General features: G+C 40.1%; 2 protein-coding genes across 3 annotated transcripts; one reads left to right on the forward strand and one right to left on the reverse strand.

Annotated features, from left to right (window-relative positions):
- Positions 1-14,429: 14,429 nt before the first annotated feature.
- On the reverse strand, positions 14,430-101,758 carry LNX2 (ligand of numb-protein X 2). Of its 2 annotated transcripts, none has more exons than XM_087721243.1 (10): positions 101,620-101,758; positions 35,776-36,247; positions 29,937-30,184; positions 28,123-28,322; positions 23,713-24,081; positions 21,402-21,545; positions 19,516-19,693; positions 18,961-19,192; positions 17,757-17,915; positions 14,430-15,394 (listed from the first exon to the last, which is right to left on the reverse strand). In XM_087721243.1, the coding sequence occupies exons 2-10, from the start codon at positions 36,168-36,170 to the stop codon at positions 15,259-15,261; spliced, it is 2,061 nt and encodes a 686-aa protein (XP_087577369.1). In that variant the 5' UTR covers positions 36,171-36,247; positions 101,620-101,758; the 3' UTR covers positions 14,430-15,258. The 2 variants fall into 2 exon arrangements, with proteins under 2 accessions (XP_087577369.1, XP_087577368.1); XM_087721242.1 differs by lacking the exon at positions 101,620-101,758 and adding an exon at positions 61,119-61,233.
- An 8,279-nt stretch (positions 101,759-110,037) lies between these two features.
- POLR1D (protein) lies at positions 110,038-117,922 on the forward strand. Its single transcript, XM_014052157.2, has 3 exons — positions 110,038-110,195; positions 113,733-113,807; positions 117,020-117,922. Exons 1-3 carry the CDS (start codon positions 110,170-110,172, stop codon positions 117,306-117,308), a joined length of 390 nt encoding a protein of 129 aa, XP_013907632.2. The 5' UTR covers positions 110,038-110,169; the 3' UTR covers positions 117,309-117,922.
- The last annotated feature ends 26,257 nt before the right edge of the window (positions 117,923-144,179 follow it).

Raw genomic sequence — 144,179 nt, forward strand, 5'->3', positions numbered from 1 at the left:
GATTCCCATCCCATCTTATCCTATCCTTTCTTATTTTATTCTTCTGCCAAATAGTGAAACTGGCTTCAAATCTGGGCACAAAGTGATTGACTGGTTCCACACGACTGCCATACGTCTAGTAGCATTTTCAATAAAAATGATATCTGGAGGGAGAGGAGAGGAGATACTTGGAAAATGAAAGGTGGGCTGATCAGTGGGTTTGCTGCTCTGGAGCTGTGGATGGGAGAGAAGGGACAGTATACATTAGTGCAGTACTATTTGCTCCACTCATTCCACTTGTTTTGGCTCATAATTTAGATACCCAAAGCATTCTGGATTTTGGTTCTGCTGAACTGTTGGCCTGAAACTGCCCAGTAAACCAAATGCCATGGTTTCCTCTATTCAAAACAAAACATTTCCTCCATTTCATCCCTATTGCAAGTCCTCTATAAACACCCACTAAATACCCACTAAAAACACCCACTCTGTGACTTTCATCCCTTCCATAATCATGCATTACTTTCCAAAATGGATATTGCAAGTTTGAACTCTTTAGATAAAATGACTTATGGGATCAGTTGTTCTTATATTTGGTCATTGAGTGCCTGTTTGGTGGGATTTTAAGTTTTTGTACCCTGTCAACTGGCAGTTTACAAAAACTTTCAATTTTATTGAAGTTTAATTACAAGATTTAAAAGGGAAAAAAAATCTTATTTGAAAAGTGGGATAGTTCATATTTACTAAGACTGAATTCTGCTCTCTTGACATACAGCTATTTACTCATATGTATAATTTATAATTTACTCATGTCTAATTTCCCAGAGAACTACATTGGATTCTTCCAAGGATCGATGTCGTGTGAAGAACTCTGGAACTGATCATTTTTGACAGATCATCTCACATTGTAAACTACATTATAAAGTCTGATCAATCACCTACACATATTTGGAGCGCGATGTGTATTAGTGCATATGTGAAGGATACACAGCATGCTTTATGACAGCTTCTACATATATTTATAAAGTAGTGGGAGTGTTGCAGCCCTAATTATATACACTTTAGCATTTAAGGTTGTCAATTATTATTACTGTAGGAATCAAAGGAAGTTTTCTTCTGCTGTTGTGAGATGAAATGATTAAGAGAAAAGCTATAAAAGAATAATATACCATAAAGGTGTCTTCTTCATCATTACCATGATCTTCAACAACACATCAATATTATTCCTTTAAACATTTCATCTTGTTTTTTTTTTAAAAGAAGAAAGGAAAATTGGTGGGTCATGGAATACTTACTTATCCAAGAGCTGACAATGGACTTGTTGACCTTCACATCCCCTTTTGGATAGTCATAGAGATGGTGGTTACTCCCTAGGCCATCCATAGATTCACCATTGTAAGTGCAAATCTCTTACTCTATTGAACTAGTTGGCCAGCACACATGAATAGGTACCAATATATCCCCAGACATCCCTCTTAATGGACTTTGGAAAAGTTCCATTGGGCTTTTGGAAGGTGTGTTGGGAGATTACTAGATAATTAATTTGCTTTTGGCTAGTGTGGCCATTTTGTGAAAGGACAAGACTTCAGGTCAGCCATTTTGTGAGTGCAGATACTGTACCATGGCAAACATGGCCTGGCCTTCCCCTGCTTCAGAGTAATAACCTCCTGTTCAAAATGTTCTTGTACTGTTCTGTTACTTCCATATGGCTTTAGAAAACCCCCAAGGTTCTGGAAAAGGGGCTTATTACCATAAATATCATAATGCTTATTTATGATAGCCAGGATTATAATTTACTCTCATTTTCCTCTTTAGAGTAATGGAATTGTAAACTTGCTGAAGTCCTCTTTGAATCTATGGGTCTTTTTAGTTATTTCTCCCTATTCTCCTGTCCCTCCTTGCTTAAGATTTCACCTAATGGTATAATATGCTGATCATATTTGGTTAACTGATTTACTATTGTCATATATGCTTGAAAATTGAAATAGGAGATCATTACTTTAAGATTACCTTTTCCATCTAAAATTATATCAGAAATTGCCAGTTTTCAGCTGTTGTTTAATGCTAAATCTTCCTTTGCTTCTGAATAAGGCAGAAAATTAAATACAAAGATTACCAAACATTCATCACTAGGATCCTGCTATATAGCAGCTGTATAGTAAGGAGCACTGCAATCAATACAATAATGAAAATGTACTCAGTGGTAGATTGTTCTTTGTATGTGTTTTTTTTAAAAAAGAATATGGAAGATAATGCTTTTGTAATGCCGGGTATCAGAGACAGAGTTCATAAATATTTATCCTAATAATGTAAATGCATCCACCTGCTTCATTTATAAAATAATAGCTTTTGAGAAGAAGGCACAAACCTTATTCCATTTAACTGACTTTGCCTAGAGTCCATTAGACTCAGTTATGTATTGTGCTATGGGAACCACTGCATTTTGGCTGCCCATAATGGTTCATGGAAGATAAATGGAATTAGGCAATTGAATAATTACAGGGCCACTCTCTATAGCGCTATAAGTAAAGGTCTGTCAGCATTTCCATTAGAAAAATCAGTCACTCAGCTTCCGCGTACATCTGTAAAAGTTTGCTTGGGGGTGGCATTCAATAAACAGGAATTTCCAGGAAAAACTAGTTTTCCTATATTTATTTCAACATTTGGTACCCATACTTTAAAAAAATATATATTTTCATATCCTTTCCTTAATTGCACATACTAATAAATATAATGATTTAAAAATATATCTAATAAAAATATAGAAGGAGAAAATCATCAGCCACATCAGTACAATTCTAAAGACTCCTACTGAGATGCATAGCCTTACTGAATTCAGTGGGACTTCCATCTAAGTAAAACATTATTAGGATTTTGCAGAAACACACATGTTCCTAACTTTGGCTCAAAATGTCAACCTTCTTTAAAGATACACCTGCGTGATCCAGTTTCTTTCTCCTCCGCAGCTCATAGGTAGGCCCATTGTTGTTTTTTTAAACAATGACTGAAGATATAGAAAGAAATGAAAATGATAACTGAAATCTTAAAACCGGCATATCACAGTTTAAAAAAGCAAAAGATAACTCCCATATTTTTCCCTAAAACCAAAGCTGCACTCCATCTGCATGATGCCATTTTCTCAAAAACCATTTACTGCATTCCTTGATTACTTATAGGTTGTCCAGCCAGCCTTCAAATAAAGATTATCTATATACCATGTTTCCCTGAAAAGAAGACAGGGTCTTATTTTCTTTTGACCCCTGAAATAAGCACTTGGCCTTATTTTCGGGGAGGTCTTATTATTTTTGAGATGCAGGAGGCGGTGAGCATGGTCACCTCATGGCTTTTGCTGTGTTGCAATATTTTCAGGGAGGGCTTATTTTAGCACATGCGGTCGAAAACCTGCTTGGGCTTATTATCCAGGTAGGTCTTATTTTCAGGGAAACAGGGTATCTATCTATCTATCTATCTATCTATTCTATTCTATTCTATTCTATTCTATCTAACAATCATCTATCCTCCCTCCTTCCCTCCCTCTCATCATCTGGCTTTGGAAAATATCAGTAATATATTTATATCATAGCCCATTGTCAATGGCATAAGATTTCATATCATGAAATGGACCCATCTTCAACTATCTGCTTAGAATCATCATTAAAAATTGTACATGGGAAATTTCATAATGGTTCAACTGCCGAGATCTCCAGCCCTCCATCAAGAACAGCTCTTGTTTAAAAGCTCCATCAACTACCCATCACAGAGCTATCAGAGTCTGCTCAGAAATAGGGCAGGGTTGTCAAACTCCCGGCCGACAGGCTGGGTGCGTCATGTGCTGGCCATGCCTATGCCCGATTTAGCGAAGGGGGGAAAAGTCCGATACGTCACGTGACCCTGCCATGACAATGTGAGTTTTACACCCCTGCAATATGGCATGATTTGCTGACACAGTGGCTGACAATGATGTCTTCACAGCCCTTATTGACCTCTTCTGGTCCCTGAGAATTGCCTCCAAAGGCCATCTTGGAAAATGGCTTCTCTTTGGGGAAGAAGAAATACTGTGATAGATAACTTGTGTACTAACTTCAGGAGTAAACAAAATATATGTTAGCATTAAACATAAGATCTGTGGAGATTCTTTGTAAGTTTTATGATGCATGGAAGTATGTATGAAGCACATTTTTTTTTCAAATAATGCCGCTGCATTTTTCTCCATGTTTTCATGGTTGCTTTGTAATGTCTTCTAGCAAGCAGCTATACAAACCAAGAAAAAAATGCACCACTTTAATTTTTTCAAAAGAATGCTTTACATGTACTCCTGATTTGTGATGCTGGCGATAAACAGTTGCTTTGAAATGGGATTGGGAAAGGTTTAAGCTTTTTTTTTTTACCCTGCAGGTAGTAATCCTGATCCAGATAAGATTATTATTTTGTTGTAATTAAACAAAACTGGAAGTGAGCTGAGACGAAGAATTGTATTACAACACATATGGAAAGTATCAGCTAGGAAATATCTGTTTTCTTTGATGTGGAAAAATATGATGAAATAGAAATTATCCACCACCTCATCATTTATACTTTTATTTATTTCTATTGAATCATTTCTATTTAGACATTACTATCTTTATGAAAAACTCTTTTTGAAATATTGAGCAAGGAAGATCAGATTCATACAGTTAATTATTGTTGAGCCATTACATCTTAAAATCAGGACACGTTTTGGATTTTGTAACATCTGCCCCAGAGAAGGGGTTGTACTGTGTGAATTATTATCCCATTTGAAACACAGAACCTACCTCAAATGGCTTTAAAACCATATTGTAGTGAAATATGGAGTTTATTCCATTAACTACTGACTGAGTCAATTGGAGAAGTGCTGTTATTAATTTCAATGGAAAGCTAAAATGCAGTTCATTTTCTATAATTGCAGGCCCATGGCTTAAAGAGTTCGTAAAAGCTTTTAATCTGAGGCATTTTTAGAAGGGCATGATCAGAATTCCATCTAGAATAATCAGAAGGGACATAATTATGAAAGCCTCTGTAAAACTCAAATGAAAAGAACTTCACTTACTATGATCTAAGTCTCCAGGGTTTCAAACCAATGTCTTAACGTTCACCCACACACTGTTAAAAACAGTGATTAGCTCTGCAAACATCTTAACCATGATTCATTTGGAGTAAAGATTAATGACAACTATATTTGCATATTTTGTTGTTTCTTTGGGCATCTTAGTCAGAATTCATCGGCTCAGGAAGCATCTTGAGAAGGGGATAATTTTAAAACATCAATATAGCAGCCATGATGGCGTGTTTGAAATGCTGCTTGTTTTTTTTTTAACGTGCACCACACATTAAAAAAAACAGCAGAGCTTTGATCTCATTACTGTAGATACTATCTTCATTATTTTACCACACTCTGCTGAGACCCCAGCATGCAATTATCCCACTCTGTGCTTTCAAATACTTTACGTAGTGGACCATCTATATCCACCCAACACCTTTATGCTCCCTGCCTTGTTTAATGAACTTCTTACTTACCGTTGTCTCCTTTTGTCAGTAATCTTTTTTGTTGCCTAGTAGGAGGGAGAAAAGCAACAGTTTCTGTTCTTTTTCCTCTTGCATCTATTCATAAATTCAGCAAAAGATAGTTGAACAGATAGCAGTGCCAAGTAAAATCAATGACAGGGGCCTCCTCTTTGGTCTGCAAGCCTTGTTAATTGACCCCCAAATCTGCTAAACCTTAAACTGATATTCCCCCCCTACCTGCAGTAATCATGCTACAAACATATCCTTGAAACTTTTTTCTGCCACGTGCCACGTGTACATAATGTTGGCTTCATCTTCTCCATCAGCCTTTCAGTGAGATAGACTTAAGTCATTGTTAATGGTACTGAGAAGTGATTTTATCCTCTTTATACCGCTATTCTCCAAGGGCACCCACAGTATGTAAACTCTGTTAGGCCCTGTCACCCAGGATCTTGGGTGGAAGTTGGGGGACTGCAGTGAGCTGAAATTGAGACAACAGAGGCAGCTGGAACCAATAGTTGGCGGTAGGAATGTTCACACCTTTTTCATTTTCTGTTGATAGGTAGGCAGTGTTTCAATCTAGCAGTGGGGAAAAGAGGAATAAATCTTAAATTTGATTTGATTCTAACCATCATCTTTCCAATCTATGGGGGAATAGTTTTCATATGCTTTTTCAATTTACTAGGTGTGCAAAATAAATTTAGTTGATAACTAAGGATGAAAAGTATGATATGCTGAATACATGTGATGTAGGCTAAAAAAATTCACTCATTTTCTACTGAAATCAAGTGCCCAAAGCAATGCACAAAGCATCCACAAGCTTCATGTCCCTTAAATTGTGCCCAACAATCTCTGATCCAAACCACACAACGTCTTAACAGGCACAGGCTTTGCGAATGACGGAAATGATCAAATCTGTACAACCTTCAGAACTGAATATCTAAGTCGGTAGATCAAGGAGCTTACTTTTAAATCACTTCTGGTTTTTCCCCCCCAGTAAAGACATGTTGTATTTCATTTAGCTCTTAACATAATGTGTATTAACGTAATGCTATCTGGATCCTTCTATAGCTAAATCGGCACCACTGATGCACAAAAGAGGGATTTAGCAAACTGGAAGTAATCCTGAGATTTGCAACAAAGTGTGTCCGTGTCCATGTGTGTATGTGTGTGTAAAGAGGATGATTAAAACTTAAGAAGCCTAACTATTTCCCCTTCCCCCTGCCCAGATGCATATAACTCAGTACATTTAAAACACGTATGCTACTAGGAAAGTGGAAAGCTGGACTTGAAATTGACTGAGCATTTTGGAAAAAGACGTCATTAATGTGAAACGCTCCATACAGCAACATTCAGTTTCAGTTCACAATTGTACAATGTCTACTTACATTTTTTTTAAAAAAAGATTATTTATTATTATGAGAATGCCAGTTTGGTGTGGCTAAGGCACCAACTGTTCTGACCTAGGCTTCCCAAGGGCATGAAGCGAACTCCTTATCCCGATAAAAAACTCCTTTATTAATTTACTGTGAATTTTGCTCATTCACATCCAACAAAGTCTTTCAAGGGAGGATTTACAGTCACATACCTTATCTGGCTTGGAGTGCTGACAGGTGATATCTGCAAAACTTGGCAAGAAGTCTCCGAGAGTCACGAACCAATTAACAAAACTTCTTGCCTCCTGCAAACTCCACTCCCCTTTCGCCCTCTTTTATTTCCTCTGGGAGGGACCATTTATCATCCACCTGTGGCCTTACTCCAAGTTGACCCCTGTTCTTTAGCTGTTCCCTTCATCTGGCAACTCTGCGCATGTGCACACTGGGAACAGATTCCAGCTGTTCATCTGCCTCACTGATGTCTGACTCTGAAGGAAGCTGGTAACTGGCATATAGCTTTGGCCCCCTCTCTGCCTCTGACACAGAGCCCTCATCAGAGCCTTCCCCAGACTCCAGGACCTGCCCATGTTCTTCCTCAGTGTCTGAATCTGCTGCCAGCTGTGCTGACCACTGGCAGGCCACAACACCAAGCTACAAACAGAGAGACCATGACCTCTAATCTGTCAGGCACAAAGCCAGCTGGGTGATCGTTGCCAGTCACTCTTTCTCAGCCCTAGGTGAGAAGAGGCAAAGGCCTCCTTCCAAAGGCTCTTCCAAAAATGTTGCCAAGAAAACTGCAAGAACTTGTCCAGACAATTGCAGGAGTCAACATTGATGAAGATCTATACCCCAAGGTATAATGTATTACTATGGAACACAGCATCAATCAGTTCAACATGGTTATAAATACATAGGATGTTGCTACAGAACAAGATTGGGTCTCCGTTAATTGCACAGTTGAGAAAAATCAGTGTCTCACCATTCTCCTCCAAATGGGGGAAACAAATGGAAAATGTCGACCAAAAGAAGACAGAACAAGATAAATGGGTAATGTATCCACGCTAGTTTTCTTACTCCTTACCTTGCCATTGTTCCTACCAAAGAAAGTAAAGTTGGCCAACTTCAGGAACCCAACATTTGTCTGCTTCCTTCTTTGCAGTTCTGTGGAGCTCTGCCATGATTATAAAACCTGACTTGTCAGTGTTTAATATCTACTCTAGTGTGCTATATTGCACCATTTTCTTAACAGTTTTTTTTATTTATCCACTATCAAAGCTACACACTTAGGTTCCTGTTTGTCTCAGTGAACTTTTAAAATAATCTGGCTGATAGTTTTGTTAAGAGGCCAAAGGGGAAGAAAAAGCATCTTGTACATTGTCACAGTTTTAAGGATGCTATTTAGGCTGATGGAGACAAATTAGAAGGAGACACATTCTACCTTAGTTAGGCAAAATCATTCTTAACATGTTGAGCAGATTAAATAGCCTTCCTAAGGTGACAAGACCACTAGATGGCAGCAAAAATTAGTTTTATATATCTCTTTGCTACCATCTAGTAGTCATCCAGAGTTTTGCATGCATTTTTATTTATTTTTTGTTACAACTATATAACTGGCTCATTCTTTTGATCCCATGTAATCTGAATGGATGGGGAGACTGGATTGGCCCCAAATAACCAACCTAATGATGATGGATTGTCAGGAAAAATAGGTTAGCAACATAATCTTAACCCAATATCTAAACTGTCAGGGTTTAATCATGGTTTCCCTACTCTTTGAGGTGTGTTGAGTTCATACAACATATTCATTGTACAATTCAATTGAAAAACAAACTGAAATCTTTCAGAGGGGAAAGTAAAAAAAAAAACTTACAATAACATGGTTGCATAATGCATTATGCATGTCAGAGGTGGTATTTTGTAGGTTCTCATCCAGTTCTGGAGAACCAGTAGCAGAAATTTTGAGTAGTTCGGAGATCCGGCAAGTGCCACCTCTGACTGGCCCCCTCCCCATCTATTCTCTGCCTCCTGAGTCTCAACTGATCAGGAGGAAATGGCGATTTTGCAGTAACTTCCCCCTGGAGTGGGAAGGGAATGGAGATTTTATAGTATCCTTCCCCTGCCACTCCCACCAAGCCATGCCACGTCTACCAAGCCACACCCACAAAAGTGATAGTAAAAAAATATTTTTGACACTGATAAGTACACACTCTCTCTCTTGTAAGTAGGGATGTGGCTGGAATATATACAGTATATACCAAAAGGGACTTAGAAATAGTCCAGGTGGTAAGTCACTGAAATATAAGTATGTCCTGAAACTGCTATAAATGATGTAAAGACGTCTTGTTTTGGAAAGGAAGATTTTTTTTGTGGTCATTGTGTGGGAACTCAATTTCTTTGACCAAATGTATGGTGGGATTTGATACAAAAGGTTTACAAAGCCAGTGCTTCTGAGAAGATTGGATGTGATAATTGAGCATACCAGAGGACCAACTAAGGCTGCAATCTTAAACAGAGTTATTTAAAAATAACTATGCCTAAAATATATTGGGCTTCTGAGATCGGGGTAAAATGAGATTTTTGTGAACATAATATGATGAATTTCATAATGCTTTTCCATGAATCTTGAATTCTTGCCTCCATCTTTTCTTCTGCAAGGCTTTATTCAAATCATTGTCTACTCATGTTACTGAGTTTTTAAAGGATTAAATAGTGAATCATTTCAAGTATTTTCAATACACATGAAACATTTTCCCTTGTCTAAATCATTACTTAAGGAATTAACTCACAACCAGGGGTGGGATTCAGCCAGTTGGGGCTGTTTAGGTTATATATTAATCTCAAAATAAAAAAGGTCCTCTCATACAATACATGGGTTATTTTTAAATGGGGATGAGAACTAGAATAATTAATCTGTGAAAAGGTGATGTCCACGCCCTGTATGTCAACTCATAACGTTGGTGAGGAAAGCGGGGGGAATGCATACCTTCGGCTAGGGTCAGATATAAGATTACTACAGCAGGCTTGCAAGGTGTATACCTCATTGGTGAATGTGATTTATGACACAGATTGAGGAGAGGGAGGAAACAGAGGTAAAATTCAGCCATAATTAAAATGAGATCAGATCTGACTGCAATGAGGTCTTGCTGAAATGGTTTTCTTTTGAAACTTGGCTCAAGGCTCATGAATTAATTAGGGCATCTTTCGGAAACCTGACACATTAAGGAGACCATAAAACTGCTGAATTCTGAGGGTGCTTTATCCATCCCAGCATGTACGTAAGACCAAAGTAGACTTATGGAATTTAATATATCAACCTCCATGAACAGAGTGTTTCAACAGGAAGCATACCTTATTCATTGAAGCTGAGCTATGGAGTTCTGTTAAGTGTATTATGCCACATTGGTACTCCATATGGTGGATTTCATCCATGCAAGAAGAGATAGGAGAGCAACACCTTCAATTCACTGGTTTGTGAGAATATAAGGCAATGTATATAATAAAGTGTTATGGCTAAAACATACATATCATAGTAGCAGGAATCTCAATTAAAGTCATGAGTGTGTTCAAAAACTGAGATGCATTTGAAGGTTCAAGTAGACCTAGCTCACCACTGAGAGAAGGACATTATAAAAGACAACAGTCAAGACCATACACCACTGCAAAAGAAAAACTCATTTTTATTTTTCTCTTATCCTTCAGTTAATACCACAGCACTGGAATTCACTGTATGGTATAGTTTAAGACAGAAGGCACTAAAGAATCAACCCAATGATATACATGAGAATAATAAAGAAATTGAAATAACATGTCAGCAAAAAAAAATAGGGCAAGGATAAAAGAACCCACCTGGTACCAGCTTCTATTAATAGAGATGGTAATTGATAGTACAAAATCCTAGCACAAAGTCTATGGTACTCTTTGCCACTGCACGAGATGATGGTTTCGCCTGAGCATTCAGTGCAATGGCCTAATTCCAAATGGCATGTGCTGAATACAGGACAACTATGTTCCTCATTAGCCTTTAGGGTAACTTGCAGTAAAATGCAAAGCTTTGTTTACACAGTTAAAACAGAAAAAAATATATCCCATCATTCACTCAAGGAAGGGAAAATAGTTGCTTATTATTGGACAAACATTAAGGCTTAACCTTCAATCTTTCTATCTTGAATGTGTCCATAATGATGGTATATCATCATTAGCTCTCTATTTTACAGTGATATCTTCTTACCACAGCCATATTTCTCTCTTCATAATCCTGACTGCTGTGGCTGCTGGCTCCTGAAGTGTATCCCATCTTCAAGGGATTTCACAATGGGATTCTTTATGAAAGGGGGGGGGGCATTTTATTACACCAAATATGGAAGGCTACATACATAGCAATAACCTTCTAGAATGTAAAAAGTTTTGCAATGGTGGGATCTCCTCCTATGTATCACATCAATTGCTTTGGAAACAGATAATTCCAAACGCAACATGCAATATAGCATCAGAGACAGAAAAAAATCCATGAAGATACAACATTCCTTATGCAACCCCAGGAAGTTCTTTGGACTTTGGTCTGTGCACCAACAGGAATTTTCACTGCAGTTCTGACTGGGCTGAATAAATTCCCATCCTTGATGGATATTATTAAACACAGCAATACTGTATGGCTCTACAGTGTGAAAGCATAAGATTTAGCATGGCACAGGACAGAAGTAAAATCATATTTGTTGTGTTGGTTTTTTAAAAAATATATCAAAGTCTGACTGCTTTCTTTAGAGCAAAGAACTCAAAAAGACATGCCATATTATTTTATATTAGAATGTCTCAAATATGGGAGTGAAGAGAAGCAGGAAAAATGCATGCCCATATTAAATAGATGTGAGGATAAAATACATTCTCAGATAAGTAATACTAGCATTATAATACACAGATCATTCTAAACATACTTAACCATTATGAATTAGACTACTTTCAAGTAGGCCAAATGACTTTCGCAGAGGAAATCTGAATTCATTTGAAAGCCAACATTCAGTGCTTCACAAAAGGATGTCCATATTGTCCAACTACCTACGGTAGAGGTTTATCTTAGAATGTAAGTGTGAATCTGTGTATAAAACAAACTAGCTGTCCTCAGCTCAGAGAAGGTAAATAATGAAGGAAACAACTACATAAACAACATAGGTTGTTTCGGCATTTTAGGTAAAGGCATCTGGGCTTTTATCAGGAGACAAAAATAATGAGGGAAAATACCATTCTTTCTCCCAGTTATGGGTGTCGGGTTCCTTCACCCCATTAAACTTCTTGAAATTGCAACACAGCACTCCTAGTGATAGTTTTTCCCTTGTCTAAATTATTTCTCAGCTTTTGCATATAAGACACACAAGAAAGCTACAATTAGCTGCAGTATAAAGTGTAAAAATGGTTTTTAGAAAAACATTTTTTTTTACATAGCAAAACATTCACTTTGGACAGCAATTATCAATGCATGTTAATATTGCAGATCAAACTAATGTCGCCCCCAATTAATTTTTGTTACTGTTGCCAGCACTGTTATCATACCCACATTACATTTTATTGAAGGGTACAACCCCCTTTACACACGAAATATTCAAAAAATAATCCAATTATTGCAGTTCCATTTTCTTTTTTTAAAAAAGTAGGCTTTGGTCCTACTCAGTGAACACAGTCGGGATGGAAAGAAGTTCAAATACATTTTGTAGGGATTATAAATATTGAGACGCACATAAATATATGCTCTTTTAAACGGGACTATGGAGTCTACAAATAATACACCTTAATTAGCTAGGTTTCTGCTATTAAATCTCCTTAATGAAAGAGAGAAGTGGCAGGATCTGAACCACCATTTCCCAAAAACTGTAATAGGCAAATAAAATTATATATATGATTTTCTTAAAGCATCATTCTTTTGAAAGACTTTATATTGTACCTACTCTAACAATTGTATACACTTCATGAAGAGCCATTATACATTCTGTACCTTCACTTTCATTCATCACTACCATCTTTTACTTTAAAAAAATCTGGAGCTTATGGTTAAAGAAATATATTTGGTGCAATGCTCCCCTGTCTGATAAAGTTGACCATGGCTTTCTTTTACATAAACTAGAACTGTTCTGGAGTGTGATGGCACTATTATCAGATGGATTCACTGTTGGTTGAACAACAGTACCCAATTCATGGTCCCTAGTAGACCAAGGGGAGCGGGTGCTTCAGAATTCTATTCTGGACCTAGCGTTCTTCAGCATTGTTACAAATGACTTGGGCAAGCCATAGAACGGATGCTAAGCAGATTTGCAGATGACACAAAGTCGAGAGGAGAGATTGGTAATACATTAGAAGACCAGCTCAAGGGTCAAAGGGTATTGATTTGTATATTGAGCCCTTTTAATGAAATTCAATGTTCAGAAATGTAAGGTTCTGCAATTAAGGAGGAGAAGAACCAAATGCACAAATACAATACTGGTGGTATTTGCTTTGAAAGTAGTATTGGTGAGAAGGATCCGGGTATCCTAGTAGACCACAGATTAAGTAAGAGCCAACAATGTACTGCGGCAACTGCCCAAAGAGTCAATGCCACCTTAGGCTGCGTCAACAGAGGTTTAGTCTTGAGATTGTGGGAAAAGACAGTTCTATCATGTGCTGGCCTGATCAGATTAAAACTAGAATAATGCATCTGGGATTGGCTGCCACACTACAAGAATTGAAAAGAAGGCAGCAAAGAACAAGAGATGATGAGGGGTTTGGCAATTAAATCCTATCAAGAACAATTAAAAGGATAAGGGATGTTTCTCCTAAAGAAGATAAAGTTAAGGGGAGACACAAAAATGTACAATGCCAGAAGGGCTAACATTTATACCTTGCAGTGCCAGAGGATGGGACAAGAGCTAAAAGCTGGAAGCTTCACAAAGAGAGATCCAAATTTAAAATTAGGAAGAATATCCTGATTCCTGGAGTTGTGAGTGCTCCAACTCTAGAGGTTCTCAAACAACAGTTGGTTATTCATTCTAGTTAGCCTAGAAGACTAGCTTCCAAAGTCCCTTCCTGCCCTATTGTTTTAGGAATCTTGAAAGCCGGGGAATGGGTGAGCCAAGCTTCCTGTGGCAAGAAGCTCCATTGTACCCTATGCCTTGTCCAATGATAATGCAAAATACACAATGAAGACTTAATGGAGGAATAAATTATGCAAAACAGAAAATGCAGACATAATGGCAAGTTCTCGTAATTTATTCAGATTACAGGGTTTGGAATTATAACAAAAGATACCTGCCTATAAGCAAAGCACTGCTCTGCATTTGATGCCGCTTTCATAGGTTGGTCATGCATCAGTGCATGCCTTAGATAATAATACTGATTGCAGTTTCAGCCTTGGGGGCAACTATTTATGCTACCAGGGGTTCTTACAAGCTACTGTCATACTTCACGTGAAACATGGGCTTGCTGATTACATGTAGCCATGGACAAATTGGTACATTATAATTACAATGCCGTAAATACTTCTGTTGGGCAATGGCCGACAACCATTTTCTTTCTTTCCACCACTCCATGCATTTGATAATAGGAAAACCAACTGTAACCTTGGGGCAATGGGCCTTCTTATGGGTTAAGACTATTATATGGAGCATGTGCTACATAGAATTACTTCCTGCAGCTTCTCTGTGGCAGTCATAGCACAAAGAATTGCTCAGGCTCTCGTATAAACGGAAGAATACCGAAATGTAAGGAAAAATAGGTAGACCGTTAATCTATGAAATCTTAACGCAGCAACACATTTTAACAATTGAAACTAAGGGTTCCAGGTGTGCCTTCCGTGGGCAAAGCTGAAAGCCTAAATAGGAAGCCACTTACAGGATAACCATCTCTTATGCAGAAGGCCTTTCGTGTCGTTTGTCGTTAACCTGCGGTCTCCAGGTTATACATTTGCACCTGGGTTTAACAATGCAGAGATCGGCCTAGCAGGTAGCTAACATGCCAGTACGTTGGCACCAGGGATCAGTTCAGTCCTGCCCCCATAACAATTGTTGGAATAGGCTGACCTCCTTAAGCCAACCAAGAAACCGAAGTATATGCACATGGATACTGCAATGACATAACAATGAGGAATGAACAAAATAATAATAAACAAAACTCGATAGAAATGTCTACTTTAGGATGGGAAGAACATCATAGTATAGTTTTTAAAAAAATCTTCCTTTCCCACGCACCCCCTGTTTACACACATTTGTCAAATATGAAGGTAGCAATTGTTTGGCCCAGCTTAATACCAGCTGCAGTAGTAGAAAAGGGGGAGGGGGGAGACACAGCTTTGCCTGAAAAAGTCGAGCCAGCTATTTAAAAAAAAAAAAAAGCTGCTTCAACCAATGTATATGTTCTTTGCACGTTATACAAGACTTCCTGGCCAGCAGATAACAGTCAATGTTACTTTATTTCTCTGTTCCTTTAACATAGGAACCAGCGCTGAATGGCTCATACCCATGGTTGAAAGTCCATTGACAGCAACAATCATATCACCACATCTAAGGAGAGAAACAATGAGGATTAGTAAGTTGCACAAGCCCACATACAGCAGGAAATGACCTGAGTTTGCACGACCAATTCTTAGGTGCCTCTGTTTAGGTATAATGGAAGACTAAACTTGATGCCATCCTAGTTGCAAAAGATGTGTTAACTGACCTGATATATACTGTATTTTTGGACTATAAGACGCAATGAGTATAAGGCGCACCAAGATTTTGAAGAGGTAAATTTTTTAAAAAACGTTTTTGCACTCTGCAGGCCTCCCAAATCCTCTGGACACCTCGTTTTTTGTGAAAAACATGGCATGCAACGAGTTTGAGAGGCCTGTAAAGTGCTCCTGGGGACTGGGAGGCAAAAATGAGCAAAAAACAGCCTGTTTTTTGTGAAAATGGGCTTTTTTTTTTTTTTGCAAAATAATAGGGTTTTGGGAGGCTTGTAGAGTGCTCCTGGGGACTGGGGAGGCAAAAACAAGCAAAAAATGGTCCATTTTTCGCTTGTTTTCGCCCTTCCCAGCCCCCAAGAGCACTTTGCAGTCCTCCCAAACTCTCTGCACAGCCATTTTTTGTGAAGAGGGTGGGGTTTCAGGAGGCCAAAAATACTATGTTCAGTGTATAAGATGCACTCAGATTTTCCCCTCTCATTTTGGGGGGGAAAATGGTGCATTTTACACTCTGAAAAATACGGTACTTGCAAAAAACAATTGTTCCAAAGAAGCATTTTGTTTACATTAAATACAGCAAGTACAACCTCTCACTAACTGTCTCTACCGCAAAAGGGTATTCCTCTTTGAAGATGACGCTGGTAATGAAGATTTTTTACAAAGTAACAATTGATTTTCAAGTGATTTTGAATGTTAAATGTATTGCCTGATTAATTGAGAACACTTTCAGTTAATGGAACAATTTATAGTTGATTCACTAAATAGCGTAGCTGTGGAAAATATCTGGAAAGGCAGAAAAGTGAAAACATTCAGCTTAGCATTTAAAATTGTGGGGTGGGGAGAAGAGGAATATGGGGTGATTTGGTGGGTAATGGATTCTTGGTTTGTGGCAGACATCCAAAGGACATCAAATTGGAAAAATGACCTAGATTCTCCTGAGGAAGCTGGAGTCAGAATTTCACCAGGCAAGGCTACTATGAGGATCCTGATGCTGTTAATTCTCAAAGTGTATAGGATTCTCATATTATAAGTTTGGATCCCTGTCCCTCCTGGTTACCTAAACCTCCCCAGAAGATGACATGCAATTAGGATCTGGGGATGGGAGGGAAGGCATGGTCCTGCAGTTTTGAAGGAGGAACTGGTTCATTCCCTTCTAAAAACACCTATTGGGGAACTCAACCAGATAGACAACTTCTGTCCTTCCCTTTCTACTGAAAAACAGCAAAAAAAAAGTTCCAAATCATGGTCACTTGACCACGGAACACCGCAATTGGTTGTAAATACAATCGGGTTGCCACCCACGCAACTGTGATCATGTGACTGCAAGAGGGGGCAGCAGTCATAACTCGGAGGATGGGTCATATGTCGCTTTTTAAAAGTCCACCATCACTCTGAATGGCCAATAATGCCAGTTGTAAGTAGAAGACTACCTGTCAATCAAATTCCTTGCTCAGTGCATCAGGATCTGTATTTTACAAAGAGTTACTTCTAACACACAAAGTACCCACATTTCATATTGTCTTGAGCAGTGTTTCTCAACCCTGGCAACTTTAAGATGTGTGGACCTCAACGCCCGGGATTTGGGAAGTTGAAGTCCATATATCTTAACCAGTGGTAAAATTCAACATTTTTACTACCAGTTCTGTGGGCGTGGCAGGGGAAGGATACTGCAAAATCTCCATTCTCTCCCCACTCTAGGGGAAGGATACTGCAAAATCCCTATTGCATCCCCAATCCAGGGGAAGGATACTGCAAAATCTCCATTCCCTCCCCGCTCCAGGGGAAGGATACTACAAAATCTCCATTCCCTCCTCACTCCAGGGGAAGGATACTGCAAAATCCCTATTGCATCCCCACTCCAGGGGAAGGATACTACAAAATCTCCATTCCCTCCTTACTCCAGGGGAAGGATACCGCAAAATCCCTATTCCCTCCCCACTCCAGGGGAAGGATACTGCAAAATCTCCATTCCCACCCCACTCTGGGGCCAGCCAGAGGTGGTATTTGCCTGTTCTCCTAACTACTCAAAATTTCTGCTACCAGTTCTCCAGAACTTGTCAGAACCTGGTGAATTTTAGCCCTGATTCCAACGTTACCAAGATTAAGAAACACCGGACTTGAGAACGAACATGAAGTATCAACTGTGAGCTCTGGTGAGCTCTTGTTAAAATTACAGATTAAAAAACAAAAAGGAGCCTTACTTGAGTCTTCCATCAAAATATGCTGGTGTCCCTATAACAATTGTTTTAATGAAGAAAGGCTGGTTTGTGTGATTTTCCTCATAGCCACCAACAATGCTAAATCCCCAGCTGGCTAGATTACTCCTTCTTAGCACAACGTCATGGTAACTATGCAGGCAGCTGTGGAAAACAAGGGCAAGGAGTTGTAAAATCTATTAAGCAAATCTGTTAGACCTCTCCAGCAAATAATAATAACTCTTTCAGGGTTGCCTGCACACAATGAATTAATGATTTTTAATAATTAAAACAGTAAATATTCGGTAAGATGCATTTCTAAAGAAAACCTCTTCTTTCCCTGAAGTGTGGCCCACCTTTTAAATATCCAGGCAAAATATTAAGTCAACTGACCTCATATTCAAACCTGGATCCATATTCTATGAGATCAAGAATTCTGATGCTTAATTTTGGGGAAACCTTGGGGAAAGTTACCTGAGGTCTTGAAGGGAGCAGATACATTTTAAACATAAAATAGCAGATAATAAATATATGACAAATCACTTTTATAGCTCCCTTTTTAAAAATGGACTCCTTTTTACCAAACAGGGCCTGCTTCTTCGGGGTTTTTTGGGGTTTGGGTTTTCACAAGAAACGGAAGGTTAATCCTGATAATTCTACCAAAAGATACTGCTCTTATGAGCCACAGTGGCGCAGTGGTTAGAGTGTAGTACTGCAGGCTACTTCTGCTGACTGCTGGCTGCCTTCAATTTGGCAGTTCAAATCTCACTTGGCTCAAGGTTGACTCAGCCGTCCATCCTTCCGAAATGGTTAAAATGAGGACCAAAATTGTTGGGGGCAATATGCTGATTCTGTAAACCGCAAAGGGAGGACTGTAAAGCACTGTAAAGCGGTGTATAAGTCTAAGTGCTCTTGCTCTACCAATCACTTATATTTATAGAAAGCTTATTAAAAATTACAATAATGTCTTCTATTTTTAACACATTATACTGTAAGAGAATGGCATGCACAGGACCTCTGAGGTTGAATATAGAAAAGAGCACAATTCTTCAACCCTGCTCATAAATGCAGACTCTACAGGAGGAGGAGGAGGAGGAGGAGGAGGAGGAGGCGGCGGAGGAGAAGAAGAAGAAGAAGAAGAAGAAGAAGAAGAAGAAGAAGAAGAAGAAGAAGAAGAAGAAGAAGAAGAAGAAGAAGAAACTACTCATACCTTGGAAGTCCTAACCACATAACCCAAGAAGGGGACCAGCTAGCATCATATTCATTCTCACTGATGGTGCTCGGCTGCTCATCATTGGCCTGGGGCTGCTCTTCTGCAATCTGGACCTCTAGAGCCTTCAGAGCAACGACCGAGGAAGCAGCACTGGCTTTGAGCATAGCCACAGCTTCGCTGTGACTCAGATTGGTCAGATCAATGCCATTAATATTCATCAACACGTCACCTGGGCAAAAACCAACAACAGGGGATATTCAATTGCAAATGAATATTACTAAGTTGCTATTTTCTGTGCTTTATCTAACAACAGGATGCCATATATGTACAGATGCAGAGGACATGTGGCAGCTTGCATCACGCTTGACAGAAATATGTCTTGTTATTTCTGCTTCAATGTCAGCATTTTCCAATCAGCCTGTAGTCCGTCCGTCCGTCCTTCCTCCCTCCCACCATCCATCCATCCATCCATCCATCCATCCATCCATCCATCCATCCATCCATCCATCCATCCAACCAACCAACTCTTTCAATACTGCCTTCTGCTTTTACCTCTTTTGATCCTGCCATCTCTTGCCAAACAGCCGTGAGGTTGTACACTTGTAACAAATATTGGCAATTCCCCACTTTTGCTGCCTCGACCTCCTGCTACTGTCATGCCAAGGGACTCATGGGGCTCCTTCTTCACTGTGATATGCTTCTCTTGGCAAGTCACACATTGTGAGAGATCCTACAAAAAAAAAAAGAACAAGAGTTTAGGCACACATTTAACTTAGGTTAAGTCTGAAGGGGGAAGGAAGCCAAATTATCTGCACATACAGATCCTGATGGGGAACAAATAGTCATGTAGACTTTGCCAGCATCCATTAAGTGTAGCTCAACAATGTTTAAATATTGAAATATGCTTACAAAAAACATGTGTGACTCCATTTTAAAATATATTTCACAGAAGATTTCATACCTAAAGGAATGCATTAATAGTTTTTAAAACTGCCTAAATTAGAGTTATTAGAGAAAATTAAGTATATCAGTGCAAGTGGATTTCCTTAAAAAACATTTTATAAGAGAGTTACTGTCACAGTGATATTGACAGATGTTTCATTTAAAAAAGGCTCATATAGTCATTTAAAAGACATTGTCATTTCCCCCCCTCCAAAGATTCAGGAAATTAAGTGCTCCTCCACAAATCTTCTTACAAATACAAAATATTAATACTCTCCCTAATCTATGATCTAAAATACTACTACTACTCCTGTTTGGATTTCATAACATATACAATTTGGAGGTGGGGGAGATGTGGGTGTATTTGGAGGTGGTACCTAGGCTCACATCCTTTCAGATCTGAATGTACATTTTCAAGTTGAGAAATTGTGTAATGGGAGGTGGCACATTCCTCTCTATTCTGCTGGGATATTTTAAGTGCCTGCCCATATTTAGAGGACAATATTTGTAATCACAAAGATTAACAGATGCCTGTGGGAATAGCTATGCTATCCAGTAGAGGGTGCCTTTTTCCAACTTCCTAGGCATCTAATCATACAATATGTTTAATCTTAACAAAAATGTATGGACAAAGTCATTCTTTCAGCAATCAACACTATTTTTTTCATATACATTTTTATTTTATACACATAAATACATCAACAGAAACAGACACATAACTTAAAACAACATAGGAACAATAAGTTCCATCATATATCATACAGCAGTTCCGTATCGGTTTCTTTGCAGTTAGTGTTTTCCCTTCTATACATTTCTATCTTGCATTCATAATCTCCTTATTCATTATCCATTTTTATGTACAATTCTATATTTATTTATACTTAGCTATTTATAACCAAACATTATTTACCTATATTGTGCTTTATATTTTTACTGTCATTTATTCTCTTACATATAATTATAGGTATACATTCACATAATTATTCTTTTTCTTTGCCATTCTTATACTATTGTTATTCCATTTAAAAGGTTATAAGGTATAGTTTGGATCAACACTTTAGAGGTCAGGAATAAATCCTGTTTTTTTCCCCATTTGTTTCTTAATTTCCCAATTCTGGCTTCATTCCATTTTAGTTTGCAATTTCTTAAACAGAATACACATATATAGGTTTTCATGTCTGAATATGCATTTTCCTTTAGTACACCTAGTTTATATATTGGTTTGCTTAATAACTGCATTAAAAAAAACACCCAGTTCCTAATATATTACTTTTTATATATTATTTTCATTAATACATTAAATGTTGTTTGGATATTCCTTCCCATATGGATTTCAGTACCTAATTAACTGGAAAACTGTATTAAACATTCTGTAAACATATGAACACTGAAATGCACTGAATGCGTTTCAAGTCTTTTATTTGTATAGGAAACACAGAGTTAAATTGACATTAGGACATAAATTTAAATAATATCTTGTCCATTCACAAACTTACCTTATGTGGGCTTGGCCTGTTGCTGTGATATAGCTGATAGGATTGATGATGACTGGTGAGATGGGTTCCTCCATCTCTGAGAATGCTTACAATTTGGGACTTGGTGGGCCTGGAAATGGTTAAGTTCACCCTCTCACCACTGGCCTGCAGATTCACATGAAACATGAATGGAGGATTGAAGCATAAACACTGGCTACCTCTCAGACAGGGGTGAAATTCAGCAGGTTCTGACAGGTTCTGGAGAACCGGTAGAGGAAACTTTGAGTGGTCCGGAGAACCAGCAAATACCACCTCTGGCTGGGTCCAGAGTGGGGAGGGAATGGAGATTTTGGATTATCCATCCACAAGGAGGGGGGGCAGGAATGGAGATTTTGCAGTATCCTTCCCCTGCCACGCCCACCAAGCCACGCTCACCGAACCGGTAGTAAAAAAAAATTGAATTTCACCACTGCTCTCAGAGCAAAGAATAGTCAAAGTAGATGCCGATAGGTTGCTTAGTGACTGTTTGAAGTTACAGCAAACCCACCAAAAGCAGAAAAGCAGTTCTGGAATTCCATTGGCTGCCCGCCTGCAGATACACACACACACACACATATACACACATGCATACACACACACACACCATGGTCATATGACTGTGCTTCAGCGCTTGGCAACCAGCTCAACTTTATGGCCAGTTCATCATTCCTCAGTCATGTGACCATGATTCACAATTTATTTTTTTTGACTGGTTTCTGGCGTTTTTATTTGATTTCTGGCAAAAAAAACAACAACCATAAAAATACACTGATTCACTAAACGACCGTAGCATTCACTTAACAACTCCAGAAAAAGTTGTACAATTGCATCCAGTGATGTGGGTGCCTCAATTTACAACATCATGATTGACAACAGAAATTCTGGTGTCAACTATGATCATATATAGTTGACTACCTGATTTTCTATTCAAGAACCAGCCATGAAGACTATACTGTACGTATGAAGGAAATCAACACTTTTCCTGAGGATCTAATATAGGTCAGACTCTATTTTCTCTGCATAATAAAACAATCCGTATTCTGGCATGACAGAGGACTAGTTCAGCCAATTTGCCAACACCTGATTTCATGAGCATCAGCTCAGCTGTTGCTCTCAAAAGTTGAATGAGAAAGAAAAGGTAAAAACCAAGTCAAATTTGCTAGTCCACTGAATCTAAATCCCACTTTGACGTCCAATAAGTCAAGTCAATTAGGAAACGAGCCACCACCTGAAGTAGTGCTTAATGACGGCACATGATTCCTTAACAACCACACTGTCATTGTACACCGAAAATCGCATTTAATTCCGTTGTACAAGGTTCAATGACAATAAAGTAAAATAAACTAAACAATGGCTGTGCCGAAGAAGCCCAGCATGTACCAGGATAATGTTTCATGACTAGTCTCCAGGGAACTACAGGAAGCTTCCCAACTTTACCATAGAAACCAGTTTGGGGGGGGGGGAGGGAGAAAGGTTTGAAAAAACAATGCTATATAATTAATAGGGCCGCACATTGCTTTGGTTTCAAAAGAAAAAAAAAGCGGCTCTTTTCTTGGGCACAATCCTGCAGAACAAAACTTTTAAGAAGTTGCTGGCAGGTGCTATATGCCATGTGCCTTTGGACACAGCTTTCCTCCTCTGAATCTGCAATGCTACACAACCCTATTGAAATTATTGAAATTATTGTAGGGACACGGGTGGCTTAGTGGCTAAGACGCTGAGCTTGTCAATCAGGAAGGTCAGCAGTTCGGCGGTTCGTATCCCAGCACTGCATAACGGAGTGAGCTCCCATTACTTGTCCCAGCTTCTGCCAACCTAGCAGTTCAAAAGCATTTAAAAATGCAAGTAGAAAGATAGGGGCCATCTTTGGTGGGAAGGTAACCGGGTTCCATGCACCTTCGGCATTTAGTCATACTGGCCACATGACCACGGAAACATCTTCAGACAACACTGGCTCTTTGGCTTTGAAACAGAGATGAGCACCACCCCCTAGAGTCGGGAACAACTAGTACATACGTGTGAAGGGAACCTTTACTTTTACCTACCTTTAGGTCTCTCTAATAATCATCCAGTATAGAGTGTTTATCAATTTATTTGTTTGTTAGTAAGGTTTCGTTGGAATGCAATTTGGGGCATCACCATCCTTGACTTTTAGAAGGCTGGCCTTCCTTAATCTGACAACTGGCAGGTGGGTATTAAGGCAAGAAACCCCGTCATTCCCAATCACCCCGGTCCAGCTTGGGAAAATCATAGTATGGAAAAGAGAGTGAATCCCGCAGCCAGAGGACTTTACCTGGATAATATGAGCAGCCAGTTCAGGTGTGCCATGCTTCAGGTCATGTCCATTGATAGCCAACACCTTGTCGTTGCTACAGAGTCGGCCATCCTGAGCAGCCAACCCCCCTTCCAGCAGGTCCAGAATAAATACTCCTGGCTCATCTGTTCTGCGCACCAGCTTAATGCCAAGCTGCTCGCTGGAGTCTCGCTTGTGTAAGGTCAGATGGAAGCTATCCTCTCGCTGGGGAGGGCTATCGCTATGATTGTGTGTTCGGCTTACAAATCGTCTCTCTCGGAGGACAGTGAGATGCAGCGATGTACAGGGCTGGGAAAGGATGGCCCTGGCATGGTTGTGAGACACGTTACTGATGTCAAAGTTATTCACCTGAAAAGAAAGAAGCAGAAAAGATATGTCAGACCTGTGACAATTTGTCCCTATTCCATGTTCCAGACTGGGCATCTGTTTCCAGGAGCTGCTATTTATTTCTATACCCTTTTTGGCTCCCATTTCTCTGTCTGTTCCTGCAAAAATCAGCATGACTATATTTAGGTCAAGGATTTTGCATTTCTGGAAGTTTTCCCCACCATCTTTCCTGCATGAAAGATGCTGTTGTGGGTGCATAAGGTTAAGCATTCAGGGAATGAGTGAGCTATTAATATACAGAATTCGCACTTTGTAAGATCAGAGCCAAATGTACTGAACATTTTTTCACAAATATTCTTGGCAATTTCAAGAATAACCTTTGGGGAACATTTCTTTTTTTTTTTTTCCTTTGGCACCTAGGTAGATCTTTTTGAAAACATCTATATATTTACCTATATTAGTCTGCTTTCACCGTTACTGATAGCCAGGAATGCTAATGGTATACTGGTACACTCTGTATAATGAATTTATTCTATCCTTATCAGCCTTCCTCAACTTGGTGCCTTCCAGAGGTAGTGCACTACATTTCCCCAGTTACATCGGATTGGAGGGGACCTTGTGCCACCTGATGAGGAAGGAAAATAAAGAAGAACCCTGAAGGAAAAAGCCTGAAACAGCAGAAAGAAAGAAGCTGTAGTATCACTTAATAGGATGAAAAAGACCAATCCAAAATGTAAAACTGCTAAATGTGTTGACACCTTATGATTAGAATAATCACTGAGACTCAAACAACTGTTTCCTTTTCGCATTCTGTGTGAAAGAGCTATTTGCCACATCCTTGAGTATTAGTAAAGGTGTAAATATATATATTCTACTTCTTTCTCTTTTAATCTCTTTTCCTCTCTTTTAACTCACAATATGCTTCAGTATTCCCAAGGCTTGTTAATTAAACTTTGTGGCAAAGTCTCCATTTCTCACATTTCCTGCCAGTAGACAGCATATATTCTCAGAAAACTGAAATTTCGGGGAAATTCTGCAGAATTCTTCTCAATTGCATATTGATGAGCTTTTATTTAAACTGCAAAGGGAAATGATGGAAGAGAGTTTACCAAAGCAAAATAATGACAGGACATTGATATTGGTAATATTTGCCTAATGTACCATGGAGAAAGGGAATTTAAGAGACACAATAAACATAGAAAGAAGCTCTATTCAGGGAAATCCAAGTGATTTTAAGAAAGCAACTTTGGAATTCTTTCTTGCCTTATTTTGTCACTGCAGCTCTTGTCTTCAGGCTCTGATTAGCTACATTAGACTAAACCTATGCACAAATATTGAATTCAGGGTTGGTATTGGAATAGTTTTATGCAGGCTAGTGTAAGCTCAGCAAGCAGAAAGGTGAATCCAGTATCGTTTTCAATGTTTTATTTGTACTACTTCTCTCACACAAGTGTTCTTATCAATCCAGAATACCATATTTTGTGGAGAATAAGATGCACCGGAGTATAAGACGCACCACCTTTTTGAAGAGGTTTTTTTTAAAAAAAGTGTTTGCACTCTACAGGCCTCTAAACCCTCTGCACGCCTCGTTTTTTGTGAAAAACGGGGCAGGCAGAGAGTTTGAGAGGCCTGCAAAGTGCTCCTGGGAGCTGGGGAAGGCAATAATGAGCAAAAAACAGCCAGTTTTTCGCAAGAATGGGCTCAGGTTTTTTTTTTTTGCAGAAAACAGGGCATGCATAACTTTGGGAGGCTTGTAGAGTGCTCCTGGGGGCTGGGGGAGGGGGGAAATGAGCAAACAACAACCTGTTTTTCACTCATTTTTGCCCTCCCCAGCCCCGAGGAGCACTTTGCAGGCCTCCCAAACCCTCTGCACGTCCATTTTAGTGAAGGGGGTGGGGTATTGGGAGGCCAAAAATGCTGTATTCAGTGTATAAGATGCACCCAGATTTTCGCCCTCTTTTTTGGGGGAAAACAGTGAGTCTTATACTCTGAAAAATATGGTAAATACCTTGGATACCTTCCACCTTAAATGGAATGATACTTTGGTAACACCCTAACTCTTTTCCTATTCTAAGCAGGCATCTTAGATAACATTCAATAGACCTAAATAGGAAAACATAAACATCCTATTATTCATCCCTCAAGCTATTAATCCTTTTTGAGTATTTGAGTTGTTAAAAGGACTGCCATATTTGAACAAATTTGTTGAAACCTTCATTAAGCATAAGAACACAAGGAAATCTGGATGGATCAGGCTGTAATCATACCGAGATAAATATTCTGTGTCATGCAATGGCCAACTGGCCAACTTCTCTTTTATTGGTACCAACTATATATATTTGGGAAGCTCACGAGATTAGACTGGCAGGTGATGGCCCTTTTCACTGCTGCTATCTTCCTGTCTACTCCTCTTTTAAAAAACAACTCAGTCTGAGGATCATTCTCTAAATTCAAAGGAAGCAAGAGGACAAGAGAAGCAGTAGAGATGCAACCACCTCTGACACAACATCTCTAGAAGGAGTGCGGAGAAGAGCAACAAAGAAGATTAGGGGACTGGAGGCTGAAACATATAAAGAATGGTTGCTGGAATTGGGTATGTCTAGTGTTAGGAATATAATTCTAACTGTTGGGTTGGCAATATACAACAATGTTGTAACTGTTTCTTTAACTCTTACTGTAAAATGTGATTGGTTGCTGTGTTCCTCAATCGGCCATAAGAGGGAGCCAGAACATCTGTTAGCTCTCTCTCTGTTTGTTAGAAGCTGGGCTGATCTGGAAGTGCCGTGAGCTATTGTACGTTTTGCAACTGTTAGCAAACCTTGTGTACCGGACTGATTATTTGTTACTGTGAACCTATAATGAAATTCAAGTGTGACCTCCCCGCTTGCCCCCCCCATGCATTTGCATGTGACCCCCACATGTGCTCACCCGCACACGTGACCCCCCCTGCATGCATCTCAACGCCGCGCATGCGTGGCAGAGACCCAAAAATTAACTGGCCAGCAGGAAGCGCTCACGAATGTGCAGTGGAGCTGAGCTGGACGACGGCTTGGATTCCTACAGAGAGGGCTCAGGGTGTCACCTGTGGCACACGTGTCATAGGTACACTATCACGGGTATAGTGTTTCCTGCCTGAGCAGTGGATTGGAGTAGAAGACCTCCAAGGTCCCTTCCAATTCTGTTATTCTGTTCTGTTCTGTTCTCTCTCAGTTTGGTGGGAGAAAATGTTCTGTGCAATGGTAACATTCAGGATGCCAATTTCTGTGGCCTTCTTTGCAGCCTATAAAATTGCCTCTGCCTTACTGTGCTTAAGATAAATTCTCTGGGGAAGGAAAAAGAAGGAACAGTACAGAAATACTGGGCTTGAATTCATCCTTCCAATAGGTTATCGACCTGAGGAACTGATAATTGTTAAACTTCCATAATTGATTTCCTAAAGCTCCAATAAGTTTTTCCATTCTTCATTAGCCCCTCTTCCACATATACAATGCAAGACCTAGTTCTAATTTGAGAATGCACAAACACCCACAAAAACAGATCAAAACTCAAATCTTAACATTTCATCCTAATCGCTTAGCATTTTTATGAAAATGGAAGACATGAAAATGGTTTGTAAACTGGGGTTTGGAAGCAGAGAGCTTTAGAAATCAACAACTGTAATTTCTACTGGTCTACTAAAAATGACATTGCTATATTTTCCAATGGATTATACAGAAGTCTATAGGCAATGGAAGCATTTCATATCACTCACAAAAGAAAGAATAAACAATCATCTGGATTTACCTATTTTTTGGTTGAAAAATATGAAATAGATATAAAAAAACATGAAATACTGTTAAGTCAAGAATATACAGTGTAGTAGCTAATGAAAAAGCTTATTTTACTTTGCTTGAATTATGGCATGTTCTGGCCATTAGCTGCCACATTAGCTTTTATCCCAAACAGAGAATTCAAAAAATGTGCCAGGAAATAATTAATCTTTCTTGCTTACTCATCATCTAATATATAGCAGCAAAATCGAGACACACCAGAGTTGAGAAGAATATATAATCGGATATGTACCTGCAGTATTTGATCTCCAGCAAGGAGCCTTCCATCTCTGGCAATGATCCCGTCACGATAAACCTCTTGAATAACAATGTTGATCAAAGGTGTTTCATTGCCACCCACTATGCTAATTCCCAATTCAATATAAGGATTGGACCGATGAATTTCAATGGTGGTGATCTCACCTTCCGGTAAACTTGATGGCTGATGGATTGCTGCCCAGTTGGGAAAGAAGTCAGTGTGTAGATATAAATACATTTTTCACAACGCAATATGTTGTTAAACAAAAATAAAATAAATAACACAAAATAAAAAGACACCTGATATGTCATAAGTCAAACAAATGAAAACCAAGCCCTGCATGACTGTTTGACCAAACTCAAGCTGATAAAAGGGTAAAGGTTCCCCTCATACGTATGTGCTAGTCGTTCCCAATTCTAGGGGGCAGTGCTCATCTCCGGCACTGTCCAAAGACGTCTCCGTGGTCATGTGGCTGGCATGACTAAACACCGAAGATGCACGGAACGCTGTTACCTTCCTACCAAGATGGTCCCTATTTTTCTACTTGCATCTTTACGTGCTTTCGAACTGCTAGGTTGGCAGAAGTTGGGGCAAGTAAATTGGAGCTCACTCCCTTATATGGCACTAGGGATTTGAACCGCCGAACTGCTGACCTTTCTGATCAACAAGCTCAGCGTTTAAGCCACTGAGCCACCGCTTCCCTCAAGTTGATAGTAGGTGGCTAATGTGGGGATGCCAGAATAGAGATGGGAAGGCCTGGAAAAAACTGGAGGGAAAAATGTGGAAAAAACTGTCCCCTCCCCCAATTTTTCATTTTCCCCCACGTTTTCCCATCTCTACACCTAAAATATGACTTTTAATAAGGCTGCTAAAGCCCAAATCAGACCAGCAAGAGCTACGTGGTCAGCCAGGGATTATCAGAGTGCCCTACAGCGGCTTGTGCTGAAGACCATGCATCTCCAATTATTTGTTTGTATGTATATCAAATTTATAAGGCTGCCCATCTCACAAAAAGGGACTCTGGGAAGCATTTAACAAAGCTATAAAAACAACAAACATATCAAAAAAAGAGAGTCATGATTACAACATTTTAAAAAGACATTAGGACACAGAAAGATTAAATGTTAACAGCAATAGAATAGAATAGAATAGAACCTCCTACCTAGGCAGGAAACCCTATACCATTTCAGACAAATGGCTATCCAACATCTTCTTAAAGACTTCCAGTGTTGGAGCATTCACAACTTCTGGAGGCAAGTGGTTCCACTGATTAATTGTTCTAACTGTCAGGAAATTTCTTCTCAGTTCTAAGTTGCTTCTCTCCTTGATTAGTTTCCACCCATTGCTTCTTGTTCTACCCTCAGGTGCCTTGGAGAATAGTTTGACTCCCTCTTCTTTGTGGCAACCCCTGAGACATTGGAACACTGCTATCATGTCTCCCCTAGCCCTTCTTTCTTTTAAACTAGATATATCCAGTTCCTGCAACTGTTCTTCATATGTTTTAGTCTTCAGTCCCCTAATCATCCTTGTTGCTCTTCTCTGCACTCTTTCTAGAATCTCCACATCTTTTCTACATTGTAGCGACCAAAACTGAATGCAGGATTCGTATAAAATGTAGGAAAAATGGGATATTTGTTTGCAGGCCAGGATAAAATATATGTTTACCGTTTCAAGCAGGGGTCTCCAACCTTGGCTGGCTGAGGAACTCTGGGAGTTGAAGTCCACGAGTCTTAAAGTTGCCAAGGTTTGAGACCCCTGCTTTAAAGTGCACCCATCAAACCGAAGACTAAAAGAAGAATAAAACTCACTCTCCGTTCCTATGTTCTCCTCAAAAGCAGGGTTATCAACCCCAGACTCATCTGTCCACACCGAAACTGTCGCGGACGTCATGTTCTGCTCCACTGATGTCATCCCAGTGCCAGCGTGCTCTGCTTCCGGTGAGTGGGAGTCCAGGCGATCGATCATGGCGTTCTCATTTTCACTTTCAGTGGCTGCCTGCAACTTGCTGTTCATCCTTCTCTCCAAGGCAGCCCTTCGATTGGAAGCCCCAGCACACCTAGAGAAGAAAATGCTATATTATCAAAAACACAAGGAACAGATGCTCGGGTGGGAAAAAAAATAACTATTTTTAGTTGCATAAAGTAATGTAACATAAGCGTCCCCATATGGTGTTGCTTGATCACTCTTCTGACTATTGATTATGCTGGGTGGAAATGATGGGAACTATAATTAAAAGAAAATAATCTGGATATAACAGGAAAGCCCGTTGCTGCAATATTGATATTGTCCAGAGAAATAGCCAATGCCATCGATGTCCTTTGGATTCAGATCTTCCAAATTTCTTCAGACATGTACATTTTCTTCAGACTCTGGAACTTCTGTTGAGTGCTTGGTGCTCCTTGAACTTTTGTTGTTTGTTTACAGAGGTTTCATTGCCCAACTAGGTAGTATCATCAGTGTGGGTGAGTGTGTAAGGTTTGCTCTCTGTTACTGTTAAAAGTAGAAAACAACTATCAAGGAGAAGGCCACACCCAAAACTGGCAGGGCAAGCTACTATAGATTTCACATTCAGTCACACAGATGTTTTTACCTAGTTGGGTAATAAAACCTCTGTAAACAACAAAGCTCAGAGAGCACAAAGGACTCCACAGTTCAACCCTGAGCTACAAATATACCCTTCTTTGGTGATTCCTATATGAAATGATTGCTGGTGGACCACCAATATTTATTATTAAAAACGATTAGCACTTCCAGTACTCTTTCCTATTGCCATGACTTGTTTTAAAAAAAGAAGACAAGAAAAAAGGAAAGGAAAAAAGTCTTACTTCAGAAAAAAAGATCTTGGTCTTAGGTTCAGAAGAGGAAGTAACCCAGAGATTCAGCAGGTTCTGACCAGTTCTGGAAAACCGGTAGCGGAAATTTTGAGTAGTTCAGAGAACCGCTAAATACCACCTTTGACTGGCCCCTCCCCCATCTATTCTCTGCCTCCTGAGTCCCAGCTGATCGGGAGGAAATGGGGATTTTGCAGTAATCTTCCCCTGGTGTGGCGAGGGAATGGAGATTTTATACTATCCTTGCCCTGCCACGCCCAACAAGCCACACCCAAAAGCCATGCCATGCCACACCCAACAAGCCACGGCGACAGAACCGGTAGTAGATTTTTTTGAATCCTACCACTGAAGTAATCCTCATAGGAATTCTGGTGTAGCAGGGGAAGGGTAGAGTAGAAGAGGGTAGGAAGGGGAGGATAGGATCATATCTACATGTTTTTTGACTACTCCAGGCAGCTGTAGATTTTGTTTTGTTTTCATGCTCTGTAAGTCAAGGAACGAACACATTACAAAATCTTCTGCCTCACTCCCAAGAAATGAAGTCTTGACAGCAATAAAAACATATTTAGCTGATTTCATAGCTGTCCGCAACCAGAGCAAAATGACATTTGTGACATCGTTACACAAATCAGATGGCGGAACAAAAGTACATAATGGTGGCATTCGTTCAATGACATCATTATGCACACAACAGTATTTTAGCATACTTTCTCCCCATCTCATTAGGTTGCTTAGGAGGGGACATACTCCAGATAGTATGCATTAAGGCAGCGATGGCTAACTTTTTTGTCGCTACTTGCTGAAAGCGCAGGCGCAACAGCGTGCACACGTGCCCATAATACAATGTGCATGTGGGCCCCCCAGGCGTCCTGCCCCTGCAAATCCCCTATGTATGCCCTGCCACTCCACATGCGCGCATGACCCCCTCACTCCCCCATGCATGCACGTGACCTCCCGCACCCTTCCTGCCCCACGAATCCATATGCAACCCCCACACATGCAATCCCCAGTGCACCCCCGCATGCACTTCACCTATATGCACCCTGCCCCCCGCGCATGTGCAGCAGAGACCCGAAATTAGCTGCAGAGTGGAGATGAGCCGGGGAGACGGCTCTGCGTGCCACCTGTGGCACGTTTGCCATATGTTCGCCATCACGACATTAAGGAATTAAAGGGATCAAGAACCATGCCTTTCCTCTAGCTCAGTGGTTCTCAACCTGTGCTTCGGGACCCCTTTGGGGGGGTCGAATGACCCTTTCACAGGGGTCGCCTAAGACCATCGGAAAACACATACTTTTGAAAAAATACAGAAAACATAAAATAATTTTATGGTTGGGGGTCAGCACCACATGAGGAACTGTATTAAAGGGTCATGGCACTGCTCTAGCTGCACCTGCCTTCTGAAACACCAGACCACCCGAGGTTCAGCTGCTCCTGACTGCTTACCTTTCAGACCTGAGTGTTTTCCCAGGCACCAGGAGAGCAATCAAGTCTACGCTATTAGTGAACGGTGTGCTTGGGAATCTTTGTGTATTTAATATACATTATACTTATATTGTATTTAAATTCCTTTAGCTTCCCAAAGTTGAATTGGTGAGATTGGGGAGGGGGTGAACCACATGGACTTTGCTGTGGATACGATTGGCTGCCTTGACACCCAAAGGTTTCACTACATTAATATATCACAGACCATTAAACTCTATCGGTGTTCAGTGGGGACCTCAAATGGGTAGTTGGAAATTGTTCAGGGGTGGGTTGTTACGGGTTCTCCTGGATCATGGCTGGTTCGGAGAACCTCCAAATCCCACTCCTGGCTAGCCCCTCCCCCTCCCATCCCACAAGTCTCCATTTTTGAAAGCCCACTCCTGAGATTGTTTCTTCAAAGCTGAAATTGTATAATTAATTTATCATTTATTAGAATTCTGCATAGCCAGTCCATTTATTTATGAAATTTATTTGCTGCCATTTCTTGTATCCAACAACCCTGGGCGGCTTACAAGATAAAAACACTGAAAAACCATCCACTGTTAAAAACGGAGCAGATAAAAACATTAACGGATAAAATCACGGAGACAGAATAGCAAAGGAGGGAGTAATTAACTAATTAAAATCTAATCCCACCTCCTTTCTCCAACACCTCCAGTGTGAAGCTCCCTCATTGGCTGCCCAAGCCATCTGGCGGAGCCAGTTCTTTAGGCTCTTATGAAAAATCAGGAGGAAGGGAGCCAATCACACTTCAGGGGGTTCAGGACATTCCAGAAGCCAAGAGCTGTGACAGAAAAGGCTCTTCTCCTGGATCTCGCCAGCCGAAATTACTTGGCTGATAGGATCCACAATATGCCCCCCCCCCCTACTAGCGTGAATGGAGTGGGTCAGTCCCACTGGGACGAGATGGTTCCTCAAGTAGACTGGATCCATGCCATGCAGGACTTTAAAGGTGATGCCAAAACCTTGAATACATTGCACCTGGAAGCAGACCAGGAAGCACTACAGCTTGCAAAGCAGTGGTATAACATTGGCCAGTCTAGGAGCTCTAAGAACTGCTTGTGCTGCTCCATTCTGTGGCACCTACAGCTTCCAAATGTTCTTCAGAAGTAGCCCCATGTCAAGAGCATTTTCAATAGTCCAGATGTGAGATGATTAGGGCTTGAGTGACCTGAGAGGATCAGGAGCTCCTGATCCAGGAAAGGCTAACTTGAAGTTGTGCAAAGGCTCTCCTAGCCGTGACTGCCAGCTGCTTTTTGTGCAGGGTGTCATGAGCCCAAGAGAATCCCAAAGTTGTGAATCAGGTCTGTCTGGGCTACTGCACCTCATCCAGAAGTAAAGGTGTTAAAGTCACAGTCCATACTTGACTAACTTGCCAAATAAAATGCCTATCTGCTTTGTCTGTTATATTTGGACCTGGGTACTTGAGAGACCGCCTGCTGCCAATTACCTCCACTAGACCGATTAGATCCCACAGATTAGGCCTCCTCCGAATTCCATCCGCCAGCCAATGTCAACTGGCGACTACTCGGAGGAGAGCATTCTCTGTGCCTGCTCCGACCCTCTGGAACGAACTATAGCAGTGGACTTATATACCGCTTCATAGGCCTTTCAGGCCTCTCTAAGCGGTTTACAGAGAGTCAGCATATTGCCCCCAACAATCTGGGTCCTCATTTTACCCACCTCGGAAGGATGGAAGGCTGAGTCAACCCTGAGCCGGTGAGATTTGAAGCGCTGACCTGCTGATCTAGCAGTAGCCTGCAGTGCTGCATTTAACCACTGCGCCACCTTGGCTCTTCGAACCCTCACCATCCTCCAGGCCTTCCGCAAAGCCCTTAAAACCTGGCTGTTCCAACAGGCCTGGGGCTAAAGAACCGTTGCCCCCGCCTCGAATTGGTATGACTGTTGTGTTTTAATTATGTATTGTTTTTTATGTCGTTTAAATTCTTGTTTGTATCCCCCTTCCCTGGTTGAGTTGTGAGCCGCCCTGAGTCCCCTTCGGGGGAAAAGGGCAGCATATAAATAAAATCAACATCAACATCAACATTTATAACTCTGCCTTTGTTTGGAGTAATCAAACTTTCCAGCACAGCATCTGGCCTTCTGTTTTTTTTCTGCCACAATTATGTACTAAGTTGAACCAGGAGCCAATGAAGAGCCAAAAGTAAAGAAATAAGACGCTTTTTTTTAAAAGGAAGAAGACAATTAATACTGGATAGCAATTTGATCAGGTAAATGCTACACTCTAGTAGTAGCTCCAAACAGCTAGTAGCAATTATTTAATTTTTCCTGAACCTACCAAAAGCCTATTCTGTATTTCATGTTGTCTTTAATAATCCCTTGGGCCCCATGGGATTTTTTTCCATGACCTACAAACAGCTTGTAGAGCAGAGATCTCTCTTTGTGGGGGAATCCTCAGGTTCATAGCTTTGATACCACCTTCTATTTGTTACTCTCCAGTCCAGAGCATGATTTTTTACTCTAGAAAAATAAGATTTTACTTATTTTTGACAGGAAAGGGTCAAAAGAGAAAGAAAATTTAGAGTAATTTAATTAATTGATGTGCCCCATTGGTTGCTTAACAGGAGAACAAATTCAGATAGTCTAGCTCAATTATTCTCCCTGTTATCCACATTTTGGAGGGACAATTCTACACTAGAGAATATTTTCTAGCTGTGCAATTGCGTGGCACGACATAACCGCGGTAGACTAAAGTGCGGCGACAACACCGCGGCGCTAAAACCGCGATGTCAAAAGCGCGCCCACAACAGCGCGCCCACAACAGCGCGCCGACAGAAGAGCGATTTAACTTAAGGTAAGGTTTAGGGTTAGGTTTTGGGTTAGGTTTAGGGTTAGGGTTAGGTTTAGGGTTATTTTAGGGTTATGTTACAGCGCGCTGTTGTCAGCGCGCTGTTGTCGGCGCGCTGTTGTCGCGCGGTTTTGACGGTGCGGTTTTGTCACACGTGCTTTAGTCTACCACTGTTTTGTGGTGGAACCGTGCAATTGTGTCTACATTTCAGTCAATCAGAAGGGAGAGAGAAAGATTCTTCCTTGTCACATGATTTTTCACCCAAACAGAATGAGTATATAGGGTTAGAAAGTTGTAAAATACCAAAAGTCCCAGAGATAAGTTTCTCCCTCCTTTCACTTTAATTATTAAGAAGCACAAGGCTGATCTATTTCTATCCATTTATCAACACCTTTAAATAACATTCAAAGAGGAGACAAGAATGGGAAGGAAACAAAATATAGGAAGGCAGGCAGGTAGGCAAGTAACATAGAGGATAGTCGTCATAATAAAGTTGATTAGGCCCATCGTCTCACTATTTACCTGTTTTTCAGGTGTGCTTCCAGATCACATCTCTGCATGACCTCTGCGCATACTGAAGAAAAGGGACACAGCACCAAGAGCTTGTCGAGCAGTTTGTGAACAAGGATGCTAGATTTTTTGCACAATTTAAAATGGAGCCTTTTGCGGTCTAAGGGACAGAAATCCTTCTCTTGCAAAAAGTTTCGTAGGCACTTATAGCAGAATGTGTGACCACAAGGCGTGTCTAATGGCTGTAGCAAGGGTTGAAGGCAAATATGGCAAACCAAATCATCGTCCACCTCGTTCTGATAATTGTACAAGTGGTTCTCTCTTGTCCAGTGCTGCTGGCCGCATTCAAAGCAGAGTGGATTCAGGTTCTGCTCCGCTGAGACCATCTCTTCGTTCGAGGTGCCCATTATATGGTCAACTGGATCAGTTCTTTTTTTCAGTAGAGATCTTGCTTGTAAAAGTCCTTTAGTAAAGAGTCATTACTCTGAAATAGACACAAAAGTACAATTACTGACGCAAAGATCAGCAGCTAAAGCGAAGAGGAACAAGAATACTGAAAACATAACACGGGAAGCAACTTCATACTTTTGGGATGCACATATCATATGACTAAAAGTTGGCCATATGCAGGAAAAGGGGAGGGGAGGTGGCAGGAAGAGGAAACATATTGATTTCCCTTTGACGTTCTGTGGCATTTAATTCACTTGCTAACTTGCTCATCCCCAACAAGTTCCTTCCTTAAAAGGGGCAGCCAAGATTTTATTATATACAAACATGTATAAGTTCTAAATCATAGTTCATATGTCTTACAGCATTTAGCACTCAAACATTGATGGTCAACCATAACCAGTAGGATATCCTAAGTACTACTCCTGACATTCTTGGGAAAATTAATTCGTTATCCAGGATCTTATTGTGCATTCTTTTTCTTCGTTTTCTGACTCATTGTGTATGCGTGGAATTCTTCCTGCCAATGCTGTATATGGAAATAAATGCATAGCGCTATCTGCTCTTTTCCCACAACCGAACATTTTCTAAGGCGGCATACTTTTTATAATGGATTTTTTGACTAGAAGTGGGGGAAAAACAGTTGGAGCTCTTAGTACATCACAATAATAATTTTCTGGGGGAAAAGCACAATTGTTTAGTAAAGTTGAAGACACCCCATTAATCAATCCTTCCCTTTAAAGCTGTAGGAAAATGACACACGGCTTTCCTTTCCACTTTTAGGGTTGATGTCCAAATAAACAGGCTGCATATCAAAAGTCAAATGCAGGCAAGAAAAGTTTACATTGTCTGCTGCTGATCTCAGGAGTGGAACATTAATAGTCCGAAGGTGTTTGTACCTTTGTAAACACCACAAAAAATGATCTTGTTATATATGAATCGTTCTGCACATATTTTAATCTTTAACTAACTGATCTACAATGTATTCTTGTTCATTGTTTCTCTTAGATTACATGAAAACCAAAAGCAGTTATATTGCCAAAAAAAGATATCAGGTTGCACCTTCATTATTGTTAATACATTACAAAATAGTCTGCATTTCTAAGAATTCTTAATGAAAAAAAAAGGGCTGAAAAATCCCAGAAAAAGGGCACTGCATGTGCCAAATTGTGCTTATTGTCACTTCTCACAGCCTTTTGGTCAAGTTTTGGCATTTACTTTAACCATATTTTTCTTTTGGTAGGGGAACAATACCAGTATTCTTCCAATTCTCAGATACGGATGTAACCTTAAACCTTAACATTAAACAAGTTTCACAGCTCCTTCATAAACAACTGTTACATTTCTCTACTTACATATTTTATATCTGCAGCCTTACAATTTTCCAACATTCTTACAACCTTTATAATTCCTTTCCATCATCTTTCTACGTGGATATTTATACTTCCATTCAGTTTGCTAAATGTTATCTTCTTGTTTAGTGTTATTTACCCAATTCCAAAACAAGTTTTATTTCCACCAAAATCATTCTATATTCTCTCTCTCTCTCTCCCTCCCTCCCTCCCTCCCTCTCTATTTCTCCCTCCTCCCCATCCCCTGTTCAAGTACATTGTTTGCAGCTATTTTTCCTTTGGGGCACATAGTGTGTATCCAGAATATTATAGAACAGTCTATTGTACCTTTATTATGCTCTCAGAATTACAATCAATTCTATTCTCAACAATTTACATGCTGGAAATTTTGTATCATTCTCTTACATTCATGTTTCTCATTCACACGCTCCTTTACTTCTTCATTTGATCAGGCTGGTTTTTTTAATGCAGCCTACCCATTTCAGAAGCAGATTGTAACATAATTATTTTTACTCTTTTCAAAGTAACCCTCACATCCTTTGTAGTATATCCAGTTTCCATTTATTATGTTCATTTTCATATTTTTTCCATACATGATTCATATTTTCTTTTCTTGCAATCATTCTATTCCCAATTTCTTTTTTTCATTTTTTGTTTATTTCCTCCCAAGATAAATTTCTGACATCACAAAGAAATTGTCTGTTCCAAATTCAGAATCTCTCACTATTCTTCATTCATATTGTCAAACATTTGCTTTCATAAAGCAAGTTAATCCACCACACTTTGTTTACATTTGTAGCAGAGGTGGGTTCCTACCAGTTCGGTAGAACCGGTTCGTCAAATCTACCGAACTGGTTAGAAGAGATTCCACCAGTGGACCCTGAAAGCAGGCCACACCTACAGAAGAGGTTCCAAAAATGTTTGAAACCCACCACTGACACACACACACACACACACACACAAAGACTCACACAGAGAAAGAAAGAGAAAAAAGGAAGAAATAAATAAATAAAAAAGAAAAAGTGAGAGATGAAAGAAAAAAGGAAAAAGGGACAGAGAGACAAAAGGAGGGAAGGAGCGAGCGAGCGAGAGAGAGACAGACAGACAGACAGACAGACAGACAGACAGAGAGAAAACACATGGCCGGCAAGCCACTCCCACCAGGTCACATGGCCAGCAAGCTACTCCCACAATGGAGGCCACACCCACAGAGTAGGTTCGAATTTTTTTTGAAACCCACCACTGATTGGTAGTCATTCTTTTTCGTGCATATGTATTTTAAAATGGTGCTTAAAAAGTGTTTTTAAAACAAACAAACCATTCCATTCTTTCTTGGGCCACCAAATGGCTCAATCACTTTTTCTGAAGTCTTTTGTTTCACTCCTACTCATGTTTTCACCTAGCCACAGAACAATCAATGGGAGTCCTAGACCCTTCTCTTTAATTCTGTTCTAAATTTGTTTATCTGCCTCTTATCCACTTGATTCACAAAAACTAACAGCACAGGTGACCCTCACCTAGATGGTAAACTTGGGATGTTTCATTGCCTAGTTATTTGGCAGGGTTTATCCTAAGCCTTTATTTCCTCCTTGTACAAACAGTTGACACCCAGCTATCTCCCAAACCTTTCATAACTGAAATAAAGGGAAGAGGAAATGGAAAAGAAAATGGGAATGAACAGGGAAAGCGACAAATATGTAGGCTTCCTAACTAATACATAGGATGAAGTTTGAGATGGGTGGACTGGGAAACATAGAAATAATTATTGATATGCTTTGAAAGAGAAGGAAAAATATGGTGATATTTCCCCTTCCCCAAGTTTTTTGTGCATTAGATTATCAACTTTCCCAAGCGCTTAGTTTTGTATTCACAGAATTGCATAGCTGGAAGTTGTCATTTAAGGTGGTCATCACGTTCAAACTCCTATACAATGCAGAAATCCAAATTAAAGCATCCCACACATATGGCTGTCTTCACCCATCAACAAAAACGTAAGGTTTTACTCTCCACCTCCAATTATAATTGTGACAGCTTGGATTTACCCACAGTGTTAAACTGTTATTAATATTTAAAATTGTTATTCCCAATGAAAATATGGCAATGGTTTTGTTTACTTTCACTTTTAGATGATTCCAGAGGTTAATTATAACTTCACAAAAAGTCTGTATTGTAATGGAGTCTGCAAATTGTGCAGTACTGGGATCTGTGCTTTTTATTTATTCATAAATGACATAGAGGTAGGGATGGAGCAGTAAAGTGGCTCCTCATGCATACTTAAAATAAAAGGGATGGCAACAAAATTCTACATAAGAAATTCTGTAATTCAAGGAACGGGCACAACAGGAGAAAAGCCAATAGAATGTTTAAAAGTGCATATCACTTTACAGTTTTTTTATAAAAAGCAAACCTAATTTCACATATATGTGATGGATCATGGCTTGAAATGACTAAACAGAAAAGGGACATTTGAACCAACTGAATCTTCCATAATTTGCTTAGATTATTTTTATTTTTATTTTATTTTCACTTCTATCAAATATGTTTTCATCTAGATGGATTTAGGGTGTGACTGAATGGAGTTGAGCATTTGCTGGCCGGATGCCCTTCATGATGCCTATGCAGAGTTCGCAGCAGGTATTTTCTCTTTGCCCTTGATAAACATCTGTCACTACCTAGGATTGAACTCTCAACCTGCTAAGTGGAAGGTGAATGTTTTTTCATCTAGGCCATTGCACCGTCCTATGTATATTTTCATAATAAGATGCAGAAATTAATTTAACAAGACATCTACTTAGGCAAGCATTTCAATTGTCTTCAAGCAATATTACTATGGAATAAAAGGAAGTGCAAAAAAGGTAGTGGCCCAATTATTGCACAATAATTAGTTTACAATTCAGACTACAAGGATATTATCCATAGAATATAAGAAACACTATGCCTTTGGCACATATTTTGGATGTTGATATATATTGCACCTTTCTGTCTCATTCATCTTAGACAGACAACATGGCTGTTAGAAACTTTTTCCTACATGGAGACAGAATAACAGAGTTGGAGGGGACTTTGGAGGTCATCTAGTCCAACCCCTTGCCCAGGCAGGAAACCCTACACCACTGGTCTCCAACCTTGGCAACTTTAAGACCTGTGGACTTCAACTCCCAGAGTTCCTGGCTGAGGAACTCTGGGAGTTGAAGTCCACAAGTCTTAAAGTTGCCAAGGTTGAAGACCACTGCCCTACACCACTTCAGACAAATGGTTATCCAACATCTTTTTCCAGTGTTGGAGCATTCACAACTTCTGGAGGCAGTTCTCCTTAGTTCTAAGTTGCTTCTCTCCTTGATTGGTTTGCACCCATTGCTTCTTCTCCTACCCTCAAGTGCCTTGGAGGATAGTTTGACTTCCTCTTCTTTGTGGCAACCCCTGAGATATTGGAACACGGCTATCATGTCTCCCCTAGCCCTTCTTTTCATTAAACTAAACATACCCAGTTCCTGCAACCATATGTTTCAGCCTCCAGTCCCCTAATCATCTTTGTTGCTCTTCTCTGCACTCTTTCTAGAGTCTCCACATTGTTTTTACATTGTGGCGACCAAAACTGGATGCAGTATTCCAAGTGAGGCCATACCAAGGCATTATAAAGTGGTATTAACACTTCATGTTATCTTGATTCTATCCTGTTTATGTAGCCTAGAACTGTGTTGGCTTTTTTGGCAGCTGCAGCACACTGCTGGCTAATATTTAAGTGGTTGCCCACTAGGACTCCAAGATCCCTCTCACAGTTACTACTATTGAGCAATCAAGGTACCACATATACTGTACCTGTGCATTTTGCACAGATGTCTCAATAAGATTGAAAAGGCTCTCTTGGATGAAAAGCAGTATACTCTATGGTGTTTATTACTTTCCTCTGAACCAACAGAAGCCGGAATGGCCATTTCCTCTTCGCCTACAGCAGCTTGTCTAAATGGGAAATCATATGATTCCATATTCTGAAAGAGCTGCAGGAAACTGAAGGAATGTGGCTAAAGGCATGTTTCCACAACTGAGGTTATTTTGAGGATATCTACAAACACCCCAAACAATTGGTGGAAAAGACAGTGTTGCGGGAGGGTCTAATGTGTTTTTTTCCCTTTTCAGTTATATTTTAATCTTGTGAATGGATTGTTTATTTCCTCTCTGCCGGGAATGCTCCACTTTAGACTCTCATCACCACGCTATGAGGAAAAATACAGGCATTTCATCTAGAACAAAATCTATGTATCACTAAACATGCTGCCATTTTATTGCCCAAAAACTATGCTTCTTTTGCTGTAAAAGTCTGTTTGCATCATATACTCATAAAAATAAAGAATAGAGTATCATCTGCACTTCACTTTATCTTTGACAACTGAAAAGTACATCCCAAATCCCCAAATCCAAAAGGCTTTATGAAGTTCTTATCTGCCCATTAATCCAAGACCTGTGAATTTAATAAATTTACATAAAACAAACCATTTAAAAATCCTTTGAAAGTCATGTTGTCTTATTGTGACCTATAGCAGAAATAATCACCAGATGTTTGTCCACAATAAAAGGACTACTTCAGCCATAAGTGGAATTGATTCCTTCAGTGTTGAGTGAAATTTGTGTGATCAGCGGTCTTTTCATCTCTAGTTTGGGCCAATTTCATGAGTACGATAACTTTCCCCCCCTCCATTCAATTGTGTTCGATTGTTGGAGATTGCTTGGACAAGTTCCTGCAGTCTTATTGGCAACGTTTTTCAGAAGTGGTTTGCCATTGCTTCCTTCCTAGGGCTGAAAGAAAATGACTAACCCAAACTCACCCATCGAGCTTTGTGCCTAAGGTGAGCCTAGAAGTCCCAGCCTCTTGGTTTCTAACCTGATGCCTTGAACAAGGTAAATAAGTAATTTTAAACTGTGTAAGATTTATACCACCTTATAAGTGGTGGCGCGGTGGGTAGAATGCAGTATTGCAGGCTAACTCTGCCCACAGCCAGGAGTTTGATTCTGACTGGCTCAAGCTTGACTCAGCCTTAAATCCTTCCAAAGTTGGTAAAATAAGGACCAAGATTGTTGGGGCAAATATGCTGACAGCACTTCGGCAGTTCGAAATTCTCTGGCTCAGCCTTTCATCCTTCTGACATGGGTAAAATGGTTCCACCACAAATCCGCGAAGCCCTTATCCGCACCGACATAAGTGCGGAGGGCAAATCCGCGCCGTTCGAAGCGCTAAGGAAAAACGCGACCCTACCGCGATGACATAATCGCGGAGGGCAAATCCGCGCCTTCCAAAGCACTCAACACCCTAAACCTAAACCTAACCCTAAACCTAACCCTAAAGCAAACCCCTAAACCTAATCCTAACCCTTACCTTAATTTAAATTGGCTTTCTGCCGCCGCGCTGTTTTAAAGCGCCCTTCCGTCGCCGCGCTGTTGTCGCGGCGGTGATGACGCGTGGTGATGACGTCGCGGCTTTAGCGACAAGGTTTTATCACCGCTATTTTGACGAGCGCAATTTTCTCGTGCCACGGGGTAAAATGAGGCCCCAGATTGTTGGGGGCAATATGTTGACTCTATAAACAGCTTAGAGAGGGCTGTAAAGCACTGTAAAGCTGTACATAAGTGCTATTGCTATTTGTACACCAGAGAGGGCTTTAAAGCCCTATAGAATGATACATAAGTCTAAGTGTTATTGCTATTAAATTTTTAGGTTTTTTAAAATGTGACAAATGCTGAGAGCTAGAGCTCCCCAGACCAGAATTTCCATTTATGTTGAGAATCAGCTGCCACCTAACATCAGTTCCAAGTAATGCAGAACAAGATGTCTATTGGTTGTGGGAAAGGGAAGATATTGAAATTGCAGTGGACATAAGGGATGTGGAGAGCTAGTTTGGTGTTGTAGTTAAGGCATAAGACTAGAAATCAAAGCAGAAGGTCTAGTCCTGCCTTAGGTAAGAAGTCAGCTGAGTGACCTTGGGCCAGTCAGCCCTAGGAAGAAGGAATTGGCAAGTCACTTCCAAAAATGCTGCCAAAAAAACTACAGGAGATGTCACAAGGAACCAAAATGATTTGCAAGTACAACTTTACTTATAAGAGGGAACTGCACTCTGACATCAACGTGGCTTCATTTTAGTCTGCAGTAACTATCACCTTGACAACAATCATTCACAAACTCATCATCTCAAGATTGGACTGCTGCAATATGCAGCACATGGAGCAGAGGTGGGTTCCTGCCAGTTCTAACCTCTTCTATAGAAGAGGTTCCACAAATCTACAGTGCTGTTTAGAACAAGTTCCAGCTCCCTCCCAACACTTGTCTGCACATCATCAAGTTGAAGAGCGAGAGGAGGAATTCTGGGAGTTGAAGTCCACAAGTCTTAAAGCTGTCAAGTTTGAACACCCCTAGGTTTTTTTCCCCTAAAGGGTTAGGAGTGCAAGGGTCTTGTAACTTGACAGCTTTAAGACTTGCGTGCTTCAAATGCCAGAGTTTCTGAGCCAACATTTTGGTTGCTAAGCAAGAGTGTTGTTAAGTGAGTTTCACCACATTTTACAAGTTGGCCACTCCCACCCAGTCACCTGACTGCCAGGCCACTCCCACCCAGTCACATGGCTGGCAAGCCACTCCCACAAAGCAGGCCACACCTACAGAAGAGGTTCTAAAAAATTTTGAAATCCACCACTCACATGGAGCTACCTTTGAAGGCTACTTAGAAAGTCGGGTCAGTGCATAACACAGCAGCCTGTTTGCGGGGCGTAAGGGAGACATTACAGCGACATCTAAGTTGCAAATACAGTACTGGCTACCAATGGGGGAGACTGTGGTGAGTATTTAACCACTGCATTTAACCACTGCGCCACCTTGGCTCGTATGGAAAAGAGCGAAAGGGAGAGTAAACATGAACACTTAAGTGAGAAGGCAAATCCATCTGCATGAAGTCTACCGACATAAATTACAATTCTGACTTAGTGCCAAAAGACCTGGAGGGGAAAACATTTCAAATCATTCAAGGAGACTTACTGTAAATGAGGTTGAGAATTTACTCTTGCAGTCACCAAGGTTCCGCTATTTATCCTCAAAATAGTGTTAAACATGTCTTACTGAATTCTTGCTTTTTTTAACTTGCCCAAGTACATGGGGCTTGACCGCTAATTTGGTTCTGAGTACAATCCAAAGTGTGCGTGCGTGCATACACACACACACACACTCACACACACACACACACAAACACACAGAGGAAACATGGAGGTTGATTGGAAAGATGGTTTAATGATGAAGCAGAACCATCAAGTTCATGGTTCCAGTTCAGCTGACCACATGGAGTTGAGAGTGAGGGGATTTTATACTTTCTCTTGGGCTTTGCACTTGAACTTCCTGGAGAGGGGTGGGTGCTAACTTTCTACAACATGTCCGTAATAAAACCATATAATCAGTGGTGGGATTCAAATAATTTAACAATCGGTTCTCTGCACTAATGACTGGCTGGCTGGGTGTGGCCATGTTGAGAATGGCCAGGGTGTGTGACAGGCAACACTCAGCCTCCTGGGAGCAAAAATGAGCTGGGGAGGGGCGGTGCTACATCCCGTTTTGGGCCTAGGAGGCTTCCCTGCACTTACCTGGGAGCAAGATGGGGCGCGTGGGGACTCCTGGAAGGGGCGGGGCGAGCCAGAATTCTAACAACCAGTTCGCCCGAGCCGGCCTGAACCCAGCTGAATCACACCACGGCATGTAATGGCTATAGAAATCAAATAAATATACCAATAAATCTATGGGGTTATCTTTTCTGAACAGAATCTGTCTATTCTGTGCATTCAATCTCAGAGAGAATGCTTTGGAGCCCTCCACTTACCTACAGAAGGCTATGAGACTTTGTGTCTTTGGGCCACTCAATCTCTGTTAGCCCAACTCACCTCACAGGATTGTTATTGTGTGGATAATAGGAGGAGGAAGGAGAATTATGTATGTTCATTGCCTTGAGTTATTTATAAAGTAATAAAGTCGGGATAAAAATCAAATAAATAAACTGGTAGTAGCCCCTTTTTTTGCATCCTGAGTTTAAGTTGATATACTCTGTGCTTTAAGGAAGGCAGAAAAGATGGTCTTTATTTTTGCTGTGTATTCAAGTCCTGAAATGTTTTCACTGAGCTGTTGGTTAACATAACTGAAGTTATTTTGGCTTTATTTTTCAAATTCCAGTTTAATTTTTAGTAATATATTTTAAACTGATCTGAGCTTGTTGTCATTTTAGCGGAAATTATTTTTACAATGAAAGCTGGCCAGAATCTTTAGATGGGGAAGGTGTGTAATTTTTTTTTTGGGGGGGGGGAATTGAGCCAATAAATATTCTCATCTAGCCATTTTGTATTAAATCTTTTGCTCAGTTAAGCCAGGAAGCTTTACAGAAAAAAACCAAACAATAAAAGGGAAAATTGAATCTGGAATAGAACATTTCCGACTGTGAGAAGGAGCATGATGATATGTAAGGCAGACACATCCCCTGCACATGGAAAGCTACTGAGGTAGGCATAGGAATTTGTATGGTACTCAAAGGGATCTACCAAACTGCCAGTTCCAAAACAAAAATGTATAATAACAAACATAGGTTTAAGTTTTATCCCGTTTGTGGAAAGTATGTCTTTAAGATCAACCATTCTTAGTTATGTGACATCAGGCTTCCAATGTGAGTAGACACAATGGCCATGTTTCCTTTGTCACTGCCAGGTTGCTAAGGACGCTTGAAGGAATGTAAGCAATTGAAAACAAGCGTCAGTAAGAAGAGGAAAAAAGTGTACAAGTATAAACCATATAATTCACTTGGAAATAACCCCTTTGGAATGATAACCAAATAGCAGAGGTGATACTCTTGTCTCCCATTAAAATTATAGACCAAAATTGACTAGCCAGATATGTAATCATGAATCAGTAGGCTATTTTCCTCCTAAGCCTGTTGTTTCTTTTTTCATGACGTAATCAGGATTCTGATTTTACTACTAACTATAATTCTGCAGGGATGAGACACGTTATTACCTAGCCTTAGAAGGGAGATTCTACATATTAAATCTTGTTTCTTTCCCCCTTTCTGAAAAGAAACAGCAACACGTTGTCTTCAAAGTGAATTGGAAATGGAGATACACAGGAATACAAGAAAAATATCATAGCAGCAACAGTACTAATAGAAATCTTGAAGAAGCAGCCACAAAAAGCCCCCTTAAAATGGGAAGCCTTCACTAAATTTCATAACCCTAAATTCAACTACTAAAGATCTTTCCCCTAGTCTCAACCAGACGAATCTCAGAAGACATTACAAATACAGTATGTAAATCCTTGACTTACAAACATTCATTTAACAACTCTTCAAAGTTACAGTGGTGCTGAAAAAAATGACTAACAACTGGTCCTCGCACTTATCCCTACAGTAATGTGACCAAATTTGGACACTTAGCAACCAGCATGCATCCATGACAATTACGGCATCCCGGAGTCACTTATTACCATCTGTGATCTTTCCAGTTGGCTTCTGAAAAGTAAAGTCAATGGGGAAAGCCAAATTTGTTTAACAACTGTGCCATTTATATAACAACTGCAGTGATTTCCTTAATAATCATGGCGGGGAAAAAGTTATAAAATCAGGCGCAACTTAATTAACCACCCAGAGTTCTCACTCAAGGCATAAATGACAGGCTCAAATTATCCTACTTTGGACACATTATGTAAAGACTCAGCTCTCTGGAGAAGACTCAAAAGGTTGAGAAAGGTTGGACATGTTCACTGCTTTGAGTTATTTGTAAAAATAATAAACATGGGGTATTAAACAAACAAACAAACACACACACCTTCCCATTTATTTTGCATTTCCGTTCTCCTCTTGTCATATCATGAAACATCCAGCTATATGAATGAGGTCTAACTCAGGAAAAAATGTGAGAATCCTAAATGTTTAAGCTTCTTAAAAGAAATCAGATTGGCCACAGTAGATGTTGGATTAGGTATATCTTTAGTCTGTACCTGCAAGGCTCTTTCTATGCTCATGTGTGAAATGCCTTTGAAACATCAATGATACACAAAAGTTTACTCAAATAACTGTTTTTAACTGCTTTTCAAATCTTTTGGTGGATTTTCTAAGCCATTGACAAATCTTATCAGTTTAATTTAATTCATCTGCAAATGAATATATTTTGATTACAATAACTGAATTCAGTTGCATTATTGAGTCAACAATGAAAATGCATTTTAAAGATCAGAGTTATTATAGAAAAGCTCACAAAAATACATATATGGATGCCTGAACTCTATACTAACTGAAAAGTGTAATATATGACTACATATAAAAATCATTTAAAGGCAAACATATAAGGAATGCTCAGTGATTTCCACATGGCAATCCTTAATCTAAGAAAATATTAATTACTGTGTAATGTCACATTTTTCCATTTCAGCCTTTCACAGTTTCTAAAAGTTGGCCGGCATTCATCATCTATCGTTACAGAACAATCTGTAATAGGAAAGCAAATTGGATTTTGGCATCCTGAAATGTTAATGCAGTAGAAATGATTAATCATGTGCTTGCTCCCCAGTGATCCTTATTTAGTCTGCATATTTGTAAATAACTGTAATTTTTTGTTTTTATACAGGATGTGATTTGTCTCAACCTGCATCTCTCCAGACGTGTTGGATTACAACTTCTATAGTTCCCAATAACAATTAAAATAATGACTAGAAAATGTGAGGCCTATTCAATCTACAAGGCATCAAACTGGAAAATACTATACACAACTTCCTTACATTTTTTCCCCCAGAAGGAACAATAGATAATACAGCTACCCAGCGAAACTTATTTTAATCACAAACTGCTCCAGAACCATTTGTTAATCTTATGGGAGTTATGATATGCTCAGAATTTGCTAATCCCCCCCCCCTCACCGTCCAGTTAAGTTTAGTTATAATGATAGGTCAGTTTATATCTTACCTTTTTTATAATTGGATGTGCATACCGTATTTTTTGGACTATAAGATGCATCGGAGTATAAGACGCACCATGATTTTGAAGAGGTAAATTTTTAAAAAAGGTTTTTGTACTCTGCAGGCTTCCCAAACCCTCTGCAGGCCTCCCAAGCCCTCTGCATGCCTTGTTTTTTGCACACACAAAAAAATATGCAGAGCTTTGGGATGCTTGTATAATGCTGCTGGGGGCCGGGGCCCTCTTTTTGCTCAATTTTGCCCTCAGGAGCACTTTGCAAGCTTCCCAAACCCTCTGCACGTCCATTTTTGCAAAGGGGACAGGGTTTCGTTAGGTCAAAAATGCTGTATTCAGTGAATAAGACGCACTCAGATTTTCACCCTCTTTTTTTGGAGGGGGGGAGGTGAATCTTATACTCCGAAAAATACGGTGCTTCTTTTTTTATCCTCACAATGTCCAAGAGTAATAAATTAACAAATTGAAAACATATTATAGGTAGTGATGGACTTGGGCCTAGAATCAATTCAGGTTTTTTTTCCCCCCAGCTTAATTTCCCGTTTGGTAAGCGAAGTTTACTAAAGCCAAATGTGATCAGCATGGTAGGTCTTGAATCTACAATCTGAGGGATATTGGAAGGTTTTATCCAATTTATCTGAAATCTGGCAGACTACTTGCCCTAAGTCTGGCTGCATCTCCCACTGAACTCAGAAACATGAATGAACTGATTCCAAAACTATTCTGACAGTGAATGAAAAGCAAATAGAAGAGCAACAGATGGTTGAATAAGATATTGAGGGGAAATGGGGAACAGTTCCATGTGAGTCGATGAAGCTGGTGAGGGTGGTTGAAAGATTTACAAGGATCTGCACTGACTGCCAACTGCTTCATCTTCAACTCCATTGGAGCCAGCTCTGACAACAATAAATAATCATCTGACCACAACCAAAATCAAACCATCAGCAAAATTCAGATTTAACTTTAAATTATATCTTGGCTCCCAAGAAAACGCTCAGCCCACTTCAGCAGAATTATAGCTGCTAATGTGCGACTTAGCTGGCTGTCTTAATGAGGCAGGGATACAGCAGCGAATTAAGGATGACGTAAACGGCTTCATATTTTGGCCTTGTCTTTTTCATGACAAACACCTGGTGTTGTGAGCAAAAGCCATAATATCCCTGTCAATTTCCGATGACTTCATTCTTCGTCAAATGTGACCTGCCTCTGTGGGTATCTGAGTTATGATTTAAAAATGTACAAACTGGCAATGGACGAGAGAGAACAGCAAATAAATGATGCAAAACTGTAAACTGTGTTGTTCTAATTTCTCTACGGGCATGTCTTCTGTCCTTTAAAATTTTATAGCAATATATAAGCCACAAATTTATCTCAGCTTAAGAATCCAAACCTTTTTTTTCTCCCAATTCCAAGTTTTCTTGCCAGCAAAGTCAAAGGAGAGATTTGATCTTTCATCTCATGATAGAGGGCCTTCTCTGTGGCGGCTCCGGCCCTTTGGAACGAGCTCCCCGCAGATTCGGACCCTCACCTCTCTCCAGGCCTTCCGAAAAGCCGTTAAAACCTGGCTGTGTCGGCAGGCCTGGGGTCGATGAGTTCCCTTCCCCTCTCGAATCGTGTGGCTGTTGGTTGTTTTAAATTCCCTGTACTTTTTGTTGTAGTTCTTGTGTTTCCCTTCCCCTCCTTGGGTTTGTTCGCCGCCCTGAATCCCCCCAGGAATAGGGCGGCATATAAATAAAATGAACCTTGACCCTTGAACCTAATGAATCAATCTATCTTTCTTTCTCTTTCTTTCTTTCTTTCTTTCTTTTCTCTTTCTTTCTTTTCCTTCCTTCCATCCCTCTTTCTTTCTTTTTCTTTCTTCATCTTCCTTCCCTCCCTCCCTCCTCTGTTTCTTTCTTTTTCTTTCTTCCTTTCTCTTTCTCCTCCTTCCCTCCCTCCCTCCCTCCTCTCATTCTCTTTCTTTCTTTTGTTCCTTCCTTCCTTTTTTCTTTCATTCCTTCTTCTCAAAGGCAAGTTCAAAATGCCAGACATATCCCATCCTTACCGAACATTCACTTCTCCAAGGTACCTTAATCACTGATGCAGTTTAGATTGCTTGATTGCTCCCCACTCCACATCCATTTCCAGAACTTTTATAAAACTAAAGAGACAGAAACCTTTGGTAAGAAAATGTATGGTCTGGCAATATGTCTGCTGGACCAATTTGAGAAAAAAAACAACCCCTTCCTGATCAGGTTGCTAAACAAGTTTATTGAGAATTAGCCTTTATTTTCAACGAAGAAATTAGGAGTAGAACCTTTGAGGAACACTGCAAAAAGGAATTGGTTTTATTACTCCTTTCAGCATGGGGCAGACAAATTCAGGTTGGAGGACAATTGGAAGTCTGAGAGACTAATAACAGCATCAAGATGATTGGCGTTTTAAAACCTACAGATCTGATGTGATGGGCTCTTTTAGCTTGAAGAGGGTTTTAGCTGATCTGAGCAGAAAAAATGATGAGTCAAGGTAATGCCTCTGATGATCTCTCTGGCTTTTATGAAAGCTAGAAAAAGTAGAGGAGGAAGAGAATCATTATGATATTGCATCAAAAGGTTGGTTGCCCACAGGGGTGGGATTGAAAAATGTTAGCAACCAGTTCTCTACCCAGTTGCTGGGTGGGCCTGGCCATGGTGGGCGTGGCCTACTTGGCCTCCTGTACCACCAGAGGGAGGGCATTTTCGGCTTCTCCGGACTCCAGAGGCTTTCCTCGAGCCCCTAGGAGGGTGAAAACAGCTACCCCTGGGCTCCGGAGGCTCTCCAGAGGCCGGAAACAGACTTGCTTTCGGACTTCTGATAGATATGTTTTTTGCCCTCCCCAGACTCTAGGATGCTTTCCATGAGCCTCCAGGAGGCCGGAAATGGGTGCATTTCTGGACTTCCAGGAGGCCCGTTTTTCGTCCTCCCAGAGGCCCCTCTCTGTGCGGTCCCTGCACTTACCTGGCATGATGTATGAGCCGCGTGGAGACTCCTGGGAGAGCAAGGTGGAGTGGGCAGGGTCTTGCAACAACCGGTTTAGCAAACTGGATGCAAAATTAACATCTGGATCATGCAAACCGATGCGAACTGGCTGAATCCCACCCCTGGTTGCTAGATTGTGGTAAACAGTTGACCCACATCCGTTAGAGAAATGATTCTAGGAGAGCAAAGACTGGTGGGCCAGCATTAGGGTTAGTGACACCATGGTATGTAAAGCTGTTCTTCTGAGAAGGATGAGGGGAGAGACAGAGAGACAAAAAAGAGTGTGCATTCTCCTATAAAAATATTAATATGTAAATTTATTCAGCTTGCTCATTCCTTGCATTCAGGCACTGAATTGTGGTTTGACATGGAACTTTAAGTAGCAGCCACAAAGGAATTAGGAGCAATGCACTGAAAAATAAACTGATATTTTTTTCATTACTTTATTATATGTTCCAACTTTTAAAAATCTGCTTTTATTGATATCATCTGTTGTGAACTATCCTTGGTTGAACTCAAGAATGCTGGTAATGTTGGGATGGCAAATATTAAGTAGGCAAATAGATAAAATCAAAAAAATGAGATTCCTCACAAATGATATTGTTCTCCATATCTCTAGACCTAATGCCTCTGCCATTCAAATCAGGTGTTCAGAACAGAACAAAATAACAGAGTTGGAAGGGACCTTACCATTTTCTTGCCCATTTTAATTTATATTCCTAATCTGTTTTTTACAGTACTGTTTTTGCACGGCTGAACTGTTTTTTCCTTTTGTGTAAAGACAGAAGCAAAAAATGAGTTAAACAGTTCTACTTTCTCCCTATTGTTCATCACCTTCTTGCTGTTTTCTCCCATTAATGGACCTATCATTTCCTTGACTTTATTCTGGTTTTCAGCATTTTCCACAACCTTAGTCCTGATGCTGGCTGGCTCTTGATACTGCATCCATTCTTTCTCTTTTTTTCCCTCATGGGGGGTGGGGGGAAGCCTTTGCAGATTATTAATCTTGCCACACAAAAATATTTGAAGAGGTTTTGCACTCAAAAAGCTGAAGAACAATTTTTTAAGACTCATCTTACAAAATGATACTGAGCATCCTTGTTCTCACTGGGCCTAAATGACAAAGGTATTATATTGCTTCACAAAGGATGCTGACAACATGAAGCTGGAGAGGCTGCTAAGCAGGCAGAAGGGAATGCTAAGATTAGATCAGTGTTGAATTTACAATCAGAAAAATAATCACGGACACTTTTTCTCCAGTACTTCCAAATGCATTTTGTTCCCCCACCTTGCAAAAATTCAGTGAACATTAAGCCCTTGGTATAAAAATAAAAATTATTGCCTCACAATAGAAATTTTACTTAAAACCACTATTAGGGGTTCTTTGGAGAAATGGTATCAACCCCCAACATGGAGAATAGCATTTTCTCCCCTGTATTTCCAAGGAGGCTTTTATAACACAAAATAACTTAACATACTTAATGGTTAAGCCTTACCACTAAACGTATATTATATTATGCCTAGACTGACTTATGTGTCAATTCCCATATCTATTAGAGATCTGTTGGTGGCATCCACATGGATGCCACCAACACCTCAACTGTTGTGAGTCTCCCAAAGTTACCTAGGTTAATGGACAACCAAACCAAACAGAATCACACCATACCAAACTGAACTGAAACAAACCAAACCAAACCAAAGCAAACTGAGTGCTGAAATGGGAGCGCATGCGTGGGGGGGAGCACCAGAAACCGGAAGAGCAGCTTCCAGGTATACATGCGCGGGAGTGCCGGAAACTGAAAGAGTAGTTCCCTGGCATACATGTGAGCGCCGAGAAGGTAAGATTCTAATTTCTGGCATGAGCATGTATGCTGGTCACCTGGTCTTCTGGTTTCTGGCACGCATGCGCGCACCAAGATCAGCTGGCCAGCACGCATATGTGTGCTGGAAACTGGAAGCTCAGCTTCCTGATATGTACATACACACCAGGGAGTTGCTCTTCTGGTTTCTGGCACTCCTGCACATGTGAAGACCAGCTGGCCAATGCATGCATGTGTGCCAGAAACTGGAAGAGCAACGGGTGACGGCTGGTGTGCCTGGAGAGATGGCTCTGTGTGTCACTTCTGGCACCTGTGCCATAGGTTTGCCATCACGGTCCTATACAGTGGTGGGTTGCAGGCGGTACGCCCCAGTACAGGCGTACCGGAGCCAGCCCAGAGCACCGGATACCGTTCCAGTACGGTGCTCTGGAGGGCCCACCCACCTGAGCTCCTTACCGGTCTTTTAAGTCTTCTGTGCTTCCGCACATGGCACATACAGCGCCTGCGTGATGCTCTGCTGAGCATCTGGAGTGTTGCGGAAGCTTGCGGAGGTGCTAAGACGCATGCACGTGCTGCGTGCGTCCATGTGGACGCCGCTGGGCCTGTTCCAACCATACCGGTTGGAACGGGATCCGGAACCCACCACTGGTCCTATACATATTCTCCTTTCTCATGCAAGTATGCTAGCTTGAGCTATAACTAATCTTTTAGCTATTATTTAGCCGTCTTAGTTGGCTTCTCTTGCTGGCTAATTTTTGGTATTATCTGCTCAGGACTCTTGGCCTGTGATTTTGAGTCGCTGAGAAAAGCCTATCAGTTTGTGTTTTGAGGGGCTGCACAGAAAGCATGTTACCAGCTGTCATAGGCTGTAGACATTTCTCCTGGAGTGGAGCAGGTGCTTAGATTCCTAATGTCACCAATGTATGTATGCAATATATTATTGAGAGGTAATCCCAGTAAAAATGCCAATATTAAGAAAATAATTCAAGAGCTAGTTAAAGTCTTCAATGGAGCAGGGATACCCAAAGAGTTTCCTCACAGATAGAGGGCCAAACTTTCAATCTACCATATTAAAACATCAGTGTACTGCTTTAGGAATAAAAGCAGTATTAACCTCTCTTTATTATCCAGATGAATGGCTTAATGGACGGAATGAATCAAATTGACTGGTCTTCTTTGCTATTCCTGGCCAGTAAAATTGGTCTACAATTCAATAAAGAGCACTGTTATTACCTAAAATGTCCAGCTAATAGGCTTTCATGAGCCAACCATAAGATTTGTTCTTTGTATCTGTCAGGAACAATTATTTGTTCCAGGCACTCCTTAGTTAAAGGGATACATGCCCTAACTCTATATATTATATGACTGCAAGAGGTTGCCCCTACTTCAAGTCAAAGCTTCTTTCCCAAATTCTCATTTCTTCCTTTTGCTGATTGTTTCTTAACTGTCTTTTACTGTGGGATTCTTTCACTCTCCCCCCCCCCCCGTCCTGCTATATTTATGTCCCAAGGAAGGTATTGGGTGCCCTCTGCCTTGAATCAGCATTATGTCAATTATTTTCCATAGAAGAAAGCTTTAGTCTTCCCTGTATCAGATGATAGACAGAAGAGTTTTACTTTGTAATGCTATAAAAAGAATTATTCAGAAAATTGTTTGTTCAATGCTGCCCTTGTTTTTAACCTTATTCAGTGATGTTACAGAGGTCTCATTCTTTTCGATGGCTGACATAATACATGGAAGGAAATATTTTTCCTGCCTTAGCCCCCAATCCTGTAAACAAAGATTCAAGCTGAATAGTTTTTTCTCTTCCCTTATTGCAAACATAAATTGAAGGAATGATAATATATGACTCAAACTCCTAGTAGAAAAGGTGGCATAAAAAAGATAATGTTCCATTCAAATACATATTTCTGAACAGTTAGCACAGGATCTGTTTCCGTGCAGCTTTTGTGCTGTTCTGGAAACTGCACTAAAATGTTCCCAGTATCTATGCATTTCTGCAGCTAAGCAGCTAAGCTTTCAACTCAGATGTGACACTGAAGAAAAAACGATGCAAGATCAGCCCTGCAACACTTAATCTTATCTGCACCACTCAGAATCACAATTGTGAGATCGGCAGCTATTTAAACAAATGTAATGAATTAGCACTGGAAGCAAGACCATGAGTGGGAACATTAATGAGAACATCCTAACTCAGTGTTTCTCAACCTTGGCAACTTGAAGATGTCCGGACTTCAACTCCCAGAATTCCCCAGCCAGCGAATGCATTCGCTGGCTGGGGAATTCTGGGAGTTGAAGTCCGGACATCTTCAAGTTGCCAAGGTTGAGAAACACTGTCCTAACTGTACAGGTAGTCCTCTACTTACAACAGTTTGTTTAGTGACTGTCTGAAGTTACAATGGCACTGGAAAAAAATGATTAATGACCCTTTTCCACACTTATAACCATTGCAGCATCCCCTATGGGCATGTGATTCACATATTTATGATGGTTGTAGTGTCCCAGGGTCATGTGATCATCTTTTGCGACCTTTTGCCAAGCAAAGCAAAGATTTGTGGAAGCCAGATTCACTTAACAACGCTGTTACTAATTTAACAACTGCAGCGATTCACTTAACCAATGTGGCAAGAAAAGTCGTAAAATGGGGCAAAACTCAGTTAACAAATTCCTCACTTTGCAACAGGTAAGACAAGATTCTCATCCAGTAGAAAACAAGATGTGCTGTTGCTTCTTCCTCAGGAGGAGGAAATATTAGAGCAGGCTTAAATACAGTACAGCTCGAAAACTTGCATTTCATTATTTGTGTTTCACTTGTGTTTCCATAGTTACCAGAGGCTTCAGGCTTTAATTAAAGCAGTGACTTTTAAAAACAGGACTAGTTCCTCTCCCTTTCAAGGACACTTCTGTGTGTTGTCTTATGAAAAGCTAATATTATGTTCAAGTATAAATTATACACAGTGCCTCTGTGACTTAGCTGGGGAGGAGATACATCAAATGTTGTCTCTTCTTTCATGCTTTGTTGTTGTTGTTAGTTGCGAAGTCGTGTCCGACCCATTCCTGGAACAACAATGTTCCTCCAGGCCTCCCTGTCCTCTACCATCCCCTGGAGTCCATTTAAGATCATGCCTATTGCTTCGGTGACTCCATCCAGCCACTTCATTCTCTGTCTTCTTCTTTTGCCCTCAGTCTTTCCCAGCAGGTTTTTCTCCTTCATGCTAAATGCTACAAATGATCGAAGTTTGTTCCAAACAATCTCTATTATGTTTATTTTTGTTCAGGGCCCTTACATGGAAGAATATTTCCATCCCTTGTAAGATACAAAAGATTTGTACTCAAAACTATCTTCATTTTTGAAAGATTCTCACAAACTTCACATTTAAAAAAATGATAAACCCTGCACCCCGTTTCTGCTGCCATCATCCTGGAACTAATTCATCTTTATTTTCTGGGATGTTCCTATCATCAGTTTCCAGGCCCCTTTAAACATATTTGGATGCAAAGAAAAATTTGAAATTTTGCTTTGTTTTAGAAGAAAACGAATTCTAAGTTTTTGAGCAAGCTGAATAATATGAGATCTTTTCTTGCTAGCACTAAATAAAAACAGCCTTGAACAGTCTTCAAACAACAATTTACATGATTGGGAACTGACAACCTGGGGAACAAAGGATACAACTCTTTAAGAGTGGCATCACTGACCTATCACTGGTAGCAATGATAGACCAACTTTAATTCAAGACAATATAAACTCTTGAATTAAAAGAATTAGAAAAATTTGGATTTCCATTCCTTGTAAGAGCTTTAAAAATACAAAAGATTTGTACTCAAAACTACCTTCATTTTTGAAAGATTCTCACAAACTTCCTATTGAAAAAATGATAAAACTTTAGCTCTTTAAATTGTATGTATAAATATGTGTCTATGAACAATGTTTAAAGGAAACAATGTATTTTCTTATAGAAACACAATAGCAGAACATTTTCCTAAAATCACTTAAATCATTCTTATGGTCTGTTTGATGTATTAAAAAAAAGGCAATGTATAACCAAAGATGAAGCAAATGAGACAAGCCAAAAACATAGATATTTCCCTCAAAAATATAGCAGGTAGAATTGGTTTTGGAAAGAAGGAAAACATTCAACTTTGCTGACTAACAGCTTTTTCTAACTGATGCTGATTTTCACATATTTACTTGCTAAAAGTAACGGCTGAAGGTGTTACATTTTCTGAAATATAGAGCCAAGTCATGGGTACATTGTGCCATAATTTGAAAAATTCAGTTTGGTAGTAATATGAGCATAAAACCCTGACACAACAACAGCAACTAAAAAAGTGAACATCAGGATTAATACTAGGTTGCAACATATTGTATATGAGAAATACTGTTAAGATTTTGCTTCCTTTTAAAGGGAGAAGGTATGCAGTTCATCTACTCAGTACAGGTAGTCCTTGATTTACAACAGTTCGCTTAGTGAGCATTCAAAGTTACAGCAACATTGAAAAAAGTGACTTATGACTGGTTTTCAGAGTTATGATATTTCCAACATCCCCATGATCATGTGATCAAAATTGGGATTCTTGGCAACTGGTTCATATTTATGACCATTGCTGTATCCTAAGATCGTGTGATGCCCTTTTGCAACCTTCTGGCAAGTCAAGGGGAGGCCATATTCACTTAAAGACCAGGTTACAAACTTATCAATTGCAGTGACAATTGAGGCAAAAAAGGTCGTAAAATGGGGCAAAATTCACTTAACAAATGTTTCACTTAACAACAGAAATGTTGGGCCCAATTGTGGTTGTAAGTCAAGGACTACCTGTCCTAAAATCAATAATATGAAAGAAATAACAGAACCGCTGAAGTCTAAAACGTTTAAATTAGGAGAATATATTCAACTTAAACCAATATTTCATGTTACTGTAAGGGCTACATCTCTATATTACTTTATAATTCGAATAGAAAAATGGCATTTTTACATAATAGCAACATAGATTTCCAAAGGATCAGATTAAAGGGAGCACTGCTTATACATTAAAGCTTGCAAATGGAAAAGCAGGGAGCAGTCAACCTGGCTTTCTTTCTTTGTAATGGTAACTTTCCACCCTCTGCCAATTATTATTTTACTCTGCCAATTATTATTTTACTATTTGTTCTCTACGAAAGGCTGTTCTTTGTTGTTCCACTGCTTTCCTGACCCATCCCAAAACACCAGGCAACATTCATAAAATTGGCAAAAATAAGTGATTCTTCCTCAGGAAATATCCAAACCTCTGCCAGGGATCATTCAGGAACAGCCATTAGGATAACCCCTCTGGTGGCAAGATTGTCACTCCAGGGCAATGGTGGGATTCAATTTTTTTTACTACCGGTTCTGTGGGCATGGCTTGGTGGGTGTGGCAGGGGAAGGATACTGCAAAATCCCCAATCCCTCCCCACTCCTGGGGAAAGGATACTGCAAAATCTCATTCCCTCCCCATTCCTGGGAAAGGATACTGCAAAATCCCCATTCCCTCCCCACCCCATTAATCTGCTTTCCAGCTCCATTCTCCTAAGCAAGAGCAACAAAAGAAGTCCCATCTGATCAGATGGGACTTGGGAGGCAGTAAATAGATGAGGGCGGGGCCAGCCAGAGGTGATATTTGCCGGTTCTGCTACAGGTTCGCCAGAACCCGTCAGAACCGGCTGAATACCACCTCTGCTCCAGGGCAGCATTTCTTATAGACCAAGGAACAGGATAGTGTAATGTCAGTAATCTTAATTTTCCATCTGCTATGTACTTCAGTTATTGTGGAATTCAAAACCCCATTTCTCCTTGCCTACTGGGTAGACTGGTGGGAGTTTTTCACTAGTACCATTTATTTCCATTAAAACAGAAAGGGGCAATGTACTTTGTTTTCATCATGTCATTGCCCACTCAAAATTCAGCTGCAAAAATCATAGCTCTCCCTCTGTTTTGGCAAATAAGTATTAAAATAGATGTATAAGTTTCTGATAAACCGAAGGGACCTAGTTTTCTTTCTCTTTTTTTGTAACATTTTTTTTATTGAGTTACGAAATATTATAAGACACAAAATACTAAAGTAAATAGAAAAGCAGTGGGGAGGAAGAGGAGGGAGAGAAGTGAGGAAGGATAAGAAAAAGAAGCATTGACTTCTGACTCTCAACTTTTTGCTTTTTCATAATAATATGAACAAGCCACTTCTATAAAGATCTATCAATCTTTTTAGTAAAACCCAAAATCAAAGTTTCATTCTTTTCCACTTCAAGCATGAAGTTCAGAAGTGGTCTCTATGTGGAAACAAAAGTACATATTCTTTTCTTTAATCAAAATACCGTATTTTTTCGGACTATAAGATGCACCGGTGTATAAGACGCACCAAGATTTCAAAGAGATAAGTAAGGGAAAAAAGTCTTTGCCTTCCTTCAGCTCCCAACAGCCGTCTGAAGGCTTCAGCAGGGCTGGGGAAAGGCAAAAGCGCCCCCATTTTTGCTTTGCACAGCCCTGCATAGGGCTGCTGGGGGCTGAAGGAAGGCAAAAAAGTCTCAATTTTTGCAAAAAATGGCTCATTTTTCACAAAAACGGGATGCGGGGGCAGGGCTTTGGGAGGCCAAAAATGGCTGTATTCAGTGTATAAGATGCACCAACATTTCCACGCTCTTTTAGGTGGCAAAGGTGCATCTTATACTCCAAAAAATACGGTAAGTCAATTTTGCCATTTCAGGGACTAGGGGCCTAGTTTTGTTAAATCCTTTCTCAAAGGTACCAGAGGAAAAGTCTGAAAATCTTGCCTTTATTCCTTCAGGTACTGTTATCAGGCCCTCTGTTTCTTGGCCAATGGAAAAAGAGACCATGAAAGATGGTTTAGACCTGCCTAGGATTAATACCTGTTCATAAAACCTACTATCAGAACACTCAGGACAGACTTTTTAAAAACAGAACTTTTTCATACAATATTATATACAATTACCCTATTTCCTCCAAAATAAGACCTCCCTGGATAATAAGTCCAATCAGGTTTTTGAGTGCATGCGCTAAAATAAGCCCTCCCCCGAAAATAAGTCCTCCCTGAAAATATTGCAACACAGCCGCAGCCATGAGGTGACCACGCTCGCTGCCTCCTGCACCTCAAAAATAATAAGACCTCTCCAAAAATAAGGCCAAGCGCTTATTTTTTGGGGGGGAGGGGTTAAAAGAAAATAAGACGCTGTCTTATTTTCAGGGGAACACGGCAATTAAAAATATACTACGACAACGTATGTTGCTAGCCACAAGGACAGATTGATGTAGGACAGACACATGAAGAGCTGCCTCTGTGGGATTTGCTTCTTGCTGGATAGTTCCTGAAGTTTAAACTAGAACTTCCAGTATGACATAAGATATCCCTATCTGACCTCGCCTTAAATATGTAGCATTTAAGTTAATACTCCTGAAGATTTTGAGAGAGGTATTAATCTATAAAAGGCTGAATTATTTTCTAGTGGCTGGGCTGTATATTTGTACATCTTTAATCAATATAAGACAGTAAATAAAAAACAATTTTACACAGTACATGAGATATCAAATAAAAATATAGACATGCACATAGACAAAAATCATTAAGCAATGGTGCAAAATTCAACTTCTGGAGTGTACTCCATAACTTTATCAATTAGAATAAAATATATGAAACTATGTATTATTAAGTCAAGTATAGAAGTCAAGTACAATTAATTCATCATATCTCATGCTGAACCATCTCTCCACAATAGAGAAAAACATTTTAAAATATACCTTATTGCATCCACGCTGATTACTCCATTGTACGCTTTATAAATCTGAATAGAATATCTAGCTATAAAATGCTTTCTTCTCTACATTTAAAAATGCTAATCCAGATAGGCAAGATCTCTTCTAGAACACGACAATGCTAGGAAAAAATAACTATAAAAGCTTGAAGAGGCAGGATTTTATGCCTGCAGTCATGTAATTAAGAGAAAGGGAATAATTAACCAAGCCAATTCTTTCTCACTGATTCAATGAGTTTTGGAAAGAGGAGGAATAAAAATATGCTTGTACAGGAATTTCATTCCTACAAGACAATCTGTCTAACTATAGTAAAAAAAAAAAAAAAAAACAGAAAAAAAAAACTCAATGCTTTTTTCAGGTTTCAAAGTCTAATGTCATTAGTCTGGCCGACTCTTTTCCAGCAAGTATATGTTCTTTCAGATCAAACAGAACATGGAAAAGTTAAGGTTCTTTAATAATTATTGGAATGAAAAAAATCAATCATTCTAGATTCTTAGCAATACTGTTAAGAAGCCAAAAAAAATGATAAAAGGTTACAGAGCTGAATTTCCCCATTCATGTAAGGACGTTTTTAATGTGCCTTTTGGCAAAAATGCACAATTCTTACTCCATCTTTTACTTCATCTAGCTTGAAAAATTAAATGCCGGCTGTGTGAAGTGCCTCCTTTAATTTTGTGCTTTTATCTTGCAAAAATACTGAGAGATCATTTAATCCTGTTCTAGAAAAAAAAGCTTCATGTTCTAAGAGAGTAAATCTCAAATTAGAATACATTATAATTAAAGCGCTGATGAAACTAAAGTTACCCAGTGCTTCAGAATACTGTTGTTAAGACTGTTAGCAATAGAGGGGAATTTTTACTATTTATCCTCAAAAAGGTTTGAGATTTATTGGACTTATATGCCACCCTTCTCCCAAAGGACTCAGGGCGGCGTACAACATAAAAACACATATTACAAAAGTTAAAAGAAAGATTAAATAGAATATCCAAAAAAACCAATAGACATTTACAATAAGATTTAGAAATTAGATTAAAATTAACAATTAAAATTAATAATTAATTTTATTCAGGCCAGGCCGGCTTGCTGGAAAAGCCAACTTTTTAGGGCGTGCCGGAAGGACCGGAGGTCGGGAATTATGCAAAGCTCCGGGGGCAGCTCATTCCAAAGGGAAGGCACTCCCACAGAGAAGGCTCTCCCCCTGGGGGTTGCCAGCCGAAACTGCCTGGACGGTGGGAGGCTACTGGTGGCAGTAGGTGGTCTCACAAGTATCCTGGGCCTAAGCCATGGAGCGCTTTAAAGATCATAATTAACACCTTGAATCGCACCCGGAAAACAACCAGCAAGCAGTGCAGGCCGCCTAAAAGGGGTGTAACATGGAAGCACTTAGGGTACCCCCATGACAACCCGCACAGCCGCATTCTGGATCAGCTGAAGCCTCCGGGTGCTCTTCAAGGGCAGCCCCATGTAGAGAGCATTACAGTAGTCCAGGTGAGAAAGGACGTGGGCATGAGTGACTGTGCACAGGGCATCCTGATCCAGGTAGGGGCGCAACTAGCGTACCAGGCGAACCTGGTAAAAGCCCCCCCCTGGTTACGGCCATTAGGTGCTCTTCTAAACTAAGCCGCGTATCCAGGAGGACTCCCAGATTGCCGGCCCTCCCTGAGGGGGATAAGATTTCTCCCCCTATCATCAAAGATGGTACAAGATGCACAAATCAGGATGACGGAAACCACAGCCATTCTGTCTTGGAGGGATTGAGCTTGAGCAATCTTCCCCCTCCCCCCCCAAATCATTAGTGTTTAAAAGAAAAATAGTAAAATTTTTACTCTTAGATGTAACAAAGTATGACAGCTTGATTTTTAAAAGAATCTAGCTAGTGGATCCCCCATCTATACATCACCTGGGGTGTGTGTGTGTGTGTGCGTGCATGTGTGTGTGTTTGTATATATACATGTGTGTGTGCACGAACACCCGCAAGTCCATATGTAATCTTGTACAATGTTTCAATATTTCAGTTTAAGTTCCAGATTTTCCAGTGCTTTTGTGCCCTGCCTAGTCTATGAGCAGCAAAAATATAATTGTTTAGTTTCAGAGAATCCTATCTGGCAGATTTTCTGTCATCTCATTTTCTAACTGAAGCACAGTAAAAATGTCATGGTAAAAGATACTGGACTTTTTCCAACATCATTAACTTTAGCAAAAATGTTTTTCCCCCCCCCCCAAAAAAAAATAATTATTATTATTACGGATTCTAATTTTTATGAAAAAGTTGGATGCTTTCCAATATCATTAGCTTTAGCAAAAAGGTTTTTTTTTTCTTGTTTTCCACTGATTCTAATCCTTGTGAAAAAGTTACACAAAACTGGCCATTAATACATATTCTGATATTCTAAATCAGAGGTCAGGAAATTATGGCCTGCAGGCCAAATCTTGGCTCTGATAAAATGAAATTTTCTGGCATTATGAATACTGGTTTGCCATGTATTGTATGTATTTGGTACGTTCTGCCATGTTTTTTCAATTTCCCAATCTAACCTGCAATCCTATTCCCTTTTGATGTCCATCAGTCTTTTGTGCCACCTGTCTTCTTTTTCTTTATGGAGCTGCCTAGGGGGGGCATGCCTGTGCCGGAAAATGAACTTCCGGTTTCTGGCACTGTCTTCCGGTTACTGCTGTACATGCGCATGCGCCGATCAGCTGGCCGCTGCACATGCACAAAGGCCAGCTGATTATCGCGTACGCACCAGAAACCCAGAAGAGGAACCTGGCTCCACGTGCCACTTCGGGCACACGTACCATAGATTCACGATCACTGATATATACTGTCTCCCATCCATCAACCTAATCTTTGTACACTGATTGGGGATCTCAATTCTACCATGTCCATAGGAATATAAATGAATTCTGTAGGCAACTTCAGAGCCTCCAGAAAGTTGTTCTGCTCCTATTCAGTAGTCCTACGCTGCTTAAAAAGATGTCTTTATCTTTTTAATCTGTTGGGTTCTATTGATAATCCCGCCCAATTAAATAAACAATGATACAATGCTATATCTGATGTAGCTACCTGGATACTTCTGAACAAAAACATATTTGTTGCAGCAAATTAGGTGAAAAAGCAATAAGGATACGCAAATAGGAGAGCAGCAAAGGTGGAAGAACAGACGGAAAATTGTGACAAGTAGGGGAAAAAATGTGGGGACAAAAGGACACCTAAAAAGCATTGGGATTTTCCAATGCTAAAAAGCATTGGGATTTTCCACCCTTATGGGCTGTGACTCAACTTTTTCCATTTTCGTCATTTCTACTCCGGGATTGCAGAGCACACTGTTCCCTGAACTGGATCTACCTCACTAGTTACCCAATGAACTATGCTAACAGGGACTCGGAGGTGTATTAGTACATTTCAAACATTATTTGTAGCATTCCTTTAGACAGAGGGTTTGTATAAGCAGTCATCTACAAGCTGAAATCAGCATCTGGAATATATAAGTGCCCCAATATACTTTTCTATATTGGAGCACTTGTTTTTGAAAATTACAATAGAAAAAATACTTTCTTTCTTGATTTGAAATTATATATTTTCCTTACTGGCTTTCTATTTCTGCCAATTTTATGTAAATTTTGGATGCTTTTTATACCAAAGTATGGAACTTCTTTAAATGTAAACATCCTACAGCAGTTATGCCTAACCTTTTCGGCACCAAGTGCCAAAACTAGAGTGTGTGTGCCGAAGCGCCAGAACCCAGAAACGAACAGCTGACTGGTGCACATGTGTGTGGCAGCCAGCTGCTCTTCTGGGTTTCGGCAGGAACATGTGCGCCGGACAGCTGGTCCTTCACATGAATGCATGCACCAAAACCCGGAAGAGCAGGTGGCCACCGTATGCATGCACACTGGACAGCTGGTCCTTCATGTGAAGAATAGCTGTCTGGCGCGCATGCACGCACCGGAACCTGGAAGACCAGCTGGCCATCATGCACTGCGCCAGACAGCTGGTCCTTCACGCATGCATGCAACAGAACCCAGAAGAGCAGATGGCGACGGCGCCCGTGACTACGGAGAGGGTTCTGTGTGCCACCTCTGGCACATGTGCCATAGGTTCGCCATGATGGTCCTACAACATTTTATGGGCATAACTATTATAAAGGCACCGTTATGGGAATATTATTTCAATACAGGTTCACTTACCAAACACTTTTGCGACCAGCAACTCTGACACCAAACAATGTGGTCCTAAAGTGAAAATATCCATTTTTAAAAAATCATAAGCACCAACCAAAGCAAGCTTATCACTTCTGTTGAATATTCAGGATTCTTAAAAGGCCGGCAGCAGCCTATGCTGCGCCCTGATTGGCTGGGACGCAGCATAGCCTGTTGCTAGCCAGCTACCAGCCCCTGATTGGTTCTGACAGTTCTAACACCTGATTGGTTTTGACAGTTCTGACAGTTACAGTTGCTAGTATAAATACCCTGGCGCATTACCGGGCGTTTTGAATCGCTGTCATCTCTGTACTCAATAAACATCTTGACTTTGCATCCATGGCTCCTGCGTCTTCTATCCACCAATACACTACGACCCGCAGGGGCCAGCCATAGACGCCTTATAGCCAGCCCCGGTTCCGCAACATCGTTCCAATATTACAAACCATCCAGCCTTTCCTGATGCAGGCCAGCCTAACCCAGCCACCGGGTATACACCCTCTGCTGTCAGTTCAGCACACTCTCAAGCCGAGCCCGCAATACACCAGCCATCCTTATTAGGCCACCTTGGGCCTAGCCCTCCCATCTCCCAGGCCGCCTACTGGCCTAATTTCCATCCACCGCCATCCTCGACCGCGCTCCCATCGCCCAGCCTACCTTATCCATTCCGTCCTCCAGTACCAGCAGGAGGGTCTTCTGATGTCACCTGGAGCTCCACTCCCCGAAGGGAGGAGCTCTTACAGGGACATCTCTTGTCAGCTCCGCCTGCAGTCCAACTGCGGCGGTCGGGGCGTGTCCGCCGCTTGTCTGCGTATCTTAACGACTACGCGTGCGCAGTTCCTCACGCATGCGCATTGCTGGGGGGGAAGGAGTGTTGCAGCCTCGTAAGTCCTCAGACTTACGAATGACAGCTCGGCAGCAGCCAGGCGCATCTTAGCCAATCAGACGCGCCTGCCAGTTGCCGGGCTGTCATACGCGAGGCGATTGGTTAAACCGTTTGACAGCTGGGTATAAAAGGCTGTCAAACATCGGAGACTCCCCGGTCTACTTACTGTTGTTGTTACACGTTCTTGCTTGAATAAAAGGTTACAGTTACCTCAGACGCCTCCGTTAATTCCTACCGCCGATCTAACAACTTCTCCTCTCAAATTTAGCCTATTAAAAATCTCTCTTATTTTTATCTGAAATCATTTTCCCATTGCAGCGCATTACCCAGTTATTTAGATATTAAAACAGTAATATTGTAAGGATAGTATTCAGTGATGCTATAAGTCCCTCATGGGGAGATGGATTGACAGAGGAAGACTTTCAATTTAAAAAAAAAAAAAGATCCCACAAGCCTGAATTTTGGTTCAGTCCTACTCTAATAAAGGCCTCTTATAACACAGTGGGATTCCTTGACAGACATGGAAGTTGGCATGCTGTTTGCCCTGAATGAATAAAGTTTAAAAGAAAACCACCCAAAGAGACTTTTCTTCAATTCTGATTTAGGGTTTTTTTTTTTTTTTAATGATAAGGCACTCAGCTAATACCTACTTTAATGTTATTTCAATTTCAGGCAAAAATCTTTTCAGTCCCATATGCTTTTCAAATTTGGCTCTGTCAACTTTGTATTATGGTTGCATTTTTCCTCTTAAGAAATGTTTTAGCTCTATATTATTTACAATTTATTTTATTTTCATTCAAAACTCTTAATAACTGTTTTAATACTATTTTATAAACAATGTTGGAGTTGTGTTTATAATTTTAATATTGTCTTACATTTTGTTAAATCATCCAGAAAATTACATTTGTCTGATCATAAATAAATAAAAAGTAACAATGTTTCATCTGCAAAAATCACTAATCTTTCTCCAACTTGTACCCTCCAAATGTGTCAAATTACAATTTCCTTTTTCTCTAGCTTGATAGCTAATGGCTGAGAAAGAAAAGAAGAAAGCAATTTACCTAACGATCAGATAAAAAGAAATCAGATGGAGGTGAGAGACTTAACAGTTTAAAAAAAACAAAGAAATTTCTTGTTACATTGCTACTGTTCCCCTCACATAAAAAAGATTGTGCTAATGTTGCATGTAGCCAAGGATTATAATTACCTATAATTACCTTGATAGTTCAGATCTGAAATGGGCCTACTGGCTCAAAAGGAATAGATAAAAAGGACTATTTGATATGTATTTCGTTTTTCAAACTGGTATCAATGCTTGATAATATTAAAAACTTTTAGACAGCTACACTGTCAATTCAAGATGTTAATATACATACTTTCAGAAACACAGTGACATTAATAGTTATACAAATTATTGCCTATCACTGTAGGACAGTGATGGCAAACCTTATCAGCACCGAGTGCCAAAAAGGGAACGCATTCGCTCGTCGGGGATACAACCCGGAACAGGAGCGGCCCAGGGAGCATGCACGCACTGGGAAATGAAATTCCGGTTTCCGGTGCATGTATGCGCATTGGCCAGCTGGTGTTCTGGTTTCTGCCGCGCATGCGCACGCAACGATCAACTGGCCGATGCACGTGCACACTCCGGAAAATGGAAGACCAGCTCTTCCGGTTTCTGTCACTGCTGTATATGAATAGGCCAGCTGATCATTCACATGTGCATGCATGCCAGAAACCCAGAAGAGGAATGGGCAATGCCACGTGTGCCAGGCGACATGGCTATGTGTGCCATTTTGGGCACGCGTGCCATAGGTTCCCTATCATGGCTGTAGGACAATCAGAATATACATTAAAATAACATTTCATTTACACAAGTCAGAAATGCATCTTATTTCAATCTCGTGAATCCATCCATCCATTAGACTTTTCTAAAAAGCATCTGTCTGATCAAACTGATGACCTCAGGATCTTCTCATTATGCTCCCCCCCCCCATTCTTAATACATAGGTCAAAATTCCAGGTCATTTTTGGCTATTTAATGACTTCTTTAAAATTAAAATAAAACAAAAATAATTAACACAGAGTATAAGCAAAAACATCCCCAAAGTACTGAACTCAAACTCAAACATGGTTGAACCTGGCTTATCATGGAAGGTTAATCTCATTGTGTAAAAGACAAATAGGCTCCCAGACAGAAATGGGCATGGCAGTTTCCCAACCGCAACAACTTTAATATGTAACTCCAGCCAGCCATGGGAAGCTTCGGGTTAAGAGAAAGTGATCAGGAGATTATAAAATCTTTCAATTTCGTCCAAATTAAATGACTTTTGTTTTCACATCTTATTCTTTGCAACCTATTTAGAATTTATGTAAGTGCTTTTTTTTTTTAAAGAAATGGCAGAAGGTGTAATTCCTACTGCTTTCTGTTTTATCGTTTTGCCTCTCTGCAGCCTCTCTGGCTCCCTAAACTGAAAAGGGAACTGCTCAGAGGAGGAATTCCAGGGGTGGTATTCACTTACTTTCCTTACGGGTTCACAAATGTGAGCACGCATGCGTTCACGCATGCACTCAGCCTTCCGCACATGCACTTTGGCTTGAAAACATGCCTAAGTAGGACGGCATAGAGCCAGGGCAGTTGGTCAGGGCCACCCACAATTTCCATACCGGTTTGGGTGAACCGGTCCAAACCAGCTGAATACAACTCTGAGGAATTCCTTCACTGAGCTTTCCTTTTGAACTAAACTGAAGTGTTGGAAGCCAGAGAGGCTGTGGAACACTAGAAGCCCAATTAGATATTCAATTAGATATTGGAACTAGACGTGCAAGAGTACAACATTTATTCAGGTACCTTATAACAAGAGTAAGTTCCAAGACTTTCATTCAGATGTCACTTTCATTGGCAGATCTTTTCTATTAAATCAAACATCACAAAACATCACAAACATCACAATGAAAAACATCACAAAAAACATTTTGGCCCAAGAGATTTAGCTACCATCCACATACAGCCAAACTACTGAACAGCCTTTAAATCATTTTTATTCCTCTTCATCCTTCTTGTTCAATCATTCCACACTGGAAGTCAGACATATCTTCCTGATGACAATGTATGTTGCTGCTGATTTCACAGATGGCATCAAACTGCCAATGGCTAAATAGCAATAGCAATGATTTATATACCACTCCACAGAATTTTACAGCACCCTTTGAGTAGTTTAGAAATGTCAGCCTATTGCCCCCAACAATCGGGGTCCTCATTTTACCAACCTCAGAAGGATGGAAGGCTGAGTCAGTCTTGAGTCAGTCAAATGGAAATCTCCCATCCTTAATTAGCTTGTGTGTGAAATAAGAGAAATGGCCAACCACTACCACTATGCCAGTAATCAATTTACATAACCTTCTCTTTCCAGTGTTATCTTTGCTAATATGTATTAGAATTTGTTAAAAAATGGAATGAGATATTTGAACCCTAAAGCATCAAACACTTCAACTGTTTTTAGTTCTTACTACTGTAAAAACAGGTCTGAAAGCATATGGAAAACATCACAGTAAATACATATTGATTATGTACCATCAAGTTGCTTTTGACCCCCTATTTTTGACCACATAAATACATTTTTCTGCATTACGACTAGATGTTCCATGTTGTTTATGCAATAGTATGTTTGTTACATGCCAAGATTCTTTGCTTTTAATGACTTCTTCTTTAGACACTTAGCAAATCTCAGAAACCAGATATGTGACTGAATCAGATTCTCTAGAGTCCAACTAGTACGTTTTGTTATATTTTGCCTCCTCTTTGAGAGAACTTAAAGGACAGAAACAAGCAAAATAGAATCCTCTGAAAGTAACTTAGAACAAACTATTTTCAAATGATGACTGTATATTACAAAAGCCTCAAAGGTAGATCCCAACCCTGAGGAGTCAAGAAAGTCATCCATCAGCCAAATCCTATTTTAAAAATTCAGTTTTTCTCTTTAAAATCTGACTCAACTATATTATTTGGATTAAACATTTTCTAAATGAAACACATATCAGTATCATATATGCGAAACACAGAACTTTCTGCTGTTAGTAGCCTAATGATAAAATATTTATAGCCATTACTTTGCACCGGTTACAGTAAAGTCCTAAATCAAATAATTGGCATGCTTGACGATTAAGTTCTCATGGCCAAAGAATATAATACTTCTATTTCATTTCTACTATAAAACTACTCTATGCACTCAACAATAAAACCATATACCAGTTCCCAGCCTTAGGTTTTCATTGACCCCATGACATCAGATGAAATTGCCTCTTTACAAGTTATCTGGAGGAGTAGGAAAATGATTGTATGCATACTTGCCTCAACATGTCTCTACTTCTCCCCATCTCCCATGTTTTAAAATACTTTTTGGTAAACATGCCAACTTTAACTACATGGTAACCTTTGGAATGAAGTACAAATCATGGAGAGAAACAGTTCAGGAAAAAGGCTTTGGAAACCAAGTTTGAGGAAAAGTAAAATGATAGCATAGAAGCATTACCAAGAATGCAATAAACCCAAAACCCCATTCAGAGCCATTCTTTTTCATTTCCTTGATCTCTCATGTTGTCATGGGACTAATAACATACCTTTGCAAACAATTCAGGCATTGAATGATAGGCATTGTTCTTCTTATTGGAAGGGATCATATGATAATACTGAACTTGGAAAGGAAAAACTGCCAGCATGCTGGTGTAGTATAACCAAAATACACCAGTAGAATAATTAAAACTGCATGAAACTCTCACTAAGCACAGCCACCTATTGTACCCTTAGCTTTAAAGACAATATATTGGCTTTTGTGCATTATTGCACCTAAAGGCAAACTTAGCTTTGATAACCATATTACAGTTTGCGCCATGTAAAAGGATCCAGAAACTCAATTCAAATCAATTTTTTAAAAATGGTTCTGGGACTAAGAGTAGATGGACAATTGTCAACTTGCAATAAAACAATTGCATTCTATAGTTCAGAATATAAAGATGTGTCCAGAGATTATGCTTACTGCACATGGAAGGAGAAATTACACATATATGTGAAACATGCTGCCTAGATAACACATGGAAATATTGGTTTGAACTTCATTCAAGATGAAAAGAAATATTACTTTCATAATATCTCGTATGCACAAGGCAATCATGGATGATGCAAAGGTGATAATCAAGAGTAGGCTCAAATATTTCTTCCTTAACCCACTCTCGTCTCAAAGTTTACTAAAACCAACCTTATTAGCCTAGTCTGGTATATGTAGAAAATAGCCCAGGAGCCTTTCAAAATTGTGGGTTGAAGGGGGAAAAAGTCAAAAGCTTCCATTTACAAACAAGTCACTACTGGCAATTTTCACCCAGGAAAATGACTAGATGAATAGTACTTTACAGAGCTCCCCCCCCACCCCTACAATAATTGGAGATTAGCATTCTTTGAAACAAGGATGAGAAGATAGCATTACTTTGAAAATAATCTCTGCAGTTTATCATCAGCTTTCCAAATTTAATTTATTTCATTCACTAAAATATACAGTATATCCTACTTAGGACCAGATATTCTGACCCTTCCTCTGATCTTTGCTGTTGAAAGTCTGACAACAAATATTTCCCAAATAATTATATATATTTTTTCAAGAGAAAGAAGAGATCCTCTTCCTTCTGCTGTTGCTATGGTGGAAATAAGTACACTTTATTCCAGAATAGTCCTTAAACTTCAACTGGAACTTAATTCTTTTGACTAAGACTTTAAAAAAAGTCTTTTTCTTAGACATTAAATTTGAACCAATTATATTATTATATTTGATGGTCAGGAATGCCACATTAAATTTAATTGAAATCAATATCAAAATCAAAAATAAATTCTGCTTCCATTTATTTTTTCTACTTTCTTTTATACGGCTTGTCTGCAGGACAATTTGGTCACCTCATTTTTTAAATGATAGCTGTGGCGCAGAACTTAAAAAAACAGACTATATGTAAAATGCTTTTTCCCTCTCCAGCTGCACTGATAAAACTATAAATTAACCTTCCTTCTAGTCTGTAACGAACATAAACAAAGCTCTGTTTTTAAGCTGCCTGTGTCTTCCAATAATGTCTAGGGCAATGTTTCCCAACCTGGGTAACTTTTAAAACTGATAAACGTCAATTCCCAGAATTCCCCAGAGCAGACCAGAGCTGTCTGGGGAATTCTGAGAGTTAAAGTCCACCTGTCTTAAAATTACCCAGGTTGAGAAATACTGGTTTAGGATGTAGGAACAGGCATATCATTTGAACTGAAGAAAATATTGGGAGTTTTGCTATTCCTACTGGCAGAGATAAGACTAAATGCTTAGAGCAGATTTCCGTGGCACTAACATCACGTGGTTTGTCATTGCAATCATATTCTAGGCCAGGACATCTGTTGCTGCCATGCAAAACAGTTTGCAGATCTCTTACCGACACCTGTCTTCCTCCGTCACAAATCTTGGCTGATACAGAGCACTTTAGAAACAATCTGCTGTCAGCTGCAGCAATGTTGGAAAAGATTTTCAACAAAGAAAGAACTCTATATAAAGGTACCAATGCTCTTCTCGGAAGAAATCTGATACAATTCAGTATGGTCTTTTTCCTCCAGGTAATTCTGTATACACCCTCGTAGTTTTGGTTCACTGCAGTTTTCAATCTCAGCACTCTTTTTATGGTTTTGAATCTCTGACTACATTTTAAAACAATATCCCTTACTCTTTCAAGGGACAACACTTGTTCAAGTTCAATTCTCGGGGCATCTTTCACCTTTAGACTTGCAATCTGAGTCGTGGTGGTACAATGGTTAGAGTGCAGTACTGCAGGCTAATTTTGCTGACTGCTGTTTGCTAGTGGTTCAGGTCCCACCAGCTCAAGGTTTACTCAGCCTTCCATCCTTCTGAAATGGTTAAAATGAGAAGCCAGTTGTTGGGGGCAATATGCTGACTCTGTAAATAGCTTGTTAAGCACTGTAAAGCAGTATATAAGTCTAAGTGCTATTGCTATTGCTAATCTTCCCAGTCTGGTCTTGTTTTTATTCGCTTGTTCAGCCCCGTCTAACATTCTTACCATTTTGCATAATTCTGACCATCTGAATTAAGGCCTTATTTTCATAGCTTCCTGTCTATATCTTAATCCTATAAAAGGCATCTTTGGTTTTTCCTCTTCCTTAACTCTTCACTTTTCTGTTGATTAAGAAACCTCCAGTTCCACCAAAAGGATCTCTCTCTGTCTTTTTTTCCACACAGTAATACAAGCTTCTTTTTGGAAACTACATGCTTAACCAAGAAGAAATCTGACTAACAGCTTCTAAGAGGAAAAATAAATTAGATTGCTATAAAACATTGCAAGATACATTGACATACAAAACCAAATGCTTACCTAATGTAAATGTAGCTCAGCAAAGCTTTTACATTTATTTACACATCAGTGATGGGTTTCCAAATTTGTTACTACTGGTTCGCTTATGCTCTCTCATACGCTCTTGTGTGCGCATGATGCGTTCAGGCGGGTGGGCAGAGCCTCCCGCCGCAGCCACTACCGGGGATCCCAATCCAGGCCGAACTGGGAGCAACCCACCTCTGTTACTCATCCCCAATTTCATATTTTCTCAGCTTCAAACAAGCTTTGGATCTTCAAAGCAAGAATAGTTAACATTTTGTCACATAACAGCCTCCCTATCACTCCAGCACTAATACATGAATGAATGGGTAGAGGAAAATCTGTATTTCCTCCATTAGTCTCCAATGATTCAAAACATTTAATAGGGACTTAACCTTACATATAAGATTATAGGTAGGCTACACCCAACAGTTCATGTGCCAGACAAGCAAACTTCCATGATGCTTCAGTTCACATTATATACATACTCTTCTAATCCTTTCTGGGAAATGTCTCTTAGTAACATCTGGAATGTCACAAGTTGCTTTTCCTGCTTTCCCAAGAATGTAGAAGTGATGCTCCTTCTTATGCTTCGTTGTACATGTGACACCCATATCTATCTAGGTACTACATCATGTATAAATGAAGATCTCAACTTTGTTGGACTTACAGGCACATCTCAAACTTTTAGAATAAATTGTGGCTGTCATATAGGACTTCTCCAGCTATAAATTGGACGCCATGAGGAATGTAACCACTGGCAAAAAAGTGATAACAATATTATCTCCTTAAGTCTTCACCCAAATGGCATTATCCCCATAAGATCAGAGGGGACAATGATAAATACACCTATAGAATGCCCATACTTATAAACAGTTTTACTGTATTCACACAGTATAGTTTCAAGAGGATCGCACTTTAGACTTCTTATGTGAAATGATCCTTAGAAGGAAACACAAGATTGAATAGTAGTTGCTTTTAAGCACTGCCTGAGTTATTGCAAGCGATGGATTGCTTTGCTTTCATATGTGATACTAGGTTGCTGACTCAAAGGAAAAACTATGCCCAAGAAGGAAGGCCCATTAATTTTAATGAGAGAGAGCCATCTCCCCAAACATTTTTAGGATCAAAGTGCCAGGAATCAATTGCTTCCATTTCCTCAAATTCAATTAAAGAAGAAATCCTAAGCAGGCATACTGGGTAGGAATTTCTATCCAAGTCAGGAGAATTTAATTCCAACTAGATTTATTTACTATAGGGCATAAGACAAGGAGACAGATGGCAAGTTTTTAGTGTCATAGGTCCTTCCTGTCTAAAGACAATCAAGGAAATGTTGGATGCTGCCAGGCAGCAAAGGGGGGCGGGTGGGGAGAGAACTGAGAAAGAAGCTTAGGAAACATAGAGATAAAGGTAACATCTATCACTGACCAGAGCTGACACTGATTGCAGTGAGTAGGCCTTTTCCCCCTGGGATTACCTTTTAATCTCTAGAACAGGGGTTCTTAACAAGATTCTAGGGACCCTCAAAAGAGATTACAGAGAGTGAAGTTGGGTGAGGGGGAAAATGCAACTTTATTTTAACTAAATTTAACTGAAATAGAGAAGCACGCACATTATCATGTAACATATTTATATATTATTTAATATTATTTATAACATTATTTCTCAATATGTTAATAACTGTATTGAACCGAATTGGTTTCCTTTGTAATACAACAATGTATTTACATTTTACTTCATTTTATGCATTCATTTTTACTGTCAGCCCTCAGGCTGTCATCCAGGGGGAACCTGTCCATCACCATGCCCGCTCGGCCATGCTTACACGCCACTAACGCTGCCACGTTGATGTTGCCTCTCTGATGTCGATTGTGGCTCTTCTACTCGGGTGCAACTGCCCACTCTGATGTAACTCTTTTGCGGCTAACAAGAAAAGAGGCTATGATGACACTGAGTGGGGGTGTGGCTGAGGGTGTGGGTCATGGTGATTAGTGATGGTGGGTGGGTGTCATCTGGGTGGAGTTGTCGGTGGAGCTGGGTGGGGTAATTATATATGTATGTATGTATGTATGTATGTCTGTCTTTGGTTATTCGGGTTTTCTCCCGCGTAAAATTGGAGGTGTTTTGGCGACATTTCGACGAAGTCTCATTCGTCATCTTCAGGCTTCGTGCTTCCAGGAGCGTGCTTCTCTATTGCTCCTGGAAGCACGAAGCCTGAAGATGACGAATGAGACTTCGTCGAAACGTCGCCAAGACACCTCCAATTTTATGCGGGAGAAAACTCGAATAACCAAAGACCTACATACTAACACCCGCGAAAACCTCAGATATATATATATATATATATATATATATATATATATATATATATATATATATATATGTATATGTATATGTATATGTATATGTATATGTATATGTATATGTATATGTATATGTATATGTATATGTATATGTATATGTATATGTATATGATGTATATGTATATGTATATGTATATGTATACGTATGTATATATATGTATATATATGTATATATATGTATATATATATATGTATATATATATTATATGTGTATATATATATATGTATATATATATGTATATATATGTGTATGTATGTATGTATGTATGTATGTATGCATGCATGTATGTATGTATGTATGTATGTATGTATGTATGGCTGATGGTGTTAACTTGGTTAGAACTGACTTGGATTTGATTACCTTTGTATCATTGTCATTTAGTGCTGGTTATCACGTAGTTTCTTAGATAGAGATAAAAGCTTTTCACCAAACAAACTGAATCTCTGTTTGTATGCAACGTGAACGCCGGGACGTGACATTTACATTTTTCTGAGAGGCGCCCTTTGGAAGATTTCGGCGGATTAAGGGGATCCAAAACACGAAAGGGTTAAGAACCCTAGCTGTAGATAAAGAGGCTATAGTTTTAACTCACAGAAAAGTTTCAAACACCTTGGATTTTCCACCGAAATGTATGTATTATGTTAGCACTTATTTGAGAGAACTATAGCAATAAACAATGAAAGCCAAGACTGCCAACATACTTTTAAGGTTAGATTCCCAACTTTTCATAGAACTTCCATTGCAAATAAAAACATTTTTTTTAAAAACCTACAGCCTATTAGCATTAACAGTATAGTCAGTATAAAAGGGTAGGGCAGAGATGGGAAACAATGGTTCCTTTATGACTTGTGGACTGTTAGGAATATAATCTAACGGTTGGATTGGCAATATATAAATCATGTAACAATGCTGTACCTGTTTCTTTAAATCATGCTGTAAATGTAATTGGTTGCTGTTTCCTCAATCGGCCATAAGAGGGAGCCAGAATCGATGTTAGTTGCTGATCTGAGTGTTGGAAGCTGGCTGTTAGAAGTGCCGTATTATGATCAGAGTGAGCTATTGTAAGTTTTGCAACTGCTAGCAAACTTTGTGTACCGGACTCTTTGTATGATTATGGACTATGTTATTTGGATTATCCCTTAACTGAAAGACGTTGATGACTGACTGTCTTAAGAGTGTATGACTTGGACTGTTTGATGGACTCTGATGCTTCTATTTCCGCGAAAGTAAAAGGCTATTTAAACTGCAGTGTCTCTGTATGCTGGTTTGTGTGTTCTCCAACACTACTCCCACAACGCTTCTCTGAATGCACTTGCTCTCCCAACAGGGAGCTTACCTAACGGACTTCAATTCCCAGAACTGAATTTTGGGAGTTGAATTCCCCAATCATTAAAGGGCTATCGTTCCCCACCCCTGGGATACAGAGAGTAAAAGCTTTTTTTCTTTTTGCCAAAAGGCATGATAGTATCACAGCTAGACCACAATTATTATCTTCCTGATTCATTTACAGACACATAGAATAGAATAGAATAGAATAGAATAGAATAGAATAGAATTCTTTATTGGCCAAGTGTGATTGGACACACAAGGAATTTGTCTTTGGTGCATATGTTCTCAGTGTACATAAAGAAAAATAAAATAGAATACATTCATCAAGAATCATAAGATACAACACTTAGCGATAGTCAAGGTTACTAATAAGCTATCAAATCATAGTAGCAAACAAAACAATATAAATTATAAAGATACAAGCAACATGGTTATAGTCATAAGTGGGAAGAGATAGATAATAGGAAGAATGAAAAGAAAAATAGTAATACAGTCTTAGTAAATAATTTGACAGTGTTGTGGGAATTAGTTGTATAGCAGAATGATGACATTGGGGAAAAAACTGGCCTTGTGTCTAGTTGTTCTGGTGTGCAGATGACATCCTGACTCAGGCCTAGTGTTGTTTTGAGGGATAGAAGTTGAAACAATTTATGTCCAGGATGTGAGGGGTCTATAGACATTTTCACAGCCTTCTTTTTGACTCGTGCAGTATACAAGTCCTCAATGGAAGGCAGGTTGGTAGCAACTGTTTTTTCTGCAGTTCTAATTATCCGTTGAAGTCTGTGTCTGTCTTGTTTGGTTGGAGAGTCAAACCAGACAGTTATAGATGTACAGATGACAGACTCAATAATTCCTCAGTAGAACTGATATAATTGGAAAGAACTGATATAATTGGGTTCTAGGTATGACATGATCATGCCATCCATCTTTTATCTCTGATGAATAGATCTACTAGGATTTCAAGTACTACTCTAACTAAAAAAGCACTATGAAAAAAATCTACTCTTATGAAATCTGAGGGGAAGGTACTTTCTCCTGTTATCCTACTGCAAAAGGATGTTGCTATCCTTAATTGTTCCCATTATTTCACCACATTATTTCTTCACTCTTTCACTGGCTTCCTATCAACAGCAAAAGATCCCATGGCCTCAATCACTTTCAGTAGATGTTGTTGCACCACAGTCAAGCCATAACTATGCTGTAACATTTGCTACTGGTGTTTAAAATTCAGTTTATCACTCAATTACTCTGCTAGCTTGACCTTAATTTACTACATTTTCTGGTACATTTGATTTTGGATATGATGACATCCTGACTCAGGCCATTAGACAGGAAGCAAAGTGACAGCAATGCCCAAGGATAAGGGGAGGAGAGAATACCAATCGCCTGGAAAATAAAGGCTATCATTGCTTGTTTTGCGTCCTGTGGAGCCTTTCCTTATTAGTGCACAAATGTAAATAGCATTTTATACAAGCAGAAAACTGCCTATAATTAACTCTATGGGGTTCATCAAGGAGCCGTTACTCATACATTGCTTTAATATAATGTTTTACAATTGTACAAAGACTTGATTTGAAGACTTGTTTACTACCAATGTATTAAGCCAACTCCTTAGATGCTTAAATACTGCTGAAGTCAATCACGTTACACTGGACATTTCATTCTTGAGTTCTAACCATCAAACTTACATTAAGTAGAAAATAGTTTATGTTCCGATGAACTAAGTGGAACTTAAAGATGGGAATCAACTATAAGTTCCCTCAAACTATTTCAATGTTTCCTGAAGGATAATAGGCAGTTCTAGTGTCACAGGATTGGTTACGAGTATTATGAACTACCGTGTTTTCCTCAAAATAAGACAGGGTCTTATTCTCTTTTGCCCCCTGAAATAAGCACTTGGCTTTATTTTCGGGGAGGTCTCATTATTTTTGAGATGCAGGAGGTGGCGAGCGTGGTCACCTCATGGTTGCTGCTGTGTTGCAATATTTTCAAGGAGGGCTTATTTTAGCGCATGCGCTCAAAAACCGAATTGGGCTTATTATCTGGGGAGGTCTTATTTTCAGGGAAGCAGGGTATAGCTACCTAACAATATTGTATATCATATAAAGGGCTGTTAATAAACAAGGCAAAATTCACGACTAAATCTAATAGCTTGTTTGATTAAGTCTTCATATGCCACACCTAAAATAAAGCCTCAAACACAACTTGCCAGCCTTCACAAGAAACATGGCCAGAGGAGCTAATTCTATTTTGTGATAAGATTACATTAATAGAATCCTACAAGACTGAAAGTATACCTCTCCCCCACCCATGTCATCTTTACAGCCCAAGAAACTAGGGAGAGTGTTTTCTGAGCCTCTTGCATCATCCACTTTCCTTCTGTGGGTGAAGTTGCCTTTTATTTGAACATCCCCTTGTCCTGTCACCCAAGGTCATCCACACATACTATAACAATGTCCCGGTATCTGGGCCCTTTGTAGATCAGGTTTTGCTTAATCGCCCAAGAACTAACTTTTCAAGTTAAAGAAACTGGCCCAAAGTCAAACAGTTTGGTCTTATGGTTAGATGGGGCCTTATATATGGGTCTTTTTTTAAAAAAAAAAAGTTTTATTTTTATTATTTTATATATAGTTACAGGTATACATTCACATAGTTATTATTCTTATTTATCTTTATCACTTTTACATATTTGTTTTTCCATATAAAAGGTTAAAATATACATTCTGGGTTCCTTTGCTTACCATCCCGTACACCTATTTTGTAGTATCACCAACCTATGTTTTTCTTTTCTTTTCACCTTTCCTCCCTTCTCTATTTTCTTTCTTCCTCCTCTCCTTTCCCTTTCCTTCTTCCCTTGCCTCTCCCCTACTCCTCTCTTCCTCTTTCTCCTCCTCCCCTCCTACCTATTATATATGGGTCTTTACCAGTGGTGGGATTCAAATAATTTAACAACTGGTTCTCTGTTCTAATGACCAAGTGGTAGGCGGGGCTTAGTGGTCATGTTACCGTGTGGGCATGGACAACTCAACATTACTCAGGTCGATGGGCACTTTGCCTTAGCTGTTACAATGTAATAAGGGTTAACCGGAGAGACAGTTTCTGTAAGCAGGGCAATAAAGATTAAGCTAATCCGAATGGTATGAATGTTGTGTTTTAATTATGTATTGTCTTATATGTAAAAGTCTGTTTTCCCCCCTTTCCTTTTTGGATTGTGAGCCGCCCTGAGTCACCCCAGGGAAAAGGGCGGCATATAAATAAACCTTCTAATAAACCTTCTAAGCTAGAAACAACACCAGAATGTTTCCTTCCTGCCTTCCTTACAGGATTAGCCCTGTAAAGCGGAAAAAAATCCAAAAGAAGATTTCTTCCAACAATCGGTTCTCTGAACCTTTTAGAAAGTTAAGAACCGGTTCTCCCGAATAGGTGCGAACTGGCTGAATCCCACCACTAGTCTTCACTTACCATATGGATTGTGTTATCTAGGTATTTTGCGGAATAATGAAATATAATTTCTTGCTGAGTACACACTGTAGTACTGAATTTGAAGAGAGAAAATCTGTACAATTCTAAAGAAAGAAGCACTGACAATCTGATACACCTATAAATGTGCTAAGGTTAGGCTGTATATATAAAGTGCTACCTTTTGAGCAAAATATCCTTTCGCTGGTATTCACGTAATCATATAAAGGTTCCCTTTTGTGAGTTCTGAGTTCACATAAAATTAGAAGGCCATAAGCTTATGCATGCTATCATCGAGAAAATGATATGATGCAGTTTATTTAATGACATTCATTAATTTAAAACACTCATGAAGGCAGCCAATAGCTATTATAAAAATAAGCATACTAATAGCAATAAAACATAAAAAGAATGGAATTTAAAAATGCAAACTATATGCAGCCATGGAAAATGATTTAATCAGACAGCTTCTAACAAATTAAAACAACTCATGGTCCAAGAATCTTTCTAAGAGGGAAACTTTTAATAGCCCATTGGAAAGTGATAGAAAAGGTCTTAGAATATCCTTGCCAATTTCCAAATGTAGAATCCCCCCAAATTCCTCAGTCAGCAAAGTCAAAAGCTATGGAAATTGCTAGCTATGAAATTCTAAGTTCTTAGCTCTCTGGAAGGCAATAGATTAAAAAAGTTGGCAAGGACTATTATTTGTCAGACATATGTAAGTTACAGATGAAATTGACTGAAATGTGTCCATCATACCCTGGTTTCTTAATATTGTTAGCTCCAATAATGTTGTAACAAGGATCTAGGTTTCACTGGGGAACTCCACCTCTGTAGTTGCTAGGAGTCAGAACAACTTGATGGCATAATCAGTTGGATCAAAAGAACTGAGTTGAAATCCTATCCCAGATTTTCAACAGCACTTTTCATTTCGATCTAACATTAATACTTAACACAGACTATCTTCTATTGACATCTTTCTTTCGAAGATGATCTGTTGGAGATGCAGGCAGACCTGAAACAAATGATGAGACACATATTTTCTCTCTAACATTCTTCTTTTTCTCTCTGTCATTCTCTTCATTTAATCTTCTCCTCCATCAAAGAGGATGAAGAGTTTGTAAACCTGATGTGCCTGTTAAAATCTGGACCACTTTTCAACTTACATCTAAAAGCTGCAAATGTTTTATTCATCTTATTCCACAAAGTATAGCTGTGAATTGAGCTAATAATTAACTCTTCATATGGAACCCCACAATTTGGTCAAGATACCTCATCGGTTTTAAAGGGGGAAAAAGTGCTTTAGCTATTTTACACTGCATATTTTTACAGTATGAATATGGCACATTATTTTTTAGAGTAATAATCATCATAAGAATGTGTTAGTGTGAACATTTTAGAATATATGCATTGCGCAACTGAACCTAACACCATTGCAAAAAGAGGAAAAATGGCTTTTAAACAACCATCAAATATTTCTGAAGCTTCCAGTTAATGAAAATGTAATTAGTAAATTCTATTCTTTACACATCTTTCTAGCAAAGGCAAAATCTGATCCACACCTACAGTTAAAACTTTTTTTTTGGTCTTTATTGAGTACAAGACAAAACAACAACAATAACAAAATAAACTTTACACAAATTATAACAAAAGAAGAAAAACTATATAAAAGGAGCAAGAATACCAAGGGTATATATATTCATAAATAAAGTTCTACATAAGCATTTCAGTGAATAGTAGCATATTTCATTATCATCTTTCATAGCTAAGCTGCATCAAAAATGATTCATTGAATTGAATAGCTGAATATTTATCTTTCCAACTCTGAATAATATATTTTAAACTATAAATAGGGCAGGGAGAAGCCACAATCTTTGTTGAAATATCAACTTCCCTAAGATAGGATTCAAAACAATACCCACATCTGAAAATATTAAATCTTGTCTCAGAGTTAATTTAATGCAACTTTCCCCACAAATAAAGCAATTATAGTACTCTGTAGAAAAATAAGTTTAGACAAGGGACTGATATCACTGTACTTCCAGTATTTATTGTACTTGAATATTTACTCAAATATTTTCTACATACATGCAACAGAGACCAATAAATGAGTAATATGTAACCTTTTAAAGATTTGGGTATTGATACTAATATTTCATCTCATTGTCTAGAATGTTCAATTCTTTATTCCATCCAGGTACTAAAGTTGGCCTAATGAATTGATCCACCACTAAAATATTTTTTTTATTAGAGGACTTAATACTGTAATCTCTTGTAGAAGATTAAGTATTTCTGAGGCTGAAAGTATGATCATTTTAAACTGAGATGCCAAATGAAGACATATAGTCCGTGAGTCCCATTTTGTAGGTCTTTGATACCTAACTAAATCACACATTCTACAAAGGGTTGGAAGAATTTCTTGCCATTTTGGGATGGATAACGTGTGTGTGTGTATGTGTGTGTGAGTGAAATATGCATGACATAGTCAGAATATAAATATTTCCCCAGTTCCCATTCTATTACCCACATGTTACATATCACAGTTCTTCTACAAAGTAATTGATCCTTGCAACAAAAGGCTTGCTAAATATAAAATCCAACCCATTCTAGCATCAGCCATTATATACATACACATACACATACACATACACACACATACACACACACACACACACACACACACACACACATGTAGGTCTTTGGTTGTTCGGGTTTTCTCCCGCGTAAAATTAGAAGTGTCTTGGCGACGTTTCGACGAAGTCTCATTCGTCAAATTCAGGCTTCGTGCTTCCAGGAGCAATGTGAGATCTCAGCTGTTTCTTCCTTTTAACTGCCAGTGGAGGTTTGAGCTGATTGGGTGGGAGCTTGGCTGTGTTCTGATTGGGTGGAGGTGTGTTCTGATTGGTTGAGGGTTTGTGTTTCATGTAAGGATAGGAGGGGTTTAAAGTGGCTAATGGATCAGCGTGGGTTTTTGTCTGCTTTCTTTGTGGATGTTTGGTGGTGACATCGCTTTCTTTGTGGATGTTTGGTGGTGACTTTGTGGATGTTTGGTGGTGAAAGCAGACAAAAACCCACGCTGATCCATTAGCCACTTTAAACCCCTCCTATCCTTACATGAAACACAAACCCCCAACCAATCAGAACACACATCCACCCAATCAGAACACAGCCAAGCTCCCACCCAATCAGCTCAAACCCCCACTGGCAGTTAAAAGGAAGAAACAGCTGAGATCTCACATTGCTCCTGGAAGCATGAAGCCTGAAGTTGACGAATGAGACTTCGTCGAAACGTCGCCAAGACACTTCCAATTTTACGCGGGAGAAAACCCGAACAACCAAATCATCTATCTATCTGAATAGAACTGGAAGGGACCTTGGAGGTCTTCTAGTCCAGCTTCCTGCTGAAGCAGGAGATTCTATACCATTTCAGACAAATGACTTGTGGAGTATCTTCTTAAAAACCGCCAGTGATGAAGGAACCACAACTTCTGAAGGCAAGATGGTTAATTGTCTTCACTGTTAGGAAGTTTCTCCTTAATTCCAGGTTGCTTTTCTCCTGAATAGTTTCCATCCATTGTCCTGCCCTCTGGTCCTTTGAAAAATAAATTGACCCTTCCATCTCTTTTATAGAGGAGGATTTTTTTCCTCTGAGAATCTCCAATTCTGATTCAAATATGGTGTGAGAGACCCTGGGAAGTCCGCTACCGACTGGCACATGGAAACCTATTGTGGGCCAGGAGGCCTGGGCCCTCTTCCTGGTCCACTACACATATTTACCTTTTTTTCCATAGATGCTGACAGGCACGGATAGTCAATGCGAAGTTCAGCTAGAAAGCTAGGGATAGGATCTTGTTGAAGAAAGATCAAATTCACCAACTTCTGGCCAAAAAGCAATTGCATTTACCAGTCTCAATGGAGCGACTACTGGACTGAAGATTGTCATTTTCAATGCTGCCTTTCAGCATCTTAGAAAGAAAGTCAATGGGGAAACCAGAAGGAAGTTGGAAATTGCTTCCATTGCCACTAATTGTTTTGCGCATGGGAATTCTGTTTCTCTGTTTAGGTAAGGAAATATCTCTAAAATGATGACCGGTTGGCTAGTACACATTAAAATGTCAATGTCAATAACTCAAAAGTTGGAAGAATGGAATCTTTAAGCAATATTATTGAGTGTAATATTACTTAGGTCAGGATTATTTCCCCTTCCAAGGTACACTGAAATGCCTCAACCATCCTGGCATTGATCTGCACAACTCTTGAGAGGTAATGTTACATTTTAATCCATTAGCAATTACGGTCATGGGAGAAAAAAAGGGTATGTATTAGGTAGCAGTGCTAAGGACCATTATCCGGAAATGGTCTCATTGCAATTGATGGGAACTTACTTCTGAGTAAGCACACTTAAGATCAGGATATACTTGTAAAATGTGGAAAATGGCAATCCCAAATATACTTTCTCCCAACAATATAGAATATTCATCCCTTTTTATCAACATTTCTCATACTCTCTACATGTTCCATGACAGCCAACTTCCCAGAGGGTGAGGGCCACACTTATGGAACACTTGGAATAGCTGAATAGTTGGATATAAAACATACTAGATTTATTCCAGAGCAAGCATATACAAATAGCAGTAAATATGGCTACTTTTTCTCCTCTGAACTGTGCTACACAAGGAGGAGGAAAAATAAAGAATAAAACTGTTCAAATAGGCAGTTTGTATTTGTATTAGTTCTTTTTCTATTAACATATTTTTCGGACTATAAGACGCCTTCCCCTCGCCAAAACAAGTGGGTAGAAATTTCTGTGGAGTCTTATAGACCGTATACGGCCCTGTTTTTGGCCTTCTGAAACCCCACTGCCTGTCTCGTTTTTGCCACAAAACGGGCCCATTTTTGGCAAAAATGGGACGCATGGAGGGTTTTGCGAGGCCTGCAGAATGCTCCTGGGGGCTGGGGAGGGCAAAAATGGAATAAGAGGAAGGTTCGGGAGACCAAAAATGGGCCCATTTTTCGTGAAAATGGGACGTGCAGAAGGTTCGGGAGGCTAGGCGATAATAAGGAAATTTGCCATTTTGTAAAAGTTGTGCCTATTTTGATGTGTTTCGAAACTGTGACCCGTCAAAACCGCGGTCCACTGAAGCGCGCCCGATCAAAGCGCGTACGTGACATCAGCAGCAGCGTGACAAATAAAATTAAAAATAAATTAAATTAAAATTAAAATTAAAATAAAATTAAAGCAAGCCGATTCACATAAAGGTAAGGGTTAGGTTTAGGGTTAGGGTTAGGGTTAGGTTTAGGGTTACGTTAAGCGTTAGGGTTAGGTTAAGGGTTAGCGTTAGGTTTAGCGTTAGGTTAAGGGTTAGGTTTAGGGTTAGGTTAAGGGTTAGGCTTAGGGTTAGGTTTAGGGTTTGGTTTGGGGGGGTTAGGGTAAGGTTTTCGCGTTAATTTTAAATTTACCGCTCACAGCGTGCCGTTTTCGTCACGCTGTGATGACGTCACGTACGCGCTTTCATCGAGCGCGCTTTAGTCTACCGTGGATTTGTGGTGGAACCTTTTGAAACGTGACTGTTTTTGGTTTGGATGTGGCTTGACTTGTGACTTGCTCCCATTTTGCACCCAACCTGTCTCATCCAAAACAAAAACAGCCACTTTTTTCTTTACAAAGGGAGAAGAATTAACCAGAAACAAAGAAAACCATATGATGAAAAGTGAGAGAGCAGAACTAGCTAAGGTAGATCCTTCCAGCTTCTCTTTCTTAGCTGAGTAGGAATTTGTACCAACCAGACAGTGGGATCTAGCGATGCTGGTCTAGAAATCAGGAGACTGTAAATTCTAATCCCACCTTAGGTATGAAAGCTGGCTGGATAACTTTGGACCAGTCATTCACTCTCAGCCCAACCCACCTCACAGGATTGTTCATGGGGATAAAATAGGAGGAGGAAGGAATATTAGGTTTGTTTTCTGCTTTGAGTTATTTATAAAAATAATACTGGTGGGATAAAATGAATAATTAAAAAAACTTCCATGTCCTATCAAATGTTATAACATTTACAGCACACTCTCTGTATTATGCAACACATAATAGAGTCCACCTGAAATGATTAATGGTTTGCTAAATGCAAATATACCATGATTTTTAACATGCTTAATATTACAACTTCCATCCATCTGTGCTAAAACAGATGCATCTGAAGCAGTCGCCTTTTCCAGGAATAGCTTTGAGGCACCTGAATCAAAACAAACTTAATATCGACATATGTTCAATTGTCAGAATGTAATGGTATGTGTGAATAGTCTTTGGTGGAGAGTGGGGGGGGGAGAGATGCCGCCTAGGGCAGGGGTCGCCAACCTTTCAAACCTCAGGGACCACTAAATTCATAATTTTAAATCCCACGGACCACCTAATAACTAGATGGCCGTGGCTAGTGGTCATGTGACTGGGTGGGCGTGACCAACTCGATGTCACTCATGTCGAGGGGTGCCTTGCCGGCCTCTACTTGCCCCTCCCCTGCCAGCCACTCCTCGCCTCCCCACCCAGGCTCCTTAGGGCCCCAACAGTAAGCAGTTGTTGGCGCTAAGCAACCATCAAGAGAATTGGCAAAACAACTGGCTCAGTTCAAATTGGGTCTGACCGAGAGGGAGGCTCAGAAGAAGCGCCTCACTGAGGACTACAAGCATAGGCTTTCCAAGCAAGGGAAGACCTGTGGGAGTGCAAGGCCAAGTACAGGTGCCTGGAGGCTCAGTGGGCTGAAATGGTCAACCACTTCCAGGCCATGATGCAATCCCACTGGAACAAGGCCCTCCGGCTCTTCACCCAAAGCCTCGCACCAGGAGCAGATCCCAAGTCCAAATTTCTGCCCCCCCTGCAGCCCGCACAAAAAGACACCAAAGGGGGAGACTCTCTGCAGCAACACAAATGTTCATTGCACATATCTGGCCCAGGGGCCGTAGTTTGAGGACCCCTGATTTAGTGCAATATAAAAAAAAATGCAATCATTTTTCTGCGGACCACCAACATTTTCTCATGGACTACCAATGGTCCACGGACCACCAGTTGGTGACCGCTGGCCTAGAAAATGAACAGATAAGAGAGGGCATAGTCTCTAGCTGCATAATAGGCAGAGAAAGAGGCTTAGAACCCTCTTAATTAATTAGTGGAACAATTAATCAGTGGAACAACTTGCCTCCAGAAGTTGTGAATGCTCCAACACTGGAAGTTTTTAAGAAGATGTTGGCTAACCATTTGTCTTAAGTGGTATAGGGTTTCCTGCCTAAGCAGGGGGTTGGACTAGAAGACCTTCCTTTCAACTCTGTTATTCTATTCTATTCTATTCTCAGGCTGTAAAAGAGTCAGTGAGAGGTTTGTACTATATCAAATTGAGAAATTTGTTACGTGAGTTTTGCCCCATTTTACAACTTTTCTTGCCACTTTTGTTAAGTGAATCACTGCAATTGTTAAATTAATAACACTGCTGTTAAATGAGTCTGGCTTCCCCATTGGCTTTGCTTGTCAGAAGGTCGCAAAAGATGAACATGTGACGCTGGGACCCTACAACCGTCATAACTATGAACTAGTTGTCAAGCATCCGAATGTAAATCACATGACCATGGAGATGCTGAAATGATCATAAGTGTGGAAAGCAGTCATAAGTCACTTTCTCCAGCACTAATATAACCTGGAATGGTCACTAAATGAACTGTTGTAAGTCAAGGACTACTTGTACTTCAGTGCTACTGTAATATCTGGTAGCTATGGCTCTCTGATCCTTATTTCTAATTCCATTTCCAAAACTCCACTGACAGACAGAAACAGCTGGGGTTGGGAAATCTGCAGCTGATTTGCAGTGCCAGAAAAGACTTGTTCTCTTTCCTGCCATTTTATTCAACAGCAACAGGAAGTCAAATCCATGAAGGATTTTTTAAATATATGCTGAACGCATATAACTCTTTAAAAGTGGTATGTTTCTGCTGCCCCACTTCCATAATAAATAAATTATACTTATGTGTTGTGGTCTAGCAGGAGCCATTGGAGCTGCCAACAGACTCCGATAGCGAGGGACCCTATGAGTCGGCTCTGGACAATGTGGAGGACCCTGGGCAGGGTTCAGACTCCGAGCAGGGACCAGAGAAGCTGGTTGACCACCAGGAGGCGTCTGAGGCATGGAGCAGCGGTGAAAGCCAAAGGGAGTTTGTGCCTGACGTCAGGCCCTGGAGCAGTGGTGAAGACATCAGGCCCTGGAGCAGTGGGGAGGAGCAAAGAAAGTTGGTCCTGGACGCCAGGCAAAGACGGGCAGATAAGTGCCGGCAGCAATTATGGAGACATAGAAGATAATCGGGCCCAGGTGGTTGTGATTAGGCTCCTCCCAAGAGAGTATATAAGAAGAGACTTTGGGAGGAGACCTTTTGCAGGACACAACCGTTTTACTATAGCTGGAGAAGCTCGTGTGTATGTCTTATCTGTGGGAGTCTGGGTTGCTGCCAGGGTCTTGTCTGTGAGTAATTACTGTCAATAAATTGGCTAACAGTAATCTTGTGTTGGCGTGACTCACCGTATGGAGGGGGGGGGGTCAGAACACTTATGGCTGGATACAGGAGTAAAAATAATAACGCCGATTTAATTTGTAAAACCTTTTCACAAAGGGGTTAAATCAGAATTCCACAAAGTTGTCAATATTAACCCCCAAGGACTGATGGGATACCCAAACAGTCAATGTTGTTGTTACTATATTATTATAGATACCAGTACTATTAGTTAAAGTAGTGTGTCAGGGTTTCAACGGATGCCCTAATTAAATCATGAGCCTTGAGCCAAGCTTCAAAAGAAATCCAACTATTTATTAGGAGCAACATGTCGGCACCTACCCAAGTGAAGCCAGCTTTGACCCCAAGTAATTTATGGTCCAATTATGACCCTGTTTCCCCCCTCCCCGGCAGGGTGTGTCATAAATCACATTCTCCAAAGAAGCACTTTTGCCAGCTGTAGAGATCACTCACCCCTCCAGCTGCTGTGGGTAACTTGGGATACAGCTTTGAGAGAGATAATGGAATGTGCATCTATCTTTTGCTGCCATGCCGTTTCATCGCTCCCCCCCCTTTCCTATGGCAACTCAAGAGCAGGCCAGGGATGCTTTGCGAGTTGATATAGTGTTTATTAAATTATTTTCCTATAATGAAAGTTTGGGGGTTGATGAACAATCTGAAACTTTATTTTTTAATGAATTTAAAAAAACAGAAGGGAAAAATATAAAAATAATGATGATACTGATATATGCATTGTTAAAGAAATACATAAAACATGCTATCCCTCCAGAATATCATTCCAAAGCTTATGGCCTAAACTGGAGGAACAGAATACTGCTGCTATACAGGTTCTTAGTCCTCCACTTATCACAGTTCATTTAGCGACTGTTCAAAGTTACAACAGCTCTGAAAAAAGTGACCGTTTTTCACAACCATTGAGCATCCTTATGGTCATATGATCAAAATTCAAATGCTTGGCAAGTCACTCGTATTTTTGACGGTTGCAGTATCCTGGGGTGATGTGTTCCCCTTTTGCGGCCAAGTCAATGGGGGAGCTAGATTGATTTAACAGCTGCAGTGATTCATTTAACAACTGTGGCAAGGAAGGTTGTAAAATGGGAGCAAAATTCATTTAACAAATGTCTCACTTAGCAACAGAAATTTTGGGCTCAATTCTGGTTGTAGGTCAAAAACTACCTGTACTATTCTCAATTCTCCTCTACTAATTTAGGGGAGAGGACATGTTGAGTCACATATGAGGAAAATACTGAGACCATCCAGGGCTTCAGAAGCAAGTATGGAAATGCCTAATTCCACATCAGGAAGAGAATGATTTTCTTTTATTGGCCAGACAGCCATCGGTCAAGAATCCTGAGATCAGCAGTTGGCTGGACTCCAAATTTCCTTCTGATTCTAGTATAATACAGTGTCTGAGTTTACATATTACATTAAGCCATGGTTTTAACTGTTTTTGTTAAATAAATGGCAACAGTTGGGTGCACATAATATACAAAATCACTAAGAAATCATATTATTGCTTAGCATCACTCACCTCAACATCCGCATGTATCACATATTGTTCAACAGGTGCTTAAGAGAAGCGCAAATGTCATATATATATATGTTATATTTATGCTGATAAATGTAACAAAAAAGGCAACAGTAAAAAATATTGGGTTTCTGTCTGGATGGTCTCTTGTGACGAGCCTAATGACAGAGAGTGGAAGTGTGACCTTCCTCCCATACTTGGGCATACCAGGGGTTGTGACTTTAAATATATATATATATATATATATATATATATATATATATATATATATATATATATATATATATATATATATATATATATATATATATTCATCAAATGGATTGCGATAGAGGTTTACGGAATTGTTTTTCAGTCTATCGATCCCACATTTGCTTTCCCACTTTTGCTGAACTCAAAACAAGCCAAATTGGTTTTAAAAAAACAACACTTGTGCATCTTATTATTATCTGGCAAAGTTATTTCTGGACTTACTGGGACTAAAAACCAATTGTGCCACAAGTAAATTAGAAAAGAACAAAAAGAATTTGAATTCCAGAGAATGACTGGTCAATAATGATTTTGATTTTAAACTACTGTATAAAATCATTGCTTCATTAATAATTCAAACTTGTTAATAATCAAGCAGTATTGACCACAGTAGAAGCAGACACAAATATTTTGCTACCTTCAGCTGATAAGTGTTCGTATACCACATAGAGGAATTTCATCTATGAATACAAATTTAATAGTACTTTAAAAAAGGATTATTTTGCCTCTTATCAAAACAATTATACTCGAAGTCTAACTTGCCTGAAATATTAGGTGAAATGCAAAACAACTGCTTGCTCATGTAGAACAGAGTTCTGACTCTCCTTGAAAATTGTTATCTTGTAATAATTGAGGTTTGGGGGTTTTTCCCATTGGCTGCTCCCTTCAACTCCACAATTTCCTTATTAGATAGCCTTCTCCAATGTGGAATAAAGATATGTCTGACAATAGTTTCTGTAATGCACAGCTATTTGGCTGCTGGTCAACTGGCCAAGAATAAGTTTTAAAAGAAATAGTCCTTATTTTTATCTCTTTGAGAAAACGCCAGGAAGATTTCAGCAGAAGCATTACTCAAAGATCCTTAAAACTAGTTCCTTGAGCCTGTGGGGGTTCTAAATCACTTGTGTCCTTTCCAAACCTTTGTTTTGAAAGCATTTCCTGTTTCAGAGGATCTGAACAAATTGGGGAAAAAAACCAATTCACAATGGAAAGAAAAGCAGGGAGGAAGCAGGTGAGCACAAAATTTATTCCCATTGTATACAATCAAGTATTTAGTATGAATACACTTAAATGTTTTTGATGAAGAGTTGCAGATCTTAAGAGAATCAAAAAACTTCATTTTACATAAATTAGCTCAAGAAGTAAATCGTATCAAATTCAGTTACAACTGTGAGATTCCAAACTGAATTAAAAATCTAATTTGTAAAGTCCGTAAAAATGAAAACTGATGTTGAGAAAAGTAAGATTCTACATTTAGGCAAGGAAAAACCAAATGAACAGGTACATAATAGGTGATATCTGGCCCAATGGCAACAACTGAGAAAGGGATCTTTAGCAACTGAGAGGGATCTGGGAATCGTAGTGGACAGTCACTTAAATATGAGCCAGCAATGTGCTACAGCTGCCAAAAAAGCCAACACAGTCCTGGACTGCATTAACAGAGGGATAGAATCAAGATCACAAGAAGTATTAATATCACTTTATAATGCCTTGGTAAGGCATTAGAATATTGCATCCAGTTTTGGTTGCCACAATATAAAAAAGATGTTGAGACTTTAGACAGGGTGCAGAAAAGAGCAACAAAGATGAATAAGGGATGAGAGGCTACAGCATATGAAGGATGGTTACAGGAATTAGATATGTCTAGTTTAATGAAAAGAAGGATGAGGGGTGACATGCTAGCAGTGTTCTCATATCTAATGGGTTGCCACAAAGAAGGGGGTCAACCTATTCTCCAAAGCACCTGCGGGTAGAACAAGAAGCAATGGATGCAAACTAATCAAGGAGAGAATCAACCTAGAACTAAGGAGAAATTTCCTGACAGAACAATTAATCAATGGAACAACTTGCCTCCAGAAGTTGTGGGTGCTCCAACACTGGAGGTTTTTAAGAAGAAATTGGACATCCCAAAGTGCTTTTTTCAAGAGACCACCAGAATTTCAGGTCACAATATTGCCGTTTCACAATATTACGTCTTTACCCTGGGGAAGCCACCCTATGCATATATGGACTCCCCAAAATCCACAAAGAAGGAACTCCACTAAGATCAATTGCCAGCAGCATCAATTATATCACCTGCACCATTGCAACCTGAAAGTCCAGTTGCCTCTTGAAAAAAGCACCTTTGGGACAACCATGACCTGGATGACTGAGAATTTCCATAGACATTAAGAGATTTGACACTCTCTTCTTGAAGATAAACATTTGCAATGTTATAGGGCAGTGATGGCTAACCTTTTTGTTGTTGAGTGCCAAAAATGCATGCCGGCACCCATAATGCAAAGAGTACCCCTACATGCGCATGCACACACAATCCCCCACTTCCCTCCACTCCTGCCGCACTGCTTGCCTCCAAGCTGAGCTTGATATTTCCTCTGGGGGCAGGGGAAGGCCGTTTTCGCCCTCCCCAGGCTCCAGGAAAGCCTCCAGAGCCTAGGAAGAGCAAAAAACGGGCCCAATAGAAGTTCGGAAATGATCCGTTTCGGGAGGGCCTCTGCGGGGGCCGGGGGAAGCCATTTTTGTCATCCCCAGGCTCTGGAGACTTTCCTGAAGACTGGGGAAGGCAAAAATGGCCTCCTCCAGACTTCGGGAAGGCCGAGTATCAGTTGGCCATCATGTGCATGCACGCTGGAAAAGACGGCTCGCGTGCCACACATGCCATAGGTTTGCTATCATGGTTATAGGATCTCCTGCTTGAGCAGGGGATTAGACTAGATGGAAGATCTCCATTGCTTCTTCCATTCTTCTGTTAAAGTCATGAATCTTCATTACCAGTTCTAGCTCTAGTTTCTTAACCCTGAAGAGCACAATGACCAAGAACCATATTGCCAAAGTCTTTGGGAGAAAGATCCTCAACCCTTTTTAGTTTAAAGTAGTAATTTCAAACTTGGCAACTTTAATACGTGCAAACTTCAACTCCCACATTTATTCAGCTGGCTGGGGAATTCTGGGAATTGAAGTTCACACATTTTAAAGTTGCCAACTTTGAAAAACACTGCTTTAAAGGAACCATCCTGAATTAGAAAAACGTCCAATTCAGTTAGTTCCATAATGTAAATTAGTACTTCTAACATTATAAATGTAACATGCTAATATTGTAAGACCTATGAATAGATTATTCACTTTATTTTTATATTTTATTAATATCAAAAATCACACAATCTTACTGCCTTAAAGATTATTCAGAACTTCAATCATTCCTACTCTCAAATACTCCCAATTAAAAATAGACAATATATTGTATTTTATTCACGTCAATTCAACAAAAAACCCTCCTACACAAAATGTCATTAACTCAATTAATTCCAGATTCTTTTTTCAGTCCAGCTGACTGAAACTTCAGAGGATTTCATTTCTGTTTTCCATGTTCACATTTTTATACCCAGTCTTATATTTCCTTCAGAAAAAGTATCATGGTTAGTGAAATTTACTCTAGGTAGGCAAGAGATACTGCAGGTAGGCCTAAAGAACCATTGGCTTTGAAACGGAGATGAGCACCACTCCCTAGAGTCGGGAACGACTAGCACATATGTGCGAGGGGAACCTTTACCTTTACCTTAGAAGGATTATATATGAACAAATCAGGTCAGCAGAGTTTATTTAATTTGAGTGTAAATGACCATGAATTTTATCCCAGCCTGGTCCATTTTTGGAGCTTGAGATTAGCATGCTTCTTGAAGATGAAGTATTTTTCCCATCCAAAGAAATTTTTCATCTGGCCTTACAGAAGAATTTCCACTCTCTTATGAAATGCTTATTATTGAAAACACACACACATACAGACAGTTCTTATTTGTAACCAGAATGCCTATATAACTGAATAATTCCCCAGAATATAAAGCATATTACAACAGGTGTAAGCAAACTGTTACCATCCAGATGTTCTAAAGTGCAACTCTCCACATCTCTCACAGTTAGCCAAACTACTGGTTTTCGCTCGGCAATGGTTCTTTAGGCCTGCCTGCAGTATGTCTCCTCATACTGTAAATGTTTTATAACAACTTTCCATTTTGTTAATATCGACTAGGTTTATTTCTTCACACAGAAATTTATTTCCAAAGAACCATTCATGACTCAATCTTCTTTTTACTGGAACAGCAGCTCAATGCAAATGATTCTTTAACCTTGTTAATCTTCTGCCTGATTACATATATACTTAAGAACTATAAAATATTGGCAAGTCAGAAAGAATTGGACAGAAGAATTCACAATGGCTACATACTGTATTTTTCAGAGTATAAAACGCACCGGAGTATAAGACGCACCAAGATTTTGAATAGGCAAATTTAAAAAAAAGTTTTTGCACTCTGCAGACCTCCCAAAAACAGCCTGTTTTTCACAAAAGGGCCCCATTTTTTTCAAAAAAAGGAGACGAATAGCTTTTAGGAGGCTTGTAGAGTGCTCCTGGGCAGTCCCTCCCCAAAACGGGCCCTTTTTGTCAAAAAAAGCAGCATGCAGAACCTTTAGGAGGCTTATAGAGTGCTCCTGGGGACTGTGGCAGCAAAACTGAGCAAAAAAACGGCCCACTTTTTGCTCATTTCTGCCCTCCCCAGCCCCCAGGAGCACTCTGGAAACCATAACAAAGGCTGAGCATCAAAGAATTGAGGCCTTTGAACTATGGTGCTGGAGAAGACTCCTGCGAGTCCCTTGGACTGCAAGGCGATCAAACCGATCAGTCCTGGAGGAGATCAGCCCTGACTGCTCTTTAGAAGGCCAAATCCTGAAGATGAAACTCAAATACTTTGGCCACCTAATGAGAAGGAAGGACTCACTGGAGAAGAGCCTCATGCTGGGAAAGATTGCGGGCAAAAGAAGAAGGGGATGGCAGAGAATGCGGTGGCTGGATGGAGTCACTGAAGCAGTAGACATGAACTTAAATGGACTCTAGAGGATGGTAGAGGACAGGAAGGCCTGGAGGAATATTGTTCATGGGGTCGCGATGGGTCGGACACGACTTCGCAACTAACAGTAGCAACAATTATGTCAATTTTATATAACTAATATTCAATCAATTAACTAAATAAAAACATTATTTTTCTAACAACATAGAAAAATGCATTTAAAAAGAAAAAAACCAGGACACTTTAAGACTATAATTTTAAAGGAGGAAAAAAGTGCCAGAGAAAAAGAGCTTGTAAAATCATAATGCGGATACATTCATACTAAAATTCTCAAGGAACTATGAGTTCAATATGTTCGAGAGAAAGTTACCCAATGCTAAAATCATAACCTGAATTCTTTTCTTGTAACAGTGGCTGGCTTGCAGCTGTTCACTCATCCACCCACACACAGAGTAATTCCTTTTTTTTTCACATCTAAGAACTGTTTTACCCAACATCATCCAGGCAAAAGGTGATATGTTACTCCCCCAAAAAGGAAAGCACATCTGCAACTGTCTGTACACAAACAACTGACACTCACAAGCACACTGCTGCCCAACAACAGACAATTTAAAGCTTAACAGCTCTCTCTAGAATCTAAGACAACAGGTGCATTTAAACAAGGAACAATATCCTCTTTCTAAGTCCAGTTCCCCTTCATTAAAGTCAATGGTGCAATCACTCTCATAACGTGGGTTCCTGTACCTTACTGAGCATTTTTTTAAAAACATGATTTACTGAAGAAAGCACATCTGGCTGACCCCATACAACTCACAAAACTGTAAGCACTGGCTTAAAAACCACAAGCAAATTGCATAGCCCAAACCGAACACCTTATGGCTTTAGGTAAAACTTCTCAGCATTACATCAAACTTGCGCTAATGCCAAACAAGAGGTAAGCGAGTGATATGAGTAAGGGAGAATGATCTAATTGGAGGAGGGGTTAATCATGATCCAGCCATCAACTCTCCTTGGAAGAGAAGCTTCAGCTGGATAGCAATGCCAGGAACAAACTCTTCTGAGTAGGAAGAGAAAGGCAAAGGAGTGTGGGAGGAAAGCTCCAGCTTCTCCCATCTGTTGATTTTCCTCTGCAGATAAACCTCTTCTCTGCCTTCTCAAATACTGTAATCAGAAAACAGGCGGGTTAGGAAATGGGTTAAAAGGATAGAAAAGGAAAACGTGACCGAGGAAACATTACCTGCTTCAGACAGTACAAAAAATTATTAACCCCTCCCCTAATCAGCCAGATAAAATGGTTATATATAATTTAGATCGGTTCCACCACAAAACCGTGGTAGACAAAAGCGCGCTCGACGAAAGCGCGTACGTGACGTCATCACAGCGCGACGAAAACATCGCGCTGTGATCGATAAATGTAAAATTAAAGCGAAAACCTTACCCTAACCCCCCCCAAACCTAACCCTAACCCTAAACCTAACCCTTAACCTAACCCTAAACCTAACCCTAAACCTAACCCTTAACCTAACGCTAAACCCAACGCTAAAACCTAACCCTAACCCTTAACCTAACCCTAACCCTTACCTTTATGTGAATCGGCTTGCTTTAATTTTAATTTTATTTCAATTTTTAATTTTTTTCGTCACGCTGTGATGACGTCACGTACGCGCTTTCGTCGAGCGCACTTTTGTGGACCGCGGTTTTGACGGGTCACGATTTAGATCAAGGAGGGCAATCTTTTGATAATTGAGGAGACAGTTAACTTCGAGGGGATGATGTAGATCCCAGCAACCATATACTATTTGCCTATTGTCTTATAGCAGTGTTGGCAAATCTTTTCAGCACTGTGCCGAAACGGAAGCATGTGTGCATGCGCAGGGGAGCACCAGAAACTGAAAGAGCAGCTCCCTGGCATGCATGCGAATGCCAGGAAGCTAACCTTCTGGTTTCCGGTTGCGCATGCACGAAGAGACCAGCTGCCTGGCATGTGCAATCATGCCAGGGAGCTGCTCTTGCTCTTCCGGTTTCCGCTGCTCCCGCAAAGACTGGCTGGCATGCATGTGCACACCAGAACCCGGAAGAGCAACAGGCGATGGCTGGTATGCCTGGAGAAATGGCTCTGCATGCCACTTCCAGCACACGTGCCATAGGCTTGCCATCACTGTCTTATAGAGTTTGATTTTGCTTATATTTGTGTTTGGTATGAACTGAGTTAAATTTAATTTATAGAAATTGTATCACAAAATCTTAGTGTTTCTCCATCATATAATGGTAGAATATTGTGTCATCAATTTTCATGAACTGTGTCTATGGAATTCATTACTCATAACATGTCAATGAATTACTTAAAAAGAACTGTAGCATATTCAGAAATGCTGCAGTAAATGGCGGGGAATACTAAAATTGAAATGTTATTATATATCCCAGTTGTGCCTTTCCCAAGGCTTTACAAAGTCTGGTATTGATAGACAGAATGCAGATGAATTCTGTAAATGAATCATTTGTTTGATAGGTATGCTAATCCTTATCAAAAATAAACTTTAAAGCTAGTGGATAAGTGGAGAGAGAAAACTTATCTAGTGAAGTTTGACATGAATTCTGTTTTATCTAATATTTTCCTTGCAGGAACTAAAGAATAAAATGCTAGTGGAAAAAAATTGGATGATACCATGCTGAAAAGTACAGGTGAAAAGTAAAGGGTGCAATTATGCAGGAGGAAATAAAATACTTTAGATTATATGCAGCAAAAATCCAAAACTCCATAAAATATTTGTAAACATGGAAAAATCAAACAGTTCTTTATTCATTATATTTATCTATGTAGAAAGGGAATGAAAAGTGGCAACCACAAAAAGTCAGTAAGTACAAAACAGGCAAACTAAAATGCCAGGATATATCAGACATCACATCTCTAGCAGAAACTAGGAAAGTAGTATTACTATAAAAGTTACTGCTAAAATGAAATAGGTTGTTACTTTACATCTATCCAATCTAATTCAGAAATATCAGTCCTACTACCCAACTAATCATTCCAGATCAGGAGACTACAAATGGCGATTACAAGATAGCCAAAAAGTCCTTCAGCATTGTAAAGATGATAAAGCCATGTGGAATGTGAGATTGTTTGCCCACAAGCTCAATAATCGTGGGCAAACAATAATACTCAGGTCATCTTATAAAAGGACCCAAACTTTGTTGACCTCTGTCCAGAAAGGATTATCCAATTCTACCTGGAGATGATGATAAGTTCTTCAATAAAAACTGATATGCTACTCTTCCTCTTCATCTGGACTGTCATGGCCAATTCTGATAATCTAAATTCTACAATTATTTATCCCAAACAAAAATTAAGAATGCAAATACAGAACAATATCTTTATGAAAGGAGTCACTATTCAATTGTGGGCATTTTCTGACTCATAAAAGTAAGAAAGAAAAAGCCATCTACATATTATTAAGTTTCAGTATAGTTACAAAAACATTCTTCAATGTAGCATCTTCAGATATATTACACTACAATTTCAGTAATTCCCTTTGACTATGTTAGCTATATTTTTTGGAATTATAACCCAAAATGTCTGGAGGGCAAGTTGGAGAATACATACTGATCTGTATTGGGCAATTTGATCTCTTAGAACAAATATGGAAGTACTTTTAGATACTCAGATCCATTATATTATTAATGTAGTTCCTTATCTAAGGATCGTCAAGTATTTTAGACAATACTGGTAACTGTAATGTACTGTCAGTTATTAGATCCATATGCCTTAATACAATCTAGAGATAAGAACATTAAACATTGAAAAAATATGCTATCAAATTCTACCCCTTTCCCCTACAATTATTAGATTCACAAATATTAGTTTGGTTTGCTTAGCTATGGTTTACTGAATAAATCCCAATGGTTACTTCATACATTGTTCTAAGCTACAAGCCACCCAGCCAGTCCTGTTCAGATCAAGACCCATAGTTTCAGCAAAGTTCCTAGGTTATCTTCAAATCATTCTTGAGAAGTGAGCATTAATTCATAGAAAAAAATAGATTGATTTCAGATATGTTTGTTAAGGTTCATGTTCACTGCCAGTTAGTTCTATGTGAGGGACTTGCCTTAAAGCATTAATGTCTAAGTCTTCTAATTTGGAGATTCTGACCTACTATGCTATCCCTATAACAGTTAATTTGAGACATTTTTGCCAGTCATATTCTTCTCACCAGCTCTGTGCTGCGGGCCTCCATGGGGCAGCCTATCCTTGGAATCACCTATTAGTTTAAATCAATCCCACAATCTATAGGTTTGAAGGCAAAACTAACCTTTGCCTTCAGTATGCACATCAAGATGTTTCTTGATTAAATCTTTTAAGTAAACTACCTTCAGATTATAAAGTTTCTTAACATTTTCCAGCAAAAAGGCAGGGGTAGGGGATGGGGGAGGGCCCAGCAAGAAAGTTAGGGTCTCACTTGCACATATAGCCCCTCCACAATCTGCCAATTGTTTCGCTTTGAGTTTGCAGACTCAAAGTTCCTCCAGCTTTGTTCTCTGAGCTTCTTTAGGTCAAGCGAGAACATTTACAAACACTCAATTAACTGAGACAAAATCAAGGGAGGCAGTTCAACAAGAGGCTCTCACTTCTAATTCACATCTAAGGAAATGATAGACTAGAATAGAAAGGTGAGACCACAACTGCACAAGCCCCAGCCAAGTAACAAGATTCATCTTAACTTCTTCAAAAGCAAGAGGCAGTGGATTAATTGGAAGATATATCCTGTAGCCTAGAAGGCCAATATTACAAGCAGAAGGATCCATAGCAGCTTCTATCAATCAATATATGCATTATAGCTCACCAGAGATAGGAAGAAGAGCTAGCAATTCTGGCAGTTCCTTGGAGAACCCATCTAACAAACTTTGGAGAGCCCCTACTTCAAATGTGTGAGGTAGATGAGCTTGTCCCATGAGGTGATGGTTTTGAAATAACAGCAGTTTGGAAACCTACAATGAAAAGGGGTGGGAGGCAGAGCATATGATGTATATGGTGCAAAATACTTTGTTATGGGGGGGAAAATGCTTATACATTGCTTACTTCCAACCATCTGAAAATAGAACTTTGGATAGGGGAGGAGGGAAGAAACCCTGCATCCCATCACCTCAGCAGCAATTTTTGGCAATCAGAGAAATTGATTTCCCATTCATTCATCCATCCTTAAGTACACTGAAAAGGGTGGGCCTCTCCCCCAATCCTCCACCACCCCTGCATGTAGGCAGTCATCCTCAACCCGGCTGCCCTGGGAAAGGAGAACTAGGAGGCTTCACTCCTTAACCCATTGTTAAATAACAAACCCAAGTGGGAGGCAAATGCCTGGAAGAAATCACAGGTAGAGGTTGCCAAAACTCTGCCGGTTCGGCAAAGGCAAATTTTCGAAGACGAAGACCGTGGGAAGGCTCAGAGACCCAGAGGCTTCTTGGGCAGCGGAGCCAGGCACAGGCAGTAACCCACTGCAGAAGGCAAAGGGGCTGCCAGAGGAAAAGCGGCTGAGCGAACGCTCTGGAAAGCGCAGAGCGTTAGGGATCCCCAGAAAGGGGGGGGGGGGCAGATCTGTTCTTGAAACTAGCTTGCAAGGCGAAACAATCGAGGGAAGGAAGCCGGGAGAGGGAGAGGGGGAAAGAACTCGGAGGTCGGATCCCCGAACTTACCCTTGCCGGGTTAGGAGCGCAAAGCTCCAGGTTTCACTGCACGATCCCAGGCATCGTGCTCCGAGCGAGGGGCAGTACCGTAGGAGACTGACGCCGAGCAGCTCTTCCCAGCGCCGCAGATAGAGTGGCGTGGGCTGGAGCTCTGGCTCCTCCTCCTCCTCCACCACGCTCAGGTTCCTACCTCCTCCGCCGGCGCCGATCTCGGGGAAGGAGGCGAAGCTCCAAGCAAGCGCTGAACGAGCGCCAATCTCTCTCTCTCTCTCTCTCTCTCGGTTGCGCGCACCCGCGAGCGCGGCCAGGAGACTCCTTTTCTCCGTCGGCCCGATCGACGGCAGGTTCCACCCAATCAGAACGACTCAAGCCTTAAGGCCAATAAAATAAAATAAAATAGATCTTGCAGCCTATCCGAGGCTATTCCGGGCGGGATGCGGCGCGCAGGCCGTGGGAGTCTTGCCGGGGGTTGTCTCTGTTACGCGCCTGATTCTTGGGGGGCTGTAGCTGTTTACTTTGGCGGAGCAAGATCGTGGAGGCCAAGGGATAGGGAAGCTTAAAAATATAACCAATTTCGTTGTATACATGATGTACAATGACAATAAAGGCTATGCTATATCATGGTAAAATATCCCTTGATGAAGTAGTCTTAATAGATATTCTTGTAGTAATTACGAAGCGTTTATAGGTGGTTGCTTCTGTTGAGAGAGGCAGAAGCAAATACCTGAGTAAAGGGGGCAGGAAAGTGATGCAGTTTTCCCCTAAATGGCCTTGTTAAACAACAAATCCTGCCAGGCATCCACCCATTATTAAGAATGGGGATGATGAGTGTTAGATATCCCCACACACAAACAGAGGTGTCCACCAAGGTCCTCTGTTCCAGTGGGAACAGAGGTTTAATCCCATTGGTCAAAGGGTCTGACAGATACCTTTAAAAGGGGGTGCTGCCAGACCCTTCCTCAGCCAGATGTTTACCTGACTTGCAATAAAGAGCTGTTGTTTACCTTTGTGTGCCTTCCTTTACCCGATCTAACACGCGACGAAGGTGGGATCGGAAGGCAACTAGGCGAACAAAAAGAGCAAATGTGATCCTGCAAGTATATCCAGCCTGGAGTATCCTGTGCGGCATCAAGCAAGCCATCGCTGAACGACGAAAGTGAATCAGGATGGCTATGCACGCCCCACCAACTCCATATGATCCAGCCACTGAGCACTGGGAATCGTACATGCTACGATTCGAGTGTTTCCTCGAAGTGAACGATCTCACGGGCGTTCCAGAAGCCCGTAAGAAGAACATGTTCCTCGGTTACTGTGGCTGGGAAGTGTTCAAAACGGTGAAAAACCTCTCGGAACCAACCCCACTCCAAGCAGTGTCCTGGTCTGCACTACAACAAATGCTGAAGACCCACTACGCGCTCAAGCTGTCCAAATATGTTCGCCGGCACGAATTTAACATCCGAAATCAGATGGAGGGCGAATCTATCAATGAGTATGTGGCGGCACTCCGGAAAGCCGCAGTCTACTGTGAGTTCCAAGACCTGGATGAGCTCATTCTGGACCACATAATTTGCGGCATGCGAGAAATTACTCTGCAGAGGAGGCTACTCTCTAAATCCAACCTCTCTGCAGATCGCACTAGTCGAAGCTAGGGCATCCGAATCAGCCGCCAAATCGACGGAAACCCTACAGCGCCAGAGCGCACCTCAAGATGGACCTCATCGAGGACTCTCCATGCGAGATGGAGATTGATACCGGGTTGTCACTGACCATAATCCCATGGTCAGTCCTCAAGCAAGCGATCCCAAAGCTACAGAAGCAACACCTCTGAAACCCTGACGTCCGCCTGCGTGATTACCAGGGAAACCGGGTCCCCATCGTGGGCCAAGGCACCTTCTGGGTGAACTACAAACAATTCTGCAAAACCCTCCCTGTGACAGTGGTCAGCGGAAACCTTCAGAGCCTCCTGGGGCTTGATTGGTTTCAAGCTTTGGGGATGGAAGTAACCAGAATCAACTCCATGAGGGACGATGGCGCTGAAGCCATCTTTAAGGAGTTCGAGGATGTTTTCGGCACCAGTCTGGGTAAGTACAAAAGAACCCCAATTTCCTTTAGCTTGGACCCCAAAATAGCCCTGATTAGGCTAAAAACTTGGAGAGTATCTTTCACTCTCCGTCCTAAAATTGACAAAGAAATTGATAAACTTATGAGCCAGGGCATCTTAGAGCCAGTCGATCATGCACGCTGGGAGACGCCAATTGTGACACCTGTCAAGCCTGACGGGTCTGTCCGCATCTGCACGGACTATAAGTGCACAATTAATAAAGCGTTACAACAAAGCGCCTACCCTGGATCCATTGTACAGCACCTACTACATTTGCTTGGCCCAGGAAAAATCTTTGCAAAATTAGATATTGCGCAGGCATACCAACAATTGCCAGTAGATGGCGCTACCGCAGGGGTGAATTCAAATGCAAATTCAAACCTGCAATTTGGTGTTAGTATCGCCCCATGACTGTTCCAAAGCGTCATGGAACGACTTTTGCAGGGGATTCCAGGAGTCGTCTCCTATTTCGACGACATCTTGATATCGGCTGTAAAATGAAACACATACGAACAATTTTGGCCAGAATTAGAGACAAGGGTCTCTGCCTCAAAAAAGAAAAATGTCAGATTAATGTAGCAAAGGTCGAATTCCTAGGGTACCTGATCGATGGGTCTGGAATCCACCCGACCTCACAAAAAATTAAAGCTATTAAGGACGCCCCCACACCTTGCAATCAGACCAAACTGCAGGCGTTCCTCGGGCTCCTTAATTTCTACAGCGTCTTTCTCAAACAGAAAGCCACCATTACATCGCCTCCTAGCCAAGAACGCGAAATGGTCCTGGAGCAAAGCCGAGACCGCCGCATTTGCCACAGTAAAATGATTTTTATCAGCGGATTCTTTCCTAGTACAATACAGCCAGACCCTGCCATTGGTGTTGACCTGTGACACCTCCCCTTTTGGTGTCGTAGCTGTCCTCAGCCACTGCATGCCCAACGGAACTGAAGCCCCCATTGCATTTTACTCCAGGACATTGTCCTCCGTGGAGCAGAACTACAGCCAATTGGACCGCAAAGCTTTGGCTGCAGTGGTCGAAGTAAAAAGGTTCCACGAATATCTCTACAGCTGGGACTTTGAACTGGTTATGGACCACAAGCCATTGTTGGGCTTACTGGCTGGGGATCACCCCACCCCGGTATCATTATCCCCCTGCATGACCAGGTGGACTATTTTCCTGGCTGCCTACTCCTCCCGCCTGATTCACCGACCCGGCTCCACTTTAGGGCATGTGGATGCCTTGAGCCACTTCCCATTGCCCGAAGTCGTCGCCGATCCCACCCCCGAGACATTGGTCCTCCTCATTGACTGCCCGTAAACCGGACCCGTCTCATCTAGTGATGTTGCACGCCATTCTGCAAAGGACCCCAAAATAAAGCAAATTTTGAACTGGGTGTGGAGGGGGTGGCCCAAGGGGCCTCTTGGGGCTGATTTCAAAATGTATTTTGCCAAACGTGATGAACTGTCAGTCATTAATGGGTGTTTGCTGTGGGGGGGGGGGGAACCGGGTAATTATTTCCAACCAACTGCGCATTGCAGTATTAGAAGCATTACATGTAGGGCATCCTGGGATCGTCAGGATGAAGTCGCTGGCAAGGAGTTATGTTTGGCCTAACATGGACAGGGAGATCGAAGAATGGGTGGCCACATGCACACCTTGTCAGGAATCCAGACCGGCTCCTCCAGAAGCGCCCAATAAGGAGTGGGAGCAACCACAAGCACCATAGTCCAGGTTGCACATTGACTTTGCTGGACCATTTCATGGTCAAACGTTCTTCATAGTTGTGGACACTTACTCAAAATGGTTAGACGTAGTCCTGATGACTTCCACTACAGCGAAATCGGTCATCAAGGTACTACGGAGACTCTTCACCATGCACGGCCTGCCTGATGTCTTGGTCTCTGATAATGGGCCCCAATTTACTGCCATGCCATTCGAGACCTTCCTAGCATCTCAGGGAATCAGGCATGTCCTTGTCGCGCCATTCCATCTGGCCTCCAATGGTCAGGGGGAGAGAATGGTAAGATCCGCAAAAGAGGCCCTCACTAGGATGGGCCCAGGTGATTGGCAAACATGAATCGACCACTATTTACTGACTCAACACATCACACCCAATGCTACCACTGGGAGAAGCCCCTCTGAGCTTCTCATGGGCTGCCGTCCCACTTAGACCGGCTACATCCAAATTATTCCACCTCAACACCCCCTGACTCCACAAGCAAGGTTCGAGCTTTTGCCATAGGAGATTCGGTATATGCCCACAACTACACTGGGGGAACGCTGTGGATTCCTGCCACAGTAATTGGAATTACCGGTCCTCAATCATATACAGTAGAGCTCGAGGACGGTAGAAATTGGAGAAAGCATATTGACCAACTCCACGCTTAGGCAAAAAACAGTAACTCCTGTGCGAACTAGTCAAAACCGTGCAAAACAAAATAGCAGTCCTTCCAGGTCCAATTCAAGCCCGAGAATATCAGAAGACTTATCTGACTTTGATGCAGGCCCGCAGCAAGCTCCGAGTGAGTTAACTCCAGAAGCTCCAGCTACAGCCTGTGAAAAGTTCCAGGAGTTTCCATCAGGCAGAGCTGCGGAGCAAACAAGTCCGTTCGATTTGTCCGAAGGAACCACCAACACTGAACTGCACAGGTCAGGCAGAGCCACGCAAAAGCCCACCTACCTGCGTAACTACGTCACCAGTTGGATTGCTCTATCCTAGAGGGGAGGGGTGTTAGATATTCCCCCCCCCCCACTGACAGAGATGTCCACCAAGGTCTTCTGTTCTGGTGGGAACAGAGGTTTAATCCCATTGGTCAAAAGGTCTGACAGATCCAGTGGTGGGTTTCAAAAATTGTTCGAACCTACTCTGTGGGTGTGGTCTCCTTTGTGGGAGTGGCTTGCTGCCCATGTGACCAGATGGGAGTGGCTTGCCGCCCATGTGACCGGATATGAAGATGCTGACGACACTTGTCAGAACCACCTTAAATTACCTCACACACAGCACTGGCATGCATAAGAATATAATGTAAACTTGTTTTTTAAAAGGCATCTTTGGTTTGCGTTAAAACAACTTCAACACACTCAATGTTCTGATTGCACCACAAACGCAGTAGTCATACTTACCTTTCACAGAAGCACTGAGTTTTATAAATATGAGCTTGATAGTGTAGAAGAATCATATCCAAGGACCAGTGGTGGGTTTCAAAAACTTTTGGAACCTCTTCTGTAGGTGTGGCCTGCTTTCCGGGTCCACTGGTGGAACCTCTTCTAACCAGTTTGGTAGATTTGATGAACCGTTTCTACCGAATAGGTGCGAACTGGTAGGAACCCATCTCTGGACAGATCCCTTTAAAAGGGGATGCTGCCGGACCCTTCCTCAGCCGGATGTTTACCTGACTTGCAATAAAGAGCTGTTGTTATTGGAGCCTTTGTGTGCCTTCCTTTACCCGATATAACAATGAGAGCTGCATTAAAGTTGCAATAACAGATGTGTGCAAGGAAGATGGGTTGTGTGTACCCAACTCTAGGCCAGTGTTTTTCAACCTTTTTTGTGCAAAGGCACACTTTTTTAATGAAAAAAATCACAAGGCACACCACCATTAGAAAATGTTAAAATTTTTTAACTCTGTGCCTATATTGACTATATATAAAGTAATTCTCCCACGGCACACCTTACACTATGTCACGGCACACTAGTGTGCCACGGCACAGTGGTTGAAAAACACTGCTCTAGGCTAAACTCTCTTAACAGCCTTAGTGGCCTGGCCAAAGTGAAGGATGCTTTCCGACAACCACGTTATTAACTATTAAGCAGACTAAGCACGTCGTTAGGGCACCAGGCCCAAGAGTGCACCACAAAGTTGAGAAAGAAAAAAACAATGAAGATTTGTACAGTATGTACAAAGGAGGGGGGGCACCAAAATTTGTCAGTGCTTAGAGCACCAGTGAACCTTAATTCGCCATTGCAGGGCTACACATCTGCCACCCTGATCCAGTATTTGATTTTGCATGTAGTCAATAATTTGCCTACAGTAATGTTTCTCTACCTTGGGAACTTAAAATGCGTGGACTTCAACTCCCAGAATCTCCCAAAATGCATCGTGGTTGAGGAATTCTGGGAGTTGAGATCCATGCATCTTGAAATTCCCAAGGTTGTTACACTGCAGGAAGAACATGAATGATCCAACAGCCAGAATAAAATGCCAAGCTTGTCATTCATGTGCAACCTGCAACCACATGCAACAGTTAGTTTATGCTTTAAAACTGTACACAGTAGGAATCCATACAATTGAGCTAATACAATAAACTACAATAGTTCAATTAACCATGGGTAACCACAGTTATTAAGACATTTATCTTTCTGATATGCTCAGTTAACCCTGCATATAACTGCTGATTGAACTCACAAAACATAGCAAACCTTAATGTGTTTTACTTTGATTTTTATATTTTGTGTTCTGTAAATAGACAGGATTTTGAGAGAACACCCAAGTTCTGATGCATTGGTTGTGATCTCCCATCGTGTGAGCTTCAGTAGGGTCCCTGGAATCATTGGATCTAAGTGAATTTTGAGGTGGCTGCAGCTACAGCAACTTTAGGCATTCTATTCGACATCTACTATTCAACATCTCTGCTAACAATCAATTCAGACTTGGCAGCCTTCTAGGCAGGAAAAAGGGAATAATATTGGGCTGTCTTACTCCACATCAGCATGCAGTTTCTGAGGGAATGCACAGTCACAGATAGCCCCCTCCACCCAAACAGCATTCAGCCCTGCATTGTGCTCCATAGAAGTTGAAAATGACTTGGTGACATATAATTAAGCACTTTTGATAATGACTGGCCAAAGCTTAAACAACTTTAATAGATATAGATTATTTATTTGTTTGTTTATTTATTTTAGTTTATCACTCTCGTACAAGATAACAGGAATAAGAATAAACCTGAAAAACACAGGAAATGGGTACAAATAAATGGGGACAGTTGGACAGGGATGTTAGGTACACTGGTGCACGCCCCTATCCCTACCTAATTAGGAGTGTTCTGCCCTTGTGGAAAGTTAAAACTAGATGCAGTAAATACATTTGCTGTCACAACCAACGGATCAATAAGGAAGGAAGTGTAGGAAGTTATCACCCAGCCCTCTCCCAGAAAAATGAAATATCCTAGGAAATATTGAAAAGGCAGAATATTTCTCTGGATGTGAAAAGAAAGAAACATGTTTTAAAAGACAGAATAGCTTCCTGCCCATCCCCACTTTGTCAATGGGCCACTAAGAAGGCCAAGCTAGTCCCTTTACATAATAAAGACTTCTCCACTTCAGCTCCAGGGGATGGGATTAAGGCATGATAATATTGGCCCCTTTACTCAACTGACCACATGGCATCTGAAAAGTCAACCAAACCTGGATTCAAAACGCAGCCTAGAGAGTTGTCCCTGCATGGCCCCATGGGAGTCTGACAACCAATCAGAATACAAGCTCAAGATCAGAGGCCAGAGAGGGCATAAAGCCAGGGACTCAGCATCTCAGTTTCCCTTCTCTTCTCCACCAACATTGACGCATGTGATCACATTTTCTGTTCAGGACTCAAGCCCTGTGGTCCTGTCCACCATTAAAACCATCTTTCCAAGCAGCCTCCATGTCTCCAGTGTCTTTTTCCCCACTTGGAGCCAAACCCAGAAGGACAATTCTTCCAACAGAAGGAAATATATTGATATGTATATGTATTATCGATCTGATTTGTATGTGTATGTCCATGTCCATGCCCATGTCCATGTATATGTTATGTCTATCCCAAAGGTGTTTTTTCCCCCCAAGAGACAACTGGTCTTTCTGATTTTTCTTTTCAAGTTACCTTTTTAAAAAAAGCACCCTTGGGACAACCATGAGCTGGATGACTGAGAATCTCCCTAGACATACTTATGTCTATTTATCTCTCTCTCTGTGTATAAATATCTAGGATATGTTTGTATACGATTTAGCTATTTGCTGTGTGTGTTTAAATCTCCATCCATCCCATATACGGTACGTGTATACGCGCACCCACAATTCTACTACAATTCTATGCAAGTACGGCAGAGAAACAAGTTGCGTTAAGATAAGGAGAGCCTATTTCAGATCAAAACTTCCATCCGCAGATAGGACTACCGCACGTTCCAGCAGCATCTGCAATCCCCTTCCGCAGGATTCCAGTCAGCGTTAAGCCCCGCCCCTGCAGCAGCTGCCCCGCCCCCTCCCCACTTCCTCAGAGGAGCCGCTTCGGATCAGCCGGAGGGTCAGCTATGCCGGGGAGGGCGGGACTGAGGGCTGCCTGAGCCCCGCCCCCTTCGGTGTCTCGCGAGCGGCTGTTGGTGCTCGTCGCCCGCGCGCTCGCGAAGCTGCCGCTGCGCTTCCGGCAAGAGGAGCAAGATGGAGGCGGTGAAAGCTTGAGCGCGGCTCTCCTCGACTGCTGCCCGCCATGGCGGACGATGCTGAGTTGGAGAGGTAAGATTGGAAAGCGGCGGGAAGACGGAAAGCGCTAATGCCCCCTTGCCATGCCCGCCGGCTAAGTGCCAAGCAGAGCGCGAGCCGGCACCCTTCTCTAACCTGGTGCCGGCCTGATGACTGGGAGGACAAATTCCACCATCCCCCAACCAGGCCAAGGGATTATAGGAATTGTACCCCGGCTTCACGGGCACCCGATTATCCTGGAGCGGTGGCAGGGTCTGTTTTATTAGAATACAATAGAACAACAGAGTTGGAAGGGACCTTGGAGGTCTTCTAGCCCAACCCCCTGCTTAGGCAGGAAACCCTACACCTACACTTCAGACAAATGGTTATTTAGCATCTTAAAAACGTCCCGTGTTGGAGCATTCACAACTTCTGGAGGCAAGTTCTTCCACTGATTAGTTGTTCTATTACTCAATAAGTGATCCTGCCTCACTTGACTAACCGTCTAGTTGTGGGCTGGTCAAAGGCTTCCCAGAATTAAGGCTGCAGGTCATCAGGGAATTGCAGCCTAGAACAGTTTTTGACCCAGGATTTTTGCTTGAGGCCTCGAGCAATTGCCTAGCCTTAACTCTGGGATCAAATTCCTGGTGTTCTCTCCTGTCCATATAGAAATATTGAGTCCTAAGAGGAAGTGAAAGATTAAAGTGGTGCTTTTTAAAAAAAAAATACTGTTCCTAAAATAAGAGAGGGGGTATGATGCCACTTTTTATAGAAGAATAGAATAGAATTCAATTCTTTATTGGCCAAGTGTGATTGGACACACAAGGAATTTGTCTTTAGTGCATATGCTTTCAGTGTACATAAGGAGAATAAAATACATGCATCAAGAATAAAAAGATACAACATTTGGGGATAGTCAGGGTTACTAATAAGCTATCAAATCGTTCTAGGAAACAAATAAAACAATATAAATTGAAAGATTCCTGTTAGTTTGCAGTGACTAATTGATAAAACAGTTACAAAGTCTAAACTGAATTATTCCAATTCTATCCCTCTAACTATGCTGCAAATGTAGAGCTATTTATAGGAAATAATACGGAGAATCAGGAATTGGGACAGCTATTTAATGTGTTTGCAGTTGATTATAAATGTGATTGATAGATTGAGAAGATAAAGTCCTGGGGATTATTTTTCATATTATTGATGCTACAAATCCAACACTGTACAACTTGCAGAATTATAAACAATTAATACATCTAGTGCCAAAAAGGTTTTGGACTCACAAGATATAAGACAATCAGATTTTGCCAAAAGGAGAAAGCAAATCTATTGTGTAAAATGTTTACAGCTTTAAATAGGAACATGCAAACAATGTTGTAGGAAATAGCTGACAGAGAACTTCAGATCGGGATCAAACAAGAAAAATTAAACAAAAAAAATTCCAAAATAACATACAAGACTATAATAGAGCATTTGCCATATACAGACAAGAGTTCCAAATGAGTGTTGCCAATATCCAGCAATTGTAAAGAAAATTTGTATTTGTCATTCATATAAAATATTTTGTGGTGTACTTCAAACATAACAATCCCAATTCTTTAATTGACATAGAAAAGAGGGGGGGGGAGAGAAGACATAATGTCTTAGAAAACAAATCCAGCACAGATTTTATGTAGAGTAGTATTTACCTATTGCTACAGAAATAACATTTTAAACAAGGATCTTCCACTTCCTTTAACCTGATGGTCCTTTTTTCTTGAGATTCTATATGCCATGGTTGTCAATAGATGGATTCATAAAGACTGCCAAGTATGACCTTGATCAATTGTAACTTGCAGGTGTTTTAGTAAGAGAAAAGGTGGAGAATAGTGCAATTCTTTTGGTTGTGCTTATGTCACATGTTTGCTAATGTAAGGTGCAATATGAGTCAAAGTTGCCACATATTTACTGGTATGCCCCAAGTGTAGCTAAAGCCCAGTTTTATTTAAACCATACTCTATGCGTCCTGGTATCTGGTATCTAAAGAGCCACCTTGTAAGCCAACATGCTGTTTCCTGTATCCCATCAACAATTAGTTGCATGTGTTGGACTGATATACTCAAGATACAGTATTGGCAAGTAGTATAACTCCAGTGTGATCCATTTAGAGCTAGAGAACAGTTGACTAGGAAGGAAAGAATAAAGGAGCTGAATGTTAACATAGTCTGAAATGCTTTTTTGTTCTCAAAACCCTCATTCTATTTTGCAGACTACTTTAACTCTTAAAAGAGATAAATGGGTTTATAAATGGTGGCATACACATTAACGATCATAGTTCTCTTATAAAATATCTCTGTATATTAAAGCATGCAAGGAGGTATTTTTCCTCTTGAGATCAGAAGATACAAGTCTTTTTTTGAAGGCCTTTTTATTCCTGTGACATTTTTGGAAGGCTGAAAAACTAGGTATAGTAGATAAAGGGCAGGGGTCAAGACACACCTTTTTGTTTAGCCTCTTGTTTATACCAAAATCAATTTAAAACTTTTTGTTGTAATTGACAGAAATGCCTCAGCCCTAATGTTAAGATAACAATTAAACGATTAAAGCTTCCACCAACATCTAGAACAATCTAGATTAAAATCAATTTTCCACAATTAATTAGCATTAAGATCGGGATTAGAAAAAGAGAGCAAAGGATTCAGATGGCTGATAAATTAGGTAGCAAGTAAAGTAAGGTGTGTATGGTGACTCCACCTTCCATATTACAGGTGAATGTTGTATCAGTGCCTAGAGAGCTGTGAGAAAGATAGATATATTCTTGCAAATAAAACTTAGTGATCAGCATTGCAACTTCCCACTTAAAAATAGACTATAAAAAGTTAGATACTTTAAGGAGATGTACTTGGGTTATCTTATCTTGTGGGTACCTTATCCCCAGCCTATAAAGTTACATTAAGGATAAGTAGTGTAAGTGGAATAAAAGTTTATGCTATAATTCTAATTAATCCACGCAAAAACCCAATATTGGGCAAATTATTCATGATCACAATATATTACCATTTCCAATCTGTCTGTTGGTTGAGATTTTAACCAATTTCATTAAAATTAAAACGTTTTCCCCCAATTTATAATTGTATCCCCTTCTCCTGAATAGCTCTATGTATCAAGTGGAGGAAAAATCTGAGTAGGGGCATCTCAAATGAGATAAAAGAAATCTGAACGTATCTTTACATCCTTATATTTCCACCACAAAAGCTCTGCGAGGGGAGTTTGACCTGAGAAAGAATGAGAAAGTTACCCATTTGGTTTCTGTGCCTAAGGGAGGATTAAAGTTTTAGGCTGCTTATAGATTGGCACCTGATCATATACCTAACTGGCTCTCTAGACTCTCTAGATAAATACCATACGTGTCTGTCCAGTGATTCAAGGGATTTAGAACATGAAAGATAATTATTTGCAATCTGAATTTAATTATTATAGTTTGATTTTGATTTAGGGACTGCAGTTTGAGTGAATTGTAATGATCTGCATTACTGTTGGATGAAAGAAACATATTCACATACCAAAGGTTTTGGAAGATATATTAAATTAATATTTATTCTTAATATTTAGGAAGGCAGTGGAAGAGCTATTGACAGAAGCTAAGCGTGGGAAAACCAGAGCAGAAACAATGGGGCCCATGGGCTGGTAAGTTCTTCAAACTAAATATAGTAATGTATATATCCATCCTAAACACTGCAATTTCAAATGTGCCTTAATAAATAAGTCTCACTAGGGACTAAAGTAAGAATGCATAGTGAGCATTGTCATGTAAATTCTTCACCAGTGGATTAAAATATAGTATTTTTTGTTGGTAAGTAGACACATAATTAAGAATAAGAATTAGTTTCTTTTATGTGAAGTCTTTCTTGTTTGAAAATGATGTTGCTCATTGTCTATTGTATTCAGCTGCATATAATCTAGCTGTATTTGTCTTAAACATTTGAACGCATTTTCTGGTAAAATATTTCTCTAGAATGTTTCTATATTTCTAAAATGAAAGCAGAGATATATGAATGTCCACTTGAATGCTATATAGCCATGATGGCGAACCTATGGCACACGGAACCATTTGTCCGGACATGCGAGGCGTTGCACTGTCAGCTCGCCAGCACACATGCGCACGCTGGCCAGCTGACTTCGGCCTTCTTTTGAGGCCATTTTTCGCCCTCCGGAGGCTTCAGGAGCTTCCAGCCCTACGGGCAAACCAGAAATTCGGGAACATACTTCTGGGTTGCTCATAGGGCCGGTTTTAGCCCTCCGGAGCCTTCAGGGGCCTTCCAGAGGCTTCCCTGAATGCTCCAGAGGGCAAAAAACAAACCTATGAGCAAACCAGAAGTCACTTCCAGGTTGCTCGTAGAGTCGTTTTTTTGCCCTCCGGAGCCTTCAGGGAAGCCTCTGGAAGGCTCCGGAAAGCTAAAACCAGCCCTATGAACAAACCGGAAGTCTGTTCCCGAACTTCCAGTTTGCCCATAGGGCCGGTTTTTCGTGCTCCAGAGGCTTCAGGGAAGCTCCTGAACCCTCCGGAGGGCCTCGGTGGGGGAGCCTGTTTTCGCCCTCCCCAGGCTCCTATAAAGCCTCTGAAGCCTGTGGTGGGCAAAAAAGGCACACCCAAAATGGGAGGGAGCTCTGGTAGTGCGCGCATTCACGCACGGGTCTTGCGCATAGCATTATGGGTGTGGCACGCCTGTACACTGCCCCCCCCTTTTGGCCCGCAAGTCACAAAAGGTTCGCCATTACTGCTATATAGAAAGAAAAAGAAGGGAATGTATCTAAATAATTCCATTCTTCCTGTTTCAAGTGGTCTCACTTGGCCACCTATCAGAAGCTCTTATGTTTATAATGGAAGTAGATGATACTGGTATCCTGGAGATTCCAGTAACACTGTTATTCTTGGATGAGTTTATGGCATGTGATTGCAAGGGTAGAAACAATTTTATTAAGACTTTCTCAGGATGCTGCTAGCTCTTTGTTTCTTCAGTTAAGTAATAGACTCGTATCCAGTGAAAACTCCTTGTAGCTACTGTGGGATTGATGAGCTGTAAAAACGGGTTTTACTGGATGCCCTAATTTTATCACATCAAAATACTCAGGTAATTAATCCTACATTCTTGGAATCCTTAGTTGCACCATAATAATCAGCAGGACATGATATGATTGCCATTTTAGTACTTGAAAATAAATCACATGAAATTGTCACATTCTGTCAACTCGCTATGGTTGCATAGTCAACAAATAAGCGAATAGCTCACAACAAGAAGGGGTCCTCTTTCTGAACTCAGATAATTGGAATACTTGTGATGTCTTTTATCAAGAAAGAAGAATTTAAGTAAAAGGAGCCAATAAGTCTATTTTTTCCATCTAGCGCTAGTTAATATTTTTGGCACCATGGGGAAATAGAAGATATTCCCTCTCTGAAAATAGTAATTTTGTCTGATAATAGCCTGTTTGAGATTTTTAATACCGTGTTTCCCAGAAAATACGACCTGTCCTGAAACTAAAGCCTTGCCACATTTTTTGTGTGGGCAAAAATATAAGCCCACCCCTGAAAATAAACCCCCTGCACAACCCCCCTCCTCCGGCCAGGCAGAGTACCGCTTACCGACATAGCGGTATCCTGAAGGCGTCAAGCCGCAGGAGCCGGGGAGGAGAAAGGCGCTCACATTGCTTGGCGCCTTCGGGATACCGCTAGGTTTGGGAGTGGCATTCTTCCTGGCCGGAGGGGGGAATTGCTGGGCGGCTGCTTCCTTGCGAACTGGCATTCGCGCCATTCACTGACCTAGGGGGTATCACTAAGGCGCCAAGCCACATGGCGCTCTGCCCGCTCCCCAGCTCCGGCGGCTTGGCACATTAGGGATACTCGCTAGGTTAGTGCATGGAGCTCTGCCCGGCTGGAGAAGGGGGTTGTGCGAGCACCTGTTCTGCCTCCAGCAGGTATGCCTCCTATCCTCAACATGTCTGGGCCCAGCTCTCCTTGCAACAGCTGCCGCCGCCATGCTCCAAGCATAACATCTTCTCCAGTTCCAAACTCCAAAACCTGGCTGCCGAGTCTTCCAGCAGCGGCTGCTCTAGGAGTACACTCTATGGTTGTTGGGTTGCTCTAGAGTTGCCAGGCTTGGTCACCTCATGGCTGCTTCGCCCCTGAGGCTGTGCCTGGTTCTTCAGGAGCCAGTTCGCAAGGGAGCAGCCGCCCAGCAACCCCAAAACAATAAGCCCTCCCCTATAATAAGCCCAAGGCCATATTTTGTAAGTAAAAAGAAAATAAGACCCTGTCGTATTTTCGGGGAAACATGGTAGTTGTGACATATTTGTCACTTATTTCTGAAATAATATTGTTTTGCAATTATTTTAATTTCAATTTTGGTAATTAATTTCATAATGTCTAAGAATGAATTACGTACCAAATATTAGAAAAATAAATGGTTTATAAGAATGTTTTGGGTATAGCTGAATAGCTAAAGCATGTCAGATTTAAATTCCTTGTTTGAGTATAGCCGAAGAAAAACTGTTACATCTTTTACAGTAAAGCACAAAGGTTTATGTCATAACAAATTTATTGTTGCAAATGCTTCTATTAGAATTTATTTTGTCACATGAATAACTATAATTACATTTGTAACAGATGCGCAGATGTCACTAGATATTCTATAACTTTTAATGAAGAAATTGAGTCTTTGATTTTGGGAAGGGGGGGCAACCCTGTAATGTCTTGACTGTTTCTTTCTGTACTTCAAGTCTACACTAGGTGGCATACAAGGAAAGCCAAAAAAAATTAGCTGTAGTACCCATTTTGTATGTTTATAATGTTTAATTTTTGTGCATTTTGGATATTATATTACTGCTTTTTGATACTTTCGCAGGATGAAGTGCCCCCTTGCCAGTACAAATAAAAGATTTCTCATGAATACTCTTAAGAACACATTGCACTCACCTAAAGAGCAAGACCAAGAACAGGAACTTCAAGAAGAAAATAAGGAATCTGAGCCAAGTCAGAGCAGGGAAGAAACCAAACCAAAGAGACACAGACTGCATCCTTACAAACCTAGTTTTCGGTCTAGGAGACGAGTCAGCTACTCTCCTCCTAGGCACAGGCACAAGCACAGGAACCAGAACACAAAGGACAAGGATGAAAAGCGATCCAGCAAATAATGAAAAAAAACATTATGTCGAAGAATATAATTAAGGTATTAACTCTGGGGAAATGTTCATTTAATTTTGATTTGAAAGTATTGCTCAGTACAAATATCTGTTGTAACAGTTTAAAGTTGAGTCCTTATGTACCTAAAAAATGATTCTGTGCTTCCTTTCTGTTACTATACCACCCCAAATTAAATTTTGATGATTGTGAAGACTTTTGTGCTCAGATATTTTGGAAATTATCTCTTAGACCACGTGTGGGGCAGCTGTCTATATTTCTTCACTGCCTAGAGAATGGATTTCTGTTTGATGTTGATCAGAATCATAGAGAAGGAACCTCTCCCACTGACTCCAGTGCAGTAAGAAATGATCTTTTCCTGCTATATAGTACAATATGTAAATACACTTTGTAACGCTGTTCAGAAAAGTTCCTAATACAATTTTAATTTATGTTTTGTTCTTAGATATGGATCTTGATAATTCTCTAGGCCATCACTTTATTCAACTTGAATATATTTAACGTAGTTTTCATTTAAAAAAAGATTTACATGGTATCTAAACATTATAAATTGTTTAGCTTGAGTTAATTAAATAAAAGAGCTTCCCTGTGGGGACATGGAACTCTGGGTGAAAAATATCTGTCTATTCATTTCATAAAAAAATTATGTATGGATTTACTTTTCCCAACACCAACGTGAATAAGTTCTCTTTTGACTCAAATGTCTGAATTCATAATTTTTTTCCTGATCGTAAAGTTTTTTGAATTCATCTACTTAAAAATGATGTGCATTTCAATGCTAATAAATGCAATGAAGCATTTTTTTCTGTATTGAGAATTAAAATTGTATCTCAGGAGTACTATTTTTAAAATTCTGAATATGTAAATTGCAGAAGGCTGTTCAACATTGGCAATTGCAATTTCTACAGTTGAGTCAAACTCTGTGATTTTCTTATTATATAATGGATACTTTATTATATTTCAAGTATTTTTCCTGCAAATAATGAAATTAGATAGTAATTGGTCAGTGACAATCATTCTTGAAATAAAAGTGAAAATATCCTCAGCTATCTGCAGGTACCATACTGGTTTCAGCATATATTTGTGTCTGTTCCATTTAAAATTCACATCCATTCAGCATAATAGTATAAATCCACCTTCAGTTTTACTGATAACACAGCATGAATAGTAAATAACTGATAAACTCAAAAATCAAACATTCTTTATTAGAGAAGAATGGACAGTTGGAAAAAAACCCTGATTGAGATATAAAATACAAGGTTGATGAAGTGAAATGATAATTACAAACTGCTAACATTTGCCAGGCCTTTTAAACTGCAGTTCAGAACAGCTAAAAACAAGAGGACAGATTCTGGTTCTGGTGGAAATTGATAAAATAAGAATAAGAAAAGTATGTAGGAGAAACTAATCATTATGTAATGCAGTAATTGATAGTTCAGATGCTGGCAGATTACAGAGAGAAGGGTAAGCATCAGTCAAGATGCTAAAACCACTACAAATGTTAAATCACAAAGCTTGCTAGTATCAAATGTGCTGTACGCTTAGTACTGCCTATTGGTAGATGTGCCAAGTAACCATTCTACGAATCAGCTACCGTAAGTGCCCAAGAATTGAAAGATCCCTTCCTCAATTGTCTTCTCAACTGACACAATATTCCACAATAAGCTTCATTAAAATATTCTGGTCAGAGCCCAACACTTGAGGTTATAAAATAAGAGATAACAAGTATTTTGTATGTGTGGTGTGTAAAAGTAGCCTATTCCTTATCTTGCTACCCTATTTTATTTGCTGCTTTAGCACGTGCTAGCATAAACCCTTTTCAAAAAATAGCTAAAAATCATATTCTGAAACCATTTCTTAATATCGGGATAGGTTTCTTTCAGTTTACATACAATTACCTTCCTTGCCATGTCCATGACTTGGAGGAGGAGAAGCCCGAGGTTTTCATGAAATGGCAGATTCTATGTTTTAGGAATATATTTCACCATCATGTTTATAAGTTTATGATATTATTAACAAGTCATTTGAAATAAAAGCTAAAATTAGACAAAACCAAATATCAGTTAAAACATCTTAAAGTTACTTATGCCAGCACAAAAAATATCTGATATCCAGCCTTTAAAAAAAATCAATTGAAGCATTCAATAGATAAAAATAAGAATTTCTGTTAAAGAATTTTATTGTTAAATTAAGGAAAATATGTTTTAACTTCTTAAAGACTGGGCCCAATTATTTTCCAATTTTGTATATTCCATTTCACATAATATTAATTTTTATTCAGCTTTTTAATTCCTTATACAATTGGATTATTGATTTCAAATCAAAAGCTGCATTTCTTACATATCCTAATATTACAGATATTTTGAAGGTTGCCAAAATATACATGCCATACTGTTTAATCACTACATGTTTCAATTGTATATATTGTCAGGTGAAATATTGTAAATACATCATATTCATAGTGCGGCCTCTGAAAGTTTTCAAAACAGCCATTTTAGATCAACTGATATAAGGAACTGCTTTAATACTTCCCTGCCTCTCACAGTAAATCAATGATGGAATCAAAACAACATTACAATTTAGGTAGAATTGCACTGAGAATGGAACAAGCTATTAAAGATAAACTAGCTTCATCAACTTGCCATTTTATCTGTTCTCTCCATGTAAACCGATTGAACGTATTTCACAAGATTTGTACTGCAGCAAAGAGCAGAAGAACAGAGAGTCATCAAATATTAGTTCCTTTTTAATTTTCTATCCAGGAAGTCAAACTGCATCGTTGGACAGGTGGTTAAATTCACTGACTCTACAGAAAGGAATACAGCAGGCCTAGTGATATAGTGTTTAAGGAAACGGGGGGTGGGGGGAGAGAGAAATGTGAGGAAACCCTGACAACCTCAGCTGCTTGCTAGCAGAAAAGCAAGTTAATCATGGCAACATTTTTTTTTTGTGGGAGACATGCAGCTGTCAAAGCAATAAGGTAAATGAGTCTTTGCGGCAGAACTCTATAAATAGGGAACTATAGAAGTTTCGTCCTGTTCCTTGGCAAAGCACCGTTTGGGGGGCTGACTGGGTGGTCTTAAGTCCATTGCCACAGTGGCTATGAGGGTTGATACCAATCAAGGCCTCCGCAGCTGAGACCCCTAGTGACCCCCACTAGCGGCTTTTTTTTTTCCTCCTAGGCCCCCCGATTCGCTCATTTGTGATGTGGGGGCTGCTTTTGCTGCTCCTCTATTTATGGGATTACATAAATGAGCCATTAAAAATGTAAATCTTCAGAACAGTTGAAAAAAAAAAGTTGAATAAGGAAGATTTAAACAATCAAGCACGGGGCAGTACAGTACAAGAAACTGCACCCTAACCAGCCGGGCGAGGCCACTATATTGTGGCTGTGGGGACAATGGGAGGTTAAGGGACAGGGTAAGAGAAGAACTGGGGAAAAACAAACTATCTCACCATTGTCGACTGTCACCAGCACCAAGGGGGAAGATTAGGGTTTCGTGGGTTTTCGCCCTTTCTTCTCTTTTTAAAAGCACGTTAGAACAATAATGATGAGCTATTATAAGTGACAAAAGAAGAGCATCTCATCACCCTCCTCCCAGTGCAGGTGTCAATACAATCAAGCTTAAACACAGAGCTGAGTTTGGAAGGGGGAAAAAATGAGGATTATTCCATTTGCCCACAAAGCAGTTTAACTCTTTAGTATCTCTTGAAAGCTATGAATCCCTATTCCCCAGAGATGCAAAAGAAGCAAAGCTATTTCAAGTCTATTCCTCTGTTCATCAACTCAGGAACTGTTGCTCAGGACTTCATAAGTTGAGTTTTCCAGCTTTATAGCTAGCCACCACACACGTGTTGCCTCAATGGATTTCAGCAGCATAGGCTTTCAGAAAAGGGAACGTAGACTTAGGCCAAATCCATTGAGCTTAGTGTGAGTGGCTTGATGTACTGCAGATAAATAAACCCAAATGATACATAGAATACTCTTATGTCCGTGATGGCGAGCCTATGGCACATGTGTCACAGGTGGCACGCGGAGGCCTCTCTACTGGCACCCAAGCCCCAGATGAGCTCCACCAAGCATGCATTGCCAGCCAGCTGATTTTCGGGTCTCTGCAAAACACTACACAAGCCATCGATATATCTAACAGGAACAGGAAGTATCTTACAGGAGCAGGTAGTGGTAAATCCTAGAGAGGTAGAAATACATCACTGAACAATGGAGATGAATGCTAGAGAGGAATAAAGTTGCATACAAGACCGACATAACTCCTATAATAGCACAGGGGGGAAGTGCGGGGTGTGTGATGCCCCCCTACACCCATTTTTGGTCCCAGGAGGATTCAGGAAGGCCTGCTAGGCGCTAAATGGGATGTGGGGGGGTCACGGGTGGCCGTGCACCAGTGGTGGGTTCCGGATGCCATTCCAACTGGTACGGTTAGAAAGGGCCTGGCGGCATCCACAGGGACGAGTGCAGCATGCGTATTACTCCTCCGCGAGCCTTTGTGATGCTCCAGCTGCTCAGCAGAGCGTCGCGCAGGTGCTGTACGCACCATGCGCATGCACAGAAGCGCAGAAGCCTTAAAAGATAGAGGTCGGGCGGGCGGGTGGGCCCTCCGGAGCACCGTATCGGAATGGTATCCAGTGCTTTGGGCAGGCTCCAATACGCCCATACTGGGGCATACTGCCTGCAATCCACCACTGTGTTGCACATTGTATTATGGGTGTGGGCACACACGCTATCATGCCCAGCGCGCACTTTTGACACGCAAAGACAAAAAGGTTAGCCATCACTGCTTTATGTCATAAATGGTGGTCTGCAAATGATAGTGACTGGGTACATTCAGGTAACATGCCAAGCCAAGCTGAAACACATCACATTACAAAGGGGTGTCAAAACTGGCAGCCCGCAGACCAGATGTGTCAAGAGCAGGCCACACTCACCCCAGCTTTGCCAATGGAAAAAATGTCACAAAACCTCATGATGATGCCGTGAGTTTGGCATCCGCACATTAGAGCTTTATACTAAACTCAATAAATGAGATTTGGACTATGCTGATTGGGATAGTATGGAGGTATATTCCTTTATATTTTATCAGTTCCTATCCTCAAATTCCATGTTATGCATGTTCTAGAAATAATTTCTCTAGTTTAATAGTATTTGAATGGGTTTACTCCATAATATGATTGTGCTAATTGTAGTCTTAACCCTAACCCTGTTGAAACATCATTCACCACTTTGTTTTTTAAATGTCTTAGTTTCTTCTGCTATATTTCAAATACAGTGAACTTTCTGTTAGTCCTCCAGAGAAATAGTAGCAGTGGGACTTTTGGGAAATGTCATTATTATCCTGAACAAAATAGACTCATGCCAGTTATTACTTTAAATTTAGATGTTTTTATTTTATACAAAGAAGCCATATTGTCCTCTTAGTAACTTGGCGATATCCGTGCCATATTCTTCAGCAGAATGCTTGATTACATAGGAAATCAAATCTAATTGTTTTGATCTGGTAAACCAAAAGAAGAAAATCCAAAGAAAACATTTCCAAAAAGCACACAAAAACCAAAACAAAAAAATCCTTCTACACACACACACACACACACACACGCACAGGCAATGCTTGAGTTACTATGGCAATCAGAAAATAGCAAAGTCTTTTCTTTTCCCCCCATCTCTGCATGCAGTCACAAACCGCTCTGAATGGCTCACATCTGCAAAAACTTTTAACACGGTCCTCACATAAAGAAAAGGCCCCCCAAAATGGGCATTGACCCGTCTCAAAAAAATGTTGCAAATTTTACATGCAGAGATTGGGGAGAACTGTTGCCATTTTGCACAGGTTATGTCATTAATGTGAACAAAAAAAAAAAAAAAAGCCATAAAAGCAGACAAGAGCTTTTGGCTGTCAAATATTGAGAAGGGAGGGAGGGAATAAAAGTAAATGACAGCTTTAATGCCGACATAAGGAGAAAAGTCAGAGATGGGTGACAGAAAGTTGCCATTCTATGAATGAAGGGGGAATTTTTTTTTCCAAGCACAAAAAACTAGACAAAAGAGTAAAATACAATAAAAACCTAGCTATTGAAAATTACTGAAGAGAAAACCTTCCAAAACCATGGTGCTCAAGACTACAGAACACATGTGAAATCAACATATGGTTCTTTGGAGCAGTCCATCCAAAATATACATAAAAGATCTATTAGTCTTTGACCTTGCAAAATTGTTTTAAATAACAAGAACATGCGGTTTTTTGCTGAGATTGTGTAAGACCTAGTAGTTTGCTGGGCATGGGAAAGGCAACTTTTTCATCTTGTAGAAAGTTTAACACAATTGTGGTAATCTTTAATTCTTTCCTCTCCCACCCACCCCTGATTCGTACAGATTTATTTTATTTAAACCTGTTATGTACAAAAGTCCCACAAGATAACTGGAGCAACGAGAGGGGGGGGAGGGAGGGAGAGAGAGGGAGAGGGGGAGAGAGAGATATGGTTTTGTTGTTATTGTTGTAAAATTTGTTTTTCAAAGAAAACACTGGATATGAATCTAAACCCAGCTTTCCTGGGTTAAATTTTATTTTTTTTCAACATTTAACTCTATGGTATCTAAGCAACCTGGTATCAGTGGAATTTTTTTAAAAAATTCATTTTGTGAGAAAGGCAGAGGAGTCCTAATTTAAATCTTCATTTCTATTAATCTGTGTCCCAACCCACCATAGTTTTCTTGGCATCATTAAAGGATTTTCTGTCTGACATGGATGACTCAACAGTCACAGTCATTTGGGAAAGATTTTAATGTGTAGCAAGGCATTTAAATGGAGTGAACAGCCCACAAAAAGTCCAAAGAAATCCAGTAAAAGTGGGACTGCATTATACATTCATTGACTCTTGTTCTTTTCTTGGGGGAGATGTTCTGTTATGAAGAGAAAGGAACAATGAATGGAAGACAATGGGCTTACCTTATCGAAGTTCATTCATGCAGCCGTTTCAAATACTTTTAACTGCTTGTCAATGGGAATAGCAAGACTCTGAGATTCTAAACATTCTGTCACATTTGTGTACTAACCACTTAAAGTTTTGCTAAAGCTTTTTGACCTAGACTGACTCTTCTTTATCTGGGTCAAAATGCAAGGCAAAGCTATTGTGTTCAGTGGCCTTCATTAAATTCATTGATTTGACCTGTTTTTAAAAGACCTAAAGTCAAATGGGATGGGAAGTTAAGGTTCCCATACAAAACCCTTTTTGGGATAGTTTTTTGCCTTTTTGAACTATGTGTTGTATAGAAAAAGATGTTTGATAGCCATTGGAACTGTGAGTTATATAGAAGGTTATGTAATTTTTCTATGGTTTCCTATGATCTTAACACAGAATGAAAGTTTTTTCTTCAGTGTTCTTCAACAAAAGAGTTGTGCTGTTTTTACATCCACCTACAAAGCACAACTAGCTAAGCACCATTTTCAAGTCAGACGATGGGATTTTCCTGCTTATACCATACAAACATATAGTATGTCATTATAAATATTAACAGGTAGTCCTTGACTTACAACAGTTCATTTAGAATAGAATAGAATAGAATAGAATAGAATTCTTTATTGGCCAAGTGTGATTGGACACAAGGAATTTGTCTTTGGTGCATATGCTTTCAGTGTACATAAAAAGACAAGATACATTCATCAAGAATCATAAGGTACAACACTTAATGATAGTCATAGGGTACAAATAAGCAATAAAATCATATTAGGAAACAATCAATATAAATCCTAAGGATACAAGCAACAAAGTTACAGTCATACAGTCATAAGTGGGAGGAGTTGGGTGATAGGAACGATGATTAATAATAATGTAGATGTAGTAAATAGTTTGACAGTGTTGAGGGAATTATTTGTTTAGCAGAGTGATGGTGTTCGGGGGAAAAATTGTTCTTGTGTCTAGTTGTCTTGGTGTGCAGTGCTCTATAGCGTCGTTTTGAGGGTAGGAATTGAAGCAATTTATGTCCAGGAGGTGAGGGGTCTCCTGGACATAAATTTTTTCAACTCCTACCCTCAAAACGACACTATAGAGCTCTGCACACCAAGACAACTAGACACTAGTGACTGTCCGAAGTTAAAACATGTTGTAAAAGTGACTTATAACCATTTTTCACACTGTTGCAGCATCCCCATGGCCATGTGATCAAAATTCAAGCACTTAGCAACTGACTCATATTTATAACAGTTGCAGTATCCTGGAGTCATAGGATCACATTTTGTCACCGTCTGGCAGGCAAATTCAATGGGGAAGCCAGATTCATTTAACAACTGTGTTACTAACTTAATAACTACAGTGATTCACTTAATAACCGTGGCAAGAAAGGTTGTAAAATGGGGCAAAATTAACTTAACAGTCTTTATTAGCAACATAACTTTTGGGCTCAATTGTGGACATAAGTCGAGGACTAACTGTACCAATAATTGACACCCTTTCTAGATTGTATTCCCTTTGTCCTTGGGCTCCCTTCAGCAGTGTAATAAAAGAGACAACTTAAAGACCAATGCAAAAATAGCATCTTACCATATTTTTTAGAATATAAGACGCACCTTTTTCTCGCCAAAAGAGGGTGAAAATCTGGGTGCATCTTATACACTGAATACAGCATTTTTGGCATACTGAAACCCTGTCCCCTTTGCAAAAATGGCTGTGCAGTAGGTTTGGTAGGCTTCCAGAGTGCTCCTGGAAGCTGTTTTTGCTCGTTTTTGCCCCTCCCATCCCCCAGGAACACTCTACAAGTCTCCCAAAGCTCTGCATGCCCCCCCCCCACACTTTTGAGGCATGCAGAGGGTTTGGGAGGTCTGCAGATTGCAAAACCTTTTTTTAAAATTTACCTCTTCAAAATCATAGTGCGCCTTGTAGTCCGGTGCGTTTTATAATCCCAAAAATACGGTATATGTTAAATAGCTGCATTCACATATCACTTTTAAGCCATGTACTGACTTAGCTGGTTTAAAGGAGACACCCATAGCAGTGGTGGTATTCAATTTTTTTTTACTAACGGTTCTGTAGGTGTGGCATGGCTTGGTGGGCATGTACTGTAAAATCTCCATTTCCACCCCACTCCAGGGGAAGGATACTGCAAAATCCCCATTTCCTTCTTATCAGCTGGGACTCGGGAGGCAGAGAATAGATGGGGGTGGGGCCAATCAGAGGTGGTATTTACCAGTTCTCTGAACTACTCAAAATTTCCACTAGCAGTTCTCCAGAACCGGAGCTTTAAATTGTACCCCAAATCCAAATACAGTTCAGTACAGTTCTTCAAGTAGAGATGTTACCTGGGCATATTGGTCCTGACACAAAAGGCAGAGGCTATTCAGAGCACTGAATGTATCGCTAAAGTACACTCTGCTTGAAACAATGAAGAACATGTTTGTGGGCCTCTTTACTGTCGTCAATAAGTGCTTTTTATTTCTTGTCACAGCTCAAAGCCCTTTGTGAGAGCCTTTCTCTTTAACAGTGACCATACTTCTGTGTGGATAAGCATAGCCTTTATTCACTGCCCATTTCTTCCCACAGCTCAATGAAAAGTCATGCGCACATGACAACAGTTGTTGAAACGACTTGAAGAGCACTTGCCCTTGAAGAGCACCCAGAGGCTTCAACTGGTCCAGAATGCAGCCGCGTGGGTTATCATGGGGGTACCTAGGTGCTCCCATGTTACACCCCTTTTAGGTGGCCTGCACTGGTTGCCGGATGTCTTCTGGGTGCGATTCAAGATACTAATTATGACCTTTAAAGCACTCCATGGCTTAGGCTCAGGGTACCTGCGAGACCACCTACTGCCACCAGTAGTCTCCCACCGTCCAGTGCGATCCCACAGAGTTAGCCTCCTCAGGGTGCAGTCGGCCAGACAATGTCAGATAGCGACCTCCAGGAAGAGAGCCTTCTCTGTGGGAGTGCCTTCCCTCTGGAATGAGCTGCCCACGGAGCTTCGCATAATCCCCGACCTCCGGTCCTTCTGACGCACCCTAAAAAGTTGGCTTTTCCAGCAAGCCGGCCTGGCCTGAATAGAATAAAATATAGGATTAATTTGGTTGTTAATTTTAATTTAATTTTTAAATTTTTATTGTAAATATCAATTGGGGGGTTTTTTTTTTGATACTTTATTTAATGTCCCTTTTAATTTTTGTAATATGTGTTTTTTTTATGTTGTATGAGTCCTTGGGAGAAGGGTGGCATACAAATCCAATAAACGTAAACCTAAACCTAAACCTAACGACTTGTTTCACATCTGGATTGAAAGAAAGAGGCTGAGTTTTCTTTGAATAAAGCAGGATACATTCAACCATTCAGGAGTAACTTCTTTCACATGTACAACACATCCTTACTCTGTACGTAATTGATGCTCCATCAGTGCTTATCAGTGGTGAAATTCAATTTTTTTTACTACCAGTTCTGTGGGCGTGGCATGGTGAGCTTGGCAGGGGAAGGATACTGACAAAATCCCTTTCCCTCCCCACTCCAGGGGGAAGGATACTGCAAAATCCCCATTCTCTCCTCACTCTGGAGCCAGCCAGAGGTGGTATTTGCCAGTTGTCCGAACTACTCAAAATTTCCGCTACCGGTTCTCCAGAGCCTGTCAGAACCTGTTGAATTTCACCCCTGGTGCTTATCCAAGCAGACTTACCATTGTCCACAAAATAATAGCCAACCAAGCTAAAAATCTCTCCCACTGGAATATGGGCTTTCAGTGATAAATAGAACAGCACTTTCCTCTCACTTATGTGTCATCATAAGCCAATTCATGCTCTGCACATCATCCATTGTTCAATTGTAAATCCGAAGTATTTGCTAGTACACACGCATATGATGGCAATGACTCCTCCATATTGTTTGCCATGGATTTTATATAAATGTGAACAATATCATTTGACAAGAGAATTTTGTCACTAGGCCAAGATTCCTTCCTCTCTGAGCATTGCTATTTACCATCAACCTGGCAGCTACTTTATAAGCCTTTTCAGCAGTGGAGTGGCTTTTACGCACTTTTGTTAATGAGGACCACATTTTTGAATGATGCCTCTAATATTCTGGTTTCTTCTTCATCATTAGCCACAAAACTTCTAGCTTTTCAAATAGAAAAGCATTGCTGAGCACTTGGTCTGAAAACATCTATCAATTACTAGCAAGTTCACTGTACCTGCTGGTACAAAACTTACTGAAAATACTTTTGGTAAAAGTTTTTTATTTTTTCCTTTTAAAACAAACATTTCATCATTCATTAATCAGTGTGTTGTCTGAGTCCAATTTTTTGTGTGTCATAATAGCAGTGGTGGGTTGCGGTGTGCGGATGTGATCTAGCGTCAAATAACACTTCTGCAAGCTTCTGCAATGCTCCAGCTGCTCCGCGGAGCGTCACGCAGGCACCGTACGTGCCATGTGCATGCAAGGAACCGCCAACAGCATAAAGCACTGGTAAGGAGCATGGGCGGGCGGGCAGGCTCTCCGGAGCACCATACCAGAACAGTATCTGATGCTCCGGGCAGGATCCGGAACGCCCATACCGGGGCATACCGCCTGCAACCCACCACTGCATAATAGTTATAACTTATCACCAAATTCTTTATATATATTGCATTTGTGCTGGGAGACTAGTATAGATCTATTTCAAGCTATTTAGCTCTCATCAGCTAGCCATACCCTTACTGGGATTCTAACACACACACACACACACACACACACACACACACACAAATATATACATACATACATACACATACATATATGTATTTAGTGTCACAACCCCTGGTATGCCCAAATATGGGAGAAAGCTAACTGCTTCCATTCTCTGTCTATCGGCTCGTCACAAGAAACCATCACGACAGAAACCCAATATTTTTACTGTTGCCTTTGTTACATTTGTGTTATATTTGTGCTGATAAATAAATAAATATCCCTTTATTTATTTATCAGCACAAATACAACACACACACACACACACACACATTACAACTTAATATGTCTCCTGTTATAATATTACTCTTCCTAAATTATTTAATTTTATACTTTTTATCCATATTCATTTTCTAAGCAATGATAAAATAACCCCCATATATTATAATAATCATATTCTTCCTTTCCTTTAATTGCAGAAATGAGTAGATTGTTAATCTACTCATTTCTGCACAATCTAATATTTTCTTAATCACATTTTCATCTTTAGGGATTTCTTCCACTTTCCAATTTGTGCAAATACAATTCTAGCTGCAGTTATTACATGAATAATCAAATATATATTTTAATTATTATATTTCCCTGGTAAGATACCCAACAAGAACAATTCCGGTTTTAAGTCAATATGTTGCTGCGTCATCTTCTCCAACAACATTTAAATTCTTGCCCAGTATTTTTTTGCTCTGAAAATGCTTTCAAGGGTTTGTGTGACATAGTTTGAAAAAGTTTAATAAAACAGAGAGGATTAAGGAAGCTGGATCTCTAGCCCAGTGAAATATATATTTTAGATATTTACAGTTATATTCCTTACATATACTTCTTCTTGGAGTGCTTGTGTTAGATCAGCTCCTCTGAACATGACATATATGAACGCACATTCAAACACTGCATTCAAAACATATTCACTACTGTCAGTGTATTGTAGTACTTCTGTTGCCTCTTGTCTTATAAGTGATTTGCTTTAATGAAACAGTTTCTAATTACTGATCTATGTTCACGAAACCAGAGCTATGGTGGTGCAGTGGTTAGAATGCAGAACTGCAGGCTATTTCAGCTGACTGCTGACTGACTCCAATTTGGCAGTTCAAATCTCACCAGGCTCAAGGTTGATCCAGCCTTCCAGCCTTCCGAGGTCAGTAAAATGAGGATCGAGATTGTTGGGGGCAAAATGCTGACTCTGTAAACTGCTTAGAGGGGGCTGTAAAGCTCTATGAAGCGGTATATAAGCCTAAATGCTATTGCTAATGATAATCCAGTTTGATAGATGACAGCAACAAAGAACTCAAAAATACTTTTCAAAATGCAACTAGAATCAGTGAAAAGAAGAACTGACCTACCATTTCATTCTTAAGTCCCAAACCGGCCATAAAGTTAGCTATGGCTTCTCCCGAACCCAGGCGAACCCACAGCAGTCTACCCATATAGTTAAGGTAGAGAGACATCAGGAGACCCAGAGTTCTGTCCACTTTAGGCATGAAAGCTGGCTGAGTGACTTTGGTCCAAACTTTCTCTTACAATTCCCAGAATTATTATTATGGGGCAAAAAGTAATAGGAAGGAGTAGGAAGGAGTATTAGGCATATTTGTTATGTCACTACCTTGAGTTATATTTTAAAAAGGAATAAGACAGCAGTACGTGTGTGTAAAGCCAGAACTATTCTTTAGGCCATGTCTGTGTAATCTATCCTTAACCAGAAGACAGTGGGAAAAATATACTTTCAAAAGGGCACACATACGAACACAGACACACAAATTCGAACCCTATAAAGCATTCAAGTGTTTGGAATACATAAGAAAATGTCATTTCACCCTGTTTGCGCCCTAGTTTTGACAACACTTTATTTGGCAGATAGGATTGAAAGACTATGGTGGGTTCTTACAATATATTTATTTACATTTATTTATTTATATAGCTTGACATCTATGAAGATTCTTAGTCATCCATATATAGCTTTATATAGGTGACTAAGCTTTATATTGCTTAAGATGACATTTATGTAGATTCTTTCTTTCCTTAAATATTTAAATCCATATTTAAATAAACAATTATTTCAAAACATTTACCCTGTTCCTCCCAAAATAAGACCTCCCCAGATAATAAGCCCAATTGGGCTTTTGAGCACATGTGCGAAAATAAGCCCTCCCCCGAAAATATTTAAATGCATGCGCAGCCGGTCCCCGCCTTTTCCTGTGGGGGGAGGGGGAAAACATGCTCCACGCACCTCATATGCTCCTGCCATCCATGGAGGCTGCTGCCGCAAACTCTAGCTACCGTGCCTCTTCTCTTAGTGGCGGCCACCAGGGCTAGCAAGAGTGTGCCAGAAACAGAATTTCCAGCCCTTTCTGGATCAGCTGATCTGCAGGCCAAGGTTAAGGGGTCTCCTGCACCTCAAAAATAATAAGACCTCCCCAAAAATAAGGCCAAGCACTTATTTGGGGGGTCAAAAGAAAATAAGACCCTATCTTATTTTGGGGAAAACATGGTATATAGCTTGCTTAACCACATAAAATAAACCTCTTTGCTCTGCGGCAAGCTTTGTCAGTTTGTGCATTCAGCAGAGTCTCAAGGTTACCTAAAACAGTGGTTCTCCCAAAATGCACTCACTAGGCATGGATGCTTCACTGCAGCACTGAACTCTCACAGCTATCAATTGCTGCTGAAGAGACCCGAAAATTACCTTCTCTCATCTTAGTCACAATATCTGCCACCATTCAGAGTTCAGAGTTCAATGCAATGTATTCAGGAGGCTCATGTCCTCAGCTTCACCTGTCAGAACCCATTCTCCCGAGATCTAATATGTTGGCAGCAGTGCATCAGCCTACGGAATGATTGCTACAGCTTAGCAAACAAAGGCTGACAGCTGACTAGTATTACTATATACCCAACAGATCAGGCCAGTCACTTCTAAGATGATGTCACGTGTGAATGAAGGCCATACCAAGAGATGCAGGGCAGAGTGGAAATTTCAAGAAATGCATTGGCATGTGTAGAGTTTGGTCTTGATGTGCCGTTACTCACACGAACAAAATGCAGCCAGGAGTTTTCTGGTCTTGTCCTGTGGGTCTGTGGTGATGTAAAGCCCTTGCCAGACCTCTTTACTAACCTGTAGACCAAGCAGGACAAAACATAGAGTGGTGATCTACTGCCTCCATCTACATCCAGGGAGAATGGTGCTGAAAGCATGGAGCTTCAGAATGACATTACAATAAAAAGAGAAGCATCCATCACCCGCATAGGCTCATGTTCAATGACAATAATTTAATGGCTGGAGTTAAAAAGGTGAAATGATGCTATATGGAGATGGAGGAGGAGGGGTGGGGTAGGGAGGTGTTTAAAAGCTTCAGCTGCAGCTGATGCTTTGCTCTCCTTTCTTCTTTTTGCTTTTCAGGAGAAGGCTGGAACTGGCCTTTCCAGGGTCTGGCAACCCTTTCATGTGCTCATAATTTTAGAAGGCTGCAAGTTGTTAGTTCTAGCAAGGCGAATAAACTTGCTATCAGCACTGATAACATTTGAAGAGCATTGATAAAATAAGAAATGTTCTATCTGTACTGTAAGTTGAATCAGTTACAGTGGGGATGTTGGTTTTATATTCTGGGAAAATGTAAATATTTCTACTCGATATTTCTCTACTGTTGCTTGTACAGATTAAGGAAAATTGCAAATAGTACTAAAAGAAGAGGCCACATGAGAGAAAAAATGATCTCTTTGTTGTTGGGTTATGTTAATTTTTCAGCCAGTACTGTTTCAGTTGGTACGTTTTTCAAACGATCACTTATTTAAACAAAATAACTTGTTTCCCCCCCCCCCGTTTGTTTATTCAACAACAAAAATGAGTCAGAAAAAAAACATATAACATTAAAACATACAAAATGGGTAAATGTGAATGTGAAATACGGAATATAAAAAGTGATTAAGATTCATAATGCAAACAACCAGGAGGGACTGGTCCCAATGGCCTGGGGGGAAAGCTGGCTTTTGAAAAATGGCTTTTCTGGAGCAGATTTGTTGAGGGATTTGTAGTGTGCTTTCATTTTAACATTCCGTGACCCGTCAAAAGGGCGAACAACAAAACCGCGCCCGACTAAACTGCGTCGCTGACGTCATCAACGCGGCAACAACAGCCAGCGCGGAGAAAGAAGGGCACTTTAAATACCGCGTTGAAAGAAAGCCGATTCAACTTAAGGTAAGAGTTAGGTTTAGGGTTAGCTTTAGGGTTAGCTTTAGGGTTAGGTTAAGGGTTAGGTTTAGGGTTAGGTTTAGGGTTAGGTTTAGGGGGTTAGGTTTAGGTTTAGGGGTTAAATTTAGGTTTAGGGTTTACAGCGTGCTTCTGTCTCCGCGCTGTTGTCGCCCTGTTGATGACGTCAGCGACGCGGTTTAGTCGGGCGCGGTTTTGTCCTTCACCCTTTTGTCAGTGAACCTTAACATTCAGACTCTACCTGCAGAAGTTCTCAAGTTCAATCTCTCTTGCCTTCTGCTTGAAGGAGCAAGTGACAGCCTGGGGAATGTTTGCCCAGCTGGTGCATCTTGCAACCATGTTGAGTATGATTGGCTCTTATAACAGTAACTCATGCTCTCATTATTAGGAGATTTAGATTGCTGTACTGCAGTCTACATTAGAGGGAACTACTCTAACCCAACAGTTGATACAAAATGCAGAGGCCTGCTGATTGACTGGCACTAGACTCATAGCTCATTATGCCATTATGCTCATTAAGCCATTACGCTCATTACAGGTTGTTTCAACAGGAGCCTGTATTTTTCTTGCCTATTACTATTTATTACTCAGTGGCTCAGTAGCTAAGACGCTGAGCTTGTCGATCAGAAAGGTCGGTAGTTTGGAGGTTTGAATCCCTAGCGCTGTATAATGGAGGGAGCTCCCGTTACTTGTCCCAGCTTCTGCTAATCTAACAATTCGAAAGCATGTAAAAATACAAGTAGAAAAATAGGAACCACTTTTGGTGGGAAGGTAACAGTGTTCCGTGCATCTTCAGCATTTAGTCATCCTGGCCACATGACCACAGAGATGTCTTCGGACAGCACTGACTCTTTGGCTTTGAAATGGAGATGAGCCCCACCCCCTAGAGTCAGGAATGACTAGCACATATGTGCGAGAAGAACCTTTACCTTTACCTTACTATATGATGGATGTTGTGCCCTGATACCTTGGCTTATATTTATATCATTCACAACCCTGGGATTATAGCAGTATAAAAATGGAATATATAGCTAAATATTTATCATTAGACTGGACATAGAAAAAAAGTCTCTAATTGATGGCCAGAGAAGTTGTTGAAATCTCATTGTACACTTAATCTAAGCAGAATTTTCAAAGGGGTTGTTGCTTCTATAACATTACATTGAAAAGATTATTAATTTCTTCTGCATCTCTCTAGGCATCTGTTTCAAGAAGCATGACCACCACATGCATAAGATTATAGATGTAAGGGACCCCATGGCAGTTATGTAAGAATATCAGCATTGGGTAACAATACTATTGATATTCTTCAGACAACCGTTTGACTTGGCAATTCATTTCAAGCTTTCATGTACAGTCAACTGTTTGCACAATTAATCATCCAAGCTGACCATGCTTTGGGAGAATCTGTGCTGTTCATGGTTGTCTCTATTAACATCATTATGTTTTTGGGCTTTTCCTAATTAAAAAAAGTTCCCACCAGTAAAACCCCCCCAAAAAAGTCATGACCACCTCCTTCATTAGCCTGGCTTTTCTTCCCTTTAATTACTATTGAGATTCTGGCAGATTAAATTAGGGTGGCTTTTTTTAAAAAAAAAAAGAAAACCCCAATGTCCTTTTTAAAAAAAATCTTGGAGAAATTACCTTTAAGAAAAATCATGAAATCAATTCCCTTACGCTATTTTAATCTTTTATGCCCTGGACTCTGAAAAGGATGGGCAAACAAGAGGGAGCCCTTCGCAAAGTGTGCAGGCCTGGACTATTTGCCAGCCTTCCCTTGCCTTTGTAGACCATCTGGGTCAATTTCCTTCCAACTAAATGAAATGCAAATAAAAATTCCAGCAGTTTTTCAGCTGCAGGCTGCCCAGTTCATTACCATGACAGAGGCCCAAAGAGGAGGCCTGACCCCCTGCACTTCCCCTCATCTCATTAAGTTGTAACTCTACTGTGGCTGCATTCATGGTGTTTATTGACGCTGAAAGGCGTCTTTATCCAAAACTAGCTAAATTCGCATTCAGACTCTCCCTGCCCTTGGAAGACTTTGCCTGCTGCAGCATCCACATGAAAGTGACCCTATTGTTGCTCAGCAATGCACCCCACTGATTCAGTAACAAACTAGAGGTTCCCTGTCCCCCTCAGATGGTTGGATCGCCATTAAAAAAGAAAGAAAGATAAAACATCCAAAGTGCTGGAGAAACCAGAAGCTTAATATTTAAAAAATGACTACCTTTATTGGAGGGATGTTAGGTGAAGTTCATTGCGAGCATATGGTGAAATCCTTGTCTATGTCTTTCTAAGTGTATGAAACATCAGATGAGGTACAGTGGAACAGTCACTGTAGTGGGAGTTTAGGGATCCAGACAAACCAAATCCCTTCGCCTTAGTGGAGCTGTAGAAACACTCTTACAGAAGTTAGGATTGCAAGGTCCATTGCATTCATGCAAAGGTGGCTTATTTCATAATCTAAAAATATCTGCATGTGAAATCTCAATAAGAGTAGTTGCATATTCCAATTAATGCAGTGGTGGGTTTCAAAAATTGTTTGAACCTACTCTGTGGGTGTGGCCTCCTTTGTGGGAGTGGCTTGCCACCCATGTGACCGGATGGGAGTGGCTTGCCTCCCACGTGACCGGATATGAAGATGCCGATGACACTTGTCAGAACCACCTTAAATTACCTCACACATAGCACTGGCATACATAAGAATATGATGTAAACTTGTTTTTTAAAAGGCATCTTTGGTTTGCGTTAAAACATCTTCAACACACGCAATGTTCTGATTGTACCACAAATGCAGTAGTCATCCTTACCTTTCACAGAGGCACTGAGTTTTATAAATATGAGCATGATAGTGTAGAATAATCATATCCAAGGACCAGTGGTGGGTTTCAAAAAATTTTGGAACCTCTTCTGCAGGTGTGACCTGCTTTCCAGGTCCACTGGTGGAACCTCTTCTAACCGGTTCGGTAGATTTGACGAACCAGTTCTACCGAATAGGTGCGAACTGGTAGGAACCTACCTCTGAATTAATGGTAGTCATGGAAGAACCAGAGGTGACGTATAAGAAAAATTGCATACTACTCTGAATGAATGTGATCTGGGGCAAAATACTCTTATTTAGTGACATTCAATATGGGTAGGAATGAGGAAAGAGAGTGAATGGGGACATTCAGAGACAAGGGTGGGATTCAGCCGGTTTGGACCAGTTTGGAAGAACCGGTTGTTCCATTTTGCACAGTTCAGACAACCAGTAAAATCAACCACAGGCTAGCCATGCCCCACCCCACCCCACCCTATATATTATCTTCCCTCCTCCACACAGTCCAGACCGTCCAGCTAATCTCTGTGCCTCGCCCGCTCTGCTCACCAAAGGTAAGCAATACCACTTGCTTGCTCTTTGCCTCGGTTAAGGGCCCAGGGACACGGCAATCCTGGGCTCCAGCCTTACCCTCAGCCAGGTTGGGGAATGCACCATTCTTCAGCTCCAGCCTTGCCCTGGAGCCACTGCCCGCTTGCTGCCTGCCTCGACCAGGTCAGGGAATGTGCCATGTGCCTCAAACTACTGCCCCCCCCCACAGGGTCAAGTAAACATAGAAGAAAAAGAAATAAGTGAAACAAATGAATGTGAAAGCTGAATGACTGCAGGAAGAAAATAGTTCTATGTGAATAAGTAGAAAATTAATCTTTCCAAAGACTGATTGGAAAGCGGATCTTTGAAAAGTGTATTTAGAAACGGCATGGAACTGAGTGAAAAACATTATGTTATGGATTATAGAAACATGTTATGGATTATAGAAATGTACAGAATGGCGAAGATAGGAAGAATGAAAAAAGAAGGTCTAGTGCTGAGCTGAAAAAGGCATAGATGGTGAAAAAATGTACATTAGAAAATGAATGCTGGACAAAATGAGATAAAGTTACTGTATAATTATGTTTATAGAAAAACACCCAAAGTTGTAAAAAGAGTAGCCACAGAAAGAAGTAGTAATGCAAAAGACGTAAAAATGAAATAAAATTGTATTTATTGAAAAAGACTAAATGATCTGGGTACTTGAGAGACCGCCTGCTGCCAATTACCTCCCACAGACCCATTAGATCTCACAGGGTTGGCCTCCTCCGAGTGCCATCTACCAGCCAATGCCACCTGGCTATTACCCGGGGGAGGGCCTTCTCTGTGGCAGCTCCAGCCCTCTGGAATGAACTCCCCGCAGGGATTCGGACCCTCACCTCTCTCCAGGCCTTCCGAAAAGCCATCAAAACCTGGCTTTGCCGGCAGGCCTGGGGGTGATGAGTTCCCTCCCCTCTCGACATGTATGGTTGTGTGACTGTTGTCTACTTTTATTATTTGTATTTTGTCTTTTTATGTTCCCCTTTTCCCCCCTTGAATTGTTCGCCGCCCTGAGTCCTCCCAGAGAAGGGCAGCATTCAAATAATACAATACAATACAATACAATGAATTTCCAGCTTCAGTAAATAGAATTAAAAAGAAAAGTGGTAAAATGATTTGGGATGAAACTGAAATAAGAAAATGCTGGAAGAAAGGTTTCAGGGATTTACATATATCAGAATGTTGGCAATACATTGAAGGCTCAACTTAAAATTGCGCTATGAAGATTGATGTGTATTGAAGAAAGTAAAAATAGCTTTCCTGCCCACCTTGCTGTATGGAAGGTTGGCTGGATTTAATCGTTATGGGTTACTTAAAAACTGCATAAATGTAGACTGAATACATAAGTGTGAGATCAGTACAAAAGAAGTACATTGAGATGATTGGTTATAGAGGATGCATAAATGAGCATCAAACCTGAAAGTGAATAAAGGAAGGAAGAAGAAATGTGTCAAGAGTAGGGGAAGCATGAAAAGGGGATCAAGGTAATGAGATCCTCATGGAGATGAAAAAACGAGAAGTTTAACGCATAAAAGAAACATATGGACATGTTGGAGACAAGAATGGTTTTTAAGGACAGGATAAAGTGGTGCTGATATAAATTAGATTTAGCTATATTTCTTTTCTTTATTTCAGGCCTTTAATTTCTTTCAATCATGTATCTTATGTATCATGTATCTTACTCCTTTGCTCTGCTCTGTATTTATTTATTTGTATCCTGTATTTTATTATTTTTACAAATAACTCAAGGTAGCAAACATATGCAACTTGCTGGCTACCTGCAATCTGGCAGTTCAAATCTCACCAGGCTCAAGGTTGACTCAGCCTTCCAGCCTTCCGAGGTCAGTAAAATGAGGACCCAGACTGTTGCGGCCAAAAGCTGACTTGTAAACAGCTTAGAGAGGACTGTAAACTGGTATATAAATCTAAGTGCTATTGCTATTTCCCATGCAAATTAAAAACAACAACAACAGGGAGATAATTTCCTTTTTTCTTTATCCTTTTCTCCATTAGGAATTCTTTAAATGTGGTACCAGATGCCAAGGACAGTATACTAAAGTTCTGGAGATGAAATTATTTACTCCATCCTGGGATATTCTTTTTGATGACACCTGGAGAGCCGTAAGACCTTTTAAATGGTATCAGTGTAGTGCTACTCCAGAAATGTTGTTTCCTGTGGTATAACAAATTCTAATTTCAAAACACTAGAATTGGGAGGTGATGCAATGAAGTGATTTGATAGCACACTTAGGAACGAAGGAGGGAAATATTTTTTCCCATAGCAAATCATGGATCTATAGTTACAAAGTGTGTTGATGATGGACGCTCAGATCATTTGGAAAAAGGAATAGAGAGAAACCCATAAAGGAAAATAGTTTGTCAATCAGTTACAGTGAAAGTCAATTCAACTCAACTCATTTCAGCTCAGGGCTCCTTTGAATCAAGATCTACACCTGATGACTTCATGAAGATAACCATGTAATTCTCTTGGTAAAATAATGAAGTTTGCTATTGCCTTATTTAGGGATGTCTATTTCAACCACCACCACCCAGTCTATACACTGGGATTCCCTGGAGTTCTCTTCTTCTTAAGTTTTATAGGGTAGCATATAGTGTATTTCCAAATATACTCAGGAAAAGCCATGTAGGAATTTGTTCTTGGAGTAATTTGTTGTCTGATTTCCAAACCAGAGGGATAGACTAGATTAAAAATGGAATATTCTAGTAATTGATGCTTTAAGTAATTTTGGTTTTTAGACTTGCTTACCTAGATCCCTAGGCGGATATGGTTAGCTATGATTTTCCCAGTTGCAATGTATGGCTGTGAAAGTTGGGCCATAAGGAAAGCTGAGCGCCAAAGAATTGAGGTCTTGGAACTATGGTGCCAGAGAAGACTCCTGCGAGTCCCTTGGACTGCAAGGTGATCAAACCGATCAGTCTTAGAGGAGATCAGCCCTGACTGCTCTTTAGAAGGCCAGATCTTGAAGATGAACTCAAATACTTTGGCCGCCTGATGAGAAGGAAGGATTCACTGGAGAAGAGCCTAATGCTGAGAAAGATGGAGGGCAAAAGAAGAAGGGGATGACAGAGAATGAAGTGGCTGGATGGATTCACTGAAGAAGTTGGTGTGAGCTTAAATGAACTCCAGAGGATGGTAGAGGACAGGAAGGCTTGGAGGAACGTTGTCCATGGGGTTGCGATGGGTCGGACATAACTTCGCAACTAACAACAACTAGATCCCTCCTCTTCTTTATAAGAAAAGCAATGCCATATTTTTGCATCTGGTGGCCCTCTTGTTTATTCCATTGTGGGCCTGACAGGTCAATTATTTAGCAAGTCAGATATTACCTAAAGAGTTTAAAGTGTTATCAAATTCTTTATAAAATCATAAAACAACTATGCCAACTTTATACAGAAGAAAACCCAAATTTCATATGAAGTTATGCATACCCTCAACTATTATCATGAGCAGCTAAAATTTGCCTAGACCACATTGTTTCTAGCAGGTTGTGATGGCTGGGTCTGATTTACTAGAAGTACTAATTCAAAGTATTGGAAGAACATCAAATTGGCTGAGAAAAATGCCCTTGACTCAGAATGAATTAGCACTTTATAGGTAAAAGTCTTTTTGTTTACTTAGGAAGAATATGCAATGCTTTGTAGGGCATTTTGCATACTCCTGAAAATCCTCAAAGTAGCACTAACTTTTTAAAATAATGTACTGAACTAAATTAACCTCATCTTTAAAAATTAGGACGATTTCAGCCTTGACCTGCAGAGAGCAGCAACGACTCCTTCAAGTAACAGGAGACAGGGGGAATTTGCTAAGCATTCGGTTGAAAGAAAGCAACTCGTATTTATCCAAAACTTCAGTGACAAAATTCTAGCTTTTATTGGAATGTGAAGTCCAGTGTGCAATCATATTCTTATTTGTAATAAAATATTTTAATTCTATTTGTGTATGGAAAAAAAAGAAGGAAACTAAAAATCAAAATAAGCACCCTATAATAAAGAATCTCAATGTGCTAAAATAAACAGTTTCACGCTTCTATGGGTATAAACATCACTGAACTAATTCCATTCAGTACCGAACAGGGCAAAACTTGTTTAACTTATCCATAATCAGTTTTCAATTATTCTTTGGGATGTTCAGAAAAATAATACAACATTGCTGATAATGTCATCAATGTTTCTTATGCTCCTGTGCTTTAAAAAATATATTATATATTTTTGTGAGCATTCCTAAGTGAAGAATATATATTACAAGGATGAGATGGATCTTTTTATATTAATAAAAATTATTTTGCTACCTCCTTGGAAAAAGAAAAGGCAGTGAATATGATAAATAGATTAATAGATAGAGATAGATAGGTGATATACATAGGTAGATGATAGTGATAAGAAACCACCTGTATGATCTTGACAAATTTAAATCACCAGGTCCTATTACATCACAAAGTTCTAAACAAGCTGGCAGATGTTATCCCAGAACTATATATTTCAAAGATACTGGAGCACTGAGGATTGGAAAAGTGCTGATGTGATTGCCGTCTTCAAAAAAGGGAGGAAAAACAAATCCAGGAAACTACAGATCAATCAGCCTGACATCAATACCTGGGGAGTTCCTGGAAAAGATAATCAATAAACAGATCTGTGAACATCTAGAAACAAATAAAGTTATAACTAGAAGACAGCACGGATTTGTTAAAAACAGATCACGCCAAACCAATCTTATTTCATTGTTTAACAAAGTGACTAAATTAGTAGACCAGCATACTTCCATTTCAGTAAGGCCTTTGACAAAGTAGATCACAACTTACTTCTTGATAACCTAGAAAAATGTAGGATTGAAGCATCACCACCAGATGGATTTTTAACTGCTGACAAACCATACTCAACGAATACTCCTAAATGGTACTACATCTACATGGAGGGAAGTAAACAGTGGGTACTACTACAAGGTTCCATCTAAGGCCCAGTACTTTTCTTTTCTTTTTTTTTAAAGTTTTTATTATGTTTATTAATGAAGAACACACACACACAAAAATCATCTTTCATTACATCTTGCAGAAAGCGTATCCATTGGTTACAGGTACATTTCGTTTCTTCCACAATCCCATATATTTCATTCAGTTTAAATTGTACATTTTAGAATTTATATATTTTACTATCACTATACCACCATTTTCATTTAATAAGATTTTAGGGACACAGCCACCTACTGGCATTATTTCTTTTTTCCAGTCTCAATAAATCTGCTGTAACTTTACACACGCAGGTATAATGATGTCAATATGGTAAACATTTGAGTTAAGATATTTGAATTATTATGAATTAATGGAAGAGATGCACCAAAACATGTTGTAACCAGCTGATATACTTTTTTATAATATATACCTGTGTTTTTTTTCTCTTTTTTCTTCTTTTGTTTTTCCTTTTTTTTCCTGCCTTGTTTTTTGTTCTTTTTGTTTTCTCTGTGTTTTGATTTTTTTTTCCCCACTAGTGTGGGCATGTGTTGTTTAAGTAACAAAATTTAAAAAAAATTTTTTTTAATTAAAAAAAAAAACAATAACAAAGAAATGTTAATGGATAATATTTAATGATACAAGCAGGTGTGTTTTACTAGTAAAAATAAAATGGACAGAAGCGTGTGTAAAGTTACGGCTCAGTACTTTTCAATATCTTCATAAATGATTTAGACTAGGAAATTGCAAATGACACTAAACTGGCAGGAATAGCCAACACACCAGAATACAAGCTTGGGATCCAAAAGGATCTTGACAGACTTGAACAATGGGTACTATCCAACAAAATGAAATTTAATGTAGAGAAAAGCAAGGTTTTACACTTAGGTAGGAAGAACCAAAGATACCAGTATATATTAGATGGAACCTGGCAAAAACAATAACTGTGAGAGGGATCATGGACCCCTAGTGCACAATCACTTAAATATGAGCCAGCAGTATGTGGCAGCAGCCAAAAAAGCTAATACAATACTTGGTTGCATAAACAGAGGCATAAAATCAAAATCAAGTGAAGTATTAGTATTGTTTTATAAAACCTTAGTAAGACCACAAGTGGAATTACTACATCCAGTTTGGGTCCTCATATTACAAAAAAGATGCTGAGACTTTGGGAAAAGGACAGAGAAGAGCAACTAAGATGATTAAGGGCATGGAGACTAAAATATGAAGAACAGTTACAGGAATTGGGTAACTCATGTCTAGTGAAAAATAGAACTAGGGGTGACATGACAGCAGTGTTCCAACACTTGAGGAGATGCCACAAAGAATAGGAGGCCAATCTATTTTCCAAAGCACCAGAAGGCAAGACAATGAGTGATGGATGCAAACTAATCAAGGAGAGTAGCAATCTGGAATTAAGGAGAAACTTCCTAACAGTGAGAACAATTAACCAGTGGAACAGCTTGCCTTCAGAACTTGTGGGTGCTTCAACACTGGAAGTTTTTAAGAAGAGACTGGACAGCCACTTGTCTTAAATAGTATAGGGTCTCCTGCTTGAGCAGGGGTTGGACTAGAAGACCTCCAAGGCCCCTTCCAGCTCAATTGTGATTCAGAAACTGAAATTGAATCTACCAATGATTAATTTAGGCTCACCTTGGCCAGGAAATAAGGTTGAGATTTTCCTGGCACACAAGTGACGGTGAAAACCACATGTGAGGAATGAGCCAGGAATGGCTAGAGTTTGTGTAAGTGTGATTCTGGGTCCCCAACATACTTTCTTGAATACCTGCAAAATTGTAGAGACTCTATATACAACTTATAGTGTCTGTTGTTCTTGTTTTGGAATAATAAGAAAGAAAGACATATTGAGTTTACCATCCTTGCATCAACTGGAGAGGCACTTAAATAGCGTTTTCATCTGTGACCCAAATGACAGGGAACAGCATTTGCAAACCTGGTGATTTCTAGTTGTATTGATCCACCATAACACCGCTTGGGGATCTGAAATTGGAGAAAGCTGATGTTGAGATTGTACAGGTAGTCCTCGACTTAACGACCACAATTGAGCCAAAATGTTATGACCATTTTTGCCAGAGGTGTTAAGTGAATTGAGTAATCATTAAGCAAATTCCAGCTTCCCCCATTGACTTTGTTTGTCTGTAGCTGGCTGGGAGGGTTGCAGGTGATGATTATATCACCCTGGGGTAGTGCAACCATTATAATTACATGCCAGTTGCCAAATGCCTGAATTTTGTTTTTGTTTTTTAATGAAAATTTTGAAAAACAAACTTTTACAAATATATAAACATGGAGGTTCTTTATTTCACTAGCTAGTTCAAGATGAACTGAGATAGCATGGCCTTTCATGTGAGAACATAGTTAAGCGTATCACTTCCGTGTTTATACTGATCTTCTTTTAGACAGTTTCAAGTGCATCCATCCCAGAATTAAATTGCATTCAATCCTCTTTCTTAGAGAAAGTTTTTCCTCTGCGATTGATGAATCGCTCTCACCAATTGGGGGTTTCCCACATAACCTCCCACTCCCATACAGTACTTTCTTTTCTTATTCAGGCAGCTATTATTCTGCTTTCAGTGCATTTGTTATCAAACTT

Source organism: Thamnophis sirtalis, unplaced genomic scaffold, assembly GCF_051295495.1.
Source record: "Thamnophis sirtalis isolate CommonGarterSnake01/CBP01778 unplaced genomic scaffold, rThaSir2_p1.2 scaffold_8, whole genome shotgun sequence".
Lineage (NCBI taxonomy): Eukaryota > Metazoa > Chordata > Lepidosauria > Squamata > Natricidae > Thamnophis > Thamnophis sirtalis.

Excerpts from the sequence above, each read along its gene's own strand:
- LNX2 (XM_087721243.1), bottom strand. The coding sequence starts at position 36,170 with ATGGGCACCTCGAACGAAGAGATGGTCTCAGCGGAGCAGAACCTGAAT. Across the intron at positions 24,082-28,122 it reads CTGGAGATCAAATACTGCAG|GTGAATAACTTTGACATCAG; the intron begins GTACATATCCGA and ends CTTTCTTTTCAG. Across the intron at positions 15,395-17,756 it reads TATTTTGATGGAAGACTCAA|ATGTGGTGATATGATTGTTG; the intron begins GTAAGGCTCCTT and ends TTCTCTCCTTAG.
- POLR1D (XM_014052157.2), top strand. The coding sequence starts at position 110,170 with ATGGCGGACGATGCTGAGTTGGAGAG. Across the intron at positions 110,196-113,732 it reads GACGATGCTGAGTTGGAGAG|GAAGGCAGTGGAAGAGCTAT; the intron begins GTAAGATTGGAA and ends CTTAATATTTAG. Across the intron at positions 113,808-117,019 it reads ACAATGGGGCCCATGGGCTG|GATGAAGTGCCCCCTTGCCA; the intron begins GTAAGTTCTTCA and ends ATACTTTCGCAG.